General features: G+C 48.4%; 1 protein-coding gene across 3 annotated transcripts; it reads right to left on the bottom strand.

Annotated features, from left to right (window-relative positions):
- Positions 1–13,079: 13,079 nt before the first annotated feature.
- MAP6 (microtubule associated protein 6) lies at positions 13,080–81,952 on the bottom strand. Of its 3 annotated transcripts, none has more exons than XM_090030755.1 (4): positions 81,164–81,952; positions 30,687–30,900; positions 28,791–28,950; positions 13,080–13,168 (listed from the first exon to the last, which is right to left on the bottom strand). In XM_090030755.1, the coding sequence occupies exons 1-4, from the start codon at positions 81,844–81,846 to the stop codon at positions 13,119–13,121; spliced, it is 1,107 nt and encodes a 368-aa protein (XP_089886881.1). In that variant the 5' UTR covers positions 81,847–81,952; the 3' UTR covers positions 13,080–13,118. The 3 variants fall into 3 exon arrangements, with proteins under 3 accessions (XP_089886881.1, XP_089886883.1, XP_089886882.1); XM_090030757.1 differs by having other exon boundaries at positions 13,094–13,168; positions 28,754–28,950; XM_090030756.1 differs by lacking the exon at positions 13,080–13,168 and having other exon boundaries at positions 24,628–28,950.
- Between the last annotated feature and the right edge of the window lie 25,127 nt (positions 81,953–107,079).

Genomic DNA, 107,079 nt, shown 5'->3' with positions numbered 1-107,079 from the left:
GCAGGAGGTTGAGGACGCCTCAGGCTGAGCAGGAAGGTACCTCCTGCGATTTGGGCACATCCAAGGTTAGGAGGTTGCTGAGTAGGGTTTTTTTTAGACTCCAATTTCAGACTTCAGGTGCCTTAAATCAGCTTATGCACCTACATTCTTCTTTTCTTGGATCTGGCCTTTACTCTGTCTAAATTCCCTATGTGCAAAAGCAGGGTAATATTTCCCTACCTGCCAGAAGAAAGGAAATGGTGAATCCATTAATATTTGTAAGAGGCTCAGATAACAGTGGTACATGCAGTTCATTCTCCTGGGGATGCCTTCAGTAAGAGTCAATAATTCAATTGAACTTAAAGGGAGGTATCTGACACAGAGAGAGAAACTGAAATACAGAAGAATAAAATGAGTCACTGGGTAGCATTTTAAAGCCACAGAAGGGCTATAGGGGCCTATTTTCAAGAAGTGAGTAAGGAGCTTACTTTTCATTGACAGTCACTGGGACTTAGGTACCTCATAGCCAGACTTTTAAAGGGATTTAGGTGCATGGAATTTTCCACCCTGAGTCAGGTTCTTCTCTAGGGCAGCGTCTATAGTGTCTTGCAGAGGGCTGCCAGTGAGGAGGAGCTGTTTGAATGCAACCACTTATTAGGATTTTAGAGACTGTCATTAAAGCAAATTGGAAAGCAAAAGAGCGATAAGGTAGCTTGAGTATGACTTTCTCCTTTATCCCTTCATGCAGTCCCAGGCATGGGTGACAGCCAGGTAGTAGGCACACAGCTAGCATCCTGCCTCTGAACCACTGGGATCCCCAACATGCCCCTTATATCTTCTATACCACAACAGTTGTATAGGCATAAGCTATGCCTCTCTTAGAGATTCCTCATCTCTACCATGTTAGGGTACACTTGAGAGGGTCTTCACTGCTGATAGCCCCTTTTAATTAAAATTCCTGTCTCCCTGTTAGCACAGAACATGTGGTTAGGAAGTTGTAGCGACTCTGCAAATGTTAATCCTTTTATTTCTCCCCAAAATGTCCAGCCTTTAGAAATAATCCCTTATTTTGTGCTTACATGGGTGCATCTGTGCAAGATATGTTCAGTGCAGTTGACTAATTAGCTGCACAGTAAATGTTTCGGCATCTACATGTGCACCCCTATTAGACTGGAGTAAACTAATGTACTCCGCAGCAGTGCACATGTAGATGCTGCCCTGGCTGGCTGGGGCATGAGGTGCTTCAGTGCAGGGGCTGCCCCACGTTGAAGCTCCCTTGTGCCCCAGCCAGCCCCTACACAGCACACTGAGCAAGGGGCAGCAGCCCTGGGCTGGCAGGTCCCCTGCCTGATGGAGCTGCTCTGACCCAGCTCCATGTGCCGTGAAGGAATAAACTGTGAAGCTTATTGCTGCGGAGTTAATTGCTGCTGGTGGCACGTTCAAACAGTGTGCCCAATAGCAATAAACTGCAGAGCAATAAGCTCCTCCGTTTATTCACGCACCATCTTGGCATGTGTAGACATGCCTTGTGTGACTGATGAGCAAACCAACAGGAATCCTTGATCAGAAACATTGAACGGAACCAAAAAAAAAAATCTTAATTTCATTTTTTTTGGTAAATCAGATCTTTTTGATCATTCAGAATATCAAACAAGATTTGTAATGGATTCAAAATGAAAACTCTCCCAGGATGGAACCTAAATTCATCCTTTTATTCCACCAGCAAAGATGAATGGACAAATAGGGTGAAGAAGGGACGAAGGAAGCCCTCCACGAAGCAAAAGGAAAGCATTCAATTCCTCTCCAACTGAATTCAATGCAAATAACACCTCTTTTAGCTTGGTCCAGTTGAAAATAGGTTACCCTCTATTCTGTATAATTTAACCAAAAATCAGACTGTCAAATGCTGCGCAGTCTTTTTTGGAAATGTGGTTTTATGATTCAAAGAGGCATGTTTTCCTGAAAAAGAAAAACCCTGTCTGGGGAAAAATTTCCAACCAGCTGTAGGGTTGGTTGAATCCACAACTAAGAATTGTCTCATCAGCAGGGATCCATTTCATCCCAAAATATACTCACTTCCTGCTGAGGGTATGAACAAACAACCCCCTTTTTCTTTAAGAGCTGTTAACATTTTATTAACCTCCCCTGCTTTTGGGAAGGCTTTTTATGAGGTGTCTTGGGAGGAATAGCTGTTTTATCGTTTCTTTTAGCTGCATATTAAATTTGCGTCTATCTCTAATAATAATTGTAATTCCTACTGGACAACTGAGGCTTAAACTCTTCTGAGTCCCCTGAGTAACATATTCGTGTTTAATACAAAAATTGCTTGCCCTTTGAAGAACTGCAGTTATGGGAATTGTGATTCTGCATGGCTTTATAGTTCAGAAATGTATATTCTGCTTCTTTCTATAAGAAAACCCAGAAAGGAATTGCTAACCATAATGCACTCCTAGAGAACAAAGGAAATCAATTACATTTTCTCAATTGGTCTGATTTTAATGACTTCTGTGAAGATTCATAAGGTCCAGATAACAAATGCTGGGGGGGAAAAGCAAGCAAAAGGTCTGCTAAGAATCTTTTCCCCTTCAGAAGAGAAAAACCATAGGGAATGCTTTCAGAAAATGCAGCAAACAAAAAATATTCACTTTTATGTTCTTCTTTGAAGCAGGTGCCAGAAAATATTGTATTTGTTTCCAATCTGATCCCAGCTGACCTCCTGCCTTTGGCGGAAGGGCTGGACTCAATGATCTCACGAGGTACCTTCCAGCCCTAATGCCTATGAAATCTATGAAATGTATGCGGTTTTATTTATTTCATAAAGCTTTAGCTCCTGGAGTCATGTGAATTAGGCAAGAACCTCATTTTTTCATTTAAATAGAGTCTCTAAACCTTAGGGTTACAGAGAAAGGATTACAAATGTGTCCCAAGAACATCCTAAAAAAGCTGAAAAGGCAGAAGAGAAAGAACCCCATTGTATTTATTTACTTATTTGAAGCCAAAGATCTTTGGGGATCTGACTCACTATTTAAATACTAGTGGCTGTCAGTATGGATACCAGTGGCGTGTTTCTTTAAATCCAGCTCTCAGAAGCAATGGGCTGCCACTGCCAGGCAGGGTCCAGGCCCGAATCATTCCAAATTTGTCAGCATTTCGATCACGGGCTTTGGATCTGGCCAGTACGAACATATGGACCCACCTGAGTCACTGAGATTTTTGAGCTGAATTTCCTGCGGCTCCTTTAGATCGACATGACTCCAAGTAAGTCAAAGATCCACCTCAAGGTAGCCAATCATACCAGTGGTGGATCTGACCTACTGGGCTTCGGTCATGTCTATGATACAGCTTCTTGTGGCTACATAGGCCCGCTCAAGAGGATAGAAGGCATCTGTTCACGTTAAGCGTATAGTTTCTTCTTTTGTTCCTTACCTGAAGCAACCAAGCATCCATTGATCTCTCTCTATTAATCCTTCACCATCCTTTGCCAGTGCATGAATCTGGACCAACAGCAGGAGAGGGAATAAAAAGCAAGTGAGGGGTCAATGATGACGAGACTGCTGCAGCCGAGACTGCAAAGCTCTTCTTAAACACAGCAGCTTCGTTACCATGAGCTGGAGAACTGCCGTTCGGTTTGCCGTCTGGTACTGCCAAGCTCATGGATGCATGTGACACACTGCAGTTGCCAGGCATGAGCTCCAGCATCAAATTCACTTTTTCTCTGAGGACCTTGACATTAACCTTGTGTTGGCAACTAGCCACAGATGCCATCAAGCCATCCCAGCATTATTTGAGTATGTGGGACCCATGCTATTACATGGAAAACAATAGTTACTTAATGCTCAGGGCACATGTGGTACAATGAAAGGAAGTGTCAGTGCATCCGCTTGGCTATTGGGAGGCTAGGATTCAAGTACCTTTAGATTTGTTGCTTTGTCTCAGACCCTTAAAGGCATTTAGGTGCCAAACTCCCATTTAAATCATTGGGAGATAGGCGCTGAATAGTTTTTGAGAATCTCTGACTTAGACTACCTATGGTTTCTATCCTTTCATAGATGAACTGGCTGCTGTTGCCTGAGTGGGAAAGGGAGGATGAGTGAGCAGAAGATTAGGCTCTGTCCCTGCTCCTATTTAGCTACTGTAAAACCTGTAGCTGCTGCTGAAGACTGGACTCCATCCTCCCGAGGGAAGTTTAAGTTAGATATTAGGGGAAAAAACATTCTCACTAGGAGGGTAGTAAAGCACTGGAACAGGTAACCCACAAAGGTGGTGGCATCTCCATCTCTGGAGGTTTTTAGGACTCGGCTAGACAAAGCCTTGGCTAGGTTGATATAGCTGGCGATGGTCCTGCTTTGAGCAGGGGGTTGGGCTAGATGTGACCTCCTGAGGTCCCTTCCAACCCTCATTTTCTATGAGTCTATGATTCACGTGGCTGCAGAGGGGAGAGAAGAAAGAGAAGCATTGGTCATCTTACGGTGTCTCCATGCTTCTATTCCAAACAGAAAAATCAACTTCCCTGCTTAAGACATGCAACCCAATTTTGGAGGGCTAACTTTTGGGTGCAAGCGAGTAAATACAGCGTATGAAGGACTGCGAGGCACACAGATACTACCGTAATGGTGTCCACGTATGTACTATAGATAGGATGGGATCACGTTCTGTAACCATGTGGATTTATTCTACTGTAATGAAATCCCAGTAGGATAAATGAATTAGCAGTATTGACAGCCCTGAGTGCTGGGAAGTCACTCAGTGAGCTACACGGGCCAAATCCTGAGATTGTATTAAAAAAATGCATTTCACGTTCTTTCTATTTCCCTTCTCATCTTTGAAGCCATGATTAGGGTTTCAAAGCTGCAGGACTTGTGGTGCTGGGAAATTAAGATCATCACCTTTCCCAGTAACGCTGTCTTTCCGTCTGCATCTTCCTGTCCCACCACAATCGTGCACATCCCTGGATCACAGTTAAAAATGTTCTTTGGTGTAAAACTCTAACAGTGATGATTTCTGCAGATGGATATTTCTATGTTCTACTAAAAGCATGTATCATAGTTTTCCTAGAAGAGTCCTGTTCCCCATCCCCTTCCCCTTCCCCTCTCCTTCCCCCATATGAGATCCTGGAACTTCTTTTGGGACAATTGCAATGTCCAAATGTTTCATTTTATTAGAAAGATTTAAAGCTTTTGTAACGGCGGCATAATCAAGGCACAACCAACAAGTTATATCAGAGGCAAGTAGTTCAGCAGAGCAGGTTTCCAATGTGATGAACAGTATTTGGAAAAAGGCAGAAGCTGAATCGGGGTAGACTGGCGGTTCTCAGCCTTTTTGGACTTGAGGCACACTGGATAAACTTGAGGCAGCACTTAGTTTCCATTCTTTTTTTTTTTTTGGCTATAGAAAAGTAATAGAGCAGATTTTCTGTTGCAAAGAACTCAATGCCCACAGCTGTGGATTTCTGTTTAAAATCTCTGGGTTTATCTTGTGAATCATGTTTGCAGACCTAACTGTGCAAACATTGCATGGCAGCCCGGGGCAAGCCTGCAAGGATCTCAAGGCGCCCCAGATGCTGTGGGACCCTGGTTGAAATCACTGGTGGAGACATTTCCGGATCACACAGAATGGGTCATTTCAACACTAGCCCACATTATTTCACTAATACCTTCTTGCCAACGATACGTTTATGTTGCAACTCTAGGAAAAATGTCATCCCGAAAGTGCCGGCTTTTTGATCTTGGAAGGCTGGTCACCTTAACCTGGGTGTCCTCTTCCCAACTTCCTGGGCCTGTGTTCTTGCTGGGCAGGATTATCTCTGTCCCCCACTCTTCACCAGTCTGACAAGACAGTCAACCAGTTCTGACTCCATCCACTACAGACTTGCACCTGCAGACAATTCAAGACACACTAAAGCAAGGGTGTGTAGTTGCATTTGATAGCCTGGAGTGGAGTGCCACGCTGAGAGATGTATTATTCAACAGAGTAAGAAAGAGATCGGATGGATCTGACAGCCCAGAGTTGAGGCGCAGAGAATACTTTGGCTTTGTGGAAGACAGCTTTTGTGGGGTGGACATCTGTGGGCTTGGCTCTAGCCAAAGGCCCTGAAGCACAGTGACTTTTATCCCCTTCTTCGAAGTTTTGTCATTGGGAAACCGGAGCCAGAAAACAAGCCCTTTCAGACCCCAAACTGGCAAGCGTCTTGGAGGTGGGGAGCTCAGCCCACTGAACGTCCAGGAAATGGTCTCAGATATGAGCTTCTATTTTAGGCTTCTGCAGAACTGGAATCCTGTTCATCCGTAATCACTCTCAACCCGATCCCCGCTCTGTTGCCTCAACACGCACACACACAAACCGTCTCGAGGAGGGTGGTTTCGTTATACATTATTGATGAGCAATGAATTATTAAGCCGATTCATAAAAAATGAAAGATCACTTTGACTTAGCTAGAAATCCTGAGAGGACCCCAGATCTGTCACAACGACGGGTGGCTCCCAAATGGGAAATCCGGCATGCCACTGAATGTGTGGCAAAGTGGGGCAAACCATGAAAGATGCATGGTGACTGTGAGTGAGCCTGACTGCAGTCACAGCTCCAAGGGAGGGACGCGTGGACTCAGGAAAGGAGAGAAAGGAAACAGTGAGTTGTTGAAGGGAAGGAGAAAAATGAGGGGTAAAGAGCTCAGGTGGGCATGAAGGGGCATGGGAACACAAACCTTTCCAGACATGTGGCCATGTATCTTTAATGGTATAAACCAGTGCTGGAGTATATATGAAACCATGTCTAATTTCCACCATCTGAAGATCTGGCCCATCTAATGACACTACAGGACCAATGTTGATGATGGAAAACTGATTTTAGTGCTATTACATCAGGGATTATTTTGGCCCAAGCATCCTAATGGAATCCCACTTCTGCTTTCTGCCTGGAAGGAAGGCCCGGAGAGGCCTTGTGTGCTTCCCCCACCTCTGAGCTCTTTCAGGCATTAGCACATTCAGTGGAAATAACCCAAAAGATCAGAAATTTTGAAGCACTAATCCATATTAATGCAGTTAGTGCCTTTGGTGCACAAAATTCCTCCGGCTCTTCACTCATCAAAGATAGGTGTATCTTCACGGCCCATTCTCATCACCCAGTCATTCTGGGGCACAAACCATTACCTCTGTGGCTCATGCTTCTCTGGGCACATCTACACATGCTGTTGGTGCACATGAATAAACTCTGGAGTTTATTGCTCCGGAGTTTATTGCTCCCAGACACCGCATCTGCACATGCACCCAGGACTGCAGCACATTGAGCTGGGTTGGAGAAGCCCGGGCTGGCAGGGGGAACCAGGGGCCAGACTGCCAGCCCAGGGCTGCTCCCCACAGCTCAATGTATGATAGAGGGGCTGGCTGAGGCACAAGAAGGGCAAGCAGCCCCTGCACTGACACACTTGTGCCCCAGCCAGCCCCTCCAGGATCTACATGTGCACTGCTGCAGAGTTTTTTACTCTGTATTTACAAGTACTATCATGCTATGGAGTAAATTACTCCAGCCTAATAGGGGCGCAAGTGTATGTATGTGACAGTCATTTACTGCACAGCTAATTAGTCTACTGCACAGTAAATGGCTCATGTAGATGCGCCCTCTGTATTTCTTTTTATTATTTCATCTTTGATCAGACAAATGTTTTTCTCTCTTCCCTCTGGTGTCTACTCTCTCATTTCTCCTGTTTTGGTCTTGGCTTTGTAAGCTTCCCTCCCTTTCACTTCCTGATCTTGTGACAAAATAGTGCTATGTGACCTAACACATGGTAAGCAATTTGTATTTGAAGACATAAAAATAAAGTTGCATCAAATTGGTGAGACTATTGTTGGGATTTCTCTGGGTGATCCTTTTTATGGAACTAACTGCATAGTTAGGATACAGTTAGACAAGCGTTTCGATGCAAGACATGCTTCATCAGTTTGTGGAAAAAAGTCAGCAAAGTAAAAAGAAATAGTTGGAAGAGGAATCACGATTATTACAGGAGTGATATTCTTAGGAATCATGATTATTGTAACAGTGCCTAAATAAGAGATTCTCTGCCTTGTTAGATTGAAGGGCTCTGCCTCAGAAAATGCCAGCTCTTAGCTTTCACTTGATTTTTTTGAACACAGAAAAATAAAAGAGCAGTTCTTCTGTTGCAAAGAGCTCAAAAAGGCCATGCAGGGCAGAACGGTTTTGAAACTACTGATTCCTATTTCAGATCTCAGGCAGGAAAGGTTCTTTGGGAAAACCCGAAATCTTTTATTATTTTTTAGATGAACTCAAATAGTTGGAAAAACTCTTTGCAAGTGTGGCAGGCTTGCCAGTAGCAGCCTGGTTTGCTGGCTCGGAAGGGCTCCAAGAGATTGGTGGGGCGTTCCCACCAATCAGGTGATAGCAGGGGAGAGGCTTGCCCGCCCCTACCGAGGGGCGAGATGAAGAGCCGGACCTGAAACGGAACTAATTCCCCCTGTCTCTTGATTTGTTTGTTTTCATTTTGGGGGCAGAGCCCCTGAAAAGGATAAAAGAGCAGCATGCCCAGCACACGGGTGGCTGCATCGAGGGATGGAGAAGAGAGCAAAGAAGAGCTGGCAGAGCTGGCCAGCAGGGTGGAGCTGTTGGCTGTTGCCCTGGAAGAGCCCAAAGCTTCCATGTTGGGAAGGGAGTGTCGAAGTGATCGTGTCCCCCCAGCCCTGCCATAAGGGAGCACGGTGAGCAGTGCACAGGTCAGTGCACAGAGGGTCTGAGAGGGACCGAGACCCTGGGAGCTGCACGAGGCAGCTCAGGTCTCCATCCCCTTGCAGGAGGCCAGGCAGTTGGTGCATAGGCCTGTACATGGAGGGTCCGAGAGGGACCAAGACCATGGGAGCTCCCCGAGGCAGCTCAGGTCTTAAGCCCTGGCACGAGGCCATTCATGCAGTGCATGAGTCAGTAACTCACTGGATCTCAGGAGAGCCTCACAGGAGAGAGGGAACTTCCCCCACCATCATTTGGGACTATCAGCTGGAGGGGAAGCCCCAAAAGGGGAAAGGCTTCCTGGGTTTATTGGGGGTTTTCATTGTGGGCTATTCAAGCTGTGTTGCATCCTTGAGGGGTTCCACTGCGGTTCCAGGGTAACCCAGGTTATTCTTTTGGTTTTCCTGAGGATCTAAGTTTGTGCATCCATTGGCCTGCATCTTATATTTGCAAACTTGCACCTCTTGCTTTGTAGATTAGTATTTCATTACAGCATAAGATTGCACAACTTTTACTGAGACCTTTGCTTTCCAGATCCCTCACCGGCATCCACAGTATTTGCATAGAGTTGTATATATATTGCACATAGTTCCCATGTCTTTTATATATATATGTTTCATTTTTAACTCTTCATATATATTAATACATTTGTATATAGTTAAGTATTAAGATGTGTCCCAGCTTTATAGGGAAAGGAGGGAACTGTGTGCAGTAGGCAGTTTCACCCCATGGCACACCTGCCCTACTAACATTCCCTTCAATTGGAGAGGGGAGTACGTAATTGGGTACTACCCAGGCTACATAAGCTTTTGGGTACAACTACCCTTCATCAGGCTGAGGAAGCATTTGCAGTTGTGCTCTTCCTGGATGGAAGGAACAGTAAATCCGCTGAAGTCTGTATGCATGCAAATCTCTGCATTTATCTTATGAATCATGTGGAGGTATTTGCACACCTAACAGTGCTAATATTGTGTGGCACCCTTCAAAGGGATCTCAGGGCATCCTGGTTGAGAATTCACTGGCTTAAGGCCTAGCTGAGAATGGGACTCCAGTGTGCTGTATACTGTACAAACCTGGAGAGGTAGACTGAGAAACCCTGCCCCGAGCATCTTATAATCTAACAGACACAGGGGAGGGGAAGAGAGAGTACACCAGCACAGTGAAGGGTGCCTCACTGTGTTGAGTTAGTTGTGGGGGATAAGCATGGGCGATTGGTGCCCTCTGAGTCTGGGGGGGACACCCGCAGAAGCCACCAGTGGCATTGGCAGTGGGAGATGGCCCTGACAGGGGGGGCACATGCCCCCCCATGCCCTCTCTACCAGTCACCTATAGGGATAAGCATAACAGAAAGGAAGAACTGGGGTGAAGGAGCTGAGGGGAGTTGCAGGTGGGGGGCAGCACAGCAGAAGAAGCAAGTAGTAGCAATAGGAGGAACAGAAACTAAATATTTTAGATCTCTCTAATGAGCCCAGTCAAACACTCGGCTTACAAAGCGCATGTGTGCCACTGTGTTACCTTGGAGCTAGGCTGCCTACATTTGACTATCTGGGTTTTGATTTCTTGAGTGGGCTTTTCTCTTTGCTGTTAGTAGAACTGGGCTAGGTTATGCTTATCAAAAATCTACCCTTGTGTCTCAGGTGATTTTCCTCGGCGATGGACAAAGGTAGTACGAACCCTTGAAAACACATTTGCACACAGATGTGGGTGTCTGGTTTTTAAGCACACCAAAGAGCATCCTCAGCTGCATGTCTCTGAGTTATCCTATTATAGGAGCGTTGGACTGGAAGGGGCTTCCTAGACCATGGATCTGGCTCCTGCCTTCACAGAGTGTTGTTAATCCAGTTCGGCAGGTTTTGATTGCATTGGGTCATCATTGGTTTGAGATGGCAAATAAACTCCAGACTGGAGCTCAGAGGGTTTCAGATCCAAAAGTTCAGCAGTGAGAGAGCTGCAAAGATCCAGAGCAAGACTTCCCTGAAGATCTAAGGGCGTTTGGCTCAGAAGCCTTGGTAGGGTGTGATCATGGTAATTATACACAAAAAGTTCATTACTTAATTATGTGTAATGAGCACTCTTCAGCTACCACGCAAGGCATGCATTATCCCAGCTATTTACAGGCATCTAATCCACTTCCTTTTGTACCACATATTTTATTAGTGGCTCTACATGTCTTCTCTGAGGTGCTTTGCAGTGGTTCAGTGACCAGATTTCATCTCATTTCTTTCTGGTTGCTACCAGTCAAGCCTGTCTCACTGCAAATATTGTTCTGAGCCTTATCTCCTTCCCAAGAGTTGGGATTGCCCAGTAATCTTTCCACTTCCAATAAAAAGAGGTATTTAGCTGTATTTGTCTGAAGTCAGACAGAAGGCAGGGCAGGATGGCATTGAAAGACTACATGCAGAGAAGCATGAGCTTTCATAGGCGACGGCCGAATTCATCAGATGCTATGAATGAACTAATGGGCTCAGGGAAGATACCAGAGGCTAAATGCTTATATTTAGACTGGAAATAATTTAAGGCAGAGGCTTCTGTTCTGTTCTGTGTGTACAGCACCTAAAACCGTGCAAGGTCTCGTCCACAACTGGGGGCCTTTGGTGTTACTACAACTAAACAGTAAGTCACACCTAAGGGAATCTACTAGCATCTCTCATCATGTATGCTGGCACAAAACCATTTACTTCGCCGAACATAAAAAGTGCCATGTGGGTCAGACCAGTGGTCCAGTATCCTGACCCTGACAGTGTCGACTAGTCAAGGTTTTGGAGGCAGACTATATGGATGAAGTATGGCTGGAGTGATTAGTCCCCCTGTCAGACCCTCCCTGGCATCAACCAGTTTTGGCCTATGTTAGAAGACACATACCTGACTGCTTCACTTAATAGCTCCCAATGGAGCTGTCTTCCACAAATTTGTCTTTATAAACCTGATTATGCTATCTCTGGCTCTGCAACCTCTTGTGGCAATGAGTTCCCCAAGTTAACTGTAGACTTAGTGGAAAAAAAAAATTGCTTTGGTTTATTTTATTACTGCTTTTAAGCTGGAGTCACTCCTCATACACCCCAATTGTGAATGACTGGAGAAACCTATCCCCAACTTTCCAAATACATGTAGAAAAAAATTGGGATTTCCTCCATGTCCTGAAGTGCTTTGTCTTCGGTGGCTTTAAATCTGATCCAGAAAACAGGCCACTTTTGCTTTTGTGTCTGACCCACTGCGGGGGCGGGGGGGTCTGTGTCTGGCAGTCCCCTTCTCTCCTTGCCTAGTCAGGTGTGGGCACCATACAAAAAAGAGTCAGCAGATAAAATCAGGCAACTCTACATCAGCGGATGATGTCTTGTGCAGAATCCCAGCTTCATGGCTTGAGCATCACTGTTGTCCTCTGGGAAGGTTGAATTTTCACAGACACCCCCCCCCCCCAGATAAATGCAAGCCAAAAAGCAATGAGAAATGCACCCCATAATTTATCAGGAAAAATGTTGCCTTGGGCATACCCCCATTTGCCTGTTCAGGTCAGCCTCTCCAAATAGACTACATCTCCCACAATGCACCACAGGGATTTGTCCCCTCTCATCATGACATGCCATTGTGTCTCAATAAGGTGGGAGAGGTCAGTGCATTCTGGGAGTTGTAGTCCTACCAGACAGCCAAGCTTGTAGATAAGCGTGGAGCTAGATACACAACATTGGATGGCAGCTCCCGTGAGATGCCGAGGTGATGTTTACAGATGGAAATGTTCACTTTCTCTAGTTTCCCACCAGAATGTCAAATATTGTTACAGAGAAAGGAACCCACTTTCCAGCCACCCTTGGTGTCACAGGCTTGTGTCGAACCTCTGCACTGGGCTGAATTTCACTCTTCAGTTACTTAGTAAAATGCAGTAGATGCACTTGTCTGCACTATAAATGGAAGGGGTTTGGTTTCCTTGGCAGATCCCAAAGAGCAAGCATAATCAAATGTAAGTTCCTAATAGCAGTTAAGAAATTGTATCACATTAAGTCCCTAAGGCTTTTGAACAGAGCTGCTGATCCAATCAATTAAGCTCCAAGGATAATCTCGAAAATCCAATGCGATGGTACCTCCGTGATTTATAGACATGAATACTGCGTCTCCCACATGCCAGCACAAACTAGCATAGCTCAGTGGGATTTTCCTGGTGTAAACAAAGGGAAAATTGGATGCGTCTGCCCAGCCAGCCAAGCATGAATCCAATCACAAGCAGGTAAAAAGATAAACCAGGCGGCTGCTTTAAAAAGGCAGATTTTGGGGAACAACATACAGCAGAGGACACCGTGCAAATCAATTCAGCAGGTTTATTAGCCAGTGGACTATACACGTTTCATGCAGACTGTGAGTTTCTTCCAACTCCCGCTCAGGACAACGTGCTTCTCTTCATGTGGGTTGGTCTTGTACTAAGGTACTTGGTTCCTGGTCTGTAGCACCGGTGGTTTTATCAGAGGTCCTGCAAGCAGAAAAAGAGAATCATTCTGCAGCTGTTTAGATGCAGCAGGTAATGCCGGGCTAGAGAACACCTCCCCCAGACTGCAATGAATCTCTGTACTGTGCATCCATTTATTATATGCCCAATAAATGATTCATAGGCCGTCAATAGTGATGGATCCTGCTCTCACTTAGGAGCTGATCCAAACCCTTTTAAAGTCAATGAAGGTCACTCCATCAACTTCGCCGGGCTTCAGATAGCACCTAATTCCATCGGTTCGTTCTGGGTTAGCACATGACTAAGACCAGGTTCAACCAAGCTACAATAAACGCTGCCAATTGATTGTAACCTGCGTCAAAAGCCGAAGAGCACCTTGCTGACGAACCGTGCCACAAACAAGCAGTGTGTTTCCCTGCAAAGCTGGCAATGAATGCTGGTGAAAAGCATCTAAGGGAGCCACACACTATTAACTCAGGTGTGCATGGTTTATGGTGAGGTCCTGGAGGAATCTGGATGCGGTTGGGTCCTGCCATACGGTTAAAATGTTGGTATTGATTAGAGAGCTGTGCGGCTGGCGTACATCAGCAAAGCTGCAGCGGCCTCAGCACCAGCATCCACCAGCTGCAAACCCAAGATGAGAGGGACTTGGAGTTGTTGGTTGGTTGAGGAAGGGACCAGGAATGCTTGGGACTGGAAGGAAATGTGCCCTTGGAAGTGGAAGAAGAGAAAAGAGGTTTGCGGGACTGGAGGCAAGAGCAGAAAGCGTTTGGGTTGGGGCAGGGATCAAGTAGGATGCTGGAAAAAAATGAATCCACAATGGCTGGGATGGAAATGGGGGGGGGGATAGGAGCATGTAGGTGTTAGGAAAGGATTTCTGAGGGCCAGTAGAAAAGACCCCAGGTGACATTTAACATGACCGCTGTCACCTGATGGCTGCTTTCCCCATCTTAAGGAATCAAACCGGCTTTTGGAAGGAGATTCATACACAGGCCTCAGGTTTGTGTGAGGACTGATTACCATTCAGGCATTAAACACAGAGTCTATTTGCATCTAATGACTTGCCGGCGTGACCGTAGTTACAGTAACGTCTCAGCCACCCAAACCCAGTGCACTTCTGGCAGACAGCTTGTAAGAGGGACTTTCCCTGCAAGAGCAGAGCATTTTAGGGTGCACCAGTGCACAGACTGGATCAGAACCAGGGTTATCTGACCTTCATATGCACCGGGAGGGAGGATTTGCTGCTGTAATGTATTGTGAAAAGGGGCCTGCAGGCCCTACTTCCCATGGGAGGTCTCCGGAGCATCCTCTGGGTAGGCACGAGGTGATAGTTTGGCTGATTTCCAGAAATGGGGTATGAGCCAGCTGAATCCTTTCCATCTTCTCATTTCTGAGAGATGCCCCCTCATAGGAGACACAGACCCACAGCTCCTCCCTTAAGTGATTCACCCCAAGGGCCTGATGCCATTTCTGCTCCTCCTGGGACCCTCACTGGGGACTGCCACCGCAAAGCAGAGCAGGTCCCTTGAAATGGTTGTGAGCTAGGGGAGCCCTGGGCACAGGCCAGTCTGCTCATGGTGCTTATGGGCGCACCTAGCACTGCATGAAAGCAGCTCCGTTGCATCCATACTGGCGGGGACCGCGTGCAGAGGGCGGGTGTGCTGTGTTTTGCTGCGGTGCCTCCCAGTGCGTGTTTTTAGAGGCTGAAGTCGTCTCCCCGTCAGCGCTGCATCGGTGCAAGCGCCCGCATCCCTCGTTGCACGTGTGCGGAGCCCCCCTCCTCCTGCAGCGGGGGGGTCTGGTGTCCTCGGCCCCTCCGCAGTTCTTTTCTACCCTGCTAAGACCACCAGGGTTTGGCAGACGGCTTTAGGCTGCAAACACCTCTCCGCTGGGAACGGGGCGGGGGCCATCCACTCTTTTCGCATAAGGCATCGAATGGCCGTGAAGCTTGGCGTCACACAGCAGGAGCCTGCTGTGAATCAGCCTTGTGAAGGGAAGAGGGTCTGTCTCCCATCACCCCCCCGGGCCTTCACTGGCATTTTGCACAAGAGACTGCAGTAAGAATAATGATGCGCCTGTTGCAAGCTCATTCAGTCCAGGCACAAAGTGGGAGGGTGGAGGGGTCTGCATGAATTCCCTGGGGAATCCCACCTCCAGGACAAAGGAGGGATTACACTGCTTCTGCTGGAAGAACAAAACAGCCCCCTCCTCACCCCATCCCAGGCCTCCTCCTGCACACAGCAAGTGCTTGGATCATGCCTGGCGGCTGTGTGAGACGCGTGCCAGGAGGGTGAAATCATGGGAACAAAAGGTGGACGGAAAGACAAGTCAGGTCCTGAAGTAATATAACATCTATGTAGATGAAATTATCACATCCTTATTGCCTCAGGTAGGCAGGGCATTTGTTGGAGGGCTTTGCAGTTTACAAGGGACCGTACGCAACAAAAATATATCATCCGACACAAGCAAAGTGTCTGCCAGGTCACGGCAGCAGTTCATTAGATGGCATGCAAGCGGAACAACGGGCATGCTAATGAATGGATGGATTTTAGGCAGGATCTTATAAGAGATCTGGAAAGGCATGTGGGGTCTACTTTGAAACCATCGAGCTTAACCATAAAATGGCGTTTTGTGTTTTAATTGCGCTGAGTGACCGTGTTTCTCACCTGCATTACACAGAGTTTTCTCTTCCTTAGACTCCATCAATAGGGATAATGCCAGGGATCTCACTGGGGTTCCTGGCTTGCACTTGATAAATGGGATTAGCATGGCCTACAGCTATTCTGTTATGAGCAGGTGTCACACCGGCAGCTACATCTGGTGTTGGTAGCTAGTGGCTGGAGGGAAACAATCTGGCTCTAACAACGAATGAATCACTTAGGGTAAATCACTGATGCCCAGAGCCTGAAAGATGCTTAGGTGCCTAAACACCACTGGCTTCAAAGCAGATACTTCGGAGGAGTTAGGCCTTAACTTTCTGGTGCTTCAGTGCCAAAATACCCACCTCTGTAGAGTGCTTGGAGATGGCTGGAGGAAAAGTAGCTAGGTCAGTATGAATAGCTGCGAGTAAGCAAATGCAAGAAGAAAAGTTGCATTTGATTCCTGCCCCCTCAAAAGCACACTGTGGTCATCCATGGTCTTGCTCTTTAGGAACAGGGTCCTTCAGCCAGATCCAGGAAAAGGATATAGGTGCCTGAAGTGGTGCTGAGACCTAAATCCAATATTGCAGTCCTGAAAAACTCCAGCTCAGCAGTTGTTGAACCCTGGGGAGGCCTACTCTCTGTCCAGACCTCAGCTTTCAACTTTCAGCTCCTTTGGCATGTGCTTGTGTGTGTTCACAGGACTGTTTTGGTCTTCAAAGGGCTGAACCCATTTCGTACCTATACCCTGACTGGGAAGCGGACTTGCAGCATGACTCTCCATCTCTTTCCTGAGACGACTTTGGTAGGCAGTCAATGAAAATGCCATCACACCCCTACTGGATGGGGCTCCACACCAAATAAAAGAAGTGGCTGGCATTTGGGGTTCAGACAAACAAATGACAATGTGCAAAAAGGGAATGGGAGTTGAGGAGAAGGTTTACCGCATGCCAGCTTCTTGGTGGAAACGACTTGGTTTGTCCACTCATATCTCACAGGAGCTGGAAACTAAGCCATGGTAGTCTAGCCTTGTTTCATTCATGCAAATCCACTCTTCTTTTAACTTGGTATAATATATTCACCCTTCATTTTAAAAGAGCCTCTCATCCCTTCTTACACAACAGCCTTGTGGTTAGGCTGGTTAGTGGGGGTGCAGAAGACCAGAGTTCAAGTCTCTCCTCAGTCTGAAGGGATTCAGAAGTACCTCCCCTACCTTGTGGTAGGTTTGTTCACCCACAGGCCTGAGGCTGTTTCACCTCTTCTATTGATAATAAGCCAACGTGAAGAACAAAAGTCAAGATTTGTAATGCCAGAGAGAGAGGACACAAGTCAATAGTCGATTGGCCAAGGCACCCACTTGGGAGTGTTTAGACCTCTTCTAGTTTTTGCCCCCTTCTTTTTAAAACAAAGGAGGGGACAATTCTTTCTGTGCAAAGATGACTAGATGAGGAGGTAGTTACCCCCCACTCTTCAGTCTCCCACACCCCGAGTGGGTACCTTAGGCAAATTGGGTAAATGCCCAGCAACACCTCCTGCTATCTCTTGTGGGGTGGGGGAGGCGTGGTCTGCACTGATGCAGAGGACATGCACCGATTACATCCTCCGGCTCAGGGCCTGCACGTGAGACAGGTGAAGATGTCCTACTGCGTGAATGCTGAGCGTGCTTAGTTGTGAGATGGGGCCGTGCCGCTCAGCGCTATGAGGATGTAGCTGCTTGTACCCCTGCCTAGCAGCAAGCACTTTGGGGCTTGTAGGGGGACTTTTTCAGCAGAAACTTAGACACTGAACAATGTTAGATGCCCTCAGACCAGGCCAGAGGTACTGTGAATGGCAGGGGCATCAAAAATCTCCCTTGGGACTCCAGTCCTAAATAAGTGAGGTGAATAGCTGTGTCCCTAAAGCCATCCCCTCCACACAGGTCTCCACCTTCTCTTGCCTTCAACCCTTCTGACCTCCCCGGGTGCCTCTCTGCCTTTACTGTTTTAAGTTTAGGTGGCTAGATGTTATATTCTGGTGCCAGTGAGTTTTGATTCCTGAAGGAGGCATTTCCACTGGTGACTGGCAGGCTCCTATTGTTCAACTTCAGATCTTTAGTCACGTGCTGCTATCCTGGGAGAGCTAACTACATGCTGTGGGCTCAGCAGCATATCCTGGCTGCACTGGGAGGTCTGCCCACGGTAAGAATTTGGGCAGGGAAAGTGAATCAGCAAGAACATGAAAGCACCGTCTCCATACTCCTCCGAGGATAATTAATTGTGTGATCCTGTATGAAATCAATTATTTGGAGGCTTGATGAAAAATGGTGGCTATGCTGTTTCCCTGCCCAATGTGTCTTTTGACTATTTTCTAAAGGCATCTGACCTATTCATTAGCCCCCAGGGCTCCTTCTGTGCATCCCAGCTCTTCCCCATCACACACGTTATTGGAGCCAAGTCTTCAACTCATGTAAACTGGCCATCACGGAGTAGATCTCATGGAAATTGGCCATCACGGAGTAGACCTCATGGATATTGGCCATCACGGAGTAGACCTCAGGGATATTGGCCAACACGGAGTAGACCTCATGGAAATTGGCCAACAGGGAGTAGACCTCAGGGAAATTGGCCAACCCGGAGCAGACCTCATGGAAATTGGCCATCACGGAGTAGACCTCATGGAAATTGGCCATCACGGAGTAGACCTCATGGAAACTGGCCAACAGGGAGTAGACTTCAGGGAAATTGGCCAACACGGAGTAGACCATCAATGCAGCTCCTTCAGTTTCCAAGAACCAGACCTCTAGTCCTTTAAAGCTCTCTCATTCCATTATCTTGGCCTGGCATTGATTAAACATTTCCTCCTCCCCACTCCATTTAGCCTAAACCCATGTTAGGCGCTTGTTAGGTCTTATTTCTTGTAGAGATTTATTGATTTGATTGAGTCCTCTGTGTGCTAGGGGTTTTACACAAGAGGGGGGAGATAGCATCCCTGATCCAAAGAGAGTACAATGTAAAGAGACAATGTACAGAGAGCAATGGGATGCCACGAAAGGCAGGAAATTAAGGGACGATATTTAGCATGTGCCTTTTTTGCATGTCAGAAGGGACCATCAACATCATCTGAATGACTATAGCAGGAGAGTCTCTTTCCTGATCTTGCCACTGGTTCCTATCCTGCCCCCAACCCTTCGCTGCACTCCCAGATAAGAGCCCTCTTTTCCTGACATCAACCACCCAACCCTTTAGGGTCCAGCAACACCAGATTACTGCACAATGTGGCTGCAGTTCTCACTCCAGGAGGTGAAAGATAGTTCGTTCCTTCCTCTTTGTTTCAGTGATGGCTGCAGTCCAGCTCTGTCAGGTATTGCTCCTGCAGTGAAGTCAGACCGACCAGCCAGGTCCTAAGCTCTGCTGCTCACCCAGGAAGATCAGGAGGCTTCTCCCCTTCTTTCCATCCCTGTGGTTGCTCCCTGTATTGCAGAAGTCGGTACTGAACAGAAAGCAGCCAGCCCTAGGCTGTTTCTGTACCTTGCACGCAGGTACCTTCCTTCTCCACTTACCCATAACGCCTGCCACCAGAGCTGAGCTGGCCCAGGGCCAGTCAGCAGTACTAAGGAGAGAGCTTCACCCCGCTGGAACAAGGGCCAAGGTGTGACTCCATCACAATTCAGCGCCAGCTGTGCTGTGGGGCCACGTACCTGTGCTCTGGCTTTTTCCATCAGGACAGGCACTGCTGTCCTCCAGACCCCAGCCGTCCTGGTTGTGATCTCTCTGGGGCTTCTGCTAGCCCAGCTTCTCCTTTCACTGCAGGGTGCTCTGATGTTTGCAGAGGTGGCTTTTCCATGTGGCTCCCGCTGTTCTAGGAGACGCCGTCCTTTGACATCAGTCGCTGGGGGGTCGTCTCTAGCTCCCTCTGCCCTTCTGGGCTTTCATAGACATAGACTTTCATAGACATTAGGGCTGGAAGGGACCTCGGGAGATCATCGAGTCCAGCCCCAGAGCTCACTCTTATCTTCCATAACTCACAGGGCTGGATGCTCCCATGAAGTCCCTAGTGCCTGGCGCTCGCAGCCAGGGTAAGCCAGAGGTTCGACCAGCTCTGCAAAAGCAGATCTTCCCGCTCCGACGGAGGATAAATCCTACTTAGGAGACAAAGGCTGCTGACTGGGATTCCCCGGTAAGAAAGAGGCATGTGGGGAACAGAAACACAAGCAAAGCCAAAAGCCGATAAGAAATAGCAACAAGACAAACTGCAGTGACTAGGACGGGCAGACGATGTACTTGCTGACTCGAGACACGGGGACGGACGCTACACAGAGTAAGGTGAGAGGCACAGGGCCATTGAGGAGTCACTTCTACTTTATTCTGAATTATACAGGCAAAGTAAAGCCCAGAACACGCTTACAGTTGGCGGGAGACGAGACAGGAGCCAGGCAGCGGGTTAGTGGGGGAAGACGGGGCTTGGAGGTGCCTTTTCCATGAGGCACCTAAAGAAGACACAGTGCAGGGCTGCGGCGTGGGACAGACTCAACACCTGCACGACCAACATGCCAAAGCGGGTGAGTGGGTGAAGACTACAGAGTGAGCATGGAAGAGGGAGAGGCCTTGAAGGCCAGAAGGGCAATTTCACACTTAAGTGAGAGAAGAGAGGCGAGGTGGGATCCTGGAGGTGATGCAGCACGGAAAGGAAGCCAGCGTCGAAACTCAGTGCCGCAGCTGGAGCGGGCCGGTCAGCGGTGGGAGTCGGAGCGCGTGTATGTGGCAGCGGCCTTCCTTTTCCGTGAAGAGCAGGAGAAGCATAGACAGCCGTGAGAGGAGATCTAGGCTCGTCCCAGCTGGGAGAAGTCGCCGTGAGCCAGGTAATCCACCAGCACGACGGGAAAGCCCACCGGGACGCACAGAAAGGCAGCAGTGATGCAGAGCCCTGTCCATTCAGATCTGCCGCAGCCCGTCCGCAAGCCACCCTCCAGGTCTCCTGTCACGTGGAGCCCTTTGCCATTGCAGTGCAAGCCCCAGCTGTGAAAACGGGCTCTCAGGACTGAAGCACTGTTCAGCTTCACGAGGAACCTAGCGAACGCCCGTACGGCAGGATCCTTGGCCCCGGTGCAGTGAACGCAACAGGACTCACCGATCCGGTGCCGTGGAGCTTTGCTGTCCCTGCTGTGAGGACATGCAAATGCCACAGTAATGTCCCCAGAGGGACCAGAAGCAACTTGCATGCAGGACTGGGTGGACCATCACGGGAGCTGGCAACAAGGTGGTTTCAGGAGCTGAGCATCTTCTTCCCCTTTCTCTTCCTTATGCCTTTGAGTTAAACGAAAGCTTAAACCAATGTGTACCGAAAGCAATTTTCACCTTAAATGTTTCTTAAATGTGTCACCTAACTTTACGTCTCCTCTGCCATCGTCTTCTGAAAGAGCCCAGTTGTTTCCTTCCTGTGGGTCACTCCCGCAGCAGAATCTCTGCAGGAAGCTGGTGCAAAAAGGTCCTTTCAGTCGACAGAAATCTCGCCCTCCCAACTAAATGAAGGTCACCACGTCTGCAGCTTGGTGCGTGGTCACCTGCAAGAGAAATCAATGGTGTTTACAAGCAACCATCCTACTTCCTAAAGGGCCAACAGTCAGCAAGTATCAGGCGTTCACTACCTGGGCCTGCAAACCTTTGCTCACGTGCAGCGTGGGATTACACAAGCAAAGCAGGATGTGCACAACAGAGCCCTTAAATGCACAGCTAAATCAGACTTACCATGTTGTTACTGGAAAACGGTGCTTAAGGTCCAGCTGAGGTCTAGTGTCTCAGAGCTGTAGGCAACAGCATTAAGGATGATACTCCTAGCACTCAAAACTACCGTGTCATCCCATCCATACTGGGGACCGGTTCCTCTTCCTTGCAGCTCCTTTTCAATTTCTGATGTTGTAGCGATTGAAAATGGATGGTTGAAAACAAATGGTAACCCTAAGGTGCTGGGAGACATTTGCCTCAATATTCCTAGTCTCTTCTGCAGCAGCAGATGCAGTAATATATCCTACCGCCGCGGCTACTGAGACATCTGGGTAGGGCTCATACGTCAGCCGGTAAAATATCCATTTCAGGTAACTTTGACCTTGGTGTGACAGCCAGAGATGGGGGGTGACAGCTGAATAAATCTGGTTAAGCTTTTCAAAGATGGCTTGGAGATAGCGGTCCACAGCAAAGCATTAGTCAAGCTCTGCTTTCTCAGGCAGGCAACAGTGAAGCCAAATCACACGTATTTTGGCAGATTTAACCAAGCGCATGATTTTCTGACCAAAATAATGATAGTTCAAAGCCAGCCTCGGACTGTGTTGGCTTTTGGAGGTGTGAGGCTGGGTATTCAAGTTAACATTGACCTTTGGTAGCTTTAACATACACATTGCAATATTTTTCAAGAGCATGTTGCTAAAACAAGTTCAGGTTTAATAGCAATCCTCATTCCAGGCTTCTCCACATCACAAGCACCCTACAAAGCATTCAGTCCCTTTTGAGTAACACTTACCTTCCTAGCTTTGTACAGACATTAAGCCTTGCAGCACCCATATGAGATAGCAAAGCTTCATCAACAGGAAGTAACTTGCTCGGGGCTACAGTGTGAGTCGGTAGCAGAACTGTGATGGGATGCCAGAGGCCCTTGACACTCAAACCTCTATTCAAGCTACAGGCGATGCTGCCCCATAAAACTATCTTGTCTCATCACATAGTCAGATTTTGACGTTTAGAGCAAATTCTCAGGACAGCAGAGTGACAGTGCTGTGTTTTCCAACACTGAGTGTTTCTGGGGGAGCTCCCCTATGTCCCTGTTGAAATGCTAACCGCAGGGGCTCACCTGTTGTATGGGATCCTTGACTGGCTAGATCAGATCATACATAGCACCTAAGTCCCAGACCAGGCTTTTAATTTGGTATGATAGCAGGAGCTAATAGGCATTGCTTTCTTGTGCGGAGAAGGACTTTCACAAACAAACTCCTCCAACGTTCATGCTCTGAACAATGCAAGTTTGTGTCACTGGACTACCAGAGATATGCCTTTGAAAATGGTAAAAATGAGCAGTGGTCACCTTTAGAGGAACTGGATGCTTTGAAATGTGGCTGGTTGTTATGCATAACCTGTGAATGAACACAGATTCGTGGCGTGTGTGTGTTTCTGGGATGGTGCTGAATGCGGCAGGTCACCGTAGCAGATTGTAGACAAGGCAGCAATGTAAACTCTTTACTTATACTGTATACTAGCACACTAATATGGATTTGGGTAAAAATGAGCTGGTTTCTCATCTGAACTAAATCAACGTACTTGCATAGAAGTCCACGCAGTTGTGTCGAAACAGAATAGCTGAAGATTTGTCTTGCACACAGACAGCGCTTTCCAGCTAAGGTTTGGGCCCATTATGGTAATACAGAGCCCACTAAAAAAGAAAATAAAATCAGAGGGGAAAATAGTGAGGGCAGAAGCTTGCAGATCCGGGAGGGAGAAGCAGAATGACAATTTCTGCCCACAATTTGAAGTCAAATGCCATCAATTCTGTCATCTAATCTTTCCCCTTCCCCCCAGCTAATAATCACCATTAGGTTATATGAATACCCTTACTTTGCTCTTTCACCGCAACTTGTGCTGGAAGCATTTCATGGGCATGTTCCAAAATGCATGTTTAACCCTTTAGCAACAGGACTCACGGTTGCAAATGGTCAGCACAAATGGTCTGCAATGCCAGATTTTTCTACCTACAACGTGCCTCAGAAAAAAATCCACGTGTTGGTTTTAAGACAGAGAATGAAAAGGTGGTCTTTCCTTGTAGTAAATAGTTAATTGAGTAGCTGGCTCATTGTTCTGCTCCACGTGAGTCCTGTGCAGCTTTTATGTTCACTTGTGCCCAGTATGTGCCAGAAACGACTCTAGCCATATTCTGAGCTATGATTTCCAGCAGCTGGCTTTTGGGGGGAAAGGTGCATGTTATTGGTGATAAAATACAGTACTCCCCCAGCTAGTATTTTATAAACCAGGGGTGGGCAAAGTCTGGCCTGGAGACCGGATCGGGCCTGCAGCTGCTGGGAAATGGAGTCCAGCCTCTGGCCAGGTCCATCACTTTGCCCACCCCTGTTATAGACCCTACTCCAAAATTAATTCAGCTTTGTATAGGCTTCCTTATTTCATCTCCTCATTGCTGCTTATCCCCACAGGTGAGACAACTTATGAATGGGCACCATCTTTTTCCAATAGATGGGCACGATGATCAAGCGCTAGTTGATGTGGATCAAGCACTGGTTGATGTGGAGCAAGCACGGGTGTCACAGGTATGGCTGTGAGGTTCGGTGCTTATGGCTGCAGATGTGCCATGGAGCATTCACCAACCACATAATTTTCTTTTTATGTTATCATGCTGGAACGCTCCGCTGCACAAGGTCAACTGATGATGATGGAAAGACGCCTCATTCATGCCAACGGGCCAGAAGTGGCTTTGTTGGGGAAAAGTGCTAATAGTGAAGTCAACACACTTTGGCAAGATCCTTTTCCTCGTTGGAACAGGTTTTGCCACCCTTGCCAAGTCAGGTGAACAACAGCAGGGTGTGAAGTCCACCTGCAGGGATGCAAAGCGTGAACCCTTTGCTCACCTCAACGTGAAAACCAAACTACCTATTCACATGACTTCACTGTCCATCTTCACCTGTGCTCATGGTTAGCGCTCTGTTCCTGCTTATGTTATAGTGGCATAAAGACTCAGCCTGCGGCATCTCTGTTATCTCTACGACATGAAACTCATGGCTTTCCCGCTGTCAAACTGCTTAATATAGGAAAGGGTGCTTCCTTCACTTACTCCGTTGTGCTGCTTATCGAGAAAACGAGATCAAGGAGGTGGTGTTCGTCTTCAGCATTTATTTATCATTGGAAAAAAAACCCCTTTGAGCAAGCAAAGATCACAAGCACGTCACAATCAATTGGCTATACATTAATAGTTTTTGTCATTCTCATACTAACAGCAAGAATGAAATAGCACCGAGAGGTGGTGTGCTCAACACATTACAAGAGACAATTTGTGATATGCAACCAAACCCAGGCCACAAAATATTAATTAGACACTTCCTATCTGCCATCAAGAGTATGTTGAATTCTTGGGGTGGGGGGAGAGGGATTGGTTAGGAGGGGATACCACGTATTTACAGCAAAAAACATTGCAGATGAGGAGGCAGGTGGTTGATTATGCAAAGCAGTTGGAAAAAGCAGCTCAGTCCGCATTTAGCACCGTCTTGCAAAAATACAACAAAGAAATACAATGAAAATGAGGAAGCAAGCAGTCAAAGCAGAGGACCTCTTCCCAAAGGAGAAAGCAAACATTTTTTTTATATATATATATATATATGTGTGTGTGTGTATATATATATATATTTCTATTATTTTACATGGAAAGCAAAACATTATTACAAGTTTGCAGTGAAACAGAACCAGCTCTGTGGTAGCTGGAAACACAAGTACACCATCAGAGACCTCTCTTGAAATTAAAGTGACAAGCTTTGTATCAACATGAACTTGAAACAGCAAAGATGTTTGTCTCCTTTCTAATAGTGGGATGGGGATTAATCGTGGGGCAGGTATATTCATGTAGAATTTCATCCTAAAACCGGATTTGACTATAGTTCCTAGTACTAATCTTTGTGATTGCTATACGGTGCACTTGGATGTATGCACAGAGCCCCCAGTAGGGATGCAGCTGCTGCACTGAGGGCATGTCCATGCTATGGCAGTAGTGTGCCTTGTCTGAGATTGTCCCAGGCATGGGCCACCCGCTTGATGTCACTCACCTGCTCCAAACCTAAAAATATGCCGATGGGAATGTTTCAGGATTGTCACCGGTGGGTGCTGTCAAGCATGTCAGCGACTGAAATCTTAAGTGCAGGGAGAGATGGGCACCCCAGAAAGTCCTCACAGGAGTATGATTGGGTTTGGTGTGGGTAGAGCACGCTTGGGAACAGCATGGGTTGGGACACTACTACCAGAGTGCACAGAGCCCCTTGGACATAAAATCTGGCCGGTTAATGGGAGCTGTTGAGGTCAAACCTTGGGGTATGGGCATAGGAACAATTTCCCACAACACAAAAAGGGGTGGACATCACCTGCCCTGTGAAGTCGTCCATGTGGATGCCCTTATCTTGCAGTAGATGAAAGCTAACTGTGATGACTTCTCTCTCTTTCACAGAGGGCCACTGTGGTTTAGCTTCCACTTACTGCAGAGAAGATAACACAGACCAGCTGATGTGCGATAAAATCTTGTCCTCTTTTTTCCCCCCCGGTATATTTTCCTCTTATGCCCATACCCTTGGTCCCACTAAAGTCAAAGGTAAAATTCTCATTGACTTCAAGATGATTGGGCATTTTGTGGAGCGTTACTTTGGCATGCTATAACTAAGGGCAAAAAGAATGGTGACGCTCTCTGCAGGGACTTCCTCTTGTAAGCTGAAACCAGTGTTTCTGGCTACCATCAACCATCTCTATGTTTTGCTGCCTTTTTCTACCTGCTCTGACACTTCATCGCCCTTGCTGCTGCTGTGCTATATCCTGAGATAAGAAGGCATGTTACTGAGAGGTGTAAAGGGGAATGGAGGCAACTCTCGAGATGCTGAAACCCTGCAGCACCTTGGAAGCTCAGTTCTCTTAGAAGAGCTAAGAGATGGGCACTTGGATGCGAGGAGCTGTTCACTGCGCTACCTTGCACGGGTTCAGCATCAGCCTGCGCTGAGCCACCCTGCACTCAAAAACAGATCGGAGGTTTGTAGGTAAGTCATGTCCACGAGGTTTCCGAGCCCTAGGTTTCAATGGCTGTTATGAACAGGTCTGTGAGGTTCTCCATGAAGTGTGCATGCATGTCAGAAATGCATTACATTCGCAAATATTTTACTTCTCGGAGGATTTCCCTGGTGTCCTCCAAAACGCTGGAGGTATGTGTGAGAGTGTGTGTGTGTGTGCGCGCGCGCACACGTGTGTGTGTGTATCTACATGTATATATATTTTCCACATACACATCCTATTTCATACTAACAGGTCTAACACAGCTAAGCTTAGAAATACACCACTGAATTCAGAACATGACACCTACTTTATACTCAAAGCTTCAGGCTGTTATTATCACAAGGCAAACAGGACACATTGCACAACACACTAAACTCTGCATTTACTCATTACTCAGGCCAAGAAAATTCACTCGGGGGGGGGGGCTTCCCTAGACTTCCTCTCAACCCTCTACAGTGGTGCCCATCTTAATTGCTCAAAGATACCAAGATTTAGATTGCAAAAACTGAAACCGGCACCCTCTTCCAACCCTGCTCCATCCTCTACAGCTTACACCTAACATCGTCTAGCAGGAAGACATTTCTCTCTCGAACATCTTTCAGGCATTGAGGTTTTGGAGCTCTTGCCTTGCAAACCCCCTTCCCCACCTGTCTGGGCTTTGCGAATCTGGGAAGCTGGATTGAAGCGCTGGGGCCACGGCGAGAAAGATTAGCCAAGGCCCACAAGTCTCAACTCCTGCACCTGCTCCATGAGTTTATCATCAGGTAGTTCAACAGCTCAAGTTGGTCAACCTCAGCCCGTTCAAGCAAGCTGCTTAGCTCTTTCTGTGCCCCTTGAATCCAAGAACCAACTCCTGAGGTCTATATTCTGGTCTTGACTGTCAGCTGGTAGAAATCCAAGCAGTTCCTCACATTAATTGGTGCTGTGCCAATTTGCACGGGCTGGGGAATGGACTATTTGTGTAGACTGACTCCCAATTCACCCTGACATTGGGGGACAAGTTAAAAGAGTAAAGGCACGATGAACCCAGAGTGGAGACCTCAGGGGGTTGTCCAAGTTGGAGATTATGGCCCCCAACAACTGGCTCTGTTAGCACATATGAGAGCCAACATGAACTGTAACAGGTAGATATATTCAAAACAACTGTGACCGCGGCATTAGTCTAGCAAACAATAGTGACTTGCTCCATTCTAGTTACAATAAGGCCATATCTGCATATCGACTCTGTTCCTAACACCTATTCTTAGCTCTTGTGGTGTAAACTATCCATTTGCCCCTAGCAAAAAAAGGAAGAATTCAGACCAAGCAAAGCAGGAAGAACAAAACACAAACCCTGGAAAATGAGGGGGAAGGACCATCTGCAGGTAACATGCTCTGACCTGAAGCCCTGTCAGAAAATCCTTGTAGCAGCTGGACTTTCCTTCTGCACCTTACTTCACATTGCATCCTCCTAGAAATCAGATTTCCAGCTGGTGTAAGCAGATGTGGCTCCTCTGGCTTCAAGGGAACTCAATCCACCTAGACCAGCTGAAGATCTGGCCCAACACATGAATTACAAAGCATCTAATCCTGCATCAGACTTGGACAACACTTCCACCATCTCCAAGACAAATGCTGCTCCTAGTCACAGTGGGGTAAATTAGGAGTCACTCCACTGACTTCAGCGGAGTGACTCCAGGCTTACAGGGATGTCATATAAAGCCTGATCCAGTGAGATGCCAAGCACCAGTCCTACCCTGTTGACATGAGTGGTAGTTGCCAGAGCTCAGCATCCCCAAGAGACACTCAGCCTCATGGGATCAGGTCCTGGGAACAAAATGTAGCTCATTCCCTGTGTCAACGGGATCGATGGCAGCTTGACCTGATCAGAGCACTGGAGGATCAGGCTCAAGGAAAGGGACAAGCCTTTGAATACATCTGCAGTGCGCAGTTAATTGAAAATCTTTGTAATCCTACAATCCTCTGTGCATCCTACCCTCCTGCTGCCTCTCCTCCTCTTTCTGCAGAGATCCATGTTGTGCAGGCAAAGCAGAAAACCTGACCTCTGAAAGGAGGAGTCTTAATCCTCCTTGGAAATAAAACATGAAAGCTTCTAATACAATCAGAACAAAAGCAGATTAGAAGCCTCTAATTAATTTTGTGGCCTTTATTTAATAAAAGAAAGAAGGGGAAGGAAGAAAGAAAAGTGCAGTGAAATTTACTCTTTCGCCTCAGCCAATTTATTGTTCATCTCTTTACTTTTCTCCTTGTCCTCTGGCTTTGTCCCGCTGGAGCTCTCCGCGCTCTTTTTCTTGGCAGCCCGGCCAGATGCGATCTGCTTGTCTTTGGCCTTTTTCAGGGGTTTATGGCTTGCTGTTGTCTTTTTTGGTTTGGAAGGCTGAACGCTAGGCTTCTCCACCTGCAGGGGTGTGACATACAAACCACCGACAGAGAGAAACACAAGGAAAGGTGGAAAACAGGATTTAGATCGAAACAGCAGCAGAGACAGCAGTATTCATCTATTTATTTATGTCAGGGCAGTGGGCATTTGAACTGGCGCTGAGTACAGAGACTCAGACCCCTCAGTAACATAAAGGAGGCAATGACTTTGAAGTCAACGGGGCTGAACTACTTTACACCAGTGGACAAGGGATGATGTGAAATCATCTCTCACATCCACCACCTCCTGAGAGATGATGTGAAAGCCACTAAGCTAAGAACACGTCCTTCTTTGCTCCGTGGTCTTTGTTTAAGGATCCCCGCGATGTCCTTGCTCATTAGGTCTCAGTTACCAGAACAACCTATACAGCAGCTGCCAGGGGCTACCTAGTGAAATAGGACTTTTGTGTCATCTGTTGGACTCTTCAGTACTAAGGAAGCCCAGCAGGATGGAGTGATGCTTTGGGTATGCCCACAGCGCGTCCCCAGTGCATTCAGAGAGGAAGCATGCCTCACCTGCACGCTGCCGCTCACATGCAGCAAACCTGGAAATGCAGCGGTGAGGCTGTCCGAAGGGCATCCCCTGTGGCAGCTGCTCTCAAGCGTGGTGGAAATGGAGTGATCATGTGGGATGCCCCTGGATTGGCTTCGCTGGTGCAGTTCTGGGTTTGGCGGGTGTGAGCGGGGTGCGTGGGGGTGGACACCTTGAGGATGCCCTCTTTTAAAAAGCCAGAGTTGCTCTGCAGACAGTCCCACAGTCCGTGGAGAGAGGGGGCATGGTTTAACATCCCCTGGTAATTTGCAGAGTGGCTTTGCGACCTCAGTGATTTTTAGGGGGATGTGAAGGGGATAAAACAAGGAAAATATTGCCCTCAAAAGGAGAGGATAAAAAGTCTCAGAATCCCCATGCACTAATACCTTCATACTGTTGCCAGTACCTGAGGGCTCAGAAGGGCATCCCTCATCTTGCCCTTTTCCTAGATAGAGAAAATGGTGGAACAACATGCAGAGATATCTAGGGCTCGTCCTCTGCCAACAGGGACAGGGGCAGCAAACACAGGCTTCAGTATCCAGAGGGGAGCACAGCTTTCCATTGGACCCCTCTCTCTTTCTCACAGACCCACACAACACCGTGACTATCTGGGCAAAATCTAGGAGGGATGAAGAACGCCAAATCCTAAAAATGTGACTGCAGCTTGGGATGGACTCTCGGGGTGGATGGCTTGCCTCTTGGGATGGACTCTTGGCTGCTGTGCAATAGTGCAGCTCCCCTGAATGCCACTGGACCTTACGGCCAACATCAGTGGAAGTATGTCCATCCAGCTGAGTGTCTGGCCCTTGGCATGCTTCTTCTGAGAAGACATCAGAAGAGGCAAAGCACTTGCAGCTTTGTAGTTACTAAATCATAATCATCTAGAGGAGAGATCGGGGAATTGAAAATGCACAGATACTGTTCTTGGGCCAGAGGCTGAGCTGCTACAATTCAGTGTGGTATCGCTGACTTCAGGGTCCTACAGTAGCAGAAAATCCAGCCCCCTCTGTCCTGTAGGACGTCAGAGAATTAATCCTAACAGGGTCTCTGGCCAGCAATGCGTAGGATACGGGCAGTGGGATGAACCAGGCAATGCTGTGATGTCCGCCTGAAGTGCCTTGTTGTTCAGATGGGCCCTGTTGCAAACAGCGCTGGCCCTCGTGGCCTTACACTGTATTTCTCACCTTTGGAGATTCTTTGTAGGGCTCACTGTAGAGGCTGCGTATCCTTCTGCGTTCGAGGAATTTGTTATCGGCTGGCGCGGGTTTGTTAGGCTCCCCCTTGAACTGAGCGCTGTAACTGGTTTCATGGGTCATTTTCTCCTCAGGGGGCTTGTATAAGGTCTTCGCTCTTATAGCTTTCACTGGCTTGATGTCAGTCCAAGGTCTGAATTCATTTCTGGGGATCAAAAAGACACCAGATGCAGGCATTGAAACAACAGAGGAAAACACAGAGAGTGGAAAGGGAGGTGGGAAGTTGTGAGTCCTGTTAGAAGGGGCTCTCATTTGGTCTAACTGAAAGCCAGCTGAAGCCCATGGGAAAAATACTAGGCTTTGGATCTGGCCGTTTGAAACTGCTGGATGCTGAAAACATGGGAACTTGGTTTAGCTGCTCAAATACCAGGCTCCTTTGAAACTCTGGCCCAAGACCTTTTAAAGGTCCCTTAGATCTATGCTGAAGGTAGCGCAGGTTATCACCATAGGGTACCTGTACACAAGTATGGAGGCTGCTTAATTAATTAATCAAGTCTTCTGGAGCATGGTAATTACCGCACTTTAGCAGCCTCCCACATCTTGTGTATCAGCATCCTCATGCTTCAAAATGGTGACGGGGGCATTTGAGCTAAAGCTCGTCGAACAAGCTTTAGTTCAAGCACCCCCACCACTGTTTTGAAGCACAAAACCAGAAACACTGTAGTGCTTTAATTAGAGCGGCTCTGGGAGGTGCTCTAATTAAAGCGCTGCTCCCCGCCACCCCTGGAGTACGTGTAAAAGCGTCCATGCCATGTCACTGGAGAACCTGCAAAGGACCCAGCTAGTTCGGAGAAGTATGAGCTTTCATAGACAAAACCTACTGTGCCAGATGCCACCTCCTAGACCTATGCTATTTCATCTGTGCCCAAGAGGTTCCTACAAATATTTCTCTTTTTGGTGGAAATAACAAGCCATATTTACCATTTACTTGGTATGCCATCTCAGCATGCAAGCTGGTTAGCACGCTTACCTCTATGAGCACCAAGCAGGCAAAGACTTTAATACTTCCTACAATCGTCACTGCCTATAGGTAATGTTCTGTGTCATACCAGAAAAGGTGCATTAAACCTCTGTTCAGCACAGTCTGTGCATCTACCGCGCTATTTTAAATATATATTTTTAAAGAATTAGCACAAACTGACTGTAGTTTGTACAGGTTTCGTGGACCATGAATTAACACAACCACTCGTGAGGCCCTGGTAACAGCATTCACCAGAGTAGGCCCCAGTGAACACAAAACTAGGCATATAATATATGGCTTGCACAGAAGTAGCTCGTTAGCTTTCGAGGAGCCTCCAAGGCCAGGAGACAGTGAACTGATGAGACCGGTACAGAACACCGAAACAAAGAGCAGCGTGACCCAGCACACAGGTTAGCATGGGGAGATCGGTGCTAACGGATGGGAAGCAGGATGTGGAGACAGTCACCTAAGTATGTTTTACTCTGTGATGAGATCTAGGATGCATATGCTGTAAACACAAAGTTGTTTGCTATATAAAAGGGGGCCTTAATGCTTTGTAGATACTAGACCTGGCCGGGCTCTCTGTCACTAAAAACCAAGCTCGTGGTCTCTTTCTTGTCACAAGGATGCTGTTAAGGGCACAGCGTCATGGGCAGTATCCTTACAGCATACACACAGCCCCCTGTGGCAAACATTAGATGTGGTGAAACGTTTCCATCACAAATGTTAGGTAAAAAAAAAAAATCTCCATTTCTTTCGAAATGGGACAGGCTTGTGATGGGAAATTGTTCTTGTTGTTTCACCAACCCCAAACTAGCATTCTGATTATCTGTAAGGCAAATTCTTTCCATTTTTCAATGAAAACTTCGGAGAAAATTGACAAGAATGAAAATCTAGATTTGTTGAAATGATTTGCAAAGAAGGGGGAAAAAACCCATTTTCGAACCAGCTGCAGTAAAGAACACAATTTGCATCCTGAGCCAATGTATTTCTTCATCTGAGATGAAATCCTCCACTACTCAAGGTGCCAGCATGCGTTTTGTAGCTCCAAAGTGTTAAAGTGGGACTTGAAAGGCTCTAGCAGAAGTCTCATACACCCAGGTAGCGTTGCTCTTGTTGTTTTTTAAGACTCTTGCAGGCAATACATGGGCATCTTTACATTTCCGATCCTGCCTGCCATAAGCACTATTGTCCTATTAACACATCTGAAGATGGTAAAAGCTCAGTTATTATTAACTTTGGAACAATTTTAAACAGTTGCTCTCAATGTTGATGAGAGACACTTCTACTCTGAACCTCCTGCCAGTTAGAGCAGACCCCCCATAATGCTACATCTCCTTGACTCCCCTTCTTCTTAGAAATATGGGCTCTGCTTCATCTCTCTTCCATCTATTCATTCTGCTAGGCACTCTGGGAACCTCTGTGCCTGAAAAATGCCATCCTAAATAAAATTAGATTGCAAAAGGTCCCATCCTTTTTGCAATCCCCCTGCAGGGAGTTGAAGGCTGCTATCCAAGCCCCTCTCAGTCTTCTTGTCTGCAGACTAACATAAACTCCAGAGTCATCCCAAGGTACTTCAGAAGATACAGAGCCCCATTCGGGGCTCACAGTGTCATCAGAGAGGGGTCAGGCATTGGACCAGGTGACCTAGAGGGTCTCCGTGCTTGGAAACTTTCAAAAGCAAGTTAGGCTGGATGGTAAAGTCAGGGATGATCCTGCCTTGAGCAAGGAGCTGAACTAGACAACCTTGTAAAGTCCCTTCCAGCCCTACTTTCCTATGATCAGTAACTAGGCTCTATATTTTAGCTGTAGGAAGGTTTCAAGACCTGGTATGAAGCATGTTCATTGCAGAGTAAGTCATACCATGTCACTGGAGAACCTGCAAAGGACCCAACCCCCTCCACTCCTGTTGAGAGCTGAGGTTCCCCAGCACCTTTACATGATTGGTCCCCCAACAACCAAAGAGATCTTTGTACCCCAGTGAGGTGGTTATAGCTTCAAGAAGCTTCAAAGAGCCCTGGCTGACACTCATAAATAAGTCTAACATAGTTTGCCAAATCTGTCCTGCCCAGAGTGGTGGGGGGAGGTGGCTAGACCCGATGATCTCCTGAGGTCCCTTCCAGCCCTAAACTTCTGTGAATCTCCACTCTGCATGTGCTCTGCTGGTATTAATGGGGATTAATAGACAATGCTGAGCATGCTAACTTCTTATTAATATCCACCATGCAATGATCTGCCTTGCATTTTAGCAGGGCCAACCTGATGACTACTCTCTGGAAGAGAAGTCCCACCGCTTTCCATTCACTCCCCTCTTTTTGTTCAGCGTGTGTGTAAAGGAGGTCATTTCAGCTGCAGCACGCCTGGCACACTGATGACTCTCTTTTCCAAAGCTCCGTGTTACTACAGCCAGATAGGGTGACTGTTTGTCTTTGTCAGCACTGGGCTGGGATTGGGGCTTGGAGAAGAGCCAGATGGGTGCAGATTACAAGCACAAAACACCGGAAGCAGGCAGATTCCTTCTTAGCTATTCAATAATCAGATTAGGCCCATCTTTGTAACCAAAATTTATCACCCAGGAGTCCTGGTTTGTCCAGAAAATGGTTGACAGTGTCCTCCTCCTGGCTGGAGGCCTGTTTTGGAGCCCCAGACCTCCATCCCCTCTACTATGTATGTCTACAACGACTCTACGATGAAGGCAATGCAGAAGACCTCTTGGTGCAGGATGAGAATACCCATCATGGAGTCGCACAGGCAGCTTGCACAAGTGCTGTGCACTAGACAGTACACCGGGTTTCAGTTAGTCTGTGTGTACAACCCCAGATGCTCCCTTAGATTTGTATAGGATGGTTTGGATAGGGCTGATCCTGCCTCAGGCAGCAGGATGGACTAGATGACCTCTGGAGGCTCCTTTCAGCCTGACTTCTCTTTGATTCTGCGATCTGCTAAGCTCTTTATGATTTGAATCCCAGATGTCTTAGGAACTGCCTCTCTCTCGATGCTTAGACTCAGCAACTTAGATCAGCCAGGATCATGGGATTGCACTGCTTACATGCCTTTGCCCAAGAGCTCGAGGTAGGTGTTCCCCACGGAGGCCATTGACTGGAATATGCTTCCCCCACTGGTCTACACAAGCCTGATATTGCTGATCCAGAGAGTACACTGCATAGGAAAAGTGGAGCAGAGTCTCTTATTGCTTCTGGCTGGGGAATCACTTTAATGACACTGTTAGCCAACCATCTTCTTGATTTGCATTTTCTTAAGCTTAATGGCCACTTAACTGGGGGAGGTTGGGATGGACTCTCTGCATACCTTGGGAAAGAAAGGAAACACTAACTAAGTAGGCTAGAAAAGAAACAGAAGACAACAACCATGAGTATGGGCTACTTCTTAGTACCTAGCTCAATTTTATATTCATGGTGAATTTTGTTTCGATAGGACATCTTGCATACCCTCTATTTGCTGGTATGAGTCTGATTTTTTCAGTCAATGGAGAACTTAGCAGTAGTTCCTGGAAAGACATTACACTCCCTCCCTAGCCCCTGAAATATTTCACAGCATAGGCCAAATTGCTGTTCTTCATATCCTGTATCACCCAACACACTGTAAAGATGTTGATCTTAAAATGTTGTGCCTTGCTGGGAAATGGGTTATAAATATTGGACTCTTGAAGGGACAGAGCAGTGCCAGGGATCTGAACCCATCATTCAAAACCTTATTAGGTCACTGAAGAAAATACGTTTTCATAGCTTTATCCTATTCCCATATCGCCAACCGTTCCATTAATGTCAAATTCTCCAAACAAGGTTGTGACCATGACACTAGTGGGAGATATCTACAGCATACCACGTTAAATCCTGGTTGCAGCCAGAACTGGACCAATTTTAACCAGGCTCATATTCTGCAATGTTTGTGTGTTTAAGGGATGTGGCTTAAAAGCACACAGAGGCTTCTTTAAAAAAAAACTACTCCTTGAGCACATCTATATGAGATGCTACGGCACAGTTACTTTAGGTACTCGTATGTGTCTACCAAAGGTGGAAAGGGAATGGGAGAGCAGGCAGAGACCAGAGCCCGTGCCCTCATCTGCAACGCAGCAACGAGCACAGAGATGTGCATGACCAGTGCTGGAGCAGATAACTTCCTCCCGGGAAGCTGATCATTTCCCTTTAGTGCATGCAGCAAGGCTGCCCCTTCACAGTGAACATGGATGCAACTGCAGCAGTCAGCGCTGGAGAAAATGACTGCTTAAAGCACACACGGTCTTCTTTAGCTCCACAGGTTTTGCTGGAGATACCTTTCCTCTTGTTAGGATTTATGGACTTATTTCTCAGCAAGACTGTAGGTTACAGGACCAATAACACCCCCTGGCTTTCCCTCCTGCCCTGGCAAGATGTGCTTAAAATTAACAGAGAGTCTACTGCTGGTGTCATGTTAGAAGAAAACCAAGCTAAGCCCCATGGCAAGCCATATACTGACAGTGTATGTGCAAGCAAACAACCCTGAATAACTGGCATCCTACAGTTCTGATTCCAGTGAAATCCCCATTGAAGATCATTCAAGTTGGGCTGAAAAGGACCCAAAATAAGCCCATGAAAGCAATGGGCAACATACCCTCGCATAACATCAGGCCGTGCATATTGCCCATCTGGCCATATACGATCCTCTCCGGAGCAGGGAGTGAGGTGTGCGACTGCGCTGTGACACAGAAAAGACCAGCCCTAAAGGCCATCCAACCTAATGGCTTACTTCAATGGTCTTTGAAGGATGCCCATATTTTTCAGGGAAACCATATCGGCACTCAGATGAAGCCACTGGGGTCATTTCCCTTTGTGTTTTAGATTGGACTCCCACATGGTTGTGTAGCTCATACCCCTCCAATGGGAGGTACAGGCATAATCCAGGCTCTGATCTATGCGTGGCTGTCACCTCAAGAGATGCTCATTGAAAGTCAGACAACCACTGATTTCCTCCACGTCTTTCCCCAAGAACCCACGGGCCGACAGGCATCAGGCTGAACCGATTCAGCGAGATGCCATCTCAAAGCTGCTCCCCTGCAGTTTCAACAGAGGTGTACCTGAAATCAAAACCAGCATAAGGCAGCTGATTTCACCATCCAAAGAGATGCCAGGCATACCAGCATTAACCCATGGTGACCTCGCGAAACCCTGTGTACTTAGCTTATCTTGCTAACATTAGTGCAATTGCATTCAAGATCTGGTACTCGTGGGGCCTCATCACTGCACATAAAGCTGTAATTGGAAACTGCAAACAGAGTGTGCACGTGCAACCCGTGATCTATTGTGCGCTATGGGGCTCTCTCTAGTGTCTCAAGCCACACGGGATGCGGGTCTACTATAGCTACTAAGCTACAATAATTCCTTGTGTCCAATCCCGGGAGATGACCTTAGCTCACAGTCACTGTACATACCACGCATGGTCCAAACCTTTCCACTTCCTAGAGTCAGGGCTTCTCTGCAAGGACTTGTCCATCTCAGACTGTAGGTCCCCCAGCCACATTTAGGTTTCCTTATACACAAGTTGAAGCTCCCAAAATTTGCCAGCTAGCAGGGAGCAACAGCATTCATTGCACATAATTTCTGCAGGGCGCTAAAGGCCATTAGGCAGGGTGCCACACTTACATTTAGCATGCTTGAATTAGGAGCCCTAAATTCATATACGGGATTATGAAACCTCCAGTTTTGTTACAAAATCAATGGTCCAGAAAGGAGATATGACAGGTCTGTTGAGAGCTGTGTAAATAATTATTTTTTGTAGTTTGGTGACTGATTTGAAAAAAAAAAAAGCAACATTAACCATAGTTCAGGGCAATCTATCATGAAAGTGGGCGGGTTCTCTCCCCAAAGGAGGGGGAAAAAAACCTCTGTTCGGGAGCAGCCTGAAATGTTTCCTTCAACTCCAAAAGAAATGCTTTATTTCCTTTCAAGGTATTCCATTATTTTTACCCTATGTTTCAAGCCAGGCCAATTTTTAAGAGAAAGCAAAACAGCTGGGAGAGAAAAAGTCAAAACATTTCATTTTGAAAATGTTTGACGCAAAAAATGTTTCAGCTGTTCTAAAAATGACGTTTCATTTTCAGGATGTCAGAATGATGCTTAAAGATGACTTCCCACTTTTTGATTAAACCGTTCATCAAATTCACAATTGCTTCTGAGCTCCTGGAACTGCCCCTTTTTTTTTGTTTTGCAATTCAGCCCCCAACTGCTCCAAGCTCTTCTTTCCTTCCTTATCACAGCAAGAAGAAAGGGTTCAAGGGAATTAAAAAGTAGGAAACGTACAACTGCAAATAATGTGGGATTAAACGGTAGGCCTCATCGCCACATGAGGCCATCCAGTCCAAGTGCTTAGCATGATTTAAAAAAGGTTTGGACATTGAGATGGTTCTTGGGGATAATCACAAAACCAATATGATTGCTCAGGTGAAAAAGGTAACCAAGTTTTGGCCCTAAAGCTGTTCTGCTTGCTCTATCAGTACAATTGTATTAGGGTGCTATGGAAGCAGGGCTTGCACAGGACCACCAACTATTACAGCCTCAGTTAATGTTGAAGATGGCTAATCAATGGGAATGATTTTGCACCACTGATCAAGAGCACATGCTGACTCTCAGCAAATGAATGGAAATCCACACCCTGGAACGCAGCTTACAGCAAGGTCGCATCACTGCTTTTGGCAATAGAAAGAGCACAGATGCCTTTAAGAGTCAATTGCTTGGATCACAAGTTCGGATGGTCTGTGACTCCAGCCCTTTGGTACCCCTGCTTTTCTTACCAGTCTCCCAAAATTAAATGGACCGATTTGTTCTGAACTAGATGAAATGTTTGCAGTCTTCGATTCTGGTGAGTTCAGCACCTGAATCAAAAACCCAATTATTTGCATACCAGGGTCCTATGCACAAGCAACATGGACGTGCAGTGTGCCATGTTATGTTCTCACGGGGAGGTCAGAAGTTTGGAGTCCTGTCGTGTGACAATCCTCCGATGTTTCAAGCATAGCACACCATAGCAATTGTAGCTCTTTGACTCTGGATCCACAATTACACTACAGCTCTTTTTGATTAAAAGGCCAATTCCAACCAAAGCGGTGCAGCAATTGTCCTGTCAGCTTGAGTGAGATTTGCCAGCACTATCCCAAGAATGATCCTGTCTCCTCTCCTACACACGGCATCTGGCGTGCTGTAATATCAGATTTCCTCGAGGGCAACGACAGCATTATTCTCTGTAGGCTGTGCACAGTAACATACTGTAATGTCTCTCAGATGTTGGGAATGGGAATGATGCTGGGCCTGAGATCATTTCCCCCCCACCCAAACATTAAGATTCAAGGCACACACACACAAATTCACACACACACACACACACACACACACACACACACACAAATGCCTGCATGTGGGCAAGTGCATGCACACAAGCACACATATTTAGTATAACTGGGACTATATATAGTCAGTTATGTCTCTTGAACGCCTTCACGAGACATTTGGATGTCTATCTTGCTGGGATCCTATGACCCCAGCTGACTTCCTGCTCTTTGGGCAGGGGACTGGACTCGATGATCTTCCGAGGTCCCTTCCAGCAGCATTGTCTATGAAATCTATGTGCAAATATGGTGAATCAATCTTATGTATTAATAGGTGCCAGAGAAACCTCACTCAGAAAATGGAACAAGCACCAAGGGATGAAAAAACGACAAGAGCATTGGATATATTTGGCTAAATCCCAGCAAGGACTGCATCAGTGCATGGGAAGAAGCAAACTTCTCAAGTTCCTATCACCATCCAAGAGGCAGGATCTATTACAGCTTCAATTCATCTTGAAGCTGACTACTCAGTAGGAATCATTTTGCACCACTGATAAAGAAGGCTGTGAGGAAGACCCCTGTCTACACACCACATCTTCAGTTGGGTAGGTTTTATCCAATTTGCCAAGAGGCACCTTGCTTACAAAGGTCCCAGGCCTCACCCGCTGCAGAAAGTGTAAGGCAGATGACCCAAAGCTAAGGTGTCAGCCATGCCTGGTTGCCCCTTGAGGTGTCACGTGGAAGACACTGCACATCCTGTCGTGGCTGCTCTATTGCAAACATCACACGGCAGAAGATCATGAATGCACTAGAGAGATTCAGAAACCCAGCTGGGTAAGGGAGTGATGGATTCCTGAAAGGCCAGCCCAAAACTAGCCCTCCGCACCAGATCTACCAAGTGCCCTGGGATTGTTGGACCAGGACAGAAGGAGCATGTTTCAGAGCGAGGGGCCTTCAGCGCAGAAGAGCTGGTCACCAGCATGTTCAGATTTGGGGATGTTTGAGTGAGAGCCTCCCCAGGTGACCACAGCTGCGGCCACTGGGTGCATAGGGCCACCACGGTGTGGGAGTCTGCAGGCTGACACCAACAGGCTGCTGATGGCAGTGGAGAAAAGACTGTAAAAGAAAAGTTTTCCTGGGTAGAAATGAAAGCTCGTATTTTGCAGGATTTCACAGAGGAGTCAACAGACAGAAAACTCCTCTGGGCAGGTGGTTCATAGCTGGTCTGGAGCCTCTTACCTCCTGAGGATCTGTCATGATCTGTCATGATGCAGGTTACCCTGCAGGATCTCAGGTTTCAGGTGGTCACAGTTGCTTCCAGCTTGGGAAAATATGAAGATTTCAAGGTAATTTGCATCATCATACCTGTTTCAAGGTAATTTGCATCATCACTGATCCTCACAGGAGGCGAGAGGCTCCACACCAGCTATGAACTGTCTGCCCAGAGGAGTTTTCCATCTGTTAACTCCTCTGTGAAATCCTATGAAATACGAACTTTCATTTCTACCCAGAACTTTTACAATCTTTTCTCCAATGCCTGATGAAGAGTGCTTTGCCTGAAAGCTTCAATGAAAGATATTTTTTTGCAAAAGTCTTGCTGGTCTAATAAAAGATATCATCTCTACTATGAGTCCTGAATGCCATAAGGGAAAGGGGCATTTAGGACTAGTCAGAAGGAATAAAGGCATTAGCAGCAAGCTGAAGAGAATGAGAGGCCTGCTTGTCAGCTAGTATAAATCATGAAGCTTTGTCTATGAAATACTGGTATACTTTGCCTTTGACATTTTGCAGCAGAGGGAAGAGTTAAACCCACATGCTATGAGTGAGCTGTTTTTGAAATGGTCCCGTTCCCTGACAATAAATATGCATATGCTGAATGTCCAAGAGCCCTGTGTCCCCATTACCTACATCCTGGCTCTACTCCGTATACAAAATCCTGTTGAAGTCCATGTTCATGCTGTACTGACAGAGAGTGAAAGGACCTCATGCGTCATCTAGTCCAATCCCCCAGACATGGGACTTGCATCTATGGGGAACCCTGGCTTTGTGGGGCACATATGCTCCGTAGGTCCTGTTACAATATAGACCCCCACCCTCATTGTGACCTGCAGTGACTGCCACTAATTTGAGCTCTTAATCACCTCCATCACCCTCTGGCCAGTACTACAGCGACAGTGATCACTTTTCACTGTTAATTGACTCAAAACTCAAGTCTAATGTTCAACTCCAAAGTCCCAAGATGAAGACACCTGTAAAATTTCCTCATAGAAATGCAGCTTGAAAGTCCTGGCCACCCTTGGGAAAACAACTTGTATACATTCACCTCTGGGCAGGGGGCCCAGGGAAAACTAAAAAACACCAGCACTATGCCTGACCAAGGGTGTTTGCACCCCAAAGCTTGCAAAGAACGATTTTTCCAAGTATTTAGTTGGTCTAATAAAAGATATCGCATTTATCCAAAGAACCTTGTCCGCCAGGGGAGACTAAGGCACCCAGCGCCCGTGTCACTGAATGGGAGACAGTGCAAGCTCTCTGTTCCCCACCTTTCCAACGTGGGCTGAAGGGTCTCTCCTGGGCTGAGCCGGTGCATGTGCAGGGGTCTTCTCCCAGATGCACAGAGAGCTGATAGCCCTCCAGTGCACTCCAAGGTTAAACAAAGGAGATGACCAGTCATAGGGATGCTCTTGCAGGTGAAAAGCTTTACTGTTGACACTTCGGTGCAGCAGGGTTAGAGCCAGGAAAGCACATGTTGACACACCTTAGTATTTAAACAGGAATATGTTGTTTCCGGTGAACACTTCTTGGGCTGGACCTACCCCCTGGAAGACATGCCATCACATCCATTACCATACATCTTTCTGAGCCAGATCTGTGCACTTTGAACTCTGCCTTTCCCCACGACTAGTTCCACTGACTTTGCTGGGATTGTTTGCAGATTAAGAAAGTTTGCCACTTGAGCAAAGGTATAAGAAATCGGGTTTTAAGTACCTGCAAATGAATATTAAAACAAGCATTGCCCAATGCAGTGCAGTACTTAGGCACGTATGTATATGTGCTGAAGTGAGTTACTGAATCAGCACCCATTACTTCAGCTAAAAGTCTGAATTTAAATCTGGAGTGGAAATCTGGTAGAGCTGGCTGAGTCTACACGGGCTGGGGAACACAGAGACGTTTGGGAGCAAGCTGTAAATTCAGTGTTGATAACATCAGGGATCTGCTGGAGACTGTCCCTGAGATGATCTACGCACAGATCCAGAGTAGAAGGGGACAAATTGGATGCATCATCTTTCCTACAGGCATGAAACAACCTTACAAATGGAGGGTCCCATAGTGGAGTGTTTCGGCCTTGGTAAAAGCAAAGGTGTGACATGATTCAGACACATTATCACCTCCTGTTATCTGAACTCTGGCACCAGCAATGGGGTTCAGGTGCAGCAATGAAGTTTGGATCGCTTTAGCGCTGCTGCACTGTGCCAGTAACGTGAGGCTGGACACCAGCAGGCCCAGAGTAGCTGGTCTGCTGCACATCACAGAGGCAAGACAGTGGTGGGCTCAATGGAGGATACAGTGGTTGAAATTCTCCAGCCTGTGTCATGACGGAGACTAGACCTGATGATAACAGTGGTCCCTTTTGACCCTAAAATCTCAGAATATAGATTCTGCCTTCCTTTTTTTTTTTTTAAAACCAAAATCTTTCTAAACCACAGCCTAGATCAGGAGTCAGCAATGTTTTTGACCGGAGTGCCAAAAACACCCCAACCATGACCCATACCTTAACTTGGCATGGCAGTGGCAGAGCCATGAGGGGCCCAATCCTTGTTGCTGGGGGTGGCTGTACACACGCCTCCAGGAGGACAGTGTGGGAGGGACTGGGGTTACGCTGCCCCGGCCCCTTCCCTGCCCTACGCCCTGAGGCATGCATACCATTGCTGGCAGCATGGAGCTGGTGCTAGGACTCTGGAGCCTGGTGCAGATGTTTGCAGCCTGCCTGCCACCTGGTGCAGCTGCTCAGAGCCCGGGCCAGCTGTGGCAGGCAGCTGGGAGGCTGCAAACAGCTGCATCGGGCTCTGGAGCACTGACCAGGCTCCAGGGTGGTGGCAGGTGCATGCATGACTCCAGGCAGATGGGGCCTGCAGCAATGCAACCCTGGCCCCCGTCCTGCTGCCCACCCAGAGGTGCACGTGCAGCCACCACCACTGCCAGGAAACCCAGCCCAGGGCTCTGGACCCCGGTGCAGCTCTTTGCAGCCTCTTGGCCATAGTCAGCCCAGGCTCTGAGCAGCTGCCTTCAGCCATGGAGTCCGGGCTCCCTGCAGCCGGGCTTGCAGCCTCCCAGCTACCAGAGCCCATCCTGGATGTGGCACGCTGAGCAAAATGGCTTAGATTAGCATTGTAATCATGAGAGTCATCTCCCATCTCACTCCGCTCCATGTGCTATGTAGGATGAGTGTGGAAGGGACAAATCTGGCTGAGGCAAGAACAGAATACCTTCTGGCATGGAAAAGACATCTCTGCTTCCCCATTTCATGTTATTGGTTGTTTTTCCCCCCAGTTTCCTTTGGTCACCATTCCTCCATCCCCTATATTTCCAGCAGGGTTCAGAAAGGGCACAGCTGTTGAATCTCCATTCTTCTGTGTGTGTTGGCATCACCGATCATGTCAATACAGGTGTGGGATTAGAGCTTAAATAGCCTGCAAATGAGCGTACAGGAAAATCAGCACATTTTTCTGCTTCAGCAGAATCTGTTGATCCACCTGGCTACTTACAATGCACTTATCACCATGGCAGTGCTACATGATTATGTCTGCAATATCACTTAATACTAAGTAGGGTGACCATATTACTTTTAAGGAAATCCAGGACACTGCCCCTCTCCTCGCCTTTTCTCCCTCCCTCCCCATCCCAAGTCAGTGGTGCTGCTGCAGGTGCAGGCAGAGGGAGATGGACAGGCACCGCCTGCCTGCCTGGTGCACCATGCCACCCCACCCCCTACCGGACTGTGCCCTGTGCCCCTGACAGTCCAGGACCTCGCTTTTAATTTTCACCAACCGGCCAGGACTAGCCTACAAAATCCAGGACTGTCCCAAACAAACCGGGACGTATGGTCACGCTACTTAATGCAGACACTGGACTTAGCAAAATGAATGGAAAAATCACTCTCAAAAACCGAATTATTGGTTATCTGCAGTCTGGATGTCACTTAACACGAGGCTACGGTAGGGGCGCAGGCATTACCCTAAGACCAATATGCCTGACCAGGTGGTTTTCTGGCTCAAGACAATAAGGAAAATTACCACTGTTTCACAAACAAAGAGCTGGAGATCAGGTACTTACATCTCCTTTCACGCCCCTGCAGGAGGCATCAAAACACAGGGACTTGTTGCCTGGGGAGTCTGCTTCATGCCTCAAGTTGAATGGTGCTTTGCAGCCCCTTGAGAGCATGAAGGTAGGAGGTTACCCTCTGTTGTGGCCTTGTGTTCAGAAGCAGGTTTTAGCACCATGTGCTAGGAGAGGGGACAGGCTGCTCCTTTTGGGAAGAACTGGAATCACGCACCTGTGCTCAGGGCAAGACGAATACGTGGCATCTTCCCCCTTGGATATAACTGCTCCGCTGCCCCAGACCACACCCTGCTAACAACAGGGTTGGGATCCATCTTGAGGCCACTCCATGATCAACAGCCATCAACTCTGCTCATTAAAAAAGCCTAATGAAGACTATTTTTGAATTTCCCTTAAAGTTAACTCTGCACCGGACAAGACGCAAAGGTCAAAAACTGGCACAGCACCTGATTCTCCCCTTGCTAACACAGGTGCGATGCTAGTGACTTCTGAGACTTCACCATAGTGGGACGTGGTTTGCCTGTGATGCTTTGCAAATGTAACTGGGGGCTTTTCCAACATGCTGAAATCAATGGAAAAACTCCCATTGATTTTGGGGGGGAGGGGGGGGTTAGATCATGTCCTTAATTTGTTATTGGCAAGAGGAGGCATTTCATGCTGAGGGTAGCTGATGTCTGGCTGGATCGATCCACTTAATATTGTATAACCTCAGCAATGACCAATGAACACTGTAATTTAAGTCCTTCCCTTGGGCAGAGCTTCAGCCATTTCAGCATTTTCAGGTTCTAATTAACACCAAGGGTTGATAAGTGATGTGCTGTTAAAAGTCCAGGAAAGCTGGCTTTGGTGGATAGGTACAGTCCCGAGAGCACGGAATAAGCCTTCGGTACATGTTGCTAACTGACTAACACGTTTACACAGACACATCCTTAAAACACAGAACCTCAACCGTTTTCACATTCAGCAAGAAGGCTGCTGAGGACTCTTCCATAAATTACTAACAGTGTCTATAGATAACATTTTTAGTGGCGCCCAAGTGGCTTAGGAACCTACAGCTGGGTTATCACAGCTTAACTGAATCAGTGCAACTTCATATCTGTATTTATACCAACGCAGTTGGGAGTTGAAAGTAAATCTTTGACTTGGAATGGATCATCACTCTAAAGACGCAGATACCCATAGGTATTTAGACACCTAACACCTATTAAAATCAGCAGGAATTAGTCACCTAAATTACTTAAAATATTTGGCCTATGATGACCCAACTGCTTTTGAGAATTTTCACTTATGTTCAATAGTTAGATAGATTTCTATATATTTTATATATATATGTAATTAATTCCCCTATATCATGTATATGCCTCAGATGCTTGGAATTGGAGCAGGTTTTCAGAAATGGAAAACATCATTTAAACCAATGCTCGATGCCATGTACTTCATCAATCCATAAAGCATGTCAGTGTTTTAATAAAGCAGAATCCTCCAAGTGTAGCTTCTGCGGGAGCAGATGCTGTTCTCATCAAGAATAATTCCACTAATGTCAATGAAATTACACTTGAGATGGATCTGAACTGTGTCCTTAATCAAAACTGATGCAAAGACTGGAAGGCTCATTCATCCTGCAGTTCTTCAAAAATCAAAGTCCTGCAAACAAATACCATGCTAGCTTAAACTTCAGCAATGTGCTCAATGCAGCCGTTGGTCAAAATGTGCTGGATAATTAGTGCTGTTAACAATGTTATTGTGACCTTCTTTGTGGTTTCCCATAGACTCATGTAGCCATCTCTGTGGAAACTCCTATCACGTGCCAGTCGCTGAGATCCACCAAAATCACCCGCTGGTGTTACAGGATGCCACACCCAGCAAAAATACCGTATTTTATAGACTGCAGCTCTGCAACAGAATAAGCCACCTTTCCACTGTGTCCTAAGAGCGTATCGCAAATAGTGAAATCAGGTAGAGAGGCATGCAATAGATAACACGTGCATCTCAATTAAGACTCCCCCATGCATGCATTATGACAGCACCCAGGATATGAATAATGTAACACAGAACGTGTAAGCAGCCAAGTTTAACCTAGCTCTGAATTGACGGCTGTCACTGGTGTATAATATGTGTGTGAGTTTTACAAGGCAATGTATAGTGAGATTAAGGACATTTTTAGCAAGCAAAATGTACCAAATAGTTGTTGGCTTTGACACAGTAGGCCAAATTCTACCGTCCATTACTCCCACGCTATGGACTCACTGAAGTGCTCTTGCACTGAATTAACGAGACTGGGAACAGTGAATCAGTAACAGAGATGGACCTGCACCAAAATCCTAGGCACAGGCCCTGCTGAACTGCATGGGTTGGAGGGTGAGACAGGACCTGAGCCAGGATCCTGAAGACAGTGGTAATGAACTGTGATCTTTTAAAAAGAGACAAACTCATTTTACACCCCCTCTTTGCCCCACATCAGAACAGTCTCTCTCGGTGAAGGGTGTGAAGTCTGGGTTCAGATCTCACTCGCTCAACTCTTTTGATAGCAGGGTGGCTGGCTGACAAGTTAGGTGCACTTCTGTGTGATCCTGAGCCCTTTCCCATCCGGAGCGTGAGACTGGTAAGCAGCAAGGTTTGGGAGAAAATGCAGAGGCATCACTGGTAGAGTTTGCACCTTGGGCAGCAGAGGCACATCTGCCCAGGGAATGGGGGCAGGGGAGCTCCAGGCTCCAGCTGCATGGAGCAGAGAGGAGGCACAACACTGAAGCAAAGAGAAGCATCACCCTCAACAGCTGGAATAATGCTCACGTGGCCTCACAGATTTATATGCCAAGTGACAATGCGAAGTTTGGCAGTGGCTACAGGGCGAAGGAGGGGTTAGCCTGGTTGCAGGTGGTGAGACCTCCATTTGCAGCAACATCCTGCCCCAATCCACCCCTCATAGCCAGAGCCTCAAGCCCTCCCTGTACCCCTGCCCTCCCCTTTATGGAGCACCTGAGGCTTTTGCCCAGGTTGCCCACCCTTAGTTACACTAGTGAAGAAATGTAAGGTAGATTATAACCCCATGAAGACACCTCGGGTTGTTGTACCGCAGTTTAAGTCATGTCAGCGTGAAAGCAGGCAAAAGGTAAGGCACCTTGGAGACGAACTGGTTCAGAGAAGTGTGAGCTTTGGTCTGCATTCATAGCACCGAATGCAACAGAGTGTTGCCTATGAAAGTTCATGCCTTTCTGAACCAGGCTGTTTTCAAGGTACCACCTTGACCTACCTCCTGCTGGGGTGAGTGTGCAGACAATATGGTTAAGAGTCCTTTAAGAGTGCAATGGAAAGCAGATGTTTTGGAGGACAGAGCAGAAAGAAAAGGGATTGCCCCTGTCAATGAATAGGGACAGTCAGCAGGTGTGTAATGATGGCAGAAACTCTCGTGCTGAGTCTGCACGGTTCCCCAAAAAGCTACAAAGCCCTACAGAGAAACTGCGAGTCCTCAAGGCTGCATGGGTGTAATGGAGGGCAGAATTAGGCCCGCTGAGTGTGTATCACAGGTAACACAGGGGGGTAATACTCGGCCCACTCCTTTTGCAGCTGACTCTTCTTTCTTTTGTAGTTATTCAGGCCTGCGGAAGGCACAAGAGGTTTGGATCAATGGCAGAGAAAGACATAAAACTCCCCCACCCCCGGCCCAGAGCTTTCAAAAATGTAAACATCGTTTGTGCATCGATAATGACTTTTATAAGGAACCTGGGCCCCAAATGACTGGATGGCCCCATGGCACCAGATCAGCAAGCGCCAGGGCCATCGACGGCATCTCAGGGGAGTCTAGGGCAGAGGCAACTCAAGACACAGCAGCAGATGGCTGCCCGGTAAGACATCTCCCTAATTAGGTAAAACAAGGCATAATAAAAATGGATGAAGCAATTACTGGTCATAGCTGGTACCAATACCACAGACGCTGTCTGCATGAGCCTGCCATCAGAAAAACAACAGAAAAGGAAATGCTGAAAGGTCTCGCTTAGTAGGTGATGTGAAGCCAGGCTTCAGAAGAATGTTATTTTATAATTAATGTGCTGCTTGGAGGCTCTCTTCAAAAGACTGCAAGGAATAAAAGCCTTTATGCTGAGCGGCGAACAAAATGGGTGGCACTGTTATGCACCAAAGGAGTTTCCATTGATGTAGGGTGCTTTATACCTTCCACGAAAGGTTTGGTTCTGCAACATCTGATTTCCAAGACAGCCATGTCAACGTGGGTGCACGACTGTTGTGGGGCAACACTGCGAGGGACCCTGTTGAGACTGAGGTGCTGTACAAACAATCCTTGTGCTGAAGAGCTTACAATCGAAGTCTAAAATCAAACACAGAAAGGATTGATGTCTCTATATTACAGGACAAGTGGGAGAGAGGGATGAAGGGACATCCCAGAGATCTCCCAGGATACCTGAGAGAGCTGGGAACTGGTCCCAGATCTGAGCGTCTATCTACCACCTAAACCACAAAAAACATCCTTCACTTTGTGCTCACCGCTTGTTGTACAAGAAAGCAAATCCAGAAGCGGCACATGAGTGTTTTTGCAGATAAAAAAGAAGCACAGTGCACTGAGAGCGTCTGTACGCTGCTCCTTCGAGATGAATGGGAACAACACCCAAGAGCTTAAGCAAGGTCTTGGTGAGAGCACATGGCGTGCGTCTCCTTCATACCCAGTTGCAGAGACCACAACACAAAATGGCCTCCTGTCTCTGTAAACTGGGGAGTCAGAAATTTTGAAGTGCAGGAGCTGGGACACAAAGACGCAATGCTTATATTGGCTCAGGGTGCCGCGTGCAGAAACACCTCTGCTTCCATTTTCGAAAGTGCCTTGGGCCACATCGATAACACCTCCTCGCTCCTTCCAAGAAGCAACACCTACCCGCTTGCTTTTGCCCCATATGTCCACACCGAACAATTTGACAGTGTGGACAGCCCAGACATTTTCTGCGCGTCTTCCCTAGTGCCACCAGGCATCCAAACACTTGTGACAACCTGGACACTTAGGCCCGGACACTGAAAAGGCAATTTAATGCCTGACTCCTTTGGAAATCCTTACAGTCTAAACCTTCACAAACCACGCAAATATCCTTTCCCTGAATGGCCACAGTTAATCTAGGTAACTGGGTGCTTCTTGCATCACCTGTCAGCATTTCATGCTCTATACCAGGGCTATTAAATCACCTGGCCCCGCAGACTGGATGAGTGATGTGGGGCTGGTCCACGGACCAGACTGGGCCAATGGGTCCATGGATTCAGAAGACCCACCCCCCATGCAGGATCCAATGCCAACTTGGGCCACAGGATCTGTGCTGCAAATGGGACACATATTGGAGCAGCCAAGGTGGGCACTATGTGTGGCACAGATCCCGGAGTGACTTGGTTGGCCAGAGCAGGCACCGCGCTACAAATTGCAGCTGGACTGCAATGCACATCCAGGATCCATGCTGCTCACAGTGCCTCCAGCTGCTGGTCCAGGACTACACTGCCTCTTCCAGCCAGTCTAGGACCTATGCTGCACATAATGCCTGCAGTGCTACTTGCAGAAGACAAGAAATGCGTCCAAGAGATTCAGCAGGCAGTATCTGCACATGCACAATACCAGAGGTTCAGGAGGTGGCAACTTGTCCTAAGAACCAGGGATGAGCTAATACCCTCCCTGACTATTGTTCAAGGCCCTGCACTGAAGATGGGGGTGGCCTTCTGTCTTTAAAACTGACTGGTGACCTTGGGTGCTCAACTTGAGACACTTCAAAGGAGCCCGAGTTACAGACATAGCTGTACCCTGGGCACCCACAAATGAAGGCACTCAAGAGCATGGACTGACAACATGTTTGCACTGGCAAAAATCAGATGATGCAAACCTCTGCCCAGGGCAACTTCAGACTGGCTGGAGCAGGCACCATGTGTGCCTGGGACGGATGCTGTGCACAGCGCAACTCTTGGAGTGGCTACGCTGAGCACCGCGTGTGGTGTGCACCCATGCGGCCAGTCTGGGTGAGTTCAGACCCAGGAGCAGTACGAGGGACTGGATAATAGGGCTTTGTGGGCCATATGCTTGGAGCCCCTGCTCTGTACTGTCCACTGGCTTCGTGAAATCCTGGCTGTGCTCATAGTGTCACTGAGTTTATAATCAGTGTAAAATGCCTTGGAGAGAAAATCTGGGGGGGAAAGGAAGCACCCAGTGGTGTAACAAGGAGTGGGCAGGCAGGGTACCAGCCCTAACCACAGACTCAGAGCTGGTACCAGATTGGTGCTTCCCACCCCCAGCCCAGCTGCTACAGCTGCCATTATGTCTGCCCATGATACAAAACCTGCTCGTTATGCAGCACCGAAAGCACTAGTCCTATAACTTATCTGCCAAGCAATTTCCCCAAGCAGACTTTTTTTTTTTTTTTTTTTATTGCCTGTGTAAATACCGCATGGGTTTACAACCTCTCTGCGCTGCCAGCGTCCGCTGGGCAAACCCTGTGCATTTGAAAACAAGATTGGTAAATACTTCTTGCTTTGGAGCAGCTCCAAGTGGAATTGGGAAAATAAAACGCCTGGCACAAATGTATTAAGCAGGTACTTAACTGCAAAAAGCGGAGCGGGGAGGAGGGCACCAAGCCTGTCTCCCAGGCAAAGCACACGTGTTTTAAACAGATTCCTAAATTGATAGTTATTGCAACTGACGGAGCAGAATGGCTCGGAGGAAAGAAACACGCCTCCCCCTGCTATGAATTGTTCATGTTTCCTAACATTTCATGAAATGTTTATATTTTGCGGGGCAGGAGAGAAAAGAAAATTACGTCTTGTGTTGGTAAAAAAAGGAAGTGATATTAAAACCGGCAGAGAAATCCAGAGATCGGTGGGTGGTGAAAGTCCTTAAATCATCCTGCTGGGTCTTCTCCACACATCCCAACTCTAAGCGAAAGCAGGGGAGAGAGACTGTTTTGCTGAGCGGAAATCCTTTTCTTCGGCTGCAGAGGAGCAAACCCATCCTCCACCCAAGCCAGTGGGAGCGTTTCCATTGATTTCAACAGGATCTGCATTTTCGGGATCCGTTTCCCCTTCACTAGCACAAAATTCTCTCCGGAGGCAGCAGGTGTATAAGGGGCAGCACAGGGCTAGGAGGACCCAAGAGGCTTTGCTAATGCAATACCCCCTGGCACCTTCCCCGTGGGCTCCCAGGGACCAAATGGTCCTGGGGAGAAGGGTGGGGGTTTTCCTTATTGCACCCTGCAGCAGTCTCCGCAGTGCATTCGGGGGGAGGCGTTCCTGCACAGAGCGCCCGCAGGCAGTGCCTGTGCAACCAAAGCACCATTGTGTGTTTTCAGAGCCTGTTCACAGGGATTTCAAGCAACTTATTGTATCAGAGCTTATGCGACACTCACCAGTCCCTGGTTGGATTTCTGCGCGCGCTTCAGCTAACAGAAGGGGCTGGGCCGAACGGGTGCAGAGCCCCAAAAGGTCATCTGCAGGCTTCTGCTGCTAGCTGCAGAGGACAAGAAATGCAGCCGAGAGACTCAGCACATGCACAATACCGGAGGATCAGGAGGTGCCAACTTGCCCTAAGAACCAGGGATGAGCTAATGCCCTCCCTGACTGCTGTTCAGGGCCCGGCACTGGAGGTGGGGGTGGCCTTCTGCCTTTAAAAGTGACCTTGGGAGCTCAACTTGAGATGCCTCAAAGGAGCCCGAATTACAGACATATATGTAACCTGGGCACCCGCAAATGGAGGCACCCAAGGGCACGGGCTGACAACATGTTTGCACTGGCAAAAATCAGACGATACAAACTCCTAAGCTAGGACAACTTCACCCATGCTGGTGGAGAATTGCTCTTGAAAGAAACAAAGGTAAAATCCCACCAGTGGGAGTTGCACCAGTTTAGGTGTCATCTATCCCAGCCTATCCGGGGATAACTGTTTGCTAAAGGCAAACGGGCCACTACCTGCTTCCCTGCCGCCTAACAGCAAGGTCAAAACTAGCGGTCTGCGAACACCTAACACATCTGTCCACTCCTAACCCTACATAGTAGGCAAAACCAGCAGCGTTCAGCCTTTTGGCCTGGTGGGACAGATCAAGTTTAGTGAGGTCCTTGGATCAGCCCTGCCAGGGTCGGTCAGTAGTATGGGGCTGGTCCATGGGCCAAATTAGCCTCGCGCACCAGGATTGGGTCCTATGCTGCCTCTGCTTGACCCTGCATGCTAGGATTGGGCCCTGGTATCCCACATGCCAGGATTAGGCCCATACCACCCACATGCCAGGATTGGGTGCTGAGGCTCCATGCACCGGTGTCCCAGACATCAGAGTCAGGCTCTGCAGGTCCAGCAGCACTCCCACTTGGCCTCACATGATGGGATCAGGCCTTTCTACCCTGTGCTGCTCCTGTCCAGCCCTGTGCACAGGATCAGACCCCGTGCTAAACTACATGCCTGACCTAGGACAGCAGAGGTCTTCCCCTGGGTCCAGAAAATCGACAGCAAAGAAGTGACCCCACTGCTCTCCCGACACCGAATTTTCAGACCCACGGGGAACTCTGCGGACCAGATGACATGGTACCAGGGGCTGGATGTGGCCCGCTGGCTGAGCGCAAGACCATTCATGCCCTTAAGTGACCTATTCCTTCTGACAAACATTGGCCACGGTTTGATGGATAAGGGGATGGGCGACACTGCACAGACCAAGGGGCATTGGGCACGCCACCTTGGACAAATTCACCAGTTATGGTATGTGCCTGACTGTCAATCACTCTGACAGCCTCAGTGCTCTTGGACTACAGGAGAGCACGTGCGTGTCACATGGGAGCAGAGCATGATTACGGTCGGTGAAAGCCATGAAGATGATATGAATCTAAAGCGATCTCACATCCACCACGGCACTTTTTATTAAAGTCGTAATTGGTTCCTTCAATCCTGTGCCCCAGGGAACGTGAAGGGAAGCAAGCGCCGCCAAGGTCACTGCAGGCAGAAAATCAGTGGCGGGAATGGCAATGTTTTCCATTTCAAAGGGAAGGGCTGTCTAGTGGCATGAGACCACGGTGAGAGGTGCACCTTCCAGGTGATGCACAGGCTCTTTTGGACCTGCACCCAGATCCAGGAAGCCACCTGAGCCCAGGCTTACCTTAAAAGCACACGAGCAGTCTCCGATTTGGGTTGTTTCTTTATGTTTAGCGTAAAGCAGCTGCTTACATGTTGTGCTCAGTTGTGGTCCTTAAAAGAGAGGATTTCAACCAGGATTTGCCATGGTTCCCCTGGTTTACCTATGGCAAGTCAAGGTGCTAGGTCTGTGTTGCGTCAGGGTTAATGGTATCTTATGTAGAGTTTAGCTTAGGGATTGTATGGGATGGTTTGGATAGGGATGATCCTACCTCTGGCCAGGGATTGGACTAGATGACCTGTGCAGGTCTCTTCCAGCCCCACTTCTCTCTAATTCTGTGAAAGTACATGGTGGGTTTTAGCTCAAGGAGTCAAATGCTGACATTAGAAACTTCATGATCAAATGCCAAATGAAGCACATATTTGTACCAGGTTGAATAAAGACTCACTGGACCAAATTATTAAGGGAAGAATGGGCTCCAAATCTCTTGGCCTCATCGAACGCAGAGTGCATGCCTCCTTGGGAGACATGCTTTGGTTAAGCACAAGTTACTGGACTCAATACAGCAGCCAGGGGATGAAAAGCTGGGCTCTACAGGAGGTCAAACCAGATGGTCTCATGGTCCCTTCAGACCCAGACCTTAAAAAGTCAGGATTGGAGACCCCTCAACAGAAGCAGGGTTACAAGATCAGACCCTTCAGGGGTCCTGTAGGGAGATCACATCCTATACCGTGCAGAAGGCTGAAAGGATGAGAAGGGGGGCTGGCCTCCTCTCCTCAGACGCTGCATCTTTGCAGAAGCATGTGTGAATGCAAGACGCTAAGCGACCACTGGATCTTGGGCAGCAGCAACCGCACTCACTTGAGGCTGGATCCGCGGCTCTGAGCGAACGATGCTCATTGCATCAGGCTTTTCATTGAATTCTTGGGACGCAGCTTTGGAAGCTAAAACCTGCCCTGCAGGTTGGCAGCAGTCATTGCCTAGCCATAAGCATCTTGATAACCATTGGACTTAAAGCCTTGCAAAACAGTGCGAAGGACTTTCTTTTGTGCTCTCCTGCTTGCGACTATTTATTTATTTGTTCATGGAGGGGCATTCCTGCCTTGAGCAGGAGGCTGGATTAGATGTCCTCCTTTGACTCTTCTGTGATTCGACTTCACCATAAGAATATAAGAACTGCCGTTTACAGTCAGACCATCCGTCCGCCTCGCCCAGTCTCGTGTCACAGGGGCAGAGGGTGGGTGCTGAAAGGGAGAGTGAACTGGATCTGACCAGGGGGTTCCCCTGTTCCTCTCCCACTTGCAGCCTCCAGAATTTAAGGTCTGGGAAGCTCCGATTAAGAGCCTGTATCCCTGACTCCCGTGCTCAATAGCAACTGCTGCCCCTTTCCTCCCAAAATGTGTCCACCCCCTTTTTTGGGGGCGGGGGAAATGATCACAGTCGCCTTGTCTCCCTACCAAAAAACACATCACCAAACTGAGACTGATTTTGACTTCCCGCATGATCCCCAGGGTCAATGGGGCAGCTCCTGTATAAATGAGAAATGGGTCAGCACATGTCAGGTGCTGAGATGAGCATGCAGCTCCGAGGTCAGCAGGAAATAGAAGTTCCTAGTTCAGATCCTCCTTAGCAGTGAAAGCCACAGCTGTGGCCTCAGTTAATTGAAGACAGGGCTCCAAAGGGACACGAGGTGTCTGGCTACGCATTGTGGGCTTTTAATAAAATAAGCTTCCGCCCAGAACCTACAGTCAGGGCAATGCGGCTTATGGCTCCACCTGTACTAGCACAATACTGCTGAGCTTAACGTCTGGTATAGGCTCAGCAGCCCATAAGGGCAGCCCACATTTCTGCCATCTGCTCCTGCTGCTTATTCATACACAGGGCAAGCGATCCCTCCAGTACGCTGACCCCAAATAATTAACCACGGAAGGTGCTTGCTGATGCTGTCTCTCACACGTGCCTTCTCCTCGATGAGATCCAGCCATATCTTCCTTCCAACGGGAAAGTGGATTTGCTGCTTCTAAAGCTGGTCGGTACAGAGACAATCATCTAGTTTCAATTCCCATGCAATACAGTAAATATAGCATTAAGTGACTTGCCCAAGGTCACACGGATCAGCGGCAGAGACCCAACTCTGATCCCGGGTTTCCTAATTCCCAGTCCTGTCCTTAAACTACAAGACCCTCCTCTCTCACCAGGGTGGAAGTGAGGCACCCGTGACTGGCATGTAATGCGGTCTCTGAGCTCAGGGACTTTCCTTCCTATCAGAAGACCTGGCTCCAGACAAGATGAGGGAGAACAGAGTACATCTGGCCACGGTGCACAGCGGGTTCTTATTGCTGTGCTGTGTCACGGAGACATAAAATCATTTTGTTGTTACATGCCATGACCCCATGCCTTGCCCAGCACAGAGGTGGTTCTGCCCACTCCCCGAATTCAAACCACAGGAGTCAGCACTCACAATGCCACGAGGGGGGCTTAGAAATCATAGGATTTTGGGGGGAAAAAAAGAATATATTTGAGAGTTCTTTCCCTTGCGTCCTGGCTTTCAAGCATTACCATTGCATTTTCTGTACCAGCACGAGGGCTAGAAACCTGCTTCTGCTCCAAAGGAAAGCAGAGGTCTTCTCATCCTCACTTGACTCCAGGAGGTAAGCATTTAGGAGAAACACCAGCCATCAGGAGAGTTGGCAGCACTGCATGCACCATTTTTCACAGAGTTTTATGGAACAAGAGATGCCTTAGCCCAGCCCCTTTTCACAAGTGTGCCACAAATTAAGCACCGTGCCCTCTCCAAGTGCCACCCTAATCCCCTTCACCTGCCTCATCTGCTGCTCTACTTTCTGCTCCAAGACTTTTGCTCCCTGCCCTCTCAGCCACTGGGCCGCTTGCCCTCTCCCCGGTCTCCCCCATGCTGCATTCAGAGGCCGTCCATAACACACATGGCACATTGGCCACCGCTGTGTCAGTGAAACAGGGACTCAGGGCAGGGAAAACGGGTAAAACTTTACAGCCAATGTTATAGAAGAGGCCAGACTGGATGCACCTAACCATCCCCTCTCACCTTAAAATCTAGGAAGCGCCTTGAGGTGCTGCAACCCCTCTTTTGGGTGCCTAGAGCATGAAGGGGCATCGCCTCTCACCTTTGAGCCTCATTTCCCTCATCTAGTAAATAAAAGCCCCATAAGCAAGGACCTGTGTGGGGACAGAAAGTGCTGCAGCATTGCAAGAGCCCAGAGCAGACCCTTCTGGGCACTGGGTCACAGGGCAGCAGTCGGCTCCAGAGAAGCTGGCCTTTCACAACCCTGCCGTGTGCAGGAATATAGCTGCTGGCACGAGGGGCTGAGCCTGGCACATGCTCCTTGTCACCGGCTGTTGGCTGGTCCGTCCGGCTGTCTGTGGCCGCCGGCCACACAGCTGGCTGGGGTGGTTTTTAACACGGGCTCTCTACAGTCCCACCCTGCAGCAGCCTGGCACGCCACGCTCAGGGGCCACGTGGTTTTCCATTCCTTCCCCTCCATGGCTGCATCTCCCCCCCCGGCCGCCTGCCAAGCAACCCTCTCCAAAACCTCCAGCCAGTTACTAGATACCTGCCAACTCCATGACAGGCTCCATTTATGCATGTGACGGGCAGCCAGCCCAGCTTGCTGTGCCGTCTCTGCATGATGCACTCACCAGCCTCTTGCAAACGCTGCCAGGCTCCAGCTATTTAAAGGGGCAACCCAGGATCTCACTTCGTGCAAGTATCAGTTGATAGGGATTTCACCCTATCCATCATTAGTGCTTCAGTCTCCTCATCCGCACCTTTCAGATACCCATTTCCTTTCTTTTCTAAGTTTCTCGACACTCGCTGACTTATCGGTCCAGGAGGGAAATTGAGGGGACCCTTGGAGACCTCAAGCCTGGGCAGGGGCTCAGCTCACCCAGCTCCCTAGTGCTATGCACCCTGTGCTACTATTTACACAGGTCCCATCACACGGGATCCTTAATGTCACAGGTCAGATGTTTCCCCGATATCAGTTTGGCACCAGTGCAATTCTCCTGGCAGAGGGACAGCTGATTTAAGCCAGTGGGGAGAAGAAAAATCAGGCACCAGGGACCCAAGCCAGATCTCCCACCCAGGCAAATGAGACCACCAGGGCTGCGTAGTCATAGCAGGTGTGAATAGAGTGATTTACAGCACTGTACTGGAACGAAGCCCACGTGGCTTCCCCTTTTCTGAGCTTCCACAAATATATCACAGGCCCCAGCTACTGGCCTCAGACCTGCCCAGGCATGATCATGCTGGGCTGGCCATGTTTTCAGTCCACCCCCTCCCCTGTTTCCCATGTGCGCTTCAGTATCCCACTGCTCTGTCTGTGAGCAGATGCAAGATGAAATGCAAAGCAGAAGGGAAATTGAGTTAAGCACAGGCTTCTGGGCTTAATATCCTTACTACGCAGCTGCCACGTACAGGCTAAAGAGGGATCTAGGGATATTTCAGTATTGCCTGGGAGCTGTGCAAAGGGATGAGGGGGAAAGCAGCTTTGCAGAGAGAATCTGAGAGCTCTTTCCCCCATCCAGGGAAATCCTCCTGAAATGGGACATCATGTATATGAGAATGGCCCATGTTGAACTTTTAAGCACACAATGCCCTTCCTCGGGTCACCCGAGTTGCGTGACCCATAAGACAGGCATTTTGTGTCTGAAAGTTTGTTTAACATCGCTTCCAACTGTAAAGCTGGTCCAATAATATCACCAAATGTACCTTGTTTCTAGTGTAGTCCCTGGTTCATCTTGGCTTGAACAGTACTCCAGCACTAGAGCAAGCCATGGCATTTGTGACAACAGAATGGGTTTTTCTGAGATACCGCTAGCAAACCAGGAAAAAATCCTGAGATTTCACATAGACAGGCAAGGTTCTTTGGGTAGATGTGATATCTTTTATTAGACCAACTAAGTAGATGAAAAAATGTGCTTTGCAAACTTTCAAGTGCAATCACCCTTATCACAACTACCCATGTCCTTAGACCAACACTGCTACAACCAAAATCCCAGCAACACGTGAGATTTTACATTGCATGCACAAAAACTAGGCTAAACCAATCTGAATGAGTCTTACAGGTTTACATGCATCTGTTACAGGTCTGACTATACTGCAAAGAAGCAGAAAGACCGTAGCTGGGTGGGGTAAGGAGTAGATGGGAGGATAGTGCCCCCAGCGCTTGGATCCTTCAAACAAGCCATTGCCTTTGTAGGCTCTCCTGTGAAGGATCTGCGGAGAGCCATTTCCTGAGGAGTCTTCAGTTTGGGAGCCTGAATACACAACTTCCATAGATTTCATAGACACTGGGGCTGGAAGGGATCTCGGAAGATCATCAAGTCCATCCCCCTGCCCCAAGTCAGCTAGGGTCAAAGGATCCCAGCAACTCATTAATACCGCTATATCATTTACATTGGTTCTGTACGCTGGCGTAAACTGCACCCAGATCTGGAGCAGACAGACAGCAGAGTCTCCCGGGGTATGTGACACCATAGGCACTATTACCTCACTTTACTCATATGGTGGCCATGGAGCCAGTAACAGATTGCACTGAACAAAAGGCAGGTTAACTAAAGACATGTCACACCTATATGGGTAGATTTCTACTGCTATTTTTCCCTAGGGTAACTCTAGTAAGACACACCAGTAAAGAGCTATACATTGTTTTTTAAGCTGGCTTATAACTCTGTTTCGCGGGGCCAGCTCCTTAGGCAGCCACTGACCACATCCTTCCTCTACCAGGCACGGGTTTTCTGCCAGGCATCCCTGCTCAACAGCACCTGCTCAGCTGTGGCATCCTTCCTCAAGAAGCCTGCCAGATGCTTGGTCACTCCTGCTGACCCATCTGCTTGGAAGTGCATTGAAAAATAATTTGCGACCCGCTTCCCAGATAATTCATTCTCACGCCCTCTTCTCTCCCCGCCCAAAGTAAGACCGCTGCAGACTCTGCAGCTTTGTTAATGGGAAGGTATCAGAAAGCATTACGGAACTCCCTGAATAATTAATTGCATCAGACTATCCCTTATATTCCACTGCGCTCTATTAACCAGTGTGACTGGGGTTCCTGTAATGGGATTCACGGCCGGCCCTTTCTCCACGGGAGCAGGCCCTGTGCCCTACTGCCACTTCCACACAGAGGCTCAGGAATGAATTCTCTCCTGATGAAAGCTTTCTTCTTGTGCCACTAACTGAAAATAGAAATAAACCAGGACAGACCAGACAGAGCTGCTGTTCTCAAATAATCTCACCCCCTGCCATCCTCCTAATGCTCAGGTGCAAGAGCCAGGTTGTCCTGAATGAACTTGCCAGCCCCTCACAGCTCCTTGGGACACGTGGCCAAGGCAAGGCTCCCTGGACCAGCTCTTTAGCAGTCCTCAATTGCAGCTGCTCCATGTAACTGCTCCAATCGGTGAGAGCCACATTTCTGCTTCCCTCTGCAGCAGCGTGGCAGGATGCCTTCCCCTGCAATAAGGACAGCTCCTGAATCTCTCCACGTCCTCCCCCAAAAGGGCTTGCATTGGAACAAAGATGCTCTTTGCCCTCCGTGCCTTCCACTTCCCCCTTCTGCCATAGAAAACTCAAAGCGTAAAAATAAATAAATAAATCAGTGCTCAGCTTGCATCTCAGATGCACAGGAAAGGGAAGCAGCACAGAGCCATATCTGCAGACCATCAGTGACCTTGCAAGCAGACTCCCTGGCCAGGCTCCCACAAGACACCTGCAAGGTAGGCTGGGGGAAACAAGGTGCCCGGCTTAGCTTCCACAGATGCTTCTGCAACGCTGTGCAGGTGCAGTACTGCTGCAGTCAACAGGAGCTGTCACCGCATGTGTGGCTGGTGAGATCCAGGAGCGTTGATGCAGGGTGCAGAGGGGAGGCAAAACAGGCTGGCGCGCTGTCCTGACAAAGATGTAGTAACAGATGCTGCAAAGGATTGGCAGATTCTCACTTTCACCATGTTTCTGAGACGTTATTTTTAGAGTTAAAGAGGGAAAGGCAAAGCCCTGTGTGAAGCGAAGCAAAGCACTCAGCCGATAAGGAATTACACCGCCTTCGCAGGCGATGAGCTGGGAGGCAAGTCTCATGCAATGCTCAAAGGGCTGAACAAAAGCTTGAAAGCTAGAGCTCTGGTATCAGCTCCATCTATGCCAGGGGCAGGCAATTATTTCGGGTGGAGGGCCACTTAACAAGTTTTGCTCAGCTGTGGAGGGCTGCATGGGTTCTTGATAGTTGTCCCACCCCCAATCACCATCTTGGGACCAGAAGTCCCACCCCAATCCCCTGACCTTTGCCACTAGAAGTCCCTCCTCTTGCCCCCCAAAAATACTCCGGGGCGGAGGGAGGGGGTTGCCATCTTAGAACCAGGAAAAAAAAACCAAATCTCACACTAAACAGTCAAACACCTGCTATAACGTATTTTAATTTTATTACAAAAAATATCTTTGTCATGATTTGTGTTTGCATTGTATAAATAGAGGCGATTGCATAATAACTCAATATATTCTTAGTCTTGTATATTGTGGCCAGGTGCAGTTGGGGGTGTGCGAGTGCGTGCATGGTAGTGTATGGTAGGGTGTGGAGGTATATGGGGGTTTGTGTGGGGATTTGGCTGTGCGGGGGGGATATATGGTATTTGGGGAGTTTGTGTATATGTGGGGGGTTGTAGCATTTGTGCACTTGTTAAGTGGCCCTCCACCCGAAATAACTGCCTGCCCCTGCCATAGATGGAGCTGATACCAGAGCTCTAGCTTTCAAGCTTTTGTTCAGCCCTTTGAGCCGTTATTGTATTAGAAAAGGGGCAGGTTGCTGCAGCATTGCATGAGACTTGCCTCCCAGCTCATCGCCTGCGAAGGCGGTGTAATTCCTTATCGGCTGAGTGCTTTGCTTTGCTTTGCTTCACACAGGGCTTTGCCTTTCCCTCTTTAACCCGGTGCAGGTGTTGGATGCAGAGATGCACATCGGCAAGGGGTGCAGCCTCTGCTGGGCTGTCGTTGTCATCAGCACTCCCCTCCACACATGCACAGCCTCTGCACTTGCACAGCTTTCCCGCCCCCTGGGGGAAGTCACCTGGGGCTTTGCTCCTGTGCTTTACAGCCCCGGCAGGGAAGGCTCAGCTTATGGGGCTTTCCTCCCATGCCATGTGAGTGCAGGGATGTATGTGCGTGGTGGAGAGCAACAGTGATAGTAACAGCTCAGCAGAGGCTGTGCCTCTTGGTGATATGTAGCTCTGGTCAGAGCTTCATCCCACCAGGCACCAGTGCCCTGAGCACCCCCACCTGCTGCTGCTAACACCACTGCCTGCCAGGGCTACATGCCATACGGGGAGTGTGTGGGGGCTTGCCCCCACACCCTCCCTCATATCCACACGCTGCCCAGCTGAGCTCTGTGCTGCCACCACCCCCTGGGCACAGGCCCACCCCTGCCGCCACTGCTTCCCTACCTGCTGCCTGGAGCAACTGGGAGGTAAGGGAAGCTGAGCAGGTCCCCAGGGGCTGCAGCAACTGCAGCAGCAGCCCTGCCTGGAAGCTGCCTGCTGGCAAGGCCCTTCTGCCCACAAGGGTAGGAGTGGGGCACAATAGGGTATATTTGGGAGGAGGTGTACATGTGTGCATCTCATTCCCACCCTCATGGGTAATAGGGCTGGGCGGGGTACAATCTGTTGGTGAGCACTGGGGGCTGGATGAAAGTGCCTGGTGGGCCGGATTCGACCCATGTGCTATAATTTTGCCCACCCCTGATTTATGGCCTGGGGCAAGTTCCTTAACAGCAGGATTTCACTTTCCTTATCTCTAGCCATAGCTGCATTTAGCAGCACTGGAGCCCCTGCTGCTTGAGGATCTTCATGGTGATCAGTGAAATGGAGATGCTACACAGAGCTGGTCGGGGTGGACTATTAAGTATTGTGCCAAGCCCGGCGGCTTCTGAGCAATGCAAATGGAGGTTATTGTGCTGAGTCAGGCCCTCTGGAGCTAAATTTGGAATAGCCTGGGTCAGCACTTAGCCAAGGGAAAGGCTCCATCAGGCCTACTAGGGGCTGGCCTTCACTGACAGGGGCAAAGATGCACTGTCCCAGAGGAAGCTCCAGGAGGCCTAGTGAAAAGGTTGTACAGATGAGATGCTACCACACTTGGTAACCAGCCTACTGTACTGACCGCAGCCAAGGACCATGGGGTCAATGCTCCTTCTACTCCCCTTGCTAATGGCTGTGGAGACACCACTACATAGCACTTAGGGGCCAGACCCTCAAGAGGTATAAATCAGCCAAACCCTCCTTTCATAGATTTCATAGACATCAGGGCTGGAAGGGACCTCGGGAGAGCATTGAGTCCAGCCCCCTGCCCAAAGGGCAGGAAGTCAGCTGGGGTCATAGGATCCCAGCAAGATAAGCATCCAATTTACTCTGGAAGGTGTTCAATGTAGGTGCTTGAACCACCTCTGCTGGCAGACTGTTCCAGACCTTGGGGGCTCGGACAGTAAAGAAATTCTTCCTTATGTCCAGCCTGAAACGGTCTTGCAGGAGTTTGTGACCATTCAACCTCGTCATCCCTTGGGGCGCTCTGGTGAACACACGTTCCCCCAGATCCTGGTGGTCACCCCTGAGAAACTTCTAGGTGGCCATCAGATCACCCCTGAGCCTGTGCTTTTCCAGGCTAAAGAGTCCCATGGCTCTCAGCCTGTCATCGTAAGATCTGTTTTCCTGACCTCTGATCATGCGCGTGGCTCTCCTCTGGACTCTCTCAAGCTTCTCCACGTCCTTTTTGAATTGTGGAGCCCAAAACTGGATGCAGTACTCCAGCTGCGGCCTCACCAAGGCCGAGTACAAGGGGAGAATGACGTCCCGGGATTTGCTCGAGAAGCATCTATGGATGCACGCCAGCATTTTGGTCGCTTTACTAGCCACAGCATCGCATTGCAGGCTCATGTTCATCTTGTGGTCAATGATGACCCCCAAGTCTCTTTCTTCTGTAGTGCTAACCAACGTAGCACTGCCGAGCCTATAAGGGTGCTGCAGGTTTTTCCTCCCAAGGTGGAGGACCTTGCATTTATCGGTGTTAAACACCATGAGGTTCTCATCTGCCCATTTGCTGAGCTTGTCCAGGTCAGCCTGGATCACCCGCCTATCTTCTGGCGTGGATGCTTTGCCCCAAAGTTTGGTGTCATCGGCGAACTTGGCCAGTCCACTCCTGACTCCAGTGTCCACATCATTAATGAAGATGTTGAACAGTATGGGTCCAAGGACAGAGCCTTGAGGGACCCCACTGGTCACAGGGCACCACGATGAGTGACTGCCATCAATCACAACCCTCCTTGAAGTAACTGGGGTTGTCCTGGGTGTAGGACTGGTCCCCAACAATGGCACCTCTGTCCTTGCATTCAACTGTTAGGAGAGGCCTGTTGCATCTTGCCTTGCCACTGATAAGCATCCACTGTTGATTTAAGTCTCATTCACAAGACAGCACACCCAGGCTTGGATCAGTTAGGCTACGGGCAGAAATTACACATAAATTGGTATAAGTGATCAGAAACCAGTTTAAATCTGTGACAACAGAAGCTCAATGCATGTAAACCACTTTCAAAATGGCTGAAACTGGTTTAAGAGAAACCAGCACAGATGTAATATCAGACTTAACTTATTTAGGTTAAATCAGTTTATTGTACTTCTGACCCAGATCTCCTCCAGATTCAAGTCAACTCTCAGTCCCCCAGCATCCCAGGATGCTTTGCACCTCCCCTGCAAACCCCATCTTGCAGGTGGGCAGGCTAGCCTTGACCCAAGCTGTTTGCTCCAGCCAAGCAGGGAGGCTTCTGGCCTGGGTCACTGCGGGCATGTGGCTGCACTTCTGGATTCAAGTGAATATCTGTTCACTTGCTTATCAGTTCGATTTACGCAGCTCAGACTAACCTGCGATGACTAAATCAATTCAACCCTGGGCTTTCTGACTTAGCCTCACAGTTGCTACTGATCTCATGGCATCCTTTTCAAGAAGGAGGATCTTTAACTACAGCATCCTGGACAAACACCCATATGAACAGCTACATTAGCCTGCCCTGACTCCTTCCTCAACTGGGAAACTGAGTCACTGTCCCTCAAACAAAACACCAGACCCTCCTGCCCTTCCCCAGCAGAAAAAAACCTCTTTGATCCATCGTCTCAAAGGCACATCTTAGGTGGTGTTTCCCCCTAGAAGTGGCTGCCTACCATTAATAGGCACAGGGGGAATGGGGGTGCATGAATGGGGGTGGGGGGAGGGGTCTGCACATGTGGTGCCGCCTGGGACCCAGCTGGGAGTGCGGGGAGCCAGCATGTGCAGCAGAGCTCGCCCAGTCAGCAGCTGTCCCCACAGTGCTCCACTTGGGGCTGAGTCCTGCCGAGGGCAGCCTGTACTGTGCTCCCACCTACACCCAGTGGCCCCGGCCCAAGCCCAGGCCAGCATGAAGCCTCTGGAGAGACTGTTCCCAATGCGGCTGCAGCTGGCCAGGCTTACATTGTCACTGGGAGACGAGGGGAGCACAGCGCACCTAGCTGGCTGCAGCTGCACGGGGAACAGCCCCCCCCCAGGAGCCGTGCACTGGGCAGGACCCAAGCCGGTGGGGCTGTTCTGCTCCTCTCGCCTCCAGCTGCTGCTCCTGCTCCTGTTCCTACCCCTGCTGCGCCACTCTGCGCAGCGGGAAGCTTCAGCTGGGCAGTTCCAGCCCTCTTTCCACCCACAGGTAGCTGCTCATTACACCAGGTGGGCAGAGTGGATGGAAAGCAGCTGGGAGCTAGAGCCGGAGCTCCATGCACTGGGCAGGGGACACCCAGCTGAAGCTTCCCAGCGCCAACCCGGAGCGGTGCGGCAGGAGCAGCAGCTGGATGTAAGGGGAGCAAGACAGTCCTGCCAGCCCGGACCTGGGCCAGCGCTCAGCTTCTGGTGGCGCTGCACCTGGTGCGGCTCTGCTCCCCTCGCCTCCAGCAGTGGCTCTTCCTCCCACTCCTGCCCCTACGGCACCACTCCAGGTGGGCTTCAGCTGGGCGAGGAGAGCAGACGAGCATCCGACCGGCTGCAGTTGCACTGAGAAGCTGCAAACTGGCTGGGCCAGCGGGAGTCCAGCGTGGGCTGCCCCAGTGGGAACAGGCGGGGCTCGGCCTTGTATGAAGCACCACGGGGGCAGCCACAGGCCAGATCCAGTCAGTTGGCAGGACATATTTTGCCCCCCTGGTATATAAAGTATAATGTATATGCTGCTTGGGGATGGGTGCTTAGAGATCTTTCTGGATGAAAGACACCATATACAGCTAAGTAGTTATTACCTGGAAGGAACATATGTCTTCCATACAGTACATGGTTATGCATCGGTAAAGGATTTTTTTTTTTATATAGATAGATAGATAGATAGATAGATAGATAGAGATAGAGATATATAGTATCGATCTATATAGATATATCAGGTGTATTTATTTGTATGCTACGTGTGTGTATGCATATATATACACATACACACACACAAATAATATATACCTGATTTTATTTATATACAACACTTTGGGAGAGGAAAATAATTTGGAGATTATTACAACAATGTTGGTGTTAAAAGGCTAATATATAGGAGCAGGTAAAAGCTCTAAAAGGGTTAAGCAAGAACACTAAGTTATAAATCAAGAGATAATGGCTCCATTAAATAAAACGCTCCTAAGACCACACTTGCATTTAGTGCCCGCCAGCACTGAGCTGTCAGGTGACAGGTGGAGTATACATATTCTTGGAGCTCTACAACAGAGGGCTGAAAGGCTTTTCTGGAGCTCAGAGTCAGCATCACGAATGCATTCAGCTAGGCACAAAGAGCAGCAAGACTGACGCCTGATACAGAAGTATTTAAAGGGCAAAGACCTGTTCAGATTGCCAGGAGATAGGAAAAGGAGAGGTCACGACCCAAGCCTGTTAGAAGATAAATTGAAAGTGGATGTTCAGTGATCTATGGGTAAATAGAAGGACAGGGAAAGCACTGTCTTTGCATCAGCTGACCCTCTTATCATTATTTATTGTGCGGGTATTTGAGGTTACAGCAGGTTGTGCTAGGAACTGTGCATGTACACAGTAAGAGCTAGCTCCCCGCCAGAAACAGGTTACAGCTGAAACAGAGAAGACAGACAAAGGGTGGGTGGGCAGAAGCGCAAAGGGTGGGTGGGCAGAAGCGCAGAGAGATGTCCAACATCATGCCTTGATTAGGAAACTGTTCATTTAGATAAGGGAAATGCAGCAGATGTCATTTACATGGATGTCTATAAAACATCAGAGAGTGCCACATGGGAAGTGATTGGTTGAGCTGGAGAAGATGGAGGAAATTAGCAGAAGAACTACAAGGCATTTCATGAACTGGCTGAAAAGGAGGTGGCAATGGTAGTGGTGAAAGAACAAGAATGGGTTGGAGGGAGGTTACTAGCATCATACAATCACAGGAGAGGCTAGAAGAGACCTCCGGAGGCCATCTTGTCCAGCCTGCTGCGTGAGGCAGAATCATCCCTATCCAGAGTATCCTATGCAAATCCCTAATCTAAACTCTTCATAAAACTACCATCAACCCTGACAACACAGACATCACACCCGATCCTGCCACAGATAAAGCAAGGAAACCTCAGCAGCCAATGCCCTGCTTCTATAAAAGGTTGTTAATATATCCTACACTTGTATATAGGCATTGTCTCTAGTCTAACGCTCCTGTGCGGCTTGCCTGAGGATTCGGAGTAGGTCAGCAACACAGTCAGAAAAAGAAACTTGGTCTTAAATCCAACATGCAATGGATCCCACTCACTCCTCCTCGCTCTTGTGTCCCAAGAGGAGAACCTCACTACACAGCCTCACAAAGACCAGCCAGGAAGTAAAATACTGATCAATGTGAGCCACCTCGAATGGAGGATTACTGTTCTTGTCCTCCCTTTCCCCTGTTCCTCTTTGTTGTTGCTCTCGCATTGCATCAAGTCTACAATTAAGAGGTAAGCCCCTTGGGACTTGGGATCTGCAAAGCATGTAGGGCCATAAGAGGAGAGATGTTGAGTGACTTGCTATGGAACAATGGAAAGGCTGGAGCTCAGCTCAATACCCCTGCTCCATTCTAGTTTGCCAAGATCATCCAGACATTGAGCTATTCAGGGATAATTATTCTGAAACAGGTTTTCCCAAAAAAGCCATTCTATAACAACTCCATATATAGAGAAGCCTGTAAGCTCATGCTTATGGGTTTTGCAGTGAATTTCATAGCAGTGGGGGAGAAAAGAAAATACCAATAGTCAGCATGCTTGCTTACTATGGAAAACCACCCCCTTACTGAGTGCGTTTCCCTGGTGTGGAGCACTATTACGGGATTTGTAGTTCTGGGGGCTAATGCCCCCATTCCTTCCCTAAAGACCCAAATCCCTGACTAAACCAATCTCCCATGATCCTTTGCACTCTGTCCTCTGACCAAGCAGTAAGTTGCATCATCATGAGAGTCAGTTTCCGTGGCCTCCAAGACAAAGTACATCCTTATTCACAAGTCTGTTCCCCCTGCCTAAGCTGCCCATAAATAAATGATCAATCATTGATGTTCAATGGTCCTCCAAAAGGAGTCTTCAGCATTACTGCCTGATTGACTCAAACTGGGGAAGTTTCCACTTCCCTTACTACTACAGTTTCTCTCTGCATTAGGCACAACCTCAGTTTGTGCTCAATTGATGCCTGGAAGACTTCCCTCACAACCATAAGGATTTAATGCATGCACCTTACATTAACCTGATGGATCACCAAGACCTCAACAGATCTGTAATATCTCTCCTACCAATAAATCGATATACTAAGTAAATGGCCAAGTGCCTAATGCTCTATCAAAGCTACCACACTTCTTCTAAGATGCCCTCAGATGACCCCCCAAAAACTCTGTAGGGCTTATTCCTTGAATACACAAGGCAAGATCCTGCTCTTAGCAACACACCAGCTGCGGTGAGTTTTCACAGATGTCACCAAGAGCAACATTGGCTCACGTCTGAATCACGCTGATGCCACTGCCAACTACTGCTCTTTAAGTCAGCTCCTCTGTCATAAACTTCCTTTGTGATCTTAGGCATGTCACTTAAGGTCAGATCTAGGCACCTCATTTCTATTTAGGTGTCTAAACACTCCTTAATATTGCACCGAATCAGGGCCTCATTTTCTCTCTTCCTGCAAAGACGGAAGAACAGCACCGCCCTGCCTTATAAAAGCCTTGTGCAGATAAATGTGGTGCAAAATGCCCGGAGAGTACATTAATGAGAGCCATAAGTACCTTGTGCAAAGTCACTAAACATGTTATTGGATTCTTTTATAGCACAGTAGACAGCTCAATAACGAATGGCTAGATTTACCAGCAAGGGCTTCCCAAGAAGCCGCAAGCCCCAAATCTGGTTTCCGCTACCCATCCCATTCATCCAAAAGCTGAATGAGGTGCTTATGTGCAACTCCAATAGCAAAGGAAAACCAAAAATCATTCTTCAGTCCCTATCATCAGGGGGTTGGACTAGATGACCTCCTGAGCTCCCTTTCAACCCTCATTTTCTACGATCCACAAGCGCCATTCGGTCATAGCTCACGAGCACGCCAAACTGTTTCAAAACAAAGTGCTGATCTACAATATGGGACCCTGACGCTTCTGCCACTTGCACGAGTGCTAACTGGCTGCCAGGACTTGTTTGCTTCTGCTAGGGGGAGGAGAAACGTTCTTCATTCACCTACTGAGATGTCCCGTAATAAATAGTCACTCGACGTAGCGGTGCGAAGACGAGAGGCATCTGAGATTCTCCATGGCTGGGACTGGGGTCATGTCCAGTGAGCTAGGAGGAGCTCTCCACCTTCCAGCTACTACAACGGGTTTAGCTCATGGGGTAAGCGTCTCAGGGCTAACAACTGGTCCAAGAGCCAGGCTCTCCCATCTCTTCAGGCACCTTTCACTGCCGCCACACATCACTGACTACGCATTACGTAGATCAACCCAAGCCGTCTCTAAACTAGCACCCGCAGGTGCTGCAAGCGATGGAGCTGCTGAGGCTGCAACTCAGCACAGGCCACCTGCTTAACCATTCGCTCGGGCTCTGGGGCAAACTTCGTAGCCCACGCCGAGCTCTGGGCTGCTGCTGCAGCTCCACCACTCCCCAAGCCTGAACGTAGCTAGTTTGAAGTGCCTGCAGTGCAGCTGTGCACAGTGAAGCTGCTAGTCAAGCTGCTGCGAAAGGCTCACAAAACTCTGGGTTCGAATCCTGCCTGTGACAAATCTTCATATTAAAATGAGACAACCCCCACAATTGCCCTTTCCAGCGTAGGGTCTCTCCCTCTAAGCTTCCCAGCCTGTAAAAGAGGAATGGCAATCAGCATCTATTGCACAGGAGTCAACTCTCAAGGGCTCTCTCCTGTCAGAATATGGCACGGGAATGTCACTCACGCCCATAGGAGTTGGTGCATGCTTAGTGCTTGACAGGATCATTTCCCACTGCTTTGGGAACAGAGAGCTATAGAAATCCCCTCTCGTGCCTTGCCAGTTAAAATAGACAGCTTTTTAGGGCAGAGACTGTCTGCTGCTATGGGTATATCCAGCACCTAGTACACTGTGATCTTGGCTAGGGCCTTTTAGGTAGTCACAAATAATCACACAGTCAGCAGCAGCATCAGAAGAGATGGACGACGCTGGTTTCATACCCACCTAGTTCCCACAGAGAAGAATACAGCTTTGGCTCACGCACCTATGGGGTTATTTGGTTGCTCTTTGGACTATTATTAACCTCCTGCCCCGACCCCGATGACCAAGAAACAGCTGGGGATTGTCAAAATAGGAGATGGAAATGCAATCAGTGAGACACTGCCAGTATATTAATAAGGGGCTCCTGTGTGTATAGTCTAGACCTTATCACATCACTGCAGGAAGTAGGAGCCCCAGGCATAGACCAAGACCCCAGTGTGCAAGGTGCTGTACAAAGACAGAATGATAAAATGGTCCCTGCCTCAAGGACCTAGCATCCTAAGCAGATGGAAATGCAAGCAAGATACTGGGAGATTCATGGCTTTACCAAACACCAGCTGCTTCATGACAACCTGCATGTATGTTGTTAACCAAACAGGTAAGAGATAGGGGCTAGGGTAACGCTGGGACTAGGGGGTCAGTACACCCACCCACAGGAAGGCTCAAATGCCTCTACACAAATGCTTGTAGTATGGGCAACAAGCAGGAGGAACTCACCCTCCTGCTGGCTGACGCCAGCCCGGACATAGTGGGGATTACGGAAACGTGGTGGGATGAAACGCATGATTGGGCGGTCAATGTCAAGGGCTATCGGCTGTACAGGAGGGACAGGATAGGAAAGAGGGGTGGGGGCGTGGCGCTCTATATTAAGGAGGAATACACATCCTCGTTAATTAGCAAGGAGTCAGGGGAGGGGCACTCTGAAGTGCTTTGGGTTAAAGTACAAGGCAGTCGAGGGGAAAGGGACTTAATGGTGGGAGTCTACTACAGACCTCCCAACCAGGGAGAAGAGCTTGACCAGGAATTCTTGGGTCAGCTCACAGAGGTAGTGAAGGCTAAGGATGCGGTAGTCACGGGGGACCTGAATTTCCCGGACATCTGCTGGGAAGAGCAGTCAGCCAGGTCTGACCGCTCACGTCGGTTCTTGGCCAGAGCGCAGGACCTCCATCTAACCCAGGGGGTGCACAGCCCCACCGGGGGGACGCCTTGTTGGACCTAGTGCTGGCCACGGGAGATGACCTGGTGAGGGGGCTGCAAGTGCTTGACCACCTGGGCGACAGCGATCATCGCCTGCTGGGAGTCACCATCCAGCGCAAGGTGGCAAAGGCATGCAGTAAGGCAGCGGCCCTAGATTTTAGGAGGGCAGACTTCAACGAGCTAAGGAGGATAGTTGGAGAAGCCCTGAGGTCCCGGGGGGGAGGGGAGCCAGGTGTGCAAGGAGTGTGGTCGCTCCTTAAGGAGACGATCCTCCAAGCCCAAAGGAAGGTAATCCCAACAAGGATCAAAGGGAGCAGGAGAGCACACAAGCCTCTGTGGCTCACCAAAAGCATCCGGGAAGGTCTCCTTGGTAAAAAGGAGGCTTATACCCAGTGGAAAGAAGGGGTCATCACCAGGGAGGGCTAATCTGTAGCTGCTCAGCGATGTAGGGGGGCAGTTAGGAAGGCCAAGGCGGAGATGGAACTGGGGCTAGCTTCCCAGATTAAGGACAATAAGAAGTCTTTTTTTAAATACATAGGGGGTAAAAAGAAGGTCCCAGGTAATGTGGGGCCCTTGCAGGACAACATGGGTAACTTGGTCGTCACACCAGACGGCAAAGCTAACATGTTTAACGATTTCTTTGCCTCCGTCTTCCTAAGTAGGGACCAGAACAGCCACCTCCCTGCTGAGCCCCCCTCGGGCCCCGGGGGAGGCACACCTGGGCCACGGGTTAGCGAGGATTTAGTTAGGGAGCTTCTGGAGGCGCTGGACGTATTCAAGTCAGCCGGCCTGGATGATCTCTACCCTAGAGTTCTAAAGGAACTGGCCGAGGTCATTGCAAGTCCCCTGGCACAACTTTATGAGGACTCGTGGTGCTCTGGTGAGGTACCGGAGGACTGGAAGAGGGCCAGCATGGTCCCCATCTTCAAAAAAGGCAGGAAGCAGGACCCGGGAAGCTACAGGCCGGTTAGTCTCACCTCGATCCTAGGCAAGCTGTTCGAGAAAATTATGCTGGCACACATCCAGGAGGGGCCAGGAGACTGCATGCTTAGGGGCAACCAACACGGGTTCATCAGTGGCAGGTCCTGTCAGACCAACCTGGTGGCCTTTTACGATCAGATCACCAGATCATTAGACGCAGGGGTAGCAGTGGACATAGTCTTCCTGGACTTCCGGAAGGCTTTTGACACTGTCTCTCACCCCATTCTCATTAAGAAACTGGGGGGCTGTGGTGTAGACACCTACACAGTCAAATGGGTCGCTAACTGGCTGGAGGGCTGCACCCAGAGGGTGGTAGTGGATGGGTCCTTCTCAACCTGGAGGGACGTGGGCAGTGGGGTCCCCCAGGGCTCGGTCCTCGGGCCCGCACTGTTCAACATCTTCATCAGCGATTTGGATGAGGGGGTAAAAAGCACCCTGTTCAAATTTGCTGATGACACTAAGATGTGGGGGGACGTGGGTACATTGGAAGGATGCAACAGGCTACAATCAGACCTAGACAGGTTACAGGGGTGGGCGGACGAGAATAGGATGGGTTTCAACACAGACAAGTGCAAGGTGATGCACCTCGGGAGGAACAACCGGCACCATACCTACAGGTTGGGGAACTCCCCTCTTGTCAGCACGGAGGCGGAAAGGGATCTGGGAGTCATCATTGACTCCAAGATGAACGTGGGCCGGCAGTGTGGGGACGCAGTCAGGAAGGCCAACAGCACCTTGGCATGCATCCACAGATGCATCTCGAGCAGGTCCAAGGAGGTGATCCTCCCCCTCTATGCAGCACTGGTCAGGCCGCAGCTGGAGTACTGCATCCAATTCTGGGCGCCGCACTTCAAGAGGGATGTCGACAGCATGGAGAGGGTCCAGAGGAGGCCACTCATATGATCAGGGGACAACAGGGCAGGCCCTATGAGGACAGGCTGCGGGACCTGAACCTGTTCAGCCTCCACAAGAGAAGGCTGAGTGGGGAATCTTGTGGCCTGTTATAAACTAGTCAGGGGGGACCAGCAGGCATTGGGGAAGTCCCTGTTTCCCCTAGCACCTCCAGGAGTGACCAGGAATAATGGTCACAAGCTGGCAGAGGGTAGATTGAGGCTAGATATCAGGAGGTGCTACTTCACAGTCAGGGCGGCTAGGGTCTGGAACCAGCTTCCAAGAGAAGTGGTGCAGGCTCCTACCCTGGGGGTGTTTAAGAGGAGGCTGGATGAACACCTTGCTGAGGTCATTTGACCCCAGTACTCTTTCCTGCCATGGCAGGGGGTCGGGCTAGATGATCTGCTCAGGTCCCTTCCGACCCTACAAACTATGAAACCCCAAATTACCCCTCCCTTGCTAAAGAATAAGCTTCTGCAATTTAGGTCCCACTTGTCACAGGTAAGAGCATTCATATAGGCAGCCACTGTGGAAAGGCTGATGATGCATGAAAAATCCTCATCCCTTTTATCCCACGCTATGCTACTTGTATGCCTGTCCCCTACGTGATTGTGTGTGCAGCTATGGGTTTGCCTATGGGGCAATAAAACTGTGTTTACCCTCACTTCATTAGCTTTACTGGTGCCACTACCAGCTATCAGGACTAAAACTATGGGGGGTTTTCAGAGCTCCATCTATTCAGCTAAGATGAGTAAAGAGAAGGGCCCCTCTGCCTGTGCAGACAGCCCTATGATGGAAGTGCAGAGGTAAAAATGCCACAATGGGCAAGCCACAAAACAGTGTGAGTAACCCTACACCCCTCCCCAAGGTGAAGTGCTGCGTGTGTTTTGCTATAGGGGGGAGTTTGGGTCCCATCCCGTGTGCTTTACAAAGGCAAAGGCTCCCATCACATCCCTGCACTCCAACTATCACATGCAACAGATCTGTCACTGGATTTCAGGCACGGATGGGCTCTCCAGCCTTAGCGTTGCATTTCACTGATATACAGACCCTGTCGCTGCTGTAAGGAAATCTCCCCAGTCATCTGCTCTCTGAGTGCTAGCTGGGAACCTCCACCTGAGCAATAACTGAGTGAAGGGCAAGGAGGACAAGAAGCGATGTGAAAAGTCCTGGCTGTGCTGTGGCAACAAGTTAACAGCACTTGGTTTAAGGATAAGGTCTGAGGTTTGGTTACCCCTGAGTGGTCTGGCTGGGGAGGATGGAAAGAAAAATGCTTTTCTTTTCTTGCTGCAGCCGTGCAGGCTCTGGGGACTCATCTACACAGTGTTGGACGGTGCTAGCGAGTGCTGCCATGAAAACACAGCAGTGTAACAATGGATGGGCAAGCAGGATATGAGCCCTGGGTGCTACATAAGGAGAGGGGGGCACCTCACACCCCCATCCTATGCCCTCCTCCATGTACCCTCCAAGTTGCAGAAGGTGCAGGGAGAGCACCTGGCTGTGGCAGAAGACAGGGCAGAGAAGTGACAGCTGCATGCAGGGCCAGAGCAGTGAACAGTGGGTTGCAGCTGCTGGGGAAGATGTCACCTCCTTTTCTGCTGACATGCGTGCTTTTGGCTGCAGAAGAAGGAGGTGACATCTCCCGCAGCAGCAGTGAACTTCCAGCTGCTGCTCCTGCCCTGTGCACGGCTGCCACGCAGGGCACAGAACTAGCCAGATAAGGCTTTGCTCATGCTCATTCCTGCTCTACGTGCATTATATGCCCTAAAAATGCCATGGGCACAAAGCACCACTCCCATGGACCTGCCCAAGACTGACAGCTATGTTGCATTTTTCCAGTGCCCAGAATGAGACAGTGGATAAAGCCTTTTTTTGGTGGCATGAAGCATTGGTGGAGATGGTGATCATGCCCATGTGCCCGCAAAGCATTGGCGAGCATGGTCCCAGGAAGCATGACTAGCTGGGGGATAGCAAGTCCTGTCACCTTCTGCATTCAGGGTTGCCAGGGGCACTGTGTGCCACTTCCATCCATGTCTCCCTCTCAGGCATTGCACCTTTATCTGCCCTGGGGAAGCAGAAAGCCCTGCACCCCTTTGCTCAGCTGCTACAGAGCTGATTTCACCTCTCAGGAAAGGAGCAAGAAAGACTGAGATATTGTTTCAGCGGCCTGATCCCAAAAGCTACAGAGGAGAGGTCAGGGCTGACTTGAGGGAGCAGAGCAAACAGTTCACAGGATGCTAGTGCCGATCTTTACACTTTACGCACCACTGTAGTTCTGCTCTTACTACTGGAAAGCCCAGCCGCCTGCAATAAAAGCACTCCTCAGAACATGTGATTTACCTGCAAGGTTTATTTTTAGAGCAAAATGTGAAATGAAAGAAGTGCGTAGTCATTTGTAGCCTTGCAGAAGCCAAAAACAGCTTCACATCACACCTACACCAGCCGTAAATGAGCAGAGAAAGACTCTCTTTCAAACACGGCTGTCCAAAGTTAGACAGGGAAATCCTTATTTCATGTCTGCAGAAAAGGACCTGGGGGTGACAGTAGACAATAAGCTGAATAGAAGCCAGCAGTGTGCCCTTGTTGCCAAGAAGCTAACGGCATCCTGGGCTGCATTGGTAGGAGCGTTGCCAGCAGATCAAGGGATGTGATTCTTCCCCTCGATTCAGCACCGATGAGGCCACATCTGGAGCCCTGTGTCCAGTTTTGGGCCCCCACTACAGAAAGGATGGGGAGAAATTGGAGAGAGTCAATTTGCAGAGGGCAACAACAATGGCCTGGCAGCTACGGCACATGACTTGTGAGGAGAGGCTGAGGGAACTGGACTTATCTAGCCTGGAGAAGAGAAGACCGAGGGGGGACTGAATAGCAGCCTTCAACTCCCTGCAGGAGGGTTGCAAAGAAGATGGAGCTAGGCTGTTCTCAGTGCTGGTAGATGACAGAACAAGGAACAATGGGCTCAAGTTGTAATAAGAGAAGTTGATGTTGGATATTAGGAAAAATTCTCCACTAGGAGGTTAGTAAAGCACTGGGACAGTTTACCCAGAGAGGTGGTGGACTGTCCATCCTTGGAGGTTTTTAAGAGCCGGCTAGACAAAGCTTTGGTTGGGATGATGTAGTTGGGGGCTGGTCCTGCTTTGAGCAGGGGGTTGGACTAGTTGTGACCTCCTGAACAAGCCTTCCAACCCTCATTTTCTATGTTTTTATGTCCTTATCCAGCTGGTTTGGTTCTCCAAGAAAAAAAATCCACCCCTCTCCCCCATTCTGAATGCCAATGTCAAGAATGCAAGTCCCAGTATCTTCCTATGGGCTGAGCTGCCTATGGCTTGAGGCTTTGAAAACTGGCCCCTTTGTCTCTGATACAGTTTCATTCTTTCTAGGCCTCTTGGTGATAAAAATGTCAGGGTGCATCTAACCTATGGCGTTAGCATGTCCCAGCAAGGATGTTCCCAAGCACTCTGTCGGCATACCCAAGACTGTAACATGCCTCTAAGGATGCTCTGACATCCCCACAGCCCTTTGCAAGACCCTGATCTCTCGCATGCTCTATCACAGCTGCTGAAGTTGACCCTAGAGAAGCCTCATTGCATATTTCTGGGTCTGAAGTGCAAGAGGAGGAATGGGTGAGCCAGTATGCTTGGGACTATCCCAGCTGTGTGTTGTAGATGGTGCAGGAGTGTTCAAGAAATGGAAGATGACCTCTGAGTGTTGCTTTCCAGCAACGATAAGGGCACCTAAAATTTGCACATTCATGATTTCTACCTTAAACAGTCACAAACAGGCTGGCAACCTGCCAGAACATATAAATGAAGAAACAAGTATATAGAGACACCCTGTTGTATACCAAAGACCCCTCCCATGACAAGCTGAAAGAGCTGGTAGGATTAAGACAAGGCGGTACAATAGAGAACCATGGGGAAGAAGTAACAATTAAGGGGCACTGTACCCTTAGGACACAGGCTCAGTCCTGCAAGTGCTGAGCAACCCATGGAGGTGCTAAACCCCTTTGATATTAACAGGGCTGGCATGACAGAGCTACAATGCACTTGCTGAATGTTTAGAGTAAGGCAGGAATCAGGACTCCCTACTGCTCCAGATCCCCCTTGGAAAATACTAAGCAATGGACACCTGACCCAAAAGGTGGTGTTATCATTTTGATAGTAAATACTGTCTCCATGGCCTAAGGATCTTGATATACACTACAAAAGACATACCATTAGCATGGCACCGTCTATGGGTTGCTGGGTAAGTGCAGTCACCTGCAGCAGCTTCTATAGCAGTAGAGCTTGGGATGCACCCAAGAAGTAGCTGGTGTGAAGATGAGGTTAAAGTCAGCCCCATTTGGGGGGTTCAGCCTCTTCCTGCCAAAGGCAACCCAATCTGCCAAGTTATAGCTGCTACCTACCTGGGAAAGGGACCACAGGATAAATCTGTCTTTTATTAAATCCATCAGATAGACATGATCTTATCAACTCTGGTCCATTTTATCCATCATATCTTCCAAATCAGTCACAGCATAAGAATCCGGACCCACTGGACCTAGAGATGCCACAGTCTCCTGCAGGGGTGGGCAAAATGTGACCTGCGGGCCACATGTAGCCCGCCAGGCCATTGTATCCGGCCCACAGGGCCCCTAAAAAATTTAGAAAATTAATATTTATCTGCCCCTGGCTGCCTGTCATGTGGCCCTTGATGGCTTGATGGTAAGCCAAAATAATTGCCCACCCCTGGTCTACTGCATCAAAATGCACCCGCAGGGAGAAAGCGACCTAAGCTTCAAGAAGACATCCTAAATGCCCACCATACTCGAAGAAGCAAAGCACTTTATCATATCAGCTCTCATGTGATTCTAGGACAGTTTCCTTTTTTATTCTGATCATTAAACATTAAGCAGGGAACTTCAAAAGGAACAGCTACTCCTTATTTGATGCAACTTGGGAAAAAAGGGGTAAGAACATTCCTAATTAAATGTCATGACCTACCAAAGTGAGGGTCCTGATAGACAAAGTAGTTACACCAAGGTAATTAAGATGGGTTTTGTACACCAAAATTAAATGATCCCAAATTCAGCACAGACAGATGAGCAATTATGCTCGGGTAGTGGCTTGCAGTAGGTGCTACTGCAGAGTTTTGCAGCTAAGGCTGGTGTAAAGGACTATCCCAGGATGAAAGTGGCCAAACCCTTAAACTGGGGTAACTCACACCGATGTGGTCTCCCCTGAGTTTTCCAGAGTGAATTCAACATTGGATTTGAGTAACATACCCCAGTGTAGTGCAGGGGTTTATGTCGTTTGTCTGCTTCTTGTGTAAAGGCCAGTTGTACTGGTCCTCTGTTCAAGCCCTGACTGAAGATTTTGGGGACTGGGTGCTTTAGGAACTAAGACTCCTATTGGGTACTATGAGCTTATGCCCCCTGCACACACAGACTGCAATAAAAACTCTTAAAAAAAAAAAAATCACTAGACACTTTGACAAATCTAGCCCAAAAGCCTTGGTTCTTTGTCTTTCACAATTCCTACTGCACCTAGACAACTGGGAATATAAAAGCTTAGAGTTTCACAGGCAGATGTGCGACATTAGCTGATCAAAGCAAGGACCCAGACTCCATCAGTTCCAAATCCAGAACAAACCAGAGGCTTCTTAGCCCACAAAACCCTGCAAGAAACCAACTCCCCCTGCCAAACCCCACAGTAACAAACAACCAAACTGCTCAATACTCAAACATTTGCTACTGTGATCCAATGCCTACCTGGTCACTTCCGACTTTTTCCAAGACTGACCCTAACAGCCACTTCTGACGCTGAATGGGGCATTTTAAAGTAAAAATGAAGGTGCACGAGTGCAAGAGGTGGCAGGTTTGTATCAGGACCTCGCGGCCTGTTCTGGTTTGCAGGGGCAGCCACAGCCCTCAGGGGGAGACCCCTCATTCCTGCCAGGGTAAGGGGAGGATGAAGCTGTCCAGCACAGCGGACCTGACTCTCAATCGCCCTTCATGAAGGGCAGTCAAGTACCCCATAGGACATGTGAAGGCAGTGCCAAATTAGACCGGTGGGGCTTTGTGCTGGCTGCTAGAAGAGAATCAAGCTCACAGTGTTTAACCTTGTTTGCAAGGAAGGGGAGGAAAAAAAAAAAAAATCTTCCCTGCATTGGCTTTTCAAGCTCAATGCCAAGTCCACTGTCATGCTCAATGCCAACTTTACAACCAGGGCTGCACGCATCACATCCACACTTAGGGTCCCTATGAACCGTGACCTGTACTGACGTGACGGGTGTTCCTTTTAGAAGAGGTAATGAGCCACACTCGTTACAAACATCACAGAATTCACAACGGAGGTGAGAAAGCAGAGGAACTGCTCATTTTGTCACCCACAAAAATGACCACTCGCAAAATTACACCAGCTAGTTGCTGCAGAGACTGGTCTGGCCAAAGAAGGCAGCCTGATTTCAAAAGGAAATCGTTGCTCCAGCCGGGCTCTGGCTCTCTGACCTCCAGCCTGCCCCCGCTTTCCCCTACAGGCTGCTTTTCACATTTGGTTCATCTGCAACCAGCAACGCACACCCAACCCTTGTAGCGGCTCATTTTCATTCCGCACCACAAGGAGATTCATTTTCCTGTGAAAAACCGGCACCCGTCACGTACTTAAAATCAAGACAAAGTGCGAGCCAGCTGCTTCATGCGATTCCCCACCAAGCTATTTCAATCAGAAGCATTTAAAAAGGCAGCAACCCAAGTCTGCCCTACACACCCGGGCCAGGATCCACTGCCAAAGCCTACTGCAAAACTCGGCCTCCTGTTCCTAGGTCATCGGGAGCGTGACCCATCACTTTGGAGGGCGGCACCTTGGGATGAAAGGCAAAGCCCTAGCAACCCCAGGGACCACCTCTCAGCTGTCTTGGGGCCCAGCCGGTTTCACGGACGATACCTCCATCTCCGGAAACCCACACCCCCGGAGTCTCCTTGTTTCATAAAGCAGTGCACACACAAGGCAAAAAACGGGCAGTGTGTTCATAAGCTCAGGGCATAAACCAATTCAATTAGAAACAAAAGGGGAGGTGGAAGCAAGATGGTGATTTATTTGTGAGGCTCCGCGGGTGGGAGGAGCCGGGAGAAAGTTCGTGAAGCTTTGCAACCCGGTGTCTCTTAAGGTATTTAGCCGGATCAGAGATGCTCGTGCCATCGGTGGGGTGGGGTCCAAGAAGGGACACCCCTGCTGGGACACCAAAAGGGTGCTCTTGGGTAGAGATTTCCCTGGCTTTCCTCCAACAAATAAACCACTAGGGGTGTTAGGATGGGGGGAAGGATGGTAAAGAGCAGGGGGTGGGGAGCGGCAGGGTTGAGGGCGGCAGTGGGGCGAGGGGTGGGGTTGGGTGGATGAGTGCAGCCTGGGGCAGGGGGTGCTGGGGTGAGGGACCAGGCAGGGTGGGGCACTAGGCAAATGGCTTGAGGGGGTGTTCAGGTAGAACTGCAGCATCCTAGAAAAGGAGGGTGGGAAAACACCTAGTCCAAACCCTGCTCGCAGCAGGACCAGATCACCCCAGCTGAGGCACTGGGAAGCCAGAAAGAGCAGGGGTGCTACTAGAGGATGGTGTGGGTGTCAGGGGTAGATGGGGATGGGCACGAGGCAGGTATGGGTGCGAGGGGAGATGGAGATGGGGCACAAGCAGGTATGGGTGTGGGGGGCAGACGGGGATGGGGTATGAAGCAGGTATGAGTATGGGCAGACATGGGGATATGAGGATGGTGTGGGAGGCAGATGGGGATGGGGTATGAGGCAGGTATGCATGTGGGGGGCAGACATGGGGGTGGGGCACGAGGCTGGTATGGGCATGTGGGGGAAGACGGGAACAAGGCCGGTGTGGGGGCAGACATGAGGGGGGACAAGGCCGGTGTGGGGGCAGACATGAGGGGGGACAAGGCCGGTGTGGGGGCAGACATGAGGGGGGACAAGGCCGGTGTGGGGGCAGACATGGGGGGAACAAGGCCGGTGTGGGGGCAGACATGGGGGGGAACAAGGCCGGTGTGGGGGCAGACGTGGGGGGGAACAAGGCCGGTGTGGGGGCACAAGCCAGGTGTGGGCGCAGGGGGGCAGGGTGGGGGGTACGCAGCTGCCTCTCACCTGTATGAGCTGCTCGCTCCAGCCTTCACCTCCTCCTTGATCTGCCGGTTGAGGGCATCCGCGGCCGCCCTGCCCTTGCCGCCGTCCAGGCCGCCGTGCCCCCCGTCCTCGGGTGCGGACGCCCTCTTCTTGCTCTTCTCCCGGGCCTCGGGCGGCTCCTCGTCGGGCGGCTCGGGCGGGCCCGGCCCCTTCCTACTCTTCTCGCGGCTGGCCGAGCGCTCCCGGGAGGACTGGCCGGCGGCAGGCACGGGCTTGGGGATCCAGGGGTGGTCGCCCCGCTTGGGGATGGGCCAGGCGCGGAAGTCCTTCTGGTACTGCGACTCCCGCTCGAAGGGCGCGTCCGACAGCTGGTACTCGCTCTTGGGCTTGCAGCTGGGCTCCGGCCGCTGCACCTTCCAGGGCTTGTAGTCCTGGTGCATCACCGAGTCGGCCGGCGCCGGGCCCCCGCCGCCGCCGCCGCCGCCGCCCCCGGGGGGGTCCGGCTCGCCGCCCGGCGCGGGCTGCGCCTCGATGGCGGGGGCGGCGGCGGGGGCGGGCGCGGGCGCGGCGGGGCGCGGCGGGGCCGGGGGCTCGGTGGCCTCCGAGTACTTGGTGAAGACGAGCGGCACCGCGATGTCCGCCTTGTCCAGCTGGCTCCAGAAGCGCGCGATGCAGCAGGCGCGGGTGATGCAGGGCCACGCCATGGTGCCGGGCCCCGCACGGCCGAGCAATGCGGCACCGGCACGGCACGGCACGGCCCGCGCTGCGGACACCGCGCCCCGCAACCAGCGCCGCCCGCGGGGAGGAGCCCGCGCCCCGCCCGCGCCCGCGCCCGGGCTCCGCCCCCACGTGCTCACGCGCGCGCACGGCCAGGCGGGGCCCGCGCTCACCGCTCCCTCACGCGGCGTCGGGCGTCGCTCGCACGCGCACGCTCCTAGCTCGTACACACTCTCGCACAAACACGGTCTCAGCCGCCGCCGTCACACAGGCACGCACACAAACACACACGCGCGCGCTCTCACAGCCTTAGCCACCGCCTGCTCTCTCACGCACACAAACCGTCGGAGCCATCGCGCACGCGCCTCCCCCCCCACACAGCCTTAGCCGCTACGTGCGCGCGCTTTCTCTCCCTCACACACACACGCGCGCGCACACACACACACACTTTCTCTCGAACACAGTCTCAGCCACCACACGCTTTCACGCGCACACAGGCACACCATCACACACACACACGCAGTCTCAGCCACTGTATACACACACGCAGGCTTAGCCACTCCGTGCTCTCACATGCACACAGTCTCAGCCACCACATAGATACACGCGCACTCTCACACGCACACAGACACATGCAGTGTCTTAGCCGCCGCACACATACACACGCACACAAGCACGTAGTGTCTTAGTCACTGCACACATACACACACGCACACAAACACATGCAGTGTCTTAGCCACCGCACACGTACACACGCACACAAGCACGTAGTGTCTTAGTCACCGCACACATACACACACGCACACAATCACATGCAGTGTCTTAGCCACCGCACATGTACACATGCACACAAGCATGTAGTGTCTTAGTCACCGCACACATACACACACGCACACAATCACATGCAGTGTCTTAGCCACCGCACACATACACATGCACACAAGCATGTAGTGTCTTAGTCACTGCACACATACACACACGCACACAAACACATGCAGTGTCTTAGCCACCGCACACGTACACACACATTCTTTCACAGACTCACACTCCCCCCCCACCTCCTCAGGGTGTGAGGCATGAGTCTTTCACAGCCAGGACACAAACACACAGGGTCTTCCTTTGAATTTCTAAATCGCACTGCGAGGCGGCCCACCAACCAGCTCCTCCTCGCCAGCTGTTTTCTTGTTGTCCACGTAGCTTTGGCCACTGAATTCCTCCTCCCTCTGGGTTCAGAGTCCAGGCAACCTTTTCCCTCCCCTTCCCGCACAAAAACAACACACGCAGGTATATGGAGCCTCCCTCGCTCTTTCACACGCCCACACACAGAGCGCACACAGGGTCTGGCTTCCCTGCAGCGCCCACCCCTACTCTTTCTTAGACAAGACACAGTGTCTCTCTAGTCAGCACGCGCACACACGCACAAACACACGTGAGCACACAAAGGTGGAATTTCTCTGAGCTTTCTCACCCACGCGCACACATACACACACATGCACACTCCATGTATTTTTTAGCACAGATACACACAAAGTGTACCTTAACTAACACGCATACAAACACAATCTTGTTTGGCCAAACACACAGGTGCACACACAAGAGTCTTTCTTAGCTAACAGAAATACATGCGCGTGCACACACATACACACAGCCTTTTTTAGCCAAGACACGCAGAGACGGGCTTAGCTACCTCATGCACACAAATGCACACAGCATTTCTTTGCCACCATTTACAGGTCTCCAAGGCGTTTTGCAAAACGCTGGACAGCACCAGGGAGAGTTATAATATCGTCCGTGCCACTCATTTTCAGAACTGTAGTGCTTTGGACAGATCCCCACCTCCCTGCAGAAAGGCGAGGCCGAGAATGAAGCTGCAAATAGTGAATTAATCCCCCTAAATCCACCGTGACATACCCAGTGAGCCGGCTAAAGGAGGAAAACAGCAGGATTGCTGGTTTAGGATTTAAGGAAAGCTGCAACTGCTAAAGCCACGGCTATGCTGCAGGGCCGTGCCCTTCGCTATTCCCGGGCCTGGATTTCCACATCCCTTTACAGAAAACAATAAACCACAGCAGAACGACCTAGATCACAGCGCCACCTTAAAGTAAACACCGGCTAGACTAGAGTGAGAAAAAAAAATCAGTACTAAAACCCCACCACACGCAACTCAGCTGCTTTGTAACGGGGCGGGAGGTGGAAAAAGTTGCAGCCCCCTCTCCACTCCATGATTCACTGCTCCTTCCATTGATGGCTTAGTTTCTTTTCCCCCTTTGGATGCCACTTCCCTCCTGCATCTCTGTCCCTCTCCCATCCTCTCTCCCCTTCTCACCCCGTGCTCCCTCACCCACATTACCATTCAGCTCTCCCTTTGTGCTACTCCTACAGGATCAAAGCCTGTTGTGTCACAGTTTTGAGCATGGTTGTATTTAGGCAGCGATCTGAACACAAATAAACTTACATGCAAGGGGTAAATCTTTCCAGGAGCAAGCCTTGGCCTGTACTACTGTCCTTGCATCCTTTCTTTACATTTCAACACGGTAAATATTTCCAATACAAGATACACTGGGAAGAAAAGTGAATCTCTTCCGGGATCAACTGAGGTCCCTTCCGACCCTAAAAATCTATGAAATCTATGAAAAAGCACTTGCTGCACCAGAATTTCTTGTGTTGAAAGAGCAGAATGTAATAAGAGAATGATTTTCACTGAATGAGGCTGAAATTTGTGGAGATGATGCTACCAGAGTCATGGCTGGAGCGATACAAACAATATTTTGCCTTCCTTTACTGATTTCCAGTCCCAGCCTCTCAAATTATTTAACAGGCACTAACAATTTAATCCTCAACAACAATTTACCTAAGTATTACCATATTATGCCCATTTCACAAGTGAAACTCGAGCACTTCAAAACATAAGGCGAATGGATTACATATGTACTTCTGAAGAAACCACCATTAGTGATTAAAAAGGATGTATTTGTGTTCACATCTCCTTATCGTTAGTGACCATATTGCTTTGGCTTTAATAGGCAGCACAGTTTAAAAATGGTGATCACTATTAATGAAATAGGATGCATTTCAGTACAACCCATGCTGTAATCAAGATTACAGCATACATGCCACTGACCTCTACCACACTGGTGGGAGGTTTGTGGTTCCTAATTTAAGACCTGAAAAAGCAATAGCCAGAGACATGTCGCATTATGCTTTATGATGAAATGGTGGCGGTGCCAATTATAATGATACATAAAACAGAGTTGAATTTTCAGTTTAAAGTAGGGACTATATAACAAGGGATCAGATTCATAGATACTCAGGTCACAAGGGACCTCAAAGGATCATCGAGTCCAATGTTTCTTCATGCCTGGCACTTCAACATCTACATTTCTAAGTGTGCTCCTATCCCACCCTATAAGAGCTCCTGAATAACCATTAACACAAAAGGTTGGAGAGTCCTCCCCATCCTTGCTCCTTTACATGACTTAGTCTTAAGGCTAAAATGAAGATCTGTTTTAAAAGTAGCTGCATTAAGGCTGGGTGTGTCTACAGGAGACACTTTACTGTCCTGTAGAGCAGTTTACTGCACAATAAGCATACACATCTACATGTGCACACGCTTACTGTGCAGTAAACCACTCTACTCACGCATAAATTTGCTACCTGCAAATACAAGTAGCAAATTTATTCATGGGGAATAACTGCACAGTAACGCACCTATAGATGCTGACCAGGAGCTTTTACTCTCAAGTAGTTTACTCAGGAGTAAACTGCTGCCAGAGCAAATGCATGTGTAGGTGCACCCAGTTTTCAGGGTCTTGAGCAGGGTGGAATAAGATCATATGTAGATATTTCGATCTCTAAATTCTACTAATAGGTGGTCCAAAAAGATGCCCTAAGAGCCCATGCCTTTAATGTAAAATTAGACCAAAACACAACAGAAGGACAATAGATCTTGCAACACGAAGAAATGCTGAAAGAGCAGTAGATTCATAGGAGAAAAGAGAGGGGAACAGCAACGGTGGGCAGAGGGCAGCAGTTTGTATGTGGCTCTCACGGTATGCTCTGAAGGTGATGGTAAGTATTACGTCTATTTTACAGATGGGCAAACTGACCATAGCTGAAACTTGTGAGGCTGCACAGAAGCTTAGTGGCACCGCCAATTTAATTTATTATTAAGGATCCTGGCTAAAAGCCATGCTCCCGCAAACAACATAACAGACATAGAACCATAATGTAAATTTAAGCAAAAATGACAAAAGTACAAATATAACACTAAAATAGGGCCAACAATTATAGAAGGATTGTTCCTACTCCTAACATTAACATAGTCAAATACAAAGATGGTAATAAGTCAGATCATAAACCTATAAAAATGTTATGCATAGGTCCACAATTGACACAATAAAAAAAATGTAGTAAGAAAGTTTATCATGTCACATCAACAGTGAAGGATGTTTAGCTCTGATCGCTTCAGCCTTATAAGCAAAAGTTGCAAGAGGGTTTACTAAACATGAATCTGTTTGCTGGAGGAGCCATATTAATTTCTCTTTCTTTGAGAAATATGGCAATTTCTGCAAGAATGGTGATAAGTACTTTCTCCTTAGGTCATTGTATAAAGGACACCCTAAGGCATAATGAATAGTATCTTCCAAAACTCCTAGACAGGCTGGGCAACATCTTTTAGCCTTGGAATGGACAGTCTACGTCAGTCAAAACAGCTGCGGGCATCTGTTTGGTCCTGAGTCTAGTCAAAGAGGTTTGCAATTTATTGTTGAGATCCAACTGTAAATACTTTTCTCCCCCCACGCCAAATCTAATTTCCAAAGAATATATAGAGGGGCAATACAAGTAACCACAGCCACTGCAAAATCATTCTGCCTGGCAATATCTCTGAACCTCTGAAAAACCTGGACCTTTTCTATGGGTGTTAGTGGCACTTCCAGAACCCAAGGTTCCCAGTTACTTCTGTAACTATACGGGTGTGTGTTGTGTCTCACAAGGGAGTGATAGCATATGTGAGATACAGCAATGTTGCTGCCTGTTAGCCATTCTTGGGGATGCCTCTCTTCTATTTCACAGCCCTGCAGATTGTTTTTAGTGCTAAGGACTGTAACTAAGGTGTGATCATATTAACTCAGGTGTAGAAATGACTGACAGTGAAGTACTGGAGGCACTGTCAGGATGCTCAAGATGACTAGGTTTTGTTTTATGAATTTGAATAAGGGATATACAATTAATGATAAGGACTGCAGGACTAATGAAACAATCTCTCTTGACTCTTTTGACCATTTTTTGCCTAGTTTTTTGTATTTTTCAACTTAATATATTACTTAGCAAATTATGGCACACTCCAATAAAGTTATATTTGTTTTTGCTTGGATCTTAAAGTGAATAATACAGTGCTAGCCCCTTTGCTTATAAGTAAAGTTTCTAGTTTCTCTTTAACTAGAGAAAAATATATGCCATGTTATGTGTAATGATGCCCCGCATTGTCTCCACTTCCCTTTTTAAAATCCTAGATCTTCCCATGAGCAGGTCAGACTAAATCTAATGGAAGCAGAGAAAAAGTGAGAGAGAGAAAAGCACCACCATCTACTCTTAAATAAGAAAAAGTGACTTAATATCTGAGAGCAGGCAGTTCAGTCACAAGGGTCTTTGGGAAATGGACTCACCAGCCTTTGAGTTTCTCGGGAGCCTTCATTTCTGAATACTAAGAGACACAGAACTGGATTTATCTGAGCCCTGCCACAGTGATGCATTACACTGAAAACCCATCCTGATTGGAGACCTGATACAGTCAGAGACCTCTATCCTTCTGCATGTGCTCATACATTTAGAGGTTTCCTCCCGAAAAGCCTTCTCAATTGTTCTTGGATTGTTCTGTTTGGTGCATTAAAAACTCTAACTGGAATGAACTGGCATTAGCATAATTAAGGAAAACTGTAGGGCAGTGGATCAGGCCTATTTTCTAGCCCTATTTTCACAATGACCACCAACTTTAGGCCTGTGGTTCTCAACCTTTTCAGCCTCAAGTCACTCCTTTTTAGACTCAAGTTGCTCCTCAGACCATGCCAGCTCTTAGCTTTCACTCGTCCCTTGACGATAGAAAAATAGCAGAGCAGTTTTCCTGTTGCAAAGAACTCAAAAAAAGAGCCCATGATGGACCAGAATGGGTTTGCTATTTTGGATTCCTATTTGAAATCTCTGGGTTGATCTTGTGAATCATATGTTGGTGTTTGCACACCCAATGGCGCTAATACCGTGTGGTGCCCCATCGCAGTCTTAGAAGAGTTTCGTGGTACTCCAGGATGCTGTGGCACCCTAGTTATGAGCCACTGCCTTAAGCAAAGCATGTGTCTATTCAGAATGATCTCCATATGTCCGGTACTTAGCAGAACAGGCCTCGATCTAACTGCATGTTACTTTCATTAAAAAAAAAGTAATTTGGCCACAATAGTAATAGAAAATTTAAAGTGTCCATTGATGCTTATATTCTTTTTGTGGCCACTATTCCCCTGTCATTCTTAATAGGTTACATTGATTTAATAGTGGGGTGGGGAGGGGAACCCATGCTTCATCATTTGGCAGCAGCCTCCTTTTAGGATGCGAGAGGTGGCTAGACCCTATACTGCGCAGTCTTTGCTTGACTAGGATGGCATCAATTCACTGCTTTGCAGACACCTGCTAGACCAGGAAGCTGCAATAAGCTTTGTCATGAGACAATATCATAATGCCTTTGGTAAAGGCAGCCTGCTTCTCCCAAAACACGGCTGCTGATTCACCCTCAGCATCAAGCTGCAGAAAAATCGTTCATCTTTTTTGGCAAGCGAGGTGCATTAGTGCTAATCAGATTAATTGATTTGCTGGCATTAGCCCCCCTCTCAGAGAAGATGGCAGTTAAATAAATACAAATGCTTTGTGTGTTTAAACAGCAGTGGCAGGAGCAGAATACAAGAACAGCTCTTATCATCTGCAACCTGTCATGGGAAAATACCAACAACAGAAACAAGCATATAAGCCATCTGGGTGAAATCCTGACCTCATTCATTCACTTAATTCTGCCTCATGTATACTTAGGATCTGACCCTGCCTGAACTCCAGTCAAGCCAGCGAGTGGTTTGCTGTGGACTTCTGGGGTGCAGAGAGGAAGGGTGAACTAGTGATTCACAGAGCAGGGACCTGAACCCTGGTCTCCCAACTCTGAGATGAGGGAACCATGCTTTAGTACATCCAAAAATTATGATTGCTTCCAAAAGGGAGTGATTACTTCCAATTTTAATTACTTCCCAATAATTACTTCCAAAGTTAAATTACTTCTAAAAGGAAGTACGAAAGTGTGGCGCTGTAGCAATGTTGCCGTACGGCAGCGTGTAGATGTGCCCTCTGATGTGCTTGGGAGCAGATGAAGGGGACACCCTATTTCTAGGTGGATGCATGACAGTATAGCTGAAGCAGGTGGGTAGGGCACACCTGGAATTCTCCTTCCTAGAAAACCATGCCAGAAGCCATATAGACAGACCTTTTATGCTCGAGGTCTCCAGGTATAAAATGCGGCTATAATAGCACTTCTCCATTTCACCAGGGCATTGTCATAATCCATGAAAAGATTACACGTTTAGGTTAGATATTAGGGAAAAATTTCTCATGTTGAGAGTAGTAAAGCACTGGAACAGGTTACCTAGGGAGGTAGTGGACTCCCCATCCTTGGAGGGTTTTAAGGCCTGGCTAGACAAAGCCTGGGTTGGGATGGTCTAGTTGGGGCTGGTCCTGCTTTGAGGTCCCTTCCAACCCTCATCTTCAGTTCTATGAACTGGTTTAATGCCGGCTTGGGGGTTGTCTTCCGTACAGCACGGGTCTTCTAAAGTTTGGCCTTGTTAATACTTGGAACCATAAATCATTGTTTGGAAGAAAGAGCTATTCTGGAAAAATTATTTTGGCACAAACCCCTGGATGAATACTATTTCTACGGACTTGCAAGCATAGATCAGCTCTTGATGAAACTCCAGAGACAGAAATCCCATAACAAACTAACAATCAAGTTATGGTTTAAGTCAAGTCTGCGTTGAAGACAGGCCTTCAGAAGGAAGAGCATCAGTTATCAATGTGTACGTGAATGTATCTCGACTCAGAGCAGTGTATGCTTGATTTGCACGGCTGACCAATTTGAATGCCTCCTTGTCTCTAATTACTAATTAGTGTGTTCTGGCTGGAAGGAGAAAGCTGGAATAATCATTTTAGCTGCAGCTAGTCCTGAGATGCTAGCAGCCTCCTGCCACTGTTCCTTATCATCCCTTTCAGAAGCAAATACAAAGAGAAAAATGCCTGAATTTCCAGTGTCATTGTCCATGCAAATACAACAAACCATTTCCCCTGCAGAGAAACTCGATACCACATTTAAAATGATATTATAGATGCTATTTTATGCATCTCTGCTGAAACCAACAATAAAATATTCTTCTTTTATGAAGAGGTACTTAGATACTACATCGGGGACCCATGAAAGTACCTCTCATGGCCAGAGCTGGGTTTGTACAACACATGTAGAAGGCAGAATTCCCAATGGTTGAAGCAGAGAACTGAAAATAAAAGCACCCTCTTCTAGCCAAGACATTGGTGGGAATCTTGCCTTTATGCCTCAGTTCACTCATCTTTAAAATGGGGGCAATCAAGGTGTGCATCTTTGTAATACACAGTGAATGCATCTACACGCAATGCTTTAATGAGCATTAGCCTAAATTTAAGGTGCACCTGTCTACACGTGAGTGCCCTTAATGCACTTTAAAAATGGTGATTTGGGGCTAAGCACACCTAAATTTTATATCTGCAAATGCAGTTATCAAATTTAGGCTCAAATAGTTAAAGCGTATTAATGCTCATGTAGACATGTTAAAGTGCATTAATGCTGTGTGTGCGGACTGATTTGGGACTACATTTAGTCCCAAGTCAGTCCGCACACACAGCATTAATGCACTTTAACACCTGCACATGTAGATGCCTGCCTAAACGCGCCTTCTGCACATTAAGCTAACGCGCATTAAATTAACTTAAATGCATGTGTAGACACGTCCAGTGAGACCTTCACAGGAAAGAAACTGTATCCACATAGGATAACTGAGGACAGCTGAGCGCAGTAAGTTTAAAGGAGAGCGGGCACCATCCAGTTGGTGCACGCACTGTGTACCTACTCTCAAAGAACCGCAATACTGGCAACATGCCCACCCCGCAGTCCTCACCAAGGTGGAGTCTCATGGCCGTTCTTCACTGCCACAGAGAATTCAAGACAGCCACATGCTGGTCACAGACCTGTTTGTCCCACTGCATCACTCCCTCCTGCTTCCCCGAATACCTGGGAAATCTGTGTTGCACGAAGCTCCTAGGGCAGCAAATTGCTTTGAGGCCATGGAGGTGATCTCCTTGTCCACCTGGAACATGCCTTCAGCAGTGTGCTGGGTCCCATAGATGTGTTGCACATTGCAACTCTTTCCTGAGGCCATGACCCTTCAGGGAGAAGAGGAAGAACAATTCAGTCAACGGTCCACGATAGCAGGCAGTTCCTCCAACATATTGTCGACCACGTGTTGCATCTCAAGCCCCCAGTGTGCTACACTGAAGTGTGTGGCGATGAAATGTGTGCTGATGGTGGTGAGGTCGGCCCAGGATGCACAAACAGGTAAGTACTTGTAGGGACCTACTTAAATCATAGCAAGACAAAGGGTTTTTCGTGGCCCGTAGAGCCAATTTAGGGCATTTTGTGGCAGCCCTGTTTGGTGGAGGGGCCACTCACTTACCTTCAGACTGCAGCATTGCAGCATTGCACCTAGCTTCTTAAAAAATGGCACTGAAACACTTTCGCTTTCCTGACTGGCACCTTCACTTAGTCTCCAACACTAGCTGAGCCTTTCAGTAGCTCTCACTCAAAATCACGAGCCTACGCCTGCAGCAATTGCCATGCCTCCATTGCATCCTGGTACACATTTTGGGGGGGGCCTGATTCTGTGGGAAATTGCAGCCAAGGCCATTTCTGGTGATGATCACCTCCCAGAAGCCCTCTTGCTCTACACTTCCCAAAAGCCCTCTTGCTGGGTCAAGCTCCAGCTTCTGCACAGTGACACTGTTCAGCAGTCGCTCTAGAAAGGGAGGCCAGTGGCATATTTTTGCCCCTTTCTGTGCTCCCCAAGCACACCATAATGAGCCCATATAGCTGGCTAATGATTTGGGGCCGGGGCCATCCAGCACATAGTACAGACAAATCTATGTGATTGCCCAGCTGCAGCTGGGCAGTCCAGCACTTCTGTACCAGGCCTTGAAACCAAGCAAAAACCTCATTTTATCCTTGCTGTCCCCTGGGCTGTGAATCTAAAGCACCATTCTCATTAATGGCACAGCTGGAGACCTGGGTCTGAAAAGGTCTTTCCTCCAGTTCTTGGGAGATTAATCCCTGTAAGAAGACCTTATTATAATTTTTGCCCCCTTTCTCCCTTTCCTACCCCTACCACCAAAGACCTTAGGGAAGCAATGCATATACATTTTTCCAGCATAAATTAAAGACATACCACAAATGCCCATCTCTGACAAGGGGGAGCTCTGCACAACGTATTGGTTGAACATGACATGTGTGCTGAAGATCAAAAAATACCTGCAGAATGAAAAAGCAGTGATTCTGCACAGGATTTACAGGTTGGAGTGAGCGAGCAAATCACCATGAGCTCCCAGGGCAAAACTGTGGCTAAAAAAGGCTTATACTATTCTTGGAGGTATAAACAAGGGGGTAGTGAAAAGGAGTAGGGGGTGATTTTACCTCCATATAAGGCACTGGAGAGGCTGTTACCAGAACACTGAGCCCAACTCTGCCGTCTGCATTTTAGAGAGGGATGCTTCAAAAGAGAATGCTTCAAAAAATGGAGTTGAGAGCTGCAGAAAAGGCCTTAAACGGAGAGACTCTCAGAGCTCTCTGCGTCCCACTGATCAGTAAGAAGGGTGTGAGGTTACTTGATTATGGCACATAAATCTGCTCCTGGGGAGAAAATGCCTGTGCTTTAATCCAGCTGACAAAGGTCTAAAGAACCAATGGATGGGCAGTAGTGAGGCTCATTCAGTTGAAAATAAAGGTGTACCTCTTTTGCAAATTGAACGTGCTTAACTATTGCAACAAGTTTCCGAGGGACGTGATGGATTTGCCATCGCTTGGCATTTTCCACCGAGGCCTAAAGGCCTTCCTGGAAAATCTGCTTCTGTCAAACACAAGTCATTGGGCTCTGTGCAGGGGTGATGGGGTGAGACTGTTGCACTGGAGGTCAGACCAGATGATATCAGCCTCCCTTCTCGCTGTAACATCTTCGAGTAGGATCAGAAAGTTTCTACAGGCAGCTACAGATTATCCTGTTATGCAGTGCAAAATCACCACTGCTGCAAATATCTCTGGCTCTGTGCAGTTGTAAAGAGAGTAGTAACAAGCTCTTTGGTACCCAGGGTAAGATGCTCGCAGTATATGATATGTGGTTGCTATAGCAGAGAATCACAGCTGTGATCTGAGCCCTCTAGTGGCATAAACCCACTTGCAGCTAGATCCTTAGGACTTCTGTTTCTCCAGGAGTCTCACCTTGCTCTCCCTGCCCAGGAACCAGAGTCTTTCCTTGACAAGTGACCGGCCTGGAAATCATTAATTTGCTTTTGTGTGTATGTGCAATTCCATAATAAGCAGCACAGCAGCCAACTGTAAGGTACAAATAGAAAATGATGACTCTAGCAGTCCAACCTTAAAGAGCAAAACTTCTGCGGCTCTGCTGAATTTAATGGATTGAACTTGGCTTTTGTGGTCTAAGCCCATGCTGTTACGTTGCATAGATACAATCATTGCCTCTTTTTATGGATGGTGGGGGTGTTTGCCTTCGTCTGTATCCTCTGCTGGGGATCACTTGAGCAACATGAACAACATTTTACAGAAGCAGGATGTCAGGTGCCATTGTCCCCTTGCTTTACCTGTGTCAGGTTAGGTCTTGTGTTGTGTCAGGGTTGATGGTTGTTTATGAAGAGTTTAGATTATGGATTGGTATAGGATGATTTGGACAAGGATGATCCTGTCTTGGGCAGAGGGGGTTGAATAGATGAGCTGGAGGTCCCTTCCAGCCCTACTTCGCTATGAGTTTATGACTAACCTAATACGCTGTAAAAGTCATCTCTACATGACTGATTGCTAATTGGGTATCACAGAAGTTAGGCAGATGGGACCTCAGCGGTCATCTTGTTCAAATCTCAGCTACTGCAGGATGCTTCCAGCCACTGCACCCCATCATGCGTATTATCTACACATTTAGGAAACTGCACATCAAACACGCTTAATAACAGGTCAAACACACCAACAATTACAGGAACTAGTTGCCATTGAATATTTAGGTGAGGGACTTACATAAAAGAAGAATGTTTTGTTCTTGGTCTCAGTGGAGATGCATAGAAAAGTATTTATACTATTATTTTAAACATGACATCCAATTGCTCCGAAGGGGAAATTGTGTGTTGTATTTGCACGGACAACAACAGTGGAAATTCAGGCAGTTTCTTCACATAAAGACAGCTCTTTGTATTTGCTGTGAGAGGGAGCAGGAGGCTGCTAGCATCTCAGGACTAGCTGCACCTAAAAGGATGATTCCCACTTTCTCCTTCCAGCCAGAACACACTAATTAGTAATTAGAGACAAGGAGGCATTCAAATTGGTCAGCTGTGCAAGTCAAGCTACACTGCTGAGAGTTAAGATGCATTCACATACACATTGATAGCTGATGCTCTTCCTTCTGAAGGCCTGTCTTCAATGCAGGCTTTGCTTAAGTTATAACTTGAATGTTATTTTGTTGTGGGATTGCTGTCTAGAGTTTTATCAAGAGCTGATCTATGCTTGCAAAGCCATAGAAGTAGAATTCATCCAGGAGGTTGTGCCAAAATAACTCTTCCAGAATAGCTCTTTCTCCCAAACAATGATTTAAGTTTCCAAGCATTAACAAGCCCAAACTCTAGAAGACCCAATGCTGTAGGGAAGACAACCCCCACGCTGCTATTAAACCAGTTCATAGAATCATAGAAGATGAGGGTTGGAAGGGACCTCAAAGCAGGACCAGCCTCAGCTAGACCATCCCAACCCAGGCTTTCAGGCCTTAAAACCCTCCAAGGATGGAGAGTCCACCACCTCTCTGGGTAACCTGTTCCAGTGCTTCACCACCCTCCACATGAGAAAGTTTTTCCTAATCTCCAACCTCAACTTCCCTTGCTGCAACTTGAGCCCATTGCTTCTTGTTCTGTCATCTGCCCCTACTACTGAGAACAGCTCCCTGGCTCCTGTTTGCCTCACTTGTGGGATAGCCCCCCTTCAGGATCCTAATGCAACCACCAATTTGTGCCAACCCTGAAGCCTCAGAAACTGGCACAAAAGACAAGGAGGATTTTCCACTTGTATATAGAAAATCACAGGGGTTAGGGTCACCAGACAGCAGGCCTAAGGGGGGAAACAGGTGAAAGAGAAACACCAACCCTGTGTTAACATATACTCAGCGCTGTAATTCCCCCCCATACATACACACACACACACCCTTTGGACAAGCCTTTAATCCCAGAGCACTCAAACAGCAGCCTGCAGCTGCCCCCAAGTCTGAGTCCAGCTCCTTTGGTTCCCACAACCTTGACTGCCCAAGCCAGTGGGATTTCCAGCCCCACCATGTGCTCCTCTTGTACAGAGCTGACCAGCTGCCCTCTTTTCTCCTTTCTCCATCCTCAAGCTTCCTCCTCCTTTGCACCTCTCCCTCTCCCAGCCACTCTTGGGGGTTTTGGGGGAGTTGCAGTCCAAATTAACAGTCATCACAGCTCTGCAGATTGTCCCCCGGTCCCATCTATTGTTACACCCATTGCATTCACATGCCACCAGTTTAGGAGTGGAACAGACACACTGCATGTGGCGCTAAACCAGCGTAAGTCATCTTCCTCCCCAGTAAAATTGCTGCGCCTATCATGTGACCACAGCTCTAGTCACCGTTAATGAATTATAATTTCCGCATAGTTTTGCTGAAGTTATTATCGGCTCAATACAGCAACAACCTGGATACCTGGCGCACGGGAGAGATCAAATTTTAGCCATTTAAAAAAAAATGAAATCTTCATAATTTTAGGAGGAAGCAAGTTGGACCACCTGAAACCTGAGCCCTGCTCCTGCCTTTGCTCGAGGTCATTTGCATCATCACAGAGCTCAGAGACACCTTGCCACATAAGAAATGTCTCCCCAGAAGAGCAGTCCATCTTTTTACTCTTCTGTGAACTATGAAACCCCATAACTGGGAGGAAATATGGCTACATGCTGCTTGACACCAAACAACTTTGAGGCAAAGAGACTATTCCAACTTTTCTCTAAGCCTAACCTGCATAAATGAGCTGTTCCAAAACAGGAGCTTTGAGCACACCTTCAACTCTCCTATGAAATATGCACTTTCATTTCTACCCAGGAGAACTTTTACAATCTTTTCTCCAATGCCTGATGAAGGGTGTTTGTGCCTGGAAGCTTGCAATTAAATTTTGCTTTTTGGAAAAATCTAGTTGGTCTAATAAAAGATATCACTCTACTACCCGTTCTGATTCCTTTTGCCTCTAGTCTAGACCAATACGGCTACAACCCAGATACCTTACTGGCTCCCAGCCACCCAGTGGTGAAGCACTATAAGAACAGCTTACCCTGTGCCGCTCTGGGGTTCCCCGATAGTCTGTCCGCTCCAAATCCCAGCATAATTTATATCAGTATAACCAATGTCCATTATACCAGTGTAAGCATGTTTTGTGTCCTCACCCTAAAGCATTGCTGAGCACCCTAAAGCCTGCTCGGTCAGAAACTTGAGATTGGGAGCTCCACACACGTTTCAATTGCATTCAGCTAAATGAAAGGAAAGAAGCCAAGAGCTTATTTTAATGGACCAGAAGCTGATTTCATTTAATACCTGTGTAAGCGCGGAGTCCTTCCAGTCAAGTCACTGGAATTACTTCAGATTTGCACCAATGCAAAACCAGCTTCTCACAGATAGAAGTGTACTGAGAACAACTGTCTCTAAAAAGCTGACTTTGCAGCCCTGAGACACATGCCTGCAGTCCAAAACAACCATTTTACTGAAAAAGGAAAGTGAACCAGCTCATCTCCTTCCAAGCGGTAACTTTTGATTAGTTTGCAACAGATAGAAAGGAAGCAGAAGCTAAAAGAAATCTTGTGAGTGTAAAGAATACCAGGGAAAGAGCAGGGGAAGTCAGCACAAGGTCACAGGTCCGGATCCTGAACAAAAAAACCCCAATTCGGCTTTGCACGATACAATTAGATGCTGAGCATAAGTGAATACGCTTTAAAGAAAAAAAAATAAAGCTGAGCAGGAGCATGCAAATGCTGGTTAGGAAGCAGTTAGAAGGATGGGAAGAAGAGCTAGTGAGACATGTGCTTGATGACACTGTGCTCCAGTTTGCTTCTGTGGGAAAATCCACAGCAGTTGCTAGCTAAAGGGGGGTTTTCTCCACCTCCTACACCAAGGGTGGACAAAATAGGGCTGCATCCAGCTCACCAAGGGACTTTATCCAGCCTGTGGCAGGCCCTTTGACCCTGCCTGGCTCAGGTGTGGTGGGAGGCAGCTCAGGCCATGGCATGTGTGGCTTGTGCCACTGGCCTCAGGCACGCAGCGGGGCTGGGGCAGCGCAGCGGCCAGACTCCCCTTCCTGGCTGCTGCTGCCAGTGTTGCCACCGTCGCTGGCCCTGGCCCCGCTGCCTTTGCACCCCAGCCCATGTGCCCTGCACCCACTGCAGGATGCTGGATGGAGCGGGCAGGGGGCAGGGTCTCAATCCTTGACCCATGTGGGCAGGGTATGCTTAGGGGACAGAGTGGTGGTGACAACACAGGAGCAGAGCCAGGGCAGAGCTGCAATCCACCCCCAGATCTAGGAGACGCTTAGGGAGTTTAGGGGAGCTGCTGTGGGCTGGGGGTGGGGGTGCTGAGCCAGTCTAACAACAAAGCTCATCAAAACTCCCTAAGTGGCCCTACAGCCAAAATAATTGCCACCCCTTCTGTGGTGTCTCTGACTTGACGAATGTGATTTGAAGGAGGCCATTATTAATTTGTTTTTATCAGCATATCTCCAGCCGCCAGGCTGCCTCTTGGTCAGTGCTGACGTCACTTGGTGCTCTGGAAATTAGATCAGGAAGGAAGCACCGGCAGCATGCATACAAATGAGTGAATGACTCTGCAGAAAGGCAGGGTGGATTTGTACCTTACAGACTAACTAAATTAGGCACTGAGCTCAGTGACAGGGCGTGCACAGAGCAAAGAAATATCAGCTAGTGACGATCCGCAGCGTAAGGCCCATAGGGCTCATCTCTGGTCATTCAATGCATCTCTGCTTTACTAAGGGTGCAGACATAATACTTTGAGCTGTTCCAAGGATGTCACTGATTGGGAACCAGTTCACAACTGTCCCTGGACAGAGGGTCCCTGGCACGTTTCTAAGCGTTAGAGGGGAAGCCTCATCTTTTAGGGATTGCATTGCTGCCAGGACACCACTGCGGGGTGGTATTGCACCCAGACCAGCCGGCCTTGGAGGGGTGGGGGGCATGGAGGTGTGTGCACAGGGTGCAACCAGCAGGGCAGGGGTGCTGCACAGAGGGCAGGAACAATTAACATCGAATGGGCTAATTCACTTCACATGAGCCTTTCTGTCCTATGCTGCAAGAGCTGCCTTCCCTGCAAACCTCCTCTGCTATTGACAGGCCCAACCAGGCACCCACGTCAAGCAGGAGGCCCAAGGTCCCTAAGCAGGGAAGTCAAGCTGACACAGAGGCTTCCCCACCCCTGCAGACTGTGGTCTCTCTAGGCAATACATCTTTGGGCGTGCAGTCCTGGTTGCAGAACAAGAAGCTCCATTGTCCTGCATACTTTTGTGGGGCGTGAGGAGCAGTGCAGTGTGGGATGCCTGGAGGAGTGACCACACAGTCACTAGCCATGGATGCTCTCTCCCTGCGCCTGAAGAAGGGTGCTTGTGCCCGAAAGCTTGCAAAGAACATTTTTTCCCCCCAATTATTTAGTTGGTTGAATAAAAGATATCACATTTACCCAAAGAACCGTGCCTGCCTATGTCCTTAGACCAACACAGCTACAACCAACACCCGTGTATCCACACATTGCACTACACCGATTCAAGGAGGGCCAGCTTAAAATAGTACTTGATTTTCTTGCTTCGATATTAAAATGTTCCAGGAAGTTTATCCCTGTCTAAAGTGACTTGAACATCTAGACTCTTGGAGTGTAAACCATATTTAAAACATCCTAAGTATTAAGTCTCTCCCCAACCTTAGAGTCTGGTTCAATACTCACCGAAGTCAATGGAAAGTCTACTGCTTGCAGTAAAGAAGCCCAGATCATCCTTATTAACTATTATATGGGTGAATATCAAATACTCTTTACAAACCAGGGTGTTTTCTGTTAGGCAAGCAAAGTGGCCCCATGGCCTACTTTGCTATAAACATAGACAGCTGGGTGACTCAATACTCTTACAGATTCCTCCTTTTGAAAGCATTGCCAACCTGAACCCTAAGAACAGGTGATGCAAGGATTAGAGAGCATTACCCATTCAAAGATTAAAGGCACTTTCCAGGCCTAGGCCAGAGGGATCTTTTAAATGATTATAAATACCTGGGAGATAAAGCTCTTTGGAGAGGTCAAAAGTAAGAATGCAAGCAGGGGGCTTTCACCTGTAAAATAGGCAGAAATAGCCTGACATTTAAGAACAGGGAAAACAGTACCATCCCTTAAATACCAAAGGGGAGAGAGCATTAGAGATTAGGACTAAAAATCAGAGGGATGGTTTAATCTGGGGCTGATTGCCCCGGGCTTTTTTCATCAAATTGATTGTCTCTGGGGCAAAGGGCTAATTCGCATACTTCACGGGTACTCAGGACAGGACAATGTGTTTGTACTTCTGGAGGAGACCAGAATAAAAGACTTTGTTTTAAGGGAAATCTGCTTGCTGTTTCGAGCCTAAGGGAAATTAAACAAAGAGAAACTTGCAGGGTCTAAGGGCACAGGCAGGCCAGGTTCGTCGAGTAGATGGGATGTCTTTTATTAGACCAACTGAGTAATTGAAAAGAGATGTTAGTGAGGCCCTGGGTGTTACTGAGGGTGTTTGATGGTACACTAGAGGAGCGAGAAGTGCAGCACATACACAGGACAACCCAGAACTGAATGACTGGAGATGCCCCTCCATGTCCAGAATCCTAATCCTGTTGTGTCTACTTCCTTCACTCTCCCGAAGGGGAGGTTTCCTCAGCCCCGCTGCCAAAAATCAAACCAGCAGCCTTGGAGAGGAGAAGGCAGGCCTCATGGGAATGATACTGGAACCAGAACTTAGTGTGGCAGAAAAGAAATAACTTCTCAGAGGCCGAATTTCAGCCAGCGTTAAGTGCCAGCTGAGTCTATATAAGTGTTTTTATGGCTCTTGCCATCATGGTATTTCAGTGCCACGCACATTAGAGATTCGTCACAACCCCTGCTTGCCGAAGTGTTTCATCACTTGTTTCCCAGAGAGGGAAACTGAGGGACAGGGGTTAGATGATGTGCCTAAGGGCAAACAAAGAATTTGCAGCAAAGCCAGGGTGTGAGCTCAGATGGTGCACCTCTCAACAAGAACATCTTCACACTGATGTCTTGCTCAGTGATAAAGCAGGCGCTTTTATGCAACAGCAACAATGGGGCAATATAAAACCCTAAGCAGAGAAAGAAGGCTGCTCCTTTCTGGAGTAACAGCTAACAGGTAAGATTAGGGTGTGCGATTCTGCTCCTGACCACGCCAAATGCGGGTTACCTTAAAGCAATATTAGTGTTTCTCCCCAGCCCTTAAAAGAGACCTGATGTGTACTAAATTAACCCTTGAACTCTCAAAGGTCTGCTGTGTGGTGGGGGGAGTGGTCCCAGCTAACATGGCCCTGAGCCCCCCCCCTCACAGCACACACACCTGCAGGCACACTCGAAGCCCAAAAGTTTGCCAGTGAGGCCCCTCCTAGCTTTCTCCCCAGTGGCTGCTCTCAGGTCCATGAATGCAGGGGGGAGAAAGCTCATAGCCACCTTAAAGACGAACTCCCAGATCAATCTGAGGACGTGGTGTAATAGAACCAGTGCTCCAGCGGGATCTGTGATGCTTCATGGCGGCCACGCAGGTCCTGCTTCTCTGACTCTAGGTTAGCCCTGCTTTTCTTCCGCCTGCCACACCTTGATGTTCTCCTTTAATTTTGGAAAAGGAGGCTGCCCAAGGGAGCTCCAGGGAGCCCTGCTCTGTCTTCTTGCCAGCAGATCCCTCTCAGATCCTGCTAGTTTCCATACTAGTCTTTATACAAGATGGGCCCTCCTGGCCCATATGTGCCCCAAGGGTACCTGTTGCCTTATGCGGGGGGGGGGGGGGCAAAATATGGTGATCTGGCCCACCAAATGATTCTTCCAGCCCGTGGCTGCTCTTCGGAAGGACAACTGTATCCAGCCTGTGGCTCAATCAGTGCTTAGCCCCAGTCCAATATCTGTCCTCCTTAGGCCTCTATACTTTTGCTCAGTCTCTGCCCCTTTCACACTGCAAGCTCGCTGGCCCTCTCTCTCTGCCCATCATGGGCTGGGCTGATTAGCCCTCTGTAGTCCCCACCCCTCCTAGGCTGTGAGCCCCTGATCCTAGTCTCCTCCCTTTTTTGGACATGGTCCACCTAGCTCTGTCTCCATCCTCATCAGGCATGTGGCTCCCTTGCCCCTGTCTGGTCTTGGACTATATTAAGCTTCTTCTTTTCCCTTGTTCTCAAGTGCAATCAAGCCCCTGCCTTCTGGCAGGGCTCAAGACATTGACGTGCCCTCAGGCAGCACTAGGACCTCCAACCTCCCCTGACAATCCCTGCCCCAAACCACCATAACAAAAGAATAAGCTCTCTTGGCTATAACACAAATTGCACTTGGTGCCTTAACCCAAGCAGCAGCTCCTTGCCTGACTCAAATAACTTCTCCCTACCTGGAGCCAAATTTCCCTCTAAATCAGCAGCCTTCTACCTTCCTGACCCAGGGTAGCACAAGTATCCGTCAGGAGCGTGGGCAGAAAAGGTTCTTTGGGTAGCTGTGATATATTTTATTAGACCAACTAAATAGTTGGAAAATTGTTCTTGGCTCCTGTCAGGAGCTTCTCTGCCTTTCTCTTGCTCTGGTGCTCCTTCCTCTGCAGTCTCCAGACCTCCCCGGCTCAGGCACTGGGTCTATAGTCTTGCCCAGCTCTGCCCCTTTCTGGTCAGGTGGCTTCCCCAACCACCTGCAGGTATTTCTAATCCTGGCCTGAAGACTAGTCCCCCTGGCAGCTTACACCTGTGGCTCTAGCAGTGCCCTTCTTGTCTATAGCAGGTCTCTGCTCTATAAGTCTATTGCGGAGCAAGCACCTCTGCAATAGCTACTCATAGCCTGTTAAGCACAGACTGCCTATTTGCTTGCAGCCAGCTTATTTGGGGCAGTTCTCCTTCAACTGGCTGCAGGTGTTCACCTGTTCTCAGGGTGTACCTCTCTGCCTAGGCAGCAGTTTTTCCTTGAGGCTTACCCAATTGCAACCAGCCCCTATTCAGCTGCTTTCCTTAAAGTAACAGGAGGCCTACACATGGGTGAGTAGGGAGTAGGCAGAGCACATTCAGCCACTTTCCTGGCAGGTGTGGCGTGGACCAGTGGTTCTCAACCTTTTTTGTGCCAGAACCCCTTTGTAAACATCAATGGCTAGTCCAGACCCAGTGCCCTTCACTCCTAACCTGCTGCCTCAAGAAGGCCCAAGCACCCCAAGCAGCCCCTTGCAGGCTAGGACTGTGCCAGCCTGCAAGGGAAAAGCCACGGTTTCCTACATTTTTCTCCTTTAAAGGAGAATCTATTTTTAGAGTTTGTTCATGATCCAAACGTATATTCTTGCAACCCATTGTTGGGTCATGACCCATGGGTCGAGAAACACTGGTGTAGAAGCCCCTTGAGTGCTCAAGGTTTAACTTCGCGCTTCTTAAACACAGCTGAAGCAATTGATCAGGCAGAGCTAATGCCATCAAGTGCCGAGCACCTCCTGAAAGAAGCACTGCAGGAGCAGCGACTTGCTTGCAAGCAAATCTTGCAAAATATTTCACCCTAAAGCAACTGTTGTACAATTATTGACAAATAAGTTCAGCCTGATGATAATTAGTCAGCAAAGAAGGGGGATAAATGACCAGGATCAACTGTTCACACCTCCTGTGCCTTTCTACAGCTCCCAGTGCAATGTGACTCCCTTCCCACACCTGGGCCACAGGCGTTTAGACGGCACTGTAATACGAAGAGTGGTTATTAACTCCCACTCAGTAGAAACATATGTATTCTGACACCTGCAGGAGTGTCGTAATGGGAGCCTCCTCCCGGTTTGACACCACAATCAAGGACCTGTGGCTACCACTGTAGAAATATCACTCTGCGTCCTGTAGAGCTCAGGTAATCACATGGAATTACTCTTCAGCTACACGGCATAGCGGCACTTTTGTCATTTATTGGTAATTGCTCGACCGTTAGGAGGCAGCTATATTTTACATTTTCCTAGGAGCTGATAAATGCTATTGCCACTTATACCCTGCTTGACAATCTCACTTGTCGAGCAGCCATAACCGTTCAGTGATGCCTCCACTTACGACCTCATGTTTTGGCCCTTGACTGTTCAATATTTTGGGCTGTGTGCAGGCATCTGACTTGAAGCCTAGTCCTGATTCCTAAGGAGGGTGCTTGTGACAGTAGGTTTAACCTGAATACATCACTGTGGCATCTGAATACAGGCATACCTCGTTTTAATGCGCTTCGCTTTATTGCGCTTTGCAGATATTGCGTTTTTTACAAACTGAACGTTTGTGGCAACCCTGCGTCAGGCAAGTCTATCGGCGTCATTTTTCCAACAGCATTTGCTCACTTCGCATTTTTTAGCAATAAAGTATTTTTTAATTAAGGTATGTACATTGCTTTTTTAGACATAATCCTATTGCACACTTAATAGACTACAGTATAGTGTAAACATAACTTTTATATGCACTGGGAAACCAAAAAATTCGTGTGACTCGCTTTATTGCGATATTCGCTTTATTGCGGTGGTCTGGAATCAAACCCGCAATATCTCCGAGGTATGCCTGTACATCACTGTGGTGTCTGAATACAGCATTATTTCATCTGAATACATCGTTGTGACATTGCATCACATGTCCCATAATTCTGGGCTAGCAGCTCTGGACACATTCAGATAGTGGCTCTCTGGGGAGAGGATTCAAATGATGCCAGTGGGACAGTGTGGCTGCTTATGACATTAATAGAAGCCATATTTTGACCATCAGGGACCCTGTTCTGGCAACTCATGATGGTCTTTCCTTGGCCACAAGGCAGAAATGCACCACATCAGCATGGCTCAGTAGTTTTGTGTGACTGGGTGGCACAGTGCACCTTGTACTAGCTAATATAGGATAAAAAGTCTAGTGCAATGTGCACATCCTGGCCTCACCTCCATGCCATGCAGATTCCTCAGCAGCAGAACAATCCATCCATGCAAACCACCATGATAACTGCAGCTGGCTCTCGGCTTGGGGCATGATAGTGCAATGGGGCAGTTCTTGTGCACACATGAAGCGGCAGAGCTCATGTGACCCTGTATCCCCTCCAGCCGAGGACTTTGAGGGCTCCCGATAAACCATTTGGCTACTGCTGAGAGCGATCATGTTCCAAAGACCAAAGCACTGAGCCAAGATGTTCCAGGGAAAAAAAAATCTATCTACACTATATTGCAAGCTGCATCATGGAGTAATTTCCGAATGTGTCCAAAGGGCACATTTGGTGGATAGTCGAGCATATCTACCTACTTCGCCCCCCCTAAGCACTGTAAGAAAGCACTTCCTTAATACAGACCCCGATTTAAATTAAGATCTTAATTTCTGAATTCAGAAAGTGGCTAGTGATGGATATGGCAACCCTACCAACGGTCACTACCTTTGTTGTCAAGTCTTTGTCTTTGAAGCTGCACACTATGAGTGTTGCTCGGCACTGCCACACCATAAGGGAATAGCAACAGTGCAATGTTCGTTTGCTTGATTATTTTTTGTTATGGCTGTAGAGCAGGAGAAGGGGAGAGGGGAATCATTTTTCCCCCAGGATTTTTGAGATCCTATTATTCAGACTACTGCCGTTTACCCATGACAGGGCCTGTGGAATCTGAATGTTGAATTTTAGTAGAAATCTGTGCATTTGTACAGTGTAGTGTTCCTTATTTTTTCTGCCTAACTAGCTCTGTCTTTGCTATCAGAAAGCAGGAGTATCAAGGAGCTTAGAAGACAACTCTCAAGCATGGAAAATCCATTTGTTTGCCATTAGTGTGAGCAGCAGAAGGTCAGGATGAGGTTTCCTGCTTTTCACAGACTTCCTGCGTAACCCTGGGCAAGTCCCTTCAGCCTGGATGCGCAAAGGTTTTTAGGGCCCTAACTCTGATTGAAACCAGTAAGCAGGTAGGAGTCAATGGAAAGGTTTTTTCCTTAATGCCTGACTAAGGAGTTTGCTTTTCTTCTTGGTCCTCCAGGGCTTGAGTTTATTGGCCTTCTACATATACAGGGAAGCCCAGAAATATGCGTAGAAGTAGAATCAAAGGTTGGAAAAATATATACATATACATATATACATATACATATACATATACTTACATACCTATATATATATACACACTAATATACATACCTATACACACACACACACACACACACACACACATATATATATATACACACACACATTATTATTTGACCACCCAGACACTTTTCCAGCCCTCTACAGCTGGGCATTTTTTGCCCCAGCAAGTGAGGGGTCAGCTCCAGTTCCACGGAGGAAAGGAGCAATCTCATGGCGGGGTATCACAGGGTCCAAATTATATCTTGAAATAGGCCCGTGGACAAAAGAACATGGGACTCGGGTAGGACACCCTGGTTCAGTCCTGCGATACGTATCCTCCGTTTAGCTTGGGAGCTCTCTGGAGCAGCGGTCTTTTCTAGCCCATCTGGCTCTTGTCCACAGAGCTCTTTGGGTGGGTTGGGCCGCACGCCTGTGCAAATTCAAGTGGAGATTCCCCTTCTGGGGAGTTTCCCCAGAAGCAGAGTTGAGATAGGCCATCACCACCTGGCCTCAGAGCAGCGGCATCAGTGGAAGCTGTAGTGAGGAAATGCCGCAAGCCATAAACCTCAAAATGGAGCCATCACCTAGAAATAACGGGAAGCTGGAGAAATCCCCACTCCCCAGTGGACAGCATCACCCAGCTGATGCACTGGGCTTTTAGCATGGTCTCTCAGCATGTCTCCCAGTCTCTCCACCTTGCGACTGGTGACAGCTCTGCAGGGGCAATGCAATGCCAGGGCTGTCGTAGCCTCCATGGCTCTATGCAAAAGGAGAAAACCCAGTAGAGGTTCAGATCTAGCAGGCAACCCTGTCCCCTACTGCACCTGCCTCCCTGTCCCACATCCAGGGAAGCACACAGCTTTGGTGCGAGACAAGCATCACCTTTCCTCTCCCAGCTCCCTGCGTGCACTGGCTCTGACACATACTCTCTCCCCTTTCCATTTTGCAAGTGCCTATAAGCTATAGGCTTGTCACCAGGAACCACTCTGTATCCAGGCAACAGGGTCTAAACAATTAAAAGCCTCATTTGTCTTCCTGAAATGGCACGCCAACATTTCAGGCAAAAGAGACAGAAAAATAGTCGGAAAGCAAGAGAGGTATCTGCACAGAAGTGACTGTGGGGATGGTGGCTTAACCAGTGTGTTTAAACAAGACTTCCAGCAGCTGCGTTCTTTCGGACATCCCTAACAAAAAATCTGTTGGGCGTCGTTTCTCCTACAGCAATGTACCTGTTTTATCGACCTTACACGTTCATTAAGAAGCTGGAAGGGGAGAGGCCATTATACATATTGGTTCCGATTCCTTATTGCTGAGGTTTTTTTGTTCTTTGGCTATAACCATTTTTTTCAATTGCTGAGTTACAGGAAGTAATTGTGCCCTGCATGCACAATGGGCGATTTACTAAAGGGATTCAATTATTGCTTAATTTATTCTCTTCTAGAAGCATTTTTTTTTGCATGCTGGTAACAGTTATACCCCAAAGTGTCCAAGGTCTCTTTTGAAAAAGTTTCTCTGTCACCTGAA

The sequence above is a fragment of the Crocodylus siamensis genome, chromosome 1, assembly GCF_052110815.1.
Source record: "Crocodylus siamensis isolate JL-2025a chromosome 1, ASM5211081v1, whole genome shotgun sequence".
In the NCBI taxonomy this organism is placed as follows: Eukaryota; Metazoa; Chordata; order Crocodylia; family Crocodylidae; genus Crocodylus; species Crocodylus siamensis.
This window is presented reverse-complemented; position numbering and strand designations above follow the sequence as displayed.

Coding starts and splice junctions, on each gene's coding strand:
- MAP6 (XM_090030757.1), bottom strand. CDS start 81,846: ATGGCGTGGCCCTGCATCACCCGCGCCTGCTGCATCGCGCGCTTCTGG. Junction 30,901..81,163: donor GGAGCGAGCAGCTCATACAG/GTGAGAGGCAGC, acceptor TTTGATCCCCAG/AAATGAATTCAGACCTTGGA. Junction 28,951..30,686: donor CCTACAAAGAATCTCCAAAG/GTGAGAAATACA, acceptor ACACCCCTGCAG/GTGGAGAAGCCTAGCGTTCA.